Below are 144,179 nucleotides of genomic sequence, written 5' to 3'. Positions count from 1 at the left end.
TTGGAGGAAATTAAAATGTTGCGTCAGCAATAATCCCCTCTACATCGCAATTTGGGATACTATTTGAATTGATATTGATTCTAATACGATTGCAGTATTGCATCAATCGCGCGTGTGAAACGTTCATCGCTGAAGAAATATGAATTTCTACGTTCCGATTCGAAACGGTAAAATTCCACCATGTAAGAAGCAGAAATGCGACACGTAAGTTTAAATCGTTTAAAAAATTTTTTACTTATTGATTTTTAATATTGTTGTATAATTATTTATATTTTATAGTATTCAGCCTTGTCGTACGGCTCGCATACTTGGAAGAAGGTACGCTCTAACCCCGACGTCGTACAAGTATTTGGACATTGGAATAAGCGTTGGAGCTGTATCGTACGTGGAGCTGATTCTCGGCGATAATCGAGGCAATCAAATAGTGTTACCCTTTTCAACGTGGAATTTGTTGATACGGAAGCAAGCAGACGTTGAACAATTTCTACAATCGACTGCTCCCCCATTAAGAATTGGAGATTTAACGATTGAAATGTATCAATCGAAAATTGTAAAACTTGCATTATGCGAAAATTCTTTGTACATGAAACCAGAAACATTATTACATTTATTTAATTTTGAAAATTGTATCGATCATATGCACAATTGGTTATGCGAGAATACGTATCTCGTAAATGAAAAATTTAAACAATTTGAAACTGTATTACAATGTAATAATATTACTACTGTATGCGATGCTGTAAAAACGATACGTGAGAGTGATGTCTTTGACAGCGAATCATTGATCGATTGCGAATTATTAACATGTGCTGTAAATGATATTCTTTACGATGCGTGCAATAAATAATTATTTTTATTCCATCTATGATTTTATTTCTTTCTTTCCATATGAATAAGAATAATCGACAATTTTTCGCAACACGCTCCGCCGAAGATGTAGAGAAATGTTGAGGTAGATGAGACGCGATGCTCTAGTTGGAATGAGACGCGAGATATTAAAAAGATATATAATGAAGAGGAGTCTGCTGCACTAGAATATCATTTCTTTCGTTGTTCTTTGCGTTTCGTTAGTCTTGTGTGTTACGTTAGTGCAATGGCCGAAGAAGACGTAATTTTCATCAACGATGAAGATATGGATGATGATGATTTGATGGATTCTATTGAAGAGGAAAATGCGATAGAGAGACAACCTGAAACCCGTTTTCTGATTAGTGATGTTGAAAAATTACTTCAAATAGAGCGGGAACAACTTTCGAAGAAGAATCTGGAAACTTCAGTTGTACAATTTATAAGACATCAAGAGCTTGGCTTAAAAAAACCCCGCACAATTTCGTTGAACAGATTTCTCAAAACTCGAAAATCTTGTGCGAACTCAATTAAAAAATGTCATGCAAGTTTTTGTATTGAATGTATATTTGCCGAAGATCCTAATCACACTAAAATAAAATGTTTCGGAAATAGACTTTGTATACATTTTGAACTACTAAAAGAGATTGAAAAGTTAGAAGAATATAATCATGAGAATAAGCTATGGCAAAACTTGGAAACGTTGAAGGTAAAAATATTTTTGTTGATGTGTAATAAATTTAAAACATTTACAATTATTATGTTTAATTTCAGAGTTTACAAGAATATATGAACAGTTGACGAGAGGATAAACAGATATGCGAATCCAAACCTGTGCGAAAATATAAATTGAGAGTATTGCATATAGATGAGAACGGAGAATATTACTGGTAACATACCATTTATATTATATTATGAAGTATCCTAAAATAAATTATTAAAATCTAATAAAATATGTATCTTTTCTTTTACAGAAGCGGTCTCTCTTAGCCCGGTGCAACGCCTCCACAGCCTGGCGCATCACCCCTTAAACTTCCTGGAGCGACCCCTTAGCTTTCCAGGAGCGGCTTCACCCCCCCCCCCCCGCACCACCAAATTATTTTTATTATTATTTTATTATTATATTTTATTTTATTTTATTAATCATAATTTAAGCACACACACACACACACACACAATTGTAAATACACACATACACATTTTTAATAAATTTTATATATTTTATATCCGTAAAAAAAATCTAATTATTTACACGCCTCTCCATGCGTTCCCATCCCTATGTCTCTTTTGCGCTAGTTTTAAGTATTGTTATCTCTCATGCGTTAATCTCAACATTATCGTTCTCTCTTGAATGCGTCGTCTTCGCGCTATCGTTCTCTCTCGCACGCGCTAGTTGTAAGTCTTCGCGCTATCGCTCTCTCTCGCACGCGTTGTTATTCTCGATATTATCGTTCTCTCTTTCGCTTAGAATATACTCGTTGTTCACTTACCTTTGCGTCGTCCTTCTCCCACCTATACATCGTCCTTGTCCCACGTTAACGCCATCCTTGTCGCACTCGTAGCACTGTCCTCTTCACACTTTGCACTGTCCTTTTCCCATACGTAGCGCTGTCCTTCTCACACCACCGTCCATCGGTCGCGCCGCGGATCCCCCTTCACCGCGCGGACCCCCTCGTCCATCGCTCGCGCTGCGGATCCCCATTCACCGCGCGGACCCCCTCGCCCATCGCTCGCGCCGCGGATCCCCCTTCACTGCGCGGACCCCCTCGCCCATCGTTCGCGCCGCGGATCCCCCTTCACTGCGCGGACCCCCTCGTCCATCGCTCGCGCCGCGGATCCCCCTTCACTGCACGGACCCCCTCGTCCATCGCTCGCGCCGCGGATCCCCCTTCACCTTGCGGACCCCCTCGTCCATCGCTCGCGCCGCGGATCCTCCTTCCCCGCGGATGACATCACCCACCGCGCGCCGCGGTTCCTCCTTCCCCGCGCGTGACGTCACTCCCCCCGCACCGCGGTTCCCCTCGCGCCTCACCCCCCTGAAAGGACCTGAGTTAGAACCCGCCTAGTCTCACTACTTAAAATATTTGTAATTGTGTTCAGTACTTTTTAATTTCTTTATTATGTTTATAGCGAAATAATAAGATTTGTTGATGGAATAGAAGCCGCACGATATGTTGGTGATAAATCGCAATATAAAGTCTTCAAGTTTATGTAAATAACGGTAATGGGAGACATGTCCAAATTATAGTATAGAACGATGATATCGACTCGATAGAAGATAATATAAAATTAAATCATGTAATCCTATGCTTTTCCTTTTTTCATATGAAACAACAAGTATGTACGTGTGTAAGTATGTTCAAAAGTTATTAAATGAAATTTTTTTAGTCATTTTATATATATTTATGTTTATTTGTATGCATCTTTAATTATAAAAATTTTGATACGATAGATTGTTCATTTAGACGGCATTCAAGCTTGACCTCCCAAAAATGCCCGTTTCAATAATGGCAATATACCGTATGAATTGTAAGTTCAATCCAATACTGAATATACAAATTCCTGAATGTTGCATAGCACTTATTAATGTTGATATTGTAGAAGATATATATGGTGATTTAATACGAAAAAAGGAATTTGATAAAATAGCTAAATGTGCTATACTTTCCGCAAGAAATATTGATGTAGATGAAATCAATAAAAAAGTCGTAGAATTATTAGGTATAACTGGTGAATGAATTTATACAAGTATAGATAGTATTATAAATTGTGGTGACAATGGTGATATTGGGGAAGCTTTGTTACCAGAATATCTAAATAGTTTATCTCTATCATCTCTCCCTCCTCATGAATTACGATTAAGACCAAATTGTATTATTATGTTGATCAGAAATCTTAGTATTAATGAAGGTCTTTGTAATGGTATTAGATTAATGATTATAACTTATTGATCACTTATTGAAGTTGTGACGGTCGTATTTCCGGACGTTTTTCTTAGCGCGGATAGATCGCCGGTGCTGGGTTTCGTTAAATGAAATACGCGGTGTGTATGGTATAATTGCGTTTATTGAGTTTGTATGAATGTGTGTACAGAGTTAGAGTGCGTAAATGTGTGGACGAGTGTGTGAGCGTGTGCGTGATTATAAAAGCTCGTGTATAAATCGCGTGGTTCGCGTAATTAAACCGAATATTAATGCTGATTAATTTCGGCCTCGTTTTCGCACGCCGGCGGGTGTTTACGATCGCGCGAGACGACGCGCGTTTTTGCGGCGCTTTTTCTGCGGGGAACCCCGAGATTCCGAGAATGCTTCGGTTCTCGGAATCGACGGTGATTTTCGCCGTATTATTTACTTCGCGATTTAAAGTCCGCGTATAAATCGCCTATGCGCTTTAACTCGGCGGCGTTTACGCGTCTGTTTCTGGATGCGCTCGCGTAATTGCATATGATGCATGCGATGATGTTCGGTGCGTATGATCCCGGTTTTTATTTCGCGAAGGATGGATTGCGCGATGCAGCTGGATCGGTAACTTCCGATCCGGGGCGGCTCAAGCTCCACCTTCCGTGAGGGTTGCAGCTGCGGATCAGGCGGATTGCACTTTTGGCGTCGGAATCGAGAACACTCGTTCGGAGACGGAGCACGCTCTACCTCTTGTCTTCGGCTCTTTTGTGCGTTTGGTAGGATTTTTCGAGGATTGCTTTGGAAGCGTACTGCTTCAAGCGGATTGGAAAAATGTGATTAGAGTCAAAAATGTGGCCCTTTTTATACGGGCTAATTGCCCGCGTCGGCGCATGACGGTATAACCCCTTCCGAACGGGTTTTCGGAAAACGGTACGGTCGGGCCCGTTCGGAGGGATTCGGGTAGGAGCCGAACGCGGGCTTTCGCCGGTCGACGGTTCGGGCCACATCGACTCTGTTCGGCGATGTTCGGTCGAATTTTGGTTTTCGGCAGTCTTAAAAAGGTGGGCGCACCGCGCCCCTGCCTCTGCCCGGCGGGTGTTCTGCCGGGCGGCAGCTTCCGGCGGATGTTATGCCGGGAATCATAACGATGCACCGAAATGCATCGTTACAAAGTGTAAAAGGTGTTAACAGGTGATAAAACAGGAAATATTGTTTTTTTTACACCGTATAACATTATATTGTGAAAACGTTTATCCTTTTACCTTTTCAAGAAGACAATTTCCTGTAAAATTAGCTTTTGCTATGACAATTAATAAATCACAAGAACAGACGTTTGATAGAGTAGGAATAGATCTTCGCAAAGATATTTTTAATCATGGGCAACTTTATGTTGCTTTCTCACGAGTTCGTTCTTGACACGCATTAAAAGTTTTTCTAGGTAATCAAAGAGATAATGCTTGTGTCAAAAATTATGTGTATAAAGAATTATATTTTTAAACTTTAAAATATTAATTTATATGTATAGACAATTTTAGATATTTCAGATATTTTCATTTTTTTATTTGATTTGATGTTTTATAAAAATATGTAATAATAATATTGAAATATATAATAGAAAGATACAAAATTTCTTTATTTTAAATAAAATTAATAATAAAATTTTAAATAAGAAAAGATTCATAAAAGATATAAATTTATAAGCATTTTTTCTCATAAAAGTTTAAAGTTCTTAGTAACAATTTATAAATATATGAAAAATTTTTGTTTTGGAAATCTTACTTAGAATCATTTTATCTAATTTAGAGGGAGCCGATCTTGAGCTGAGAAAATTTTCCAGAATATGTATAGTATGGTTGCGAACATCCATGGCTGCAACTGGATGCACGATTACGAAGATTTTTTTCCACATTTTTAATGAATTCATGGACAACTTTGCTAAACCTTCTTCCCCTCCTCCTCATCCTTCTACACCTGATTCTTCCCCCCCCCCATCCTATTTCGTAATCCCGTTTATCAAAAATATTTCTTCTAAATTTACACCTCTGTCACATCAACTCAATAAAAATTTAGCCTTTCTTATCCTCAATAAATTAAATCAGTTTATAAAAGTGTGTAAGGACTCTCTATCTAATGAATATAAGTCCAACGTGGTTTACAGGATCAATTGTTTAGATTGTAATGCCTCTTATGTTGGACAAACCAAGAGACAACTGAGAACACGTATTAAAGAACATCAATCTAACATAGATAATCCCTCAGCTAATCTGACTGTCGTGTCTGAACATAGATTAGCAGGCCATGAATTTGACTGGCAGAACGTCTCTATACTAGATAATGAACCGCACTACATTAAGAGATTAATATCCGAAATGCTGCATATTAAAAAACAAGCTCATAGTATTAATATAAAAGATGATATCGATAAATTAAATAACTCTTACTTTCCCATTCTAAAAAGAATTAGTGCTTTTCCCTTTTCATAATTAATTTAATTTTTTATTATGTTCCCTCTACACGGTTCCTCTCCTCCCTCCCTTTACTCTCCTCTTCCCGCTTCCTCCGTTTCTCCTGGCTCCCGACCCACTTCCACCCGCGTTCACGCTACCCCTCCCTTGCCAACAGCCAGCTGTGATATTTCGGCATACGCGTCTTATTACCGTTCGAACTTGCGATCTATCGACACACATTATTTGACGCTCCGTATATCTATCTGCTCTTCCATACTATCTTTTATAACAGTTTCGGGGGACGTTATCTCATTTTTCTTTGTCTCTGTTTCCATCGTCCTTTTGCATAATTTGTTCTTGATATCATTAATTTACGAATTTTTTAATGGTAATTTTTCTTTACTCTTTCTGTTATACTTTATCGTTCTCAATCATTATAATTTCTCAATCATTTTAATTTTGAATCTGTATTGCCTCTTTTTTCTTTATACAATTGCCTTTGAATTACTATCTCCGTTTTCAAAATTGTAACGACTTATCTATGATATTATTTTTTATCTATCTTTATATTATGACTTTTGTGCGTTTTACTCTATTTTTTACCACATCTGTGGTTATATGTGCTAGACTTGTTGCTCCTTTTGTTTATAATTATTACAGATTACCTACGGAGATTCTCAGGATTTTACGCAATATAATAACTCATTACATCGGAAGACGAAATCTCCTGAATTTTTACCATGTTTTCGTTTCGTGGAACGGTCCTTTCTTGTAAACATTCCAACAGCGAAGGTGAGCATCATATCGCACATGTACGCAGATCCGTTACAATTTTTGGAGCTCTTCGATAAGTTATATATTAGCGACTTCCTATTGACAATTCTTCATTTTACGTTAATAATTTTTGAGCGTTATGTCTGCACACGTTTTACAGACTTATTATATCATTGTATACGCAATTCACATTCTACTATAATTTTTATGAGCGCCATGTCTGCACGCGTACGCAGATTTACTGAGTCTTGTTGTACTTATCTTGCACTTGCGGATTTTTTGTATATCAATTTGTATGTCTTTAACTTTAATTCTGCTCGACTTTATCGTTTACTATTATTCATCTATTTAAAAAAATTTTTTCACTGAAGAGAGCCTCATATGGGCAGAAACGTTTGATATTATGTTAATAAATTTGCACTTAATGCATACGTTATTTCCACTATATTGTCCATCCGTGCCAAAATAACGTATAGGTGCTATCTTTCAGTTTGTCGCCACATGATACGCGATTCCGGCTCATTGATTCGTAACATTATTTTTGAATTTTATTTATTATAATAAAAGTTACCTTAAATTGAAAAAAAGTAATATTTATTATATTTTCCCGAAAATAAGAACTGGTGCTTTTATCCTGAGACTATGTTACTTTCGTTCCAGACCCCAGGATAAAAATAACAATCAACGTACTTGCGAGAAGCTATAGTAGCTCTTTAAATATCTATCATTTGAGATTGAAATATAGGTATAATAATAAAACAATGAATAGAGTTTTTTAACATGTAATCTTTTTTCTTATATCTCTAACGATAATTAATACGATAGCTGACCTGTAATACAAAAAATGTTACTTTTGTCCCCGGTCTCTCCTATATATGTTTTTTTTCTGAAGCAATTTGGAATTGAGATTTGTATTTGTTTATATTTACGTACATGAAATAAATGGCGCACGCGTAGCGCGCGCTTGTATTGTTCTAGTATGTATAAAATTAATAATTAATATATATTCACAATTCATTTGCTTACATTCCCTTCATATGTAAATATACATACCCGCACACACACACATATACATGTAATTTAATAACTTAGAAGGAAAAGTTAAAATTTCGCAATAATTGTAAGATAAGTCTGCAAAACGCACATTTTTTGTTAAAAAATAAATGTTCTAATTTTACATTATTAAAAGTTAAGAAATTAAGGAAATTGTTTAAGGGGTTATGCCTACTTGGGATCGGGAAAGTTACGTAATTTTCAAGAATTTCTTTGCCGTTTTAATAAGTATTTATTGAAATTTACAAAACACTATCAAAAAGTACATATTTTGTGGTACATGTACAAATTTTTTATGAAAAAATATTAAAAAATAAAGGAAATATGACTCTTCACCTACAACGTCCGTTTTTTTACATCACTTGCGGTGACCAAGATATCTTGGAACGGCTTATCTGAAATCAAAATAAGAGAATATTGCGTTAGTATATTGCGGTACGAAAGGCCTGAACGAAGGGTTTGGTAAAATTTTGATTTTTACAAAAATGACAACAATTTTACGAAAAAGTCAATTTTTCGAGGTGAAATGATTTTGGTTTTTTTGCAATAAAAGAAAAATTTTTAATCGAAATAAAAAATCCTTCGTCCAGGCCCTGCCTATTGTAATAACAAATAAGCATAAAATTAACATAAAATTTGAATTCGAATGGTGCAATAGTTTTTAAGAAACTTTGCGATCTCGTTCTTTTTATCTTTGGGAAGCGCTGCGTAAGCTCTCTGCCACTCACACCACGAGTCACTTCCGGGCGGGCATTTTTCGTGATGCGGAGCTTTATCGGTAGAGCTGTAATGGTTATATGTTGCCCAAATCGCACTTTCCATTGCTTCGGTTCGAATCTGCGTGACGACAAATCGCTAAGCCATAATACACTGCCAATTTATCAATCATTTCAAAACAAAATAAACTGAACGAACTTCCGATGTTGCACGTTTGAATGCTAATACACAACTGCTTCAAAACACACTACTACAAATGTACTTGAATATTTACCTGCCCATGAATCTCGAGCGACACAATAGAACGTTACTCGAAGAGAGAAAGGGACGTTCCCTTCCCTAACCGGTCCGCTCATGTTCTAACCGACAGCTACGGGCTGTAACTCATGATTTCAGGCAAAGACACTAACCTCTCTAAATGCTTATTTAAGATGATGTACATTAAGAAAATGCAATAAAAAAAAATCGATTTTTTCGACCTGTCCAAGTAGGTATAACCCCTTAAATAATCTTAAAATAATATATATGTATGTATGCATATGGTATATGTATAACACGTATACCAGTATATGATATATGTATAACACGTTTATCATTCATACATATTATTTTGAAATCAATTTTTTAAATTATTTTCTTAGCATTTATTATTGTATAATTGCAAAATTCTTTTTTAGTAAAAGATGTGCATTTTGCAGACTGATCTTACAACAATTATAGCAAAACTTAATTTTTCCTATTTGGTAACTCCTATCTGGGAATATATAAGTAATACACATTTAATAAACAATGATCATTATACTATTGAAATGGTTCTACTATTTTTAGGGTCTTCTTAGGAAATGGCGAAAATTACAACTGAATAGTGCCTAGAGAGCTATTGTCTATGGCTATGTCAATGGCATTAGCACCAAGTAATTTATTCCACGCATCATTGAACATTATGCAAACTATTGCTGATAATGTTTGTACAACTCATCCTAATATCTTACTCTTTATGGCTTACTTGCGTACTACTTGGTTACCTATAGCATCAAAAGTATCTGTTTTTAAATGTCCTGCTCGTACTAATAATTTGGTTGAATCTTTCCACGTCGCGAATCAAAAAATTGATACACATATTCCAGCTATGGATATTTTTAGGTAGATAAATATTTTGTGAAATAATCATATTTCTACTGCATTTAGTTTTCTTTATGGATATGTGCACATGTGGTTTTATAGATCATTTAGCACAAATTATATCAAATCAAGAACTTGATTATCGACGGCTACAAAATAATGTGTGTTCTAGACGATCTTCTACGCGATTCACTAATCAAAGAAATGCACAGATTGTAGGAGGACAGAATTCTCTTATGAATGGAAGCGTTTCCTTAAAACAATTTTGACGTATGTTCTATCATTTTACTCAACAATGTGAACAATCAGAAGTGCTGCAAGGTATATAAAATGTATATATTTTTAAGTAATTTTTTAAATATTTTATAATTTTTGAAAACATTATTTTATTTGAAAACATTATTTTATTAAATCAACATTTGAAAAACTTATTGTAAATTGCATCTTCAGCATTATTCTCTTCAATTTTTGAATTATTAGCAATCCTATCGTTAGTAATCTCATTATTCTCTTCTATTTCCGAATATTGATTATTATCATTATCTTTTTCCATTTCTGAATTTTGAGCTGCCCCTAATTCTATATAATATACTATTTTGTTTTATAATAGAAGAATTAAAAATTAAGTAAAAATATATTATAACGGTCCGATTTTCCGGAGATAGATTGCGGATAACTCGTCGGATTTCGGGTAATTAATCGTGAGCGAATTAGAGGAAAATAATGAGTTTATTCAGAGAAAGAAAATACGTGTGTACAAGTTGTTGACTGTGAGTGTACAATTGTGTGTATCTCGGTGCGAGTGTATAAACGTGAGCGTGTGCAAGAAATTGTATCTCGATGCGAGTGTATAAACGTGAGCGTGTGCAAGTAATTGTATCTCGATGCGAGTGTATAACCGTGAGCGTATGCGAAAATAAAAGTGTATCACGCGCGTGTACAAATGTGCTGCTATAAATACGTATGTATAAATGTGGTCGTATAAATGCGCGGGTATAAATGCAGTTGGTTAAATGCGCTGGTATAAATGCGGTTTGTTTTACGGAATGAATGCGCTGGTATAGTTGCGTGTGTATGAACGCGTGTGTACGCTATCGTTGTTTTGACGCGCGCGTCTATGCGCTCGGAATCGGTCGAAGACCTCGCGTTGTTGTGATGATGTTTTTGCCGCGTTTCTTGCGCGGGGAATCCCGTCGTTCCGGGAATCCCGTAAACAGAGAAAAAGCTGGTGGTTTCCGCGAATAAATATTCCGGTTCCTCGAAGGAAATTGTGTTCGATAATTCGGGATCGCGTTTGGAAACAGCTGGTCTCGAGAACTCTCGAGCGGGGCGGCTCTGATCTTCACTTTCCGTGGATTTTTCCAGCCGGGATGGATGGAATTTTCCGGAGGAGTGGATGGAGGGAGTACCCCACGCGATAGCGAGAACTCTCGGCTCAGGCTGAGTACTCTCGACCTGGTTGATCGGGGCGGTAGTGCCGGTTTCAGGTTCTAGGAGATTTCTCTGTAGCATACGGCTACGAGCAGATCAGGATAATGTGATAATAAGTCGAAATACGGCCTTTTTATACCGGCTAATTACCCGCATCGGCGCGCGGCGGTGTTACTCCTTCCGAACGGGTTAATTGTGGAACGGTAAGGGCCCGTTCGGAGGGATTTAGGTGTGCGCCGAGCGCGGGTTTTCGCCGGTCGGTCAGTCGGGCCGTGTCGGCTTCGCTCGGCAATTTTCGGCCGTTTAATCGCTCCGATTTTTAACGGCCCCGGTCTTTGTTTCAGAGAATAAAAATGTGGGCCCTGCCCTTGTCCGGCGGGTGTTCTGCCGGGCGGCAGCTTCCAGCTGATGGTGTTGCCGAGAATTCGGAACGGTGCATCGGAGTGCACCGTTACAATATAAAAAATTTATTATAACAATTGAATATTGTATACTATTTCTTATTCATTTGTTATACTCCTTTATTTATTTGTAGATGTTGCTGATGATGAAATAGATGGAAGTTTGCTGTCAGATGAAACTTTCAGTAAGTATAGGTTATTTATTTATAGTATAGGTTATTTATTTTATAACGATGCACCCTTGCACCCCCCTAATTAATGCCCAGCATGCGAGCTGGAAGCTGCCGCCCGGCAAAACATCGCCGAGCAAAGGGCAGGGCGCGTAGCGCCACATTTTTTTTAAACGCCACAACGGCTTAAAACCAATCTAAGCAGAATCGGCGAAGCACGCCGAAAACGGCCGGCGACTACCGAGCGAAGGAGTTAGATCTCCCCGCGCCCGGCTCCGCCGCGCTCCCACGAGCGGGACCCATGCCGTTCCGTCTTCCCGTCCGCTCGGTGGGGGCGATTCTAATGTACGCCGGCGCGGGCTAATTAGCCCAGTATAAAAAGGGGGCCCATCAACCAGATGGGCCCATCTTTTTATCCGAGCTTCTGGAGCGAGCAGTCGCAAAAGAAAGCTATCCTGTAAAAGTCGAAAAGTTAAAAAGATTCGAGACCAAGCGGTGGGGTGCTCTCCACCACGCCTGGGAGATCTCAGGGGTCCGATTAAGTAGACACCTCCATTTTTTCCACGTGCGAAATTAAATTGGGGTGCACCCCGATTTAACCGGGAGATCTCGGTACGCACGCAACATCCATCCCGCCCAGTCGGTGCATCTGGAGGTAGAGAGGAGAGCTGCCTCCAGCGGGTTGTTCCCGCTAACACCGACTATCCCAGAAATCCCGACCACACCACGGGGAAAAGACGGTACAATTCCGCGAACATCAGGGGAAGAAAGATCGCAAAAACAACGTAAACACGCGCCGCTTACGTCACGTGGTCATCGACCGCACCGCGAGCGAAATTATATTTAATCCGCTGGTTACCGAAAATCACGTACTGCGCAAAAACCAGACGACCGTTTCGAACCGGACTTACAGCATCCGAACCGCGCTTAAAAACTGTCAAATATTCCGGAAGCGCATCTTTCCGCGTTGCACCTAAGCGAAATAAACGCCGCCGTTTTCCAAAGGCATTTAATCCGGCGATACAACGATCAAGCGAAAGAAACTCGGCGGTTATCGCGTTTTTGCGTCCGAGGAATTTCACGTGTACACACACACACACACACGCGCGCGCGCGCGCGCGCACGCACGCACACGCACAACCGATCCACGCGCCGCACCGTTCAAAATACACACTCACCTACACATACACACCATCGACACCACTGTATATCTTCAACACTCAAATACATACATTTATTAAAGTACCACGCGTATTTTTTTTTATTACTGCGCTTGCCTACCCGATCCTTGGAGACACGACTGCAGTTATCCGCGACTCTAACGGAGAACGCCCGTTACAATTTATATTAATAAGAGTTTATATACATATTTACATTCATTTATAATAAGTTTATGTGCCTAATAAGTTTACATACTAGGGTTCATATAACTGTGTGTGTTTGTGTGCATGTGTATATGCATATACATATACCCAGTGAGAAATGACTCGTTGAATCGACATCAAATTGATGTAAATTACATCGATTTAACATCAATTTGATGTCGATTCGATGATAATTTATCACATATACACCTACATGAAGTGTGTACATACACAATACACACACTCACACATATACTATATGTGTTTGTAGATACGCCTATAGATAATCAATCTAATCAAAGATCACACACTAGAAGAATCAATTGTAGGGAAAATTGTGAAAATATTCAGTCTTCAGCAGGTAATACTTCAAAATAATGAAACATAATATACCTAATATATCTAATATTATATATTTAATATATATATCTAATATTTGTATATAACGGCATATTTGTATATAAATATTGTAAATATTTATTATCTAATTAATTTTTTATATTAAATATTTATTGTAGATGATGTTGAAAATAATGAAACACATTTAGAATTAAACAGTTCAGGTGCTTTGAATAGCACTCTGATGTTAGTACAAGAAGAAAGTGCTGAAATAGAAGAAAATGATAATGAAAATTCAGAAATAGAGAAGAATAATAATGATGATACTCAAAATTCAGAAATGGAAAAGGATAATGATAATAATCAATATTTAGAAACAGAAGAGAATAATGAGATTATTAATGATGAGATTGCTAATAATTCAAAAATTGAAGAGAATAATGCTGAAAATGCAATTTACAGTAAGATTTTCCAAATGTTGATTTAACAATAAAGAAATGAAAGATAAATAAAATTAAAGGCTCTTGAAATTAACAAATTAAAATAAAATATAATGATAGGCCATAAAGAGCCAACCGAGGGGTAAACCGCTGAGGGCATTGTGGTGTACAGCTTTTGGGCAGTACTGGGCATTATTTGAGAATTAGTAGGAATTAGCAGGCATTAGTGAGCATTAGTGGGCATTAGTCGACATTATCTAAGAATTAGTAGGAATTAGCAGGCATTAGTGAGCATTAGTGGACATTAGTCGGCATTATCTGAGAATTAGTAGGAATTAGCAGGCATTAGTGAGCATTAGTGGGCATTAGTATGTATTTTTGGGTCTTATTAAAAATTAATTATAATTAATATTATTTGTTTAATTATCCTGTTACTATATTGTAACATACATATTATATATCTATTATACATATATTATCAATCAAATATTCATTTTATCACTCAAATGGAATACCTAGGCTGAGTTCCACTTGGCGATCGCAACGCTCGCATTATTTGTCTTTTGTTTAACTTTCGATGAAAAACAAGGATGAAATGATTCCACGAGCGTTGCGATCGCCAAGTGAAACGTATCTCTAATAGATAGCGCTATTCGTATGTCTTTATGTTAAGGTACATCAGGTTAGGATACATAAGAATTCATAAGAGTGTAACGATTTGGAAAGAGTTATTAGCAAACTATTATTGTCATGTTTGCCATGTGTTTGTACGTGCTATAATCGTACATCTAATCTCATGTTCGTAAGTACCTGCTGAGTATTTAAATCGCAGTTTAGAGCTAGTATTTGAGATAATTTAGTCAATTGTCGAGATTGAAGAATAGGTGTAAATTTCTGACAATTGTCACACCATGCGGGTGTATTTGTATGCCATTAAATAAGATAATTTTGTAAAAAGGTTCGTATTTTCCATTCAGAACATTAGAATTTGCAGTCGAAAGTTATTTTTACTACATCTATTAGAATTTCAAAAATTACAAATTACAAATGTTATCAATTTTTTTTAGTTCCACACTTATCAAAAATTATACGAGGCAATCGAGGAGGCAATTATTTAGTCATTGCAAAATTAATCATATTAAATATATAGAACAACGTAGCATATTACTGCAGTTAGAGAGCAAATCACAATTTACTGTTAAGGTAAGTTTTTACTAAAGATAAAATGTATAAGTTAACATATATATATGTACATAAATTACAATAAACTTTTTACGATAAATTAAAAAATCATAAATTATATAGTAATAAGTAATATTCTGAAGTAATAAGTATATTTTTCATATAAATATATCTTTTGACAAAATATTAACTTAATATAAAAGTATTTGCTTATTATTTTAATTTTCTAAGTTTCAATTTTTGAATTTATTTATTTATTTATTTATCTTGATTTTAAAAATCATGATCAATATATCTTAGATGACTGAAGAAAAAGAACCGAGAGATTTGCAACAATCAACCTGTTTAGATGATTTCTTTACTGAAGCCGAGACATCTTTAAATGTAAAAATTCCTGCGACTTTAAAAAATTTATTAATCATTAATGGTTTCGATCAATAATGGTTTCGAAAATGAGATCCTTATATCTAACATAAATGATTCTGACATTAAAGAAATTATATCATTTGCAAGAAACGAACTACATAATATCGTAGACAAAGAAGATTTGCCAAAGTATTATGGTCCATATTGGAAAAATCCTTCATTGTTTCAACTAGCCCGGACATAAAAATATGATAACTTTGTTCTCTGAATATTATAAGAAAAAATTGTTTAAAAAAAATATGCCTGAAACTAAAAAAAAATCTATTAAAGTAACTGGAAAGAAAAGTCGGGCATTAATTCAATCAAATTTAAATTTGACCGAAGCAAGTACTTCTTCGCAATTATTTTCTACAGAAAATAATGAACTAATGGAAAATAATTTATCGTCATCTATGTCTGATGAATTAGTCGAAACTACACTGTTAGAAGAAAATGAAACAGTAAGAAAAGCGATTATTTCTTGGACGCAAGGCAAGGTAAACAGAGCTGGATGGGAAACTTTACGAGACTTACTTGATAAAATAATTATAATAACAAGTATGAACAAGAATGAATTGAAATGCGTTATAACATATTTTTGTGGATCAAATTACACTATATCGAAATTTTCGAAAAAATCTTCGAATTCAAAACGTTGGATTTATTCTAACTTTCAAACACATTTACTTAAAAACCATATTCAAAATATTACATATTCAAAAGATTTATTAACTACTAATAAGTTTAGAAATAAAAATATTACTGATTATATTTTAAATATGCCATCAAAATCTCTAAACACAAGTTTATATCAAGATATTAATTTTACAAATACTGAAAGTATATTAGATACTGATTCTATTTCAGTTATTGATCTTGATGCGATTCCCACTTCTATTGATCTCAATATTGCTTCTGATTGTGTTGATCTCGATACGATTTCCAATTCTATTGATAATAATATTGCTTCTGATTCTATTTCAGTTATTAATATTAATACTGATTCGATTAATCAAACAAAAGAAGTTTTTGAAGATAATATTAGAAATATTCCTTCAAGTTCTGCAAGTTCTAATATAGATATTCAATATAAAGAGATACCTAAATTTCAAAGTATTAAATATCAATGATCTGAAAGGTTAAAGAGAGCTCGAGAAAAATTACATCCTAATCAAATTTTAATAACGGATTATAGTAGGATATATAGGAGAGTTCTAACCCAGGTCCTCTCAGGGGGGGTGAGGCACGCGGGGGATTACGGTGGCGCGGGGGAATGACGTCACGCGGGACGGAGGGATTTCGGCGGCGGCGCGTGTTAGATGTTTTATGGTAATATTATATTACATACCCGGCTGATAAACAGTATTGCGTACGGACATGTTCGGTTTATAAATAATATAAACATCAGCATTTTCGAATTGAGATTATGATCGTATAATAGAGATGTGACATTATCGCCATATCGTCGTAAACGCCTCGTAAAAAGTACGCGCGGTCCCATATATTTATCGAAAGTATATGAAATATTGTGTCGCATGCCTGGTTGATAAATAATATAAACATCTGCATTTCTTTGAAATGCATCGCGTGCGAGAAGAACGAGTGCGAGGGAGAGGGAGCGATGGCGCGAGGAGAACGCGTGCGAGAGGGAGAGAGACTTAAAACAAAAAAAAAAAGGAAAGAAAGAAAGAAAAAAAAGAAAAAGAAAAAAAAGGAAAGGAAACATAAATCCATTTTTCCATCAACCGGACGAAGAACTAACAAAAGTAACGCAAAAAAAACTAAGTCAAGAGGGCAGGGTGATTTGGGATAGGACAGTAGGCTGAATAGAGATTCGAAAGGTTGAGAAGAACGCGTGCGAGGGAGAGGGAGCGATGGCGCGAGGAGAACGCATGCGAGGGAGAGGGAACGATGGCGCGAGAGAGAGGGAACGCGTGCGAGGAAGATAATGTAAATAAATATTTTTTTTTAAATGAATGTATAAAATTTATTAAAAATGTGTATGTGTGTGTTTATACATTTTTATGTGTGTGTGTGTGTGTGTGTGTATGTATACTTAAATTTAAGAATAAAAAGTAATGATAAAAAGAAAATAAAAAATATAAAAATATGAAATAAGAAATAATACAAAATATATGGGGAGGGGAATGCGCCGAGCTGAGAGAGGCCGCACCTGCAACAAAAAAAAAAGATATACATTTTATTAGTTTTTAATAAAACATTTAATAATTTATTTAATATAAAAATAGTACTTACATTAACCTGCTAGAGCCATCAAATCGTCCTGTGGCATCCACACGTTTCCACCTAGGATCCACTCTTCGTCATGGATGATTTCCAGATGAGAACGCGTGCGAGAGAGAGACTTAAAACAAAAAACAAAAAAAAAAAAAAAGAAAGAAAAGAAAGAAAAAAAAGAAAAAAAGGAAAGGAAACATAAATCCTTTTTTCCATCAACCGGACGAAGAACTAACAAAAGTAACGCAAAAAAAAAACTAAGTCAAGAGGGCAGGGTGATTTGGGATAGGATAGTAGGCTGAATAGAGATTTGAAAGGTTGAGAAGAACGCGTGCGAGGGAGAGGGAGCGATGGCGCGAGAAGAACGCATGCGAGGGAGAGGGAACGATGGCGCGAGAGAGGGAACGCGTGCGAGGGAGATAATGTAAATAAATATTTTTTTTTAAATGAATGTATAAAATTTATTAAAAATGTATGTGTGTTTATACATTTTTTATATGTGTGTGTGTGTGTGTGTGTATGTATGTATACTTAAATTTAAGAATAAAAAGTAATGAAAATAAAAAGAAAATAAAAAATATAAAAAATATAAAAATATGAAATAAGAAATAATACAAAATATATGGGGAGGGGAATGCGCCGAGCTGAGAGAGGTCGCACCTGCAACAAAAAAAAAAAGATATACATTTTATTAGTTTTTAATAAAACATTTAATAATTTATTTAATATAAAAATAGTACTTACATTAACCTGCTAGAGCCATCAAATCGTCCTGTGGCATCCACACGTTTCCACCTAGGATCCACTCTTCTTCGTGGATGATTTTCAGATAGGGCTCTTCCCCGAAGAGATCGAAGACATCTTCGACCTGACGATGGCGACTGTCCGGAGTGTCGCCCCATATATCTAAAATATCCTCCCGTCGAGCTCGACGTATCATCCGCACCCACTGTCTATGATATATATTTATGAATCCTGGAAGTTCAACTTCTCTCTGAAATTAAATAATAAATAATAAATAATTATTTTAATAATCTAATTTAAAAAATCACACGTACATGCAAACGCTACTTACCTCCAAACGCCAATCAAATGTAATTTTTAAAATTACACTAAAGAATAACTTAATAAAGCTATTCTTCCACAATTTAAACCACGTAAGATGTTGATACATTTTATAAAAAACTCTTTCACCGTTTTATGGTATATAACGTGGAGCGATGAACTCACGTTCACAGTTCTGAACTATATGACGAGATCTCGGTCCGAAATCGTAGCAGAGACACCATATGCAGCCATCTCCAAAACGCATCGTAAAAACAAAAGAATTGAGTCTACAAACAATTGCACTATAAAAAAACAGCAGCTTTCTTTTGAAAGACAATGCTTGAAAGGCAACGCTTGAAAGACGACGCTTGAGAGAGGGGGTGATGGTGCGAGAACAACGAGTGCGAGAGAGAGACTTAAGATTAACGCATGAGAGAGAACGATACTTATAACTAGCGCAGGGGTGGGAACGCAAGAAGAGGTCTGTAAATAATCATATTTTTTTTTCCAATTAAAAAAATATAAAATTTAATAAAATGTGTGTATTATACATTTGTGTGTGTGTGTGTGTGTGTATTTAAAATTAAAATTCTAATAAAATTTGAAAATATAAAAATATAAAAAAATATAATATATTTGGGGGAAGGGGGAGGGGGGTCGCCGGATCTGAGGGATGGTTGCTCCTGTAACAGAAAAAAGATATTGAATTAATACAAGCGTAGTTAGAGAGAGTTAAGATTTAAAAAATAGTACTTACAATGTTTTAATGTGTGCACATGGGGCACATGTCGCACGGCAGTATTTGATTCAAAGATCTTCTGCACTCTTTGCAAGACATATTGCTTAAATGTTGATAATATATGCAGCGATGTTCCCGTACAGCACTAGCTTCCAGAAATAAAAACGATAGTTCCAGGAAGCATTCCGCACAATATTTCAGTCCACATTCCACATAATAGAACGATATGCAACATATTTTTATTGTATCGTTCATCGTCAATATTCTCGGTAAGTCTAAATTTCGTTCTTTTATTTGTAATAGTTCATCACTGTCATCACTATTGATACTCTCGTAATCGCTATCCGCAAAGGGTTCTACTTCGAAATCGGCGTCATCTTCGTCATCTTCGTGATCTTTATCAATATTCATTACATCATCATTTTCAATGATCCTCACATTATTATTATTTTCGATGATCATCACATCGTCATCATCGATGATCATAACATCATCATCGTCATCATTAATGATAATGATATTTTCTTCGGCCATTTTATAAAATACACAAGAACGATGAAAAAAAATATTCACTTCTTCACTTTCGATTTCTTCACTTTTGATTTCTCGACTCGCGCACTGCCAAACTCTTTCTGACAAGGCAGCGAGATCTCGAAACGAGATCGTATAATAGAGATGTGACATTATCGCCATATCGTCGTAAACGCCTCGTAAAAAGTACGCGCGGTCTCATATATTTATCGAAAGTATAAACAATATTGTGTCGCATGCCCGGTTGATAAATAATATAAACAAATAGTACCTCAGAATCGTCTTTCACGATTTTTTCTCGGAAGAATTTTTAACGTATCAACGCCGATGTTTGGCTGCTTTGTACCCTTGCTTCCACCGCTCGTATATCAGCGCTTTCGCGGTACACCCCTCACCCCCGATATAAGTAATTCTAGATTTTTTCGTTCGACGTATCCTTATCTCTCTCATTGAATTACACAGCACATAAATTTATAAACAATATAAACAAACGGCACCTCCTAGAATCATCTTTGACGATTTTTTTTATCGGAAGAATTTTTAACGTATCAGCGCCGATATTTGGCTGCTTTGTTTTCTCCTTCATATAAGAAGGATTGAAGCGCATCAAATCATCATAGTATGTGATTTGAACGCCCATCGACGCGTCGGCAGTAAAAAAAAAAAAGTATAGCGGTGTTCCGTTAGAAAGATTTTTGCGCCTATTTCACGTTCAAGATAGCGAACGGTATTGTTTATCGCGTGCAAAAGTCATCCGTAGAAAACTGTGACATAGTGTTTTAAAAGTGTGAGTGCGAAAAAGATAGGAAAATGGAAAACATCGAGCCAACCGAACGCGATCTGGTGGAGGGATCTCGCCGAATTGCCACCTTGGGCGAGTATTTCGCGTGGCTGCAGCGTTGCGAGGAATTGATCAAAGAGCTCGAAGAACGCAGTCGTGTCAAGCGTCCGCGGCTCTCGAGCGGAAATAGACAATCTCTGGTGACTAAAATCGCGCGACTAGAAAGTGCGAAAACTCGATTGCAAAGACGGTTTATTCCCAGTGGTGGTGATTACAGCGGTGATTACAGCGGTGACAATAACGCGGAAAGACTCGTTTGGCGAGAGATCGATACCGCGTTCGACAGCCGTATTCTGACCGGTGCCGTGATTAACGCAAACTATATCGAACCTCGTCAATTTCTCGAGGATGCCGAAGACATTGTGCTCGAGCAAGTGCAAGACGTTCTAAAAAGACACAACAGTGTAAAAGTAAATACTATATTCAACGGTGAATTTGTGTCGGGTGATAAGCGCGCGAATAAAAGTATAAATACGAGAAACTGTGAACTCTTTCGCACATCGGATTTACGCGAGTGGTTCGAGCGCCGCGTTATCGAGCCCACTTTAACGTCTCTGGAAGAGTTTCAGGAACGCGATAGTGGCTGGGCATTGTCGCGAATTTGACTGTTAATGTAAATAAATATAATCCAATGCGCGCGGGATGCCACATTAAATTGTCGCGGGAGATTATGATGAAAAGAGCGGTGGTTAACGTACAGTCTAAAGACAATGCGTGTTTCGCGTGGGCAGTGGTCGCCGCTCTATATCCCGCAGAAAGAAAGGTGGAACGAGAATCATCGTACCCGCATTACGCGACAGTGCTGAATCTCCGGGACATTGAGTTTCCAGTAACTTTAAATCAAATTAAAAAATTTGAACTCGCAAACAATATCTTGATCAACGTGTACGGCATCGAAGACAAGAACAGTATCATCTCGATACGTCTTTCGGAGCAGAAGCGAGATAAGCACGTGAATCTGCTATACGTGGAAGACGGCAATAGCGTCGGACATTTCGCGTGGATAAAAAATTTATCCAGGCTCGTGAGCTCGCAACTGAGCAAACACAACGGTCAAAGATATATCTGCGACCGGTATGTATATATTAATATAAAATAATTATATCAAATAATTTATATAAAAATTGTTCTAATTTTAATTTAAAAATTTTTCTTTTACAGATGCCTGCATTATTTTAGTTCAGATGACAAGTTGCAGTTACATGCCATCGACTGCGGGGAGATGAATGACTGCGCTATCCGGTTGCCGAGCGACAAGGACAAGTGGCTGGAGTTCAACAATTACAACAGGAAAGAGCGGCTTCCATTCGTCGTGTACGCCGACCTGGAATGCGTTCTGGCTAAAACGGAGGAAGAACAACAAAAATTGTATCAACATCACCAAGTATTTAGTATAGCATATTATATGCATTGTTCGTACGATGAATCTTTATCGGCGTATCATTCGCGTCGTAGCGTCGATTGTATAGCGTGGTTCGTCGAAGATCTTAAAAATTTAGCGATTCGCGTTAAGAATATTTTAACGATCAATGTCCCCATGGTTAATTTAACGTCCGAAGAGTGTGAAAAATTTTACAACGCCACTCAATGTCATATATGCGAAAAGCCGTTCGCGCAAGACGATACACGCGTTCGCGATCATTGTCATTTGACCGGGCGGTACAGAGGCCCCGCGCATTCAAATTGCAATTTAAATTACAAAGAATCTTTTTGTATTCCGATAGTTTTCCACAATTTATCCGGTTACGATTCGCATTTTATTATCGAGGAAATAGCCACAGCATTCGAAGGGAGAGTCGAGTTACTCCCGATAACGAAAGAGAAATATATTTCTTTTACAAAAAATGTCGACTTTAAGGAAGGCGATTGGAAAAATAATGTAAAATTACGCTTCATCGATTCGTACAAATTTCTTACATCGAGTCTCGACAAATTAGCATCTTATCTAGACAGAGATAAGCTCAAAATTTTAAAATCAAATTTGAAAATTTATCCGCGTAAAATTTCAGTTTATTAACACGGAAAGGTGTCTTTCCATACGAATACGTCGACTCGGTAGATAGGTTGCGAGATACGCGTTTACCACCGCGCGAATCGTTTTACAGTTCCTTGACCGGTGAAACTATATCCGAGAGCGATTACGCGCACGCCGAGAACATCTGGACGCGATTCTCCATTCGAACGCTGTGCGAATACAGCGACATGTATCTCAAAATCGACGTATTGTTATTAGCAGATATTTTCGAAAATTTTCGCGATAGCTGCATAAAAAGTTACGGACTCGACCCCGCGTATTACTATACTCTGCCCGGATACACGTGGGACGCCATGTTGAAGCATACAAAGATCACGTTCGAGTTGCTTACAGACATCGACATGGTTATGTTTATCGAACGTGGTATACGCGGCGGCCTGAGCCAATGTTCGGGTAGATACGCTCGCGCTAATAACAAGTACATGGAGTCGTACGATCCATCGAAACCATCATCGTACTTGATGTACTTTGATGTAAATAATTTGTACGGATGGGCGATGTGTCAACCGTTGCCTTACGCCGATTTTCGATGGGTCGACGACCCGTCGAATTTTGACGTATCATCTATAGCGTTAGATTCGCCCACGGGGTATATCCTCGAAGTCGATCTCGAGTACCCGCAACATCTTCACGATACGCACACCGACCTACCGTTTTGCCCGACGCGCGACAAGCCGCCCGGTAAGCGGGAATTCAAACTGCTCACAACGTTATACGATAAGAAGCGTTACGTGATACACTACCGTAACCTACAGCAGTGTACGCGTCACGGCCTTCGTGTGACAAAAATACATAGAATTTTACAGTTTTCTCAATCTCCGTGGCTTCGAAATTACATAGAATTAAATACACATTTCAGAACGTTGGCTAAAAATGATTTCGAAAAAAATTTATACAAATTAATGAATAATGCTGTGTTTGGTAAAACGATGGAAAATGTGCGGAATCGTGTCGATGTAAAATTATTAACAAAATGGGACGGTCGGTTCGGCGCAGAAGTGATGATCGCGAAACCGAATTTCCACAGCAGAAGCGTTTTTTCGGAAAATCTGATTGCGGTAGAATTGCGTAAACTCGAGGTGAAATTTTACAAACCGATTTACGTGGGTATGTGCATACTTGACATATCCAAGACGTGTCTGTACGAATTTCATCACGAGTACATATATCCTCTGTATCGCGACAAATGTAAGATCATGTACACCGATACGGACAGTCTCGTATATCACATTGAGTGCGCGGATGTCTATGAGAACATGAAGCGCGATATCGCCAGATTTGACACGAGCGATTATGCGATGGACAATGCGTACGATATACCGCTTGTAAATAAAAAAGTGCCGGGTTTGATGAAGGATGAAAATAACGGCGCGATAATGACCGAATTCGTCGGACTCAGGACAAAGATGTACGCGTTACGAGTGGACGGAAAGAAAGACACGAAGAAAGTTAAAGGTGTCAAAAGTAATGTCGTAGCGCGTAATATAACCTTCGAAGATTACACGCGGTGTTTAAACGAAGAGATCGAAATGACGCGACAGCAATCGTGTATAAGATCGAAATTGCACAAAGTGTATACCGTCCGCGAGACGAAAATTGCTCTGAGTCCGTACGATGACAAGCGATATATCGTACCTGATTCGACTGACACGTTACCATGGGGACATTATAGGATACCTTTGTAAATACATGTATATATTTTATTTATTACTGTATATATTTTATATTTCATGTAGTTTTATATAATACACATCTTACACATTTATATTTCATATATTTTATGTAACGCATATCTTACACTACTTATATTAAGAATATATATAGTATTATTGAAAGAAATATTAATAAACACTGTATATAAATTTAAATCATATTGTCCTTATGTATCCAAGAATTGTGCGAATTGTCAAATTCTAGCCATTTCACGTAAACCTCGTCACCTCTCCTGCGCAGTATTTTCTCCACGAGATACACGTCGGGATAATTCGCGCGATGCAACTCGTGCTCGTAGAACGCTCCAGCGATAGATTTTTTGCGATAATCCTCGAGTAGAAAACTCACGGGATTAATATGCTGCACTTTTACAATTTTAAACACCTCGGTTGTCCAATTTGGCGTGTAACCCTTCTCGAAAACTGTCTTGTACTTGCTAACGCGTACCGAGTCACCTACTTTGAATTTCGCCGGACCCGCGATATTTACACGGTTGTATACAGTAGCCAAGAGTCTCTCGGCGATCGCGGGGGTAACGTCGACGGGTCGCATACCGATCGTTCGATGCTTGCGCGCGTTGTAATCCGATACGAGTCCCGGCAACGCGTTAATCCACTTGTAAGATCCGTTCAGCGTAAACATCTTCCACATGTCGTCTTTTAGCGTGCGATTGAATCGCTCGACGATCGATGCCTTCAATACCGAATACGTAGAATAATGATTTATGCCATGTTTTCGCATGAGCCGTTGCACGTCGGCGTTATAAAATTCCTTCCCCATGTCGGTCTGTATGTTTTTCGGACACCTCTCGCTATCTCGAATTATCTTGGCGATAGCGTCAGCTGTCTCGCTTCCGCCTTTACTCTTGAGCGGTACGGCCCACGCGTGCTTGCTCAACGCATCGATGACTGTGAGTATGTAGTTGTAACCTCTGTTGAAACGAGAGTACGAACGCATCTCGACAATGTCGGCTTGCCACAGATCATCGTATCCCCGCACTATTACGTGTCTTCGGGGGAAATTTTTTCTCGCCGGTGCGTGCAGTTCGTTCATCAACTGCCGTTTCTCTAAACTATGTTGTTTCTTCGCTTCCCCAGTTATTCCCGATCGTCGGCCCATCGTTATTTCGATTCGTCGATCGAATTAGCCGTTCAATAGTCGTTCATAGCCGTTCAATAGCCGTTCAGTAGCCGTTCAATTGCCGTTCCTTAGCCGTTCACTGCCGTTCACTGCCGTTTGATTGCCGTTGCTGACCTGTTCAATAGCCGTTCGTAGCCGTTTAATAGCCGTTCAATAGCCGTTCGTAGCCGTTTAATAGTCATTCAATAGCCGTTCGTAGTTGTTGCTGACCCGTTCGATTGCCGTTTATAGCCGTTCAATAGCCGTTCAATAGCCGTTTCTTAGCCGTTCACTGCCGTTCGATTACCGTTCAATAGCCGTTCAATAACCGTTCAACTGCCGTTCACTGCCGTTCTTGATCCCTTTGTTGTCGCGATTGACCCTGTTGATAGTCGTTTTTAAGCAGTCCGTAGCCTCGTTCGCAATCGTTTCTGACCCGTTCATAGCCTCGTTGACAATCGTTTTTGACTCGTTCGTAGCCGTTGTGGACTTGTATGCCGCCTCGTATGTAGCCGTTCCTGACGTGTTCATAGCCTTGTTCGCAGCCGTCCTTGAGATGCTCGTAGCCTCGTTCGCAGTTGTTCTTGAATCGTTCGTAGCCTCGTTCGAGACCAGTAGGGAGAATAGGTCGATTCTAACCCACTTTTTCCACGGGTGCGAGAGAGAGGTCTCGTAGAGCGAGAGAGATAGAAAGATATCTGAGGGGCAGGGTGACGGCGGCGCGGGTGAGCAGGGGGGGTAGGTAGGGCGAGGGGAGCCGCTCGCCGTCGGGTGGGTAAACGGAGGGTCGTGACGTCACGCGGCGGCGGGAGGGCGAGGGGGCGGCGGGGCGAGGGGGGAGCGGACGGAGGGTAGGGCGAGGGGGCGGCGGGGGCGAGGGGGAGCGCGGTTCGCGCTGGAGCGAGGAAGAGGGGGGGGGGAGAGCGCGCGTCCCTGGTTACGGCGCGTCGGAGCGTCTCTGGACGCGGCGCGCTAGGCGCGCGCGATAAGCGGCGATCGCCCCGGCGTCGGGCGCGTCGCGCGAGATAAGGCGTTAATAATAGAGCGGATGTATTCGACGCTGCCCTGGAAGAGATACGACGTAAGATTTATATAACGTACGATTTTATACAAAATATTATTTTATACGATGTATAATGTACGATGTATATTAGATTTATTTCGAGCAGGAGGAGGAGGAGGGAATTCTTCGCGAAGCGAGGAGAGACGAGGGCGACGTAAATCTAGAAGAGAGAGATAATAAATTATGCGTACAATTTATTTATTTAGTTATTCGTTTATTTATTACGTCGCGAAGTAACACGCGTAGATACATGCGTACGTCGAGAATAACGTCGGTACTCGCGATCGTTTCGTCTTACAAATTGTGATAGAGTCCGAACAGCAGAGCGTGCAACTCGCAGTCGATCAGATCGTTCGCGTTGAAGTGCTCGTGCCGGCGAATCGCTTCGGGAATATCGCCGGGGTGGTCGGTCTCCGTCGCGATATCTAGAAAACGCGATAACTTGGCGTCCACGGTCTCGAGTACGCCGGTCAACGACGCGATGATGCGATTGACGCACAGCTCGAGAACGAACAGCGCCTTCACGGTGGATTGCGACAGAGCGATGCGATTCTTCGGCGTCTCGAAGCGCAGAGTCTTCAGATTGTTTATCTTGCCGAATCGAAGCGTCACGGTTCCGACGATTATGGACGTCGGAGGGCGCGCGACAGCCTCGTCCAATTCGTTATCGAAATACGGCAGTATATCGTTGCGCAGAGCGAGCAGATCCTTCCACATGTCGGGCGTCAGAGATATCTCCTTTCCGTGGCAGTCTCCTAGGACGATGTCGACTCGAGATTCGCGCTTCACGGCTACGGCGATGTCGATATATTTGTACGCCGTCTTGGTCAGAGGATATCGTCGTCCTAGTATTCGAATCGGATGTCTCGCGAAATTGATCTCGCGTTTGAACAGCCAGTTTCTATTCCATCTGTAAAAAAGACGACGTTATTATGGAGAAATAGCCGATCGAGGCGGAGATCGAGAGCGCTCGGGCGAGGTGACTCGCGCGTACTCACTCGTCCTCGGTGTACAGTCGCGCTTTCTTGATCACGGGCGGAGTGTCCGAACGATCGCGGGTGGTTTCCTCGTCCTTGGCGGAAGCCGCGTAATCGTCTCGACGATTAGACGGGACGACGAAGGGGCCCGTCATCGGCGGCGCCGACGGAGTCGCGGGCGTCGCGGACGAGTCCCCGAACACTCTGCGATACTCCTGTCCTAGTCCGGCGAACATGATCGGTCTCGCGAACAGAGCTTCGATGTTCGTAGGAAGACACTGCGGTGGCGACGGCGTCGTAAAGAGAGATTCGTCGTAGACGTCCGTTGAGAATCGAACGCGCGTTAATCGCGAGTATCGTTGGAAATGTCGCGCGCAACGATCGAGACGCGTCTTATATATACGATGCGATCTCGATCGTCGTCGCGAAATCTTTATTCTCGACGCGCGCGTTGATTAATGCAGCGGAAGCGGTTTAGAACAGCGGTTTAGAACAGCATATTAAATGTAATCTTAACGTTAGGTTTCAGGATTTCCTGATCTTAGTCATCGTCGTCGTCGTCGTCGTCGCCGCCGTTGCGTGGTCTTTCGAAGGACGCGTATTCCAGGCGATACAGCTTGGAGACGAGTTCGCTCAATCGATGCAGAATGCCATCGGCTGGGCATTCTATTCCCAGTATGCTAAGATCGAAAGGACCGGCCGAGATTATCGCGTCGAGGAACTCGCTGTACGCGTAATAGTCGCGTTTCTTCAGAAAATAGAGATTACCGTCGACGTGACGGAAGGCGGCCGTTATCGCGGGTGGTATCCCGGAAAACGTGTCCCGCAGAGCGCCGTGCCTCGCGACGGTCATCGCGCAGTCGTTCATCTCGGCTATCTTATCGTCGTTGTATATGACGTAACTGTGCCCGGCGTGCGTGTTTATCGCGGCGTTTATCCTAGCGTCGCGGGGAAATCCGACGTATTCGACGGATCTAGGCCATCCCGCTTTAAGATGAAAATTCGAATCGGCGAGGTAGACGTAGTCGCCGACGAATATCGCGATATCGCCCGACGGTCTCTGATACACGGCCGATACGCGAGTGAGATTGCGGGGGAGGAATTTAAAGTAGTCGGCGAACGAGAAGGGCGCTCCGTAGCGTCTCTCCCTCATATCGACGGGCCACACGTTGCGTTTACGCGCGACGTACAGGCGACGATTCATGATTAGCGCTCCGTCTACGCGCTTCAAGGCGCATAGATCCGTGGTATCGGAGGGAACGAGCGGCGGCTCGACCGTTCTCGCGGTCGTCGGCTGAGCCGCGGCCGCCGTCGTCGTCCTCGAGGCCGCCGTCGTCGTCGTTCTCGTCGTCGTCGTCGTCGTCGCGGTCGTCGGTCGAGTGACGTCGACGATCCTAGGAGTCGTCGTCTCTCTCGATCCGTAGAGATTTCGCACGTTTACGACGTCCTCTACGCTCAGCCTGAGCGGATATCGCCTTTCCTCCGAAGGCGTGTACGCGTACATGACCGAGTCATCCCTCGTACTGTGAGTCAGACCCAGAGTGTGACCGATCTCGTGCGTCAGCGCCTGAAGGAGATACAGCCTGTCCGACGAGGGCTTGGTCAGCGTGATGTGCCACGGCTCCGTCTCGTCGACGTGCACCTCGGTCACCTGATCGGGCTCTCCCGTCGGAAAGAACGCGTGAGCGACGACCGATCCCGGTCCCGCGAACGGCGACGGGCACGAGCCNTTTGATTATTCGACAAGAATTTTTGGTGAGGTAAAAGCATTTGTTTATGTAATCGAATTTCAGAAACGTGGTTTGCCACATGTGCATATGTTAATAACTTTAAAACAATATTGTAAAATTATAATTCGGAAACTGTTGATAAGTATATTTCCGCTGAAATTCCGAATCCTGCTATTGATAAAAATTTGCATGAAATTGTCATGAAAAATATGATTCATGGACCATGTGGTGATTGGTGTGTGGTAAACGGAAAATGTTCAAAGCATTTTCCAAAAATCCTTTATGAGGAAACAACTATGAGAAAATGGTTATCCACAATATCGTCGAAGAGATACTAACATTTCGTATGAGAAATCTGAAGAATTTGTAGTAGATAATCGATTGTTGTTCCTTATTGTCCAATATTATTAACGATTTTAATTGTCACATTAATGTTGAAATTGTTTCAAGTATTAAGTCGGTGAAGTACTTATATAAAATATTTATAAAGATCACGATGCAGCATCTGTAATCATAGAAGAAGATGTGAATAATATAAAAATCGTACATGACGAAATCAAGGATTTTATCGAAGCACGTTATGTAGGACCAGTTGAAGCTTATTGGCGCATTGTAAATAAAACATTGCAAGAGAAAAGTCATGCTATTATTCGTTTACCTGTACATTTACCAAATGAACAAAATGTAATTATCTCTAACCATTTAAATGAACAAGACTTACAATCTGTTTTAGAACGTATAACAATGTTAATGGACTATTTTGAATTAAATAAACGAGATATTGATGCACGCCAATATATGTATACAGATATACCTTTATATTACGTATTCAAAAAAGTAATTCTTGATAGAAAACAAATTAGTCGTTGGGAAAAACGTCAGTGTAAATTTAATTGCATCGGACGCATGTACTCAGTTAGTCCAACTGAAATCGAGTTATTCCATTTACGTATCCTTTTATTGAATGTTAAAGGAGCAACAAGTTATAACGATTTAAAAACAGTCAATGGTGTATTGTATCAAACATTTACTTCTGCATGTTTGGCTTTGGGTTTAATTGAAGATGATGATGAATGGAAACATGCAATAAGCGAACTTCTATTGGATGATGCAAGACAGCCTTAGTCACTTTTTGTTCGAATACTAATGCATTGCCAACCATTGCATCCAAAAGAATTATGGAATGAATTTCAAATTGCAATGTCCGAAGATTACATACGACGATTTGGACGAGCCACTGGAATAAAAAAAGCTTATGCTCAAATCGATCAATTACTTCGCAAAGAAGGTTGGGAACTTTTGCAATTTCCAGAAATGGAACAACTAAATATAAAATATGAAGAAGAAGATGCGGAACAATTGCAAAAAGAAGCTTTATGTGGTCAGCAACAGTACAGTCAGTTAAATTATGATCAAAAAAATGTTGTTGATTATGTTTTAACTCTTTTGGAGAAAACTGACAATCAACAGAAAAAATGCTTATACATTGACGGTCCAGGAGGTTCAGGTAAAACTTTGTTTACACACATTATACTATTTACTCAAATCTCAAGGCAAAGTTGTTAATGCAATGGCTTTCACTGGTATCGCTGCAACATTACTTCCAAATGGAAGAACAGCTCATAAAACTTTAGGTTTGCCTGTGCCTCTTCTTGATGATTCAACATCGAATATAAAACTTCAATCCAAAGAAGCTGATTATTTAAAAAAAATAGATGTTTTTATTTGGGATGAAGCACCAATGGCACCACGATATGCCCTTGAAGTAATGAATCATCTCTTACAGGATTTAATGCATAATGATATACCATTTGGAGGAAAAATTGTTATTCTTGGTGGAGATTTCAGACAATTATTGCCAGTAAAACAAAGAGCTACACGTTCTGAAATTGTAAATTTATCAATTAATTCAGTTCATTATGGCAACATTTTGAAATTTTTTCATTAACGGAAAATATGCGTATTTTACCACATGAACAGGAATTTGCTCAATTTTTATTAGATTTGGGTAATGGTACTCTAAACGATCAGTTTAATAATGTTGAAATTCCACTAAGATGTACAGCAAATTAAATGTAAATATAATAAAAGATACATATGAAGAAATAATCAAACACAATCAGTATAGACTTGCAGCAAAACGTGCTATACTTTCTGCAAGAAATGTTGATGTGGATGAACTAAATAAACAAGTTGTGAATTTACTTGATGAATCAACAGAAAGAGTATACACAGTATAGATACTACTGAAACTACTGATAATAATAATGATATTAATGAAGTTATTTTAACAGAATATTTAAATACTTTAAATCCAATAAATTTTCCACCTTATGAACTCCGATTAAGAAAATATACGATTATCATGCTGATTAGAAATCTGAATATCAGTGAAGGTTTGTGTAATGGAACAAGATTATTAATTTTAGAATTAGAAATAATTTATTAAAGTGAAATTCTGACTGGTGATAAAAGAGGAGAAATAATCTTTTAAATCGTATAACTTTATATTGTGAAGATGTTTACCCATTTGTATTTAAAGAAGACAATTTCCAATTAAAATTGCTTTTGCTATGACAATAAATAAATCACAAGGATAAACATTTGATAAAATTGCAATCGATTTAAGAAAAGATGTGTTCAGTCATGGACAACTTTATGTTGCATTTTCACGAGTTAGATCTTGGGAATCATTACAATTTATTTAGGACAAGAAAGACAAAGTAGATTGGTTAAAAATTATGTATATACAGAAATGTTTCAGTAAGAATGTTGGACGTATAGATTCTACAGTGTAATTATAATTATTTTAAATAAATTTCAAAATAATAAATTTTATATTATATACATATTTATAATAATACAAACAGATATAATTTGTATCAATATTTTATAATACAACATTTTTTTATATATTCATTTATTTAATAGTGCATCCTGTGATGAAAAATGCTTTTGGAAATGGATTATTCCATATTCCTTTAAGCATAAACCCTGAGGATGCATTATCTATAACAAAATAATTTGTCGAGTAAAATAATAGAAAATAATTTATTTTGTATACATAATGACAAGAAATATTATTAAAACAATAAATGACAATTCAATATTTAACATAAAAATATGTCTGAAAGAAAATAACCAAAGTACTTTAAAATTGAACATAAAATATTTAAAATTATATTAAAAATTATTTAATTAAATATTTATAGCATCATATCATAAATTTGTAAATTAATAGAATTTAGTAATAATGTAGTGATATAACTTTATATGTGCATATATATAATATATATATATATCGTAACATGCATATATATATATGCATGTTACGATTAAATAAGAATGTAAAAAAATTAATTTTTATTAAAAAAATATTAAATTTTAGCTAAAGAATTTAACATGTAAAATAATAGTAAGGTGTAAATCATAATATTGATAAGAATATTTATTTATGCTCATGACATAAATAATACATAAAAATACTTCAGTTCTCAAATTTACAATTGTAATTTATAAAAATTATATTTAAGATAATAACAAATAATGATAATAGAAGAATAAAATTATCATTTATGATGAAACAGATGTGAATCATAATATTAATAAGAATATTGCTTGTTCTTGATATACAGGGTGTACCACCTAAAAATAGTCACCCTCTTTTATCTTTTAAACTAAAAAGGACTTGAAATATCGCGGGCCACCATTTCATTTTCGGCCCTGCGATATAGTCAACTTCTGACTCGTGCATTAGAGGTTGACATATGTCATGTTGTCATTTCATCATGATACTCAGTCAGAAGTTAGCTATATCACAGGGCCGAAAATGAAATGGTGGACGTCGCCTGCGATATTTCAAGCCGGAAAATCTCGTATAATATGTAAAATATTTACATTAAATCATATATCGTTATATTTGTTTCAAACAGCGCTACAACTTTTATTATGTCAAAATATCTACATTATTATAAAAAATTATACATATCTCTCCGTTCTTTAATACAGATAAATTTTGTACTCAACCACTATGCTCACAATAAAGTTCAGTTAAAGCCATTTAATTTCATATATATTTGTTATGGTCTATCTCTTTTAGTTTAAAAGATAAAAGGGGGTGGCCCCTTCCAGGTGGTACACCCTATATATAACAATACAATAAAATATAATAATATGTTAAAATAGATAAGTTTCAGTTTTGCAATAATATATAAATTATATGCCGTAAAATAATAAAATAAGAAAACCGCATTGGCGCGCGCGAAGCGCGCGCGACGATCTAGTCCACTATTAAAAAAAGCATGTTAAATCGATTCTTGCATGTATTGTTGCCGCTTTTCCGCGATGCTGATTGGTTGTCTCGATTCTCTCTCATTATGAATATATATTCAGAGTATAAATCGGCTGTCATCGCGGGTAATCGTTTATATTAATAGGTTAATAGTGTGTTAGGAAAATATTTTTATTATTGTATAATTATGCTATGCTATTGTTATGCGATAATAAGTTGCTATGTGAAAAAACAGAAAAAGTAGATTTTATAAGAAGTACACTTTAGAAGAAGAAATTATCTTAGTAGAAGCGATATGTCGGATCAAAAGGAATTTGGAAGAATGTATGAAGAAGTAGATAAATTATCTGAATTTGAACAATTATTAGATGGAAATGGAAGTTTTGTTTTCTAATGAAACGTTAGATAATATTCGAATTAATGATTCGACCGTGTACGTACTTAAATTATATATCATTTTTTTAAATTAAAATTTAAAATATAAATTCTTATAACTTTTACATTATCGAATTGTTAATGATTCTTGTTAGAAGTTCGCGAGAGACGCGCAAGAGAAAAGTTGGGAAAGTTTTCAAGCTAAAAAAACTTTAAATAAAAGATAAAATTTTCTTTTTTGACAGTTGGTACACAAGAATTGTTTACGTTTTATTTACTGTGTTTCTCTCACATATATTTATATTCTTTTAACATATTATATCATTTTATTATAATATATTATTTGCATTGTCACACGAACAATATTTTATGAAAAAATTATTTATTGAAGAATTAATAATTAACGTAAAATTATATGTAGTATATCTATGAATATAATAAATAATTACATTTGTTGTGTGTGAATTTTTATGATATTGTAAATTTCTTCATTACAATTTTTATTTAAATCATGTATGATTTATTTTTCATCAAATTATATTAATTTTTTTCGTAATTATTATTCGTAATTTTTTCTTTTTTTCGTTAATTTAAGGTATAATTTTTTTAAATGTTAATGTTTTTGAAATTTTATAAGAAGTACACTTTAAAAGAAGAAATCATCTTAGTAGAAGCGATATGTCGAATCAAAAGGAATTTGAAAGAATGTATGAAGAAGTAGATAAATTATCTGAATTTGAACAATTAGATGGAATGGAAGTTCTGTTTTCTAATGAAACGTTAGATAATATTCGAATTAATGATTCGACCGTGTAAGTACTTGAATTTTGTATCATTTTTTAAATTAAAATTCAAAATATAAATTCTTATATCTTTTACATTACTGCTTTTATATATCTCGTTTTTATTAATAATTCTACATATTTTATACTGTAAATATTGTGTTTTATAATTTTGTGTGAAAGAAATTAATTTTTCCATATATATTGTAAATTATTATATTGTGTATTTCTGTTTTTTGTTTATTTATTATTAATTTTATAAACGTTTGTAAATTTTTTAAATTATTTTTTAATAATAATTTGAAAGAAAATTTAATTACACAGTAAAAAATTTTGTGTTAAATTTAACATATTTCACATGTCCCAATTTATCCACTCTAATTTTAATGTTAATTTAACAGAAGGCAAGTATGTAAATAAATAACACAAATAATATGTTTAAAAATTAACACAAAAGTGTAACACTTAAATTTGATCTGGAAATAAAGTTTATGTTAAATTAACATATTTATAATGTTAAATTTAATTAAAAGGAAATGTTATTCTTACATTTTTATGATAAATAACAGAAGAGATATGTCGATTTAACATATGGAAACTGTTATAGAGAGAAAAATAACACAACTTATCTGTTCATTTTAACATATAACATATTTCATATTTCTTTATATGTATGTATATATATATATATATATATATATATATATATAAAGTTTAAAAGAATCGTATGAAATTAAAGGAATAAATGTCATTGGTATCATTACTAAATATTAGTTGTATGCATAAGAAAAAAATGAAAAAGGTTTGTAAGAGGTATAAATTTAGGAAATATATATATAAAAACTATATAAAAGTTATTACAATATAATTGATTATTAATTATTAATAATAAATAATTATTATTGTGGTGTTATAATTAGTTTAATTAGAAAATGTGATATACAGAGATTGACGAGGGAAATATTTCTTTCTTCTATTATTAAGTACGTCGTTCGTGCTTCGCGTCTTCGCTATGACTGCTATTCTCCACCGCTTGCTCGCTTTTCGAGTCCCGTATTTGCGCTTACAAAGGACGAACACGTCGAACAGTAAATATTATCGCGCTACCTTATTATAGCAGAAACATCTCGTCAATAAATCGACCGTCCAAATCGACTTAAATATAACAGTCTTTATTTCAGAAAACTTTATCCTACACTCGGCCGTCCTGACTGAACAGTCATTCAGACTGTTCATCTTCTTCATTTTGAGAGTCGTCCTCAAATGCGTCGTCGCTGCTGCTTATCCACGGCTTCATGAAATCCGAAACCGATGAAGTCCGAAGGGGTCCCTCATGTTCACCGATTTTATAAACTTGATATCGATTATTCCGTAGGACTCTGGTAACCTCGTACGGTCCAAAATATTTGTTAGCTAGTTTGAGCCCAGGGCCCTGCTGCGTCCGTTTAATCGCAACAAGATCGCCTTCTTGATAACAGCGCGGTTCTTTCCTTTTTTTATCGTAACATCTTTTGTTCTCGATTTGCATCTTCGCGATACTCTCCTTCGCTTGATCCCGCAGTTCGTCTCGATCCTCCTGGAACGATGCAATCCACTCGCTCTGCAGAAGGTCTCTCACATCAGGGTCGCCACGGAGATGCGGATAAACACCGAACAAAAGATGGAAAGGTGTCGTTCCGATACTTCTGTGCGGCGTAACATTTAAGCATTGCTGCGCTGCGTTCAAATGCTTATACCACTCACCAGGTTTCGCAACAGACAGCTTTGTCAGCAAGGGAATCAGCGTTCTATTCAGTCTCTCGACTTGACCATTACCTCGCGGCACTCCCGTCGCAATCAGCAAGTGTTTGATGTTTTCTCCTTGGCAGTACTCTTCGAATTCTTTCGACGTAAAGGCGGAACCTCTATCGGAAATTATTCTCTTTGGATTCCCAAAAACAGTCGATTGTTTTTTCAATCGATCTATGACCTCCGTAGTACCGGTTGATTTGGTCGCGTATAGCCAAGTGAATTTAGAAAAAGCATCCACCACAGTAAAAATATGAGCGTAGCTCTTCTTCGTAGATGGCAATGGACCTAAATGGTCAATATGGAAAGTATCCAACGGAACGCTACCCTTCTCAATCGGATTAAGCATACCTTCTTGTTTCCCCTGCTTTCGTTCGGCCAGAATGCAGGCGATGCAATTGCGCACGACTTTCTCAACCTTAGGTCGTAATTTTGGAATGTAGTAGTCCTTTTTTACTAGAGCCTCCGTCTTGCCAGTTGCAAAATGACCTCGTTCGTGCGCTCTTCGAATTATTTGCATCTGCATTGACCTGGGAACAACAAGTCGTATATCGTCGTCAATTTCTTTATACAACAGTCCACCGCGTAAAATATAATGGCTTGACTGTCCTTGCTTCAACATATCGAGGATCCTCCTCACATCATCGTCCTCAATTTGTGCTCTCTTCAGTCGAGCAGTTAATCCCTCTTCACATTCGTCAACAATCAGACACGACGATAGCGGGCTTCTGCTTAGAGCGTCCACGTGACACATACCTTTACCGGGTCTATGCTCTATAGTATAACAAAATTCTTCTAGTAGTAACGCCCATCGGGCTACACGCACGCAAAGATCTTTTTTATTCATAGTAAGTATGAACGCACGACAATCGGTTACAATTTTAAAAGATATACCGATCAAATACACGCGAAATCGTTTGAGCGCCTTAACAATCGCGAGCACCTCTAACTCATAACTTGAGTACTTTTCTTCCGCGGACGTCGTCTTGCCACTAGCATAATAAATGGGATGTAACATTCGGTCCTCACTATTCCGCTGCAAAAGAATTGCTCCATAGCCATATTTCGATGCATCCGTATGCAACTCCGTCTCGGCACCCGTACAATACAAGCTTAATACAGGTTTGTCGCTTAAGAGGGCTTTCAACTGTATAAACGCATCTTTCTCCGCTGCTCCGAAACAGAATTTAACGTTTGCCTTCAACAAGTCAGACAACGGTCGCGCAATAGTAGCATACTTCGGAATAAATTTATGGAAGTATCCAGTCAGACCTAAAAACGCCTGCACCTGTCGAATAGTTTTCGGTTCGGGAAAACGTCTCACGGCTTCGGTTTTTCGTTCAGACGGCTGAACACGACCGTCGCCTATCGTGTGCCCGAGAAATTCTACCATCCTCTTTAAAAAACAACACTTACTCCAATTTACTATTAAACCAGCCTGGCCGGCAACATCGAATACGCGTGTCAAGTTTTTTAAACCGTTCTCGTCATTATCAGAAAGCACGATCAAATCGTCCATGTAAACCAATATTATTCCGTCTCGTATTAAGTCCTTGAAAACCGAGTTGATATATCGCTGAAAAACAGAAGGTGAGTTACAAAGACCAAACGGTACCCGCAAAAACTCATATTGACCGTCAGGCACAATAAATGCAGTATACTTTATACTTGGTTCGTCTACTCGAACATGAAAGAAACCGTTTTTCAAATCGATAGTAGTAAAAACTTTCGTTCCCTGCAACATGTCCAGCTGATCCTCTATCAAGGGTAAAGGATAACGATCTTTTATTATTTTCCTATTCAACAATCTATAATCTACGCATAATCGGCGTGAGCCGTTCTTCTTCTTTACTAAAACAATCGGGCTAGCGTAATCGGATGAAGAGGGACGAACGATCCCTTGCTTCTCCCACTCTCTAATTACATTATTTACAATACTTCGCTCGAATGGCGCTAGGCGCCTCGCTCGCTGATATACGGGTTCGTCATCTTTTAAAACAATCGACATCTTTATGTCAGTCTCGCGCGTCCTGTTCGGTTTATAGTTTTCGACTAACGTCACGATAGTACGTCTATGCTCAGCGTTCTGGATGTGAGATACGTCTACTTCGTTCGAATCATACGTGCCCTCTACATCAATTCGAAATATCTCTAGAATATCTTCTTCGACTATTTGTTTATGAATCGGATTGATAGTTATTGTACCCTGCCTCACGTTGACCTCTACCGTATCCAAGAAATCCGTACCAATTATTAATTTTTGTCGCAATACTGTATCTGAGACAACGCGTATGAGAATCGGATAGGAACGTCCGTCTATTGTGATGTGCGCTTGAAATTCTCCCAATGCAGCTATCTCATCAGACCCTATACCTGAAAAACGAATTTTAGTTTCCTGGAATCGGGGCGAACCTATACTTATATATTCGTCTGCACGCATTAACGAGATATCGCTACCGGTATCTATGAGCGCTTCGATCTTAACATCGTCTATCGCAACGTCTTTTGTGTATTTCTTACGCGAGGAACGTGCCGCAACACAAGAACTGTGGAGAGCAGTTTTCTTTTTCGAGCATTTCGCCGCAATGTGTCCGAACTCTCCGCACTCAAAACACTTAGAGCCCAAATTTTTCGACGGGCAATTAACACTAATATGATCACGCACGCCGCAATTAAAACACCTCCTGATATTCATCGCCGTTCTCTTCTTCTCGCCGTCAACGCTGTCCCTCCTCTCGTTCCGGTCGGTCCCGCCATTCCGCCCAACCGTCGCCGACCTGCCGCCACGCCCGCTCGATCCCGCTGTATTGCGATCCCTTAACGCTATCGCCTCGAACGCCTCCAGCAATGACTCCATCCCAGTGAAACGCTGCATACGCGCCTGATCCCGCAACACATTGTCGGGGATACCATCTATGACATAATCCATTATTTCGTCGGCCTCAATCGGTACGCGATTGCCCATGATCACCTTCTCATGCACGTACTCGCGAAATGTTTCGTCCTTCTTCCAAATACGCGCCTCAAACGTCTTCCGAGTCGTCATCCTATTCTGTCGATGCCGAAACATCGATCTCAGTGCATCGAGGAGAGCGTCGAAACTTATGCTAATAAACTCGGGCTTCGAGTGAAACCACTCAAGAGCCTTCTTCTTTAGTCTCATCCCGACCAGAATCTTCGCGTGATCGTCCTCCAGTTGATATGTTACTTTCAACAGTCTTACTTGTCTTTCCCACGTATCAAAATCATTCGAACTTCCATCGAAATTCGCCAATAAATCCGCAATCGCCGTCAGATTCAATCGCGTATGCGATGTCCTTCTTACGATGTCGTCATCGTCCGCGGTCCTCTCCTCTCGCCGCTCGCGTAACAGAGCGATCTCACGCCTCACAAGCTCAAGCTCGCGCTCGGCGATCTCCTTCTCACGTCTGAGGACCTCGATCTCCCGCCGGTGCACCGAATCCTCGCGACAATCATCGTCGTCGGCGTCGCCTCCGTCCCGCTCCGCCGTCCATCCGCCCGACGGATCCCGCTCCATTAGACGGGCGATGAGCTCGGCCTTCGATCCCGTCGTGGACAATCCACGAGCTCTCAAAAATTCTTTAAGCTGAGTCACATTAAAGTCGTTAGGGTCCGGCATAGCTATTCTCGCAAAGCACTCGCCGTCGGCACACAACGCGCAATACACAAACGTCCACTCGTCGTCGTCTCTCTCTTCGGCAAGAAAAGAAATAAAAGAAGAAAAGACCCCTTCACTCCGATCCCGGACGAGCCCCCCAAAAAAAAATTGTGGTGTTATAATTAGTTTAATTAGAAAATGTGATATACAGAGATTGACGAGGGAAATATTTCTTTCTTCTATTATTAAGTACGTCGTTCGTGCTTCGCGTCTTCGCTATGACTGCTATTCTCCACCGCTTGCTCGCTTTTCGAGTCCCGTATTTGCGCTTACAAAGGACGAACACGTCGAACAGTAAATATTATCGCGCTACCTTATTATAGCAGAAACATCTCGTCAATAAATCAACCGTCCAAATCGACTTAAATATAACAGTCTTTATTTCAGAAAACTTTATCCTACATTATTTATTATTAATTATTGTTATTACTATTAAAAATTATTATTATTATCAGAATACGTGTATTTTTGTAGTAGTATTTATCAAATAAGTTCTTTTTAATAAGGATATGTAACTGTAGGAATCTTTAACTAATGCCACAGCAAATCAATTAATATTTAACATTATTTTGATATCGAATACAGGAAATATGTATAAGATATAATTTCCAAATATAGTTCCTGATAGATATCTCGCTAATGTTCGATGGAAATAACTTCGGTGTGAAAGATTATTATTACTGGATCCAAATAGGATAGTTTGCCGCAATAAATATGGTTGAAATTCCAAATTAACAAATTAAAGCTACTTAAAAATAAAAATAAAATCATGCTAAATGTCTTTATATTCAGGTAAAAAATACAAAATGAGAAATGACAATAATTATAATATTGTTAAAGTATTTAAGAAGAGAATTTAATATGATATACTAATTAATTTATATATTGATGTTAGTTTATAGAATTAATATCCAAAATATGGTTTATTTTTGATTGGTTCAATAATGAAAAAATTTGATTCAGATAATATCGACATGGGCATATCTTTTTTAATGAGACATTTAATTTCATTCTATACTACTTAAGTTACTATACGTAATTATATGTAAGTATAACAAAAAATATTTTTAATAAATATTTTATAATTCAAGTGAGAGAATATAGTATGTAAATTTAATGATCAAACTTTATCAGTATTTTTTATATATGTATTAAAAATAAGAAAAAAATATGAACATAGGTCTAAAAACATTTTATTAATTAAAATGTCCAAAATTATGGGGGTATATTTAATAAATGATATTTATTTTTATTTATTGTATAAGCTAAATGTACATATATATGTAAATTTTTGTAATATTCTTATAAGTTTTCTTATCTTTGTTAAATCACACATTATTCTACTTTTCATTAAATTATAAACTATATATATATATATACAATATATATATATATATATATATATATATATATATATATCTTTTTAATGTAATACTATTTACTTATAATTTACTTTTTTCAAAAACTTTTTTTTAATTTCGCTCCTGGACCTAATTATGGAGCTAATTCGGACTGATGACTTTTTCCAACATGTTTCTCAACGATTTGATGACAACTGCACAACGCTTTTAAAATCATAGATAAATTACAAGAAAAAGATCTATACCTCGAAACAACAATTGACTTTTTTGATTCGGTGTAGAAGACACGACTTGATTCCTACACATATTAACAAATTAAAAATTAGCATCGTGTTCCACAGTTCCAGCATTAAACGCAAGTTTGATAAATTTAAGAAAGCGAATCAACATAAGTTGTTGAACTTTGAAATCGAAGATCAAAACATTAATTTAAATTATCTTCTCAAAAAAATTGAATTTATTGAAAAACATCTGTTTGAATGTCTACCTCTTGATCTATTGACGAATTTTTTTGAATTAAATAAACACAGACTTTCATCCTTTGATCTTAGTATAAAAAATAACTCAATCAAGAAGTTCAACAATTTGAAATAAAAATACAACACTTGTTCAGATCTTTTTTCAAACACCAATAATTCTAAGTGGTTGGTCAACATTAGCAGTAAGGACATATCTGACACGGTTTCTGATTTTTTGAGCTTGGGTGAGAACTTTGCCTTGCCCATCGAACAAAAACGAAATAATGACCGGACTAATTATGTTTTGGACGTAGTCAAGAATTTTGAAGTGAGCAGCAACATTCTGCCCACTGACACTATCGAAACAACTCGCATTTCAGTGTCCAATATCCTTCAGAGATTTCTTACTACGCAGAAGCATATTAATTTCTCAGACCGGTATATTCTTAATTCATTCGCTGTTTCCAAAAAATATCTACGCGAAAACAATAGTGACATTATGGTCACGAGAGCTGACAAGGGTCAGACTATTGTTGTCATGGATAAAAAAGATTACTTTGAAAAAATGGACCTGCTTCTGACAAGTAACACTACCCAAATGTAAATCACCGATTTTGATAATTTTTGAATATGTTGTAGTAGACGTAAAAATAAGACATACGTATTTTTTTTTATCGGCGGAAAACCATATTTACACCCCTTTACACCCCTTTAAATTTATGGGTATCGATTTAATTGTTTTGTATATAAGGATTTAGTATTTTCGGCCCGAACCAAATAAAATAGTTGCATCATCAAGAGATATGAAAAATGGAAAATTTTCGACTCGGTTCGATCATTTTTAGGGGGTAAACCACCCCCTGTATTTGAAACAAAAATTTTAAAAATGCCCAGATAATTGCAAATTTTATTCAAAAATTTTTAAAAAAATATATGTTACACTCGCATCCAAAACAAAAGTGAGACTGTTTGAGGATTTAAGGGTGACCACCCTTTTATCGAATTTCTTACGTAACATTTAAATTTATTCCGAAATAATGGTAAACAGTTTCATTTATCGTCAAATTAATTAATATTTACAAATTATAGTCTGATCAACCCTTCAATTCTATAAGGGGTGAGGAAAAACCTACCCTTAATAAGAGTAAGAAACCAGGATCGCGGCTCTTAGCATTACCCAGGATCACGACGGGGACGTGGCCGCGTGGATCCCATTTTATTTTATTTTTTTGGTTTTTTTGGTTTTTTGTTTTTTTTATTTGTTTATTGTTTTGTAATTTTTTTGTGTTTTTATTTGTATGTTGTTTTTTAATTTTTATATTTGTATTTTAACAATTAAAAAAAATTAAATTAATTAAACGTTACATTATAACTAACTTTAGTAATATTAATTAATGGCTATTCTTTATAGTCTTTACAATAATGAGGGACGCTTTGATTGCTGGGATCAAAAAAATGAGTAAAACATATATAATGTGTACACCAAGCGCACCTAATTAAAGCATTATCTTCACAATACTTGCAAGATGTATCACAATTTTCAAAACAGTATCGGACAGGAGTCTTGCATTTAGGTGGTTTTTCTTGAATATACCCACTTTTATACCATGCATATTTAAACATGTTTACAAACCTGGCTGAAGAAAACTGGTTATGAATCAGCGACTGAAGTTTTAATACATTGTTTCTTGCATGTAAATTGACATCAAAGCCATACAAAATTACCAGATCTGAAAAATGTTTTAAAAAATTTTTCCATGGTCTGAATCCATAAACATCTAGGGGTTGAATCATACCAGTTGTCCCAGCAGGAATTGTACAAATATTGACATCTTTGCCTTCTAGACAAACGTTGTCAAAATTTTTCTTTGTTTGTCCTGTCCACGAATCTAAACATAAAACCGATTGTTTATCAACCACAGATAAGTAAATATCTTTGTACCATTGAACTGCCAGGTCAGATGATAATTTCCCAGATTTTGAAGGTACTACGACAATATTTTCTGCTTTATATATGTTCATTTCAACAACAGGTCCAAACTGCCCACCCGTTTCTTGTAAAACAATAAATAAAGGCGACTTGAGTAATCCACTAGCTGATACAATCGGTTGTATGGTATAGCTATGTGTTAATGAATTCTTCGATTGTGTTAAACATTCAACTTTTGCTGTTCCTTTGAAAGATAATGTTCGTCCTGCATGTGATTCATAATTAAAACCAGACTGATCTGAATTATAAACATTGTCAGCTCCTAATAATGAGATTTGCTCCCTAATTTTGGATACAAATTGATTTGCTTCTTGTACTAAATCATCTTTCTTTGATAAGAGCGTTTGGGTAGTGAATTTATTAATTTTTCTGGATACGATTCCGTGTTTTATTTTAAAATTGTGAATCCACTTTGATGAAGCCGTGAAAAATTCTCGAGGTAGTTGTACTTCATTTCTTGCATTTAAAGCCCATCTCTTAATATCAATATCATGAATTGGTATTGACTTCAAATGTGCATTTTGAAACTGTTTCATGACATATTTGCTAATTTCCAATAATTTCTCGTTTCTTGTGCCACCTTCTTTTACTTGCTTTTCCCATCTATATAACATTGTAATATTTTGAACTTTTTTAAATTTACTTTGTACACATTCAAATTTTAAATTTTTTTTTGTACCAGAATGCCAATATTGAACAGCTTTTTCTTTATATTCGAAATCTATCATGTTTTTAACTTTTTTATTATCATTAATAATAGCGTTATAATCATCTTGGAAATCTTCTTCAATTGCATGGATTTCAGGAAGCGCAGTATTATCTTCGTAACATAAAGTAGTATAACTTTCAAATATCAAGGCAAAATCAATGGAGTCTTTAATTATATTCTCCAATTGTGACGCAAAAGCTCTCTCATCATCATTAATAGCTGAATCAATATTATATTGTGGATAATTAAAAGCTTCTTGTAACAATTTTAAAATGTTTCTTACATTCATCGTCATTTTTTTGTATACGTATTCGGTATAAAAATACGTAATTGGTGAGCTTAAGGTGTTTACTGATTTTTAAATTAATTTAATCGAGATTAGAACACCGTTGAAACCCTTAACGATCAACGCGATTGTCCGAGAAACTTTCTTCTTTGAAATATGGACTGCAGGATGTGAATGTGAATGTGAGAAATGGGCCCCGGAGCATCTCATGTAAACAAAAGCCGCGAGCTAACAATAAGGAGTGAGGAGCGCTCGCCTGGCGACGGAGGCATTCATATTTCAAAGAAGAAAGTTTCTCGTCTTCATCAAAGTGGATTCACAATTTTAAAATAAAACACGGAATCGTATCCAGAAAAATTAATAAATTCACTACCCAAACGCTCTTATCAAAGAAAGATGATTTAGTACAAGAAGCAAATCAATTTGTATCCAAAATTAGGGAGCAAATCTCATTATTAGGAGCTGACAATGTTTATAATTCAGATCAGTCTGGTTTTAATTATGAATCACATGCAGGACGAACATTATCTTTCAAAGGAACAGCAAAAGTTGAATGTTTAACACAATCGAAGAATTCATTAACACATAGCTATACCATACAACCGATTGTATCAGCTAGTGGATTACTCAAGTCGCCTTTATTTATTGTTTTACAAGAAACGGGTGGGCAGTTTGGACCTGTTGTTGAAATGAACATATATAAAGCAGAAAATATTGTCGTAGTACCTTCAAAATCTGGGAAATTATCATCTGACCTGGCAGTTCAATGGTACAAAGATATTTACTTATCTGTGGTTGATAAACAATCGGTTTTATGTTTAGATTCGTGGACAGGACAAACAAAGAAAAATTTTGACAACGTTTGTCTAGAAGGCAAAGATGTCAATATTTGTACAATTCCTGCTGGGACAACTGGTATGATTCAACCCCTAGATGTTTATGGATTCAGACCATGGAAAAATTTTTTAAAACATTTTTCAGATCTGGTAATTTTGTATGGCTTTGATGTCAATTTACATGCAAGAAACAATGTATTAAAACTTCAGTCGCTGATTCATAACCAGTTTTCTTCAGCCAGGTTTGTAAACATGTTTAAATATGCATGGTATAAAAGTGGGTATATTCAAGAAAAACCACCTAAATGCAAGACTCCTGTCCGATACTGTTTTGAAAATTGTGATACATCTTGCAAGTATTGTGAAGATAATGCTTTAATTAGGTGCGCTTGGTGTACACATTATATATGTTTTACTCATTTTTTTGATCCCAGCAATCAAAGCGTCCCTCATTATTGTAAAGACTATAAAGAATAGCCATTAATTAATATTACTAAAGTTAGTTATAATGTAACGTTTAATTAATTTAATTTTTTTTAATTGTTAAAATACAAATATAAAAATTAAAAAACAACATACAAATAAAAACACAAAAAAATTACAAAACAATAAACAAATAAAAAAAACAAAAAACCAAAAAAACCAAAAAAATAAAATAAAATGGGATCCACGCGGCCACGTCCCCGTCGTGATCCTGGGTAATGCTAAGAGCCGCGATCCTGGTTTCTTACTCTTATTAAGGGTAGGTTTTTCCTCACCCCTTATAGAATTGAAGGGTTGATCAGACTATAATTTGTAAATATTAATTAATTTGACGATAAATGAAACTGTTTACCATTATTTCGGAATAAATTTAAATGTTACGTAAGAAATTCGATAAAAGGGTGGTCACCCTTAAATCCTCAAACAGTCTCACTTTTGTTTTGGATGCGAGTGTAACATATATTTTTTTAAAAATTTTTGAATAAAATTTGCAATTATCTGGGCATTTTTAAAATTTTTGTTTCAAATACAGGGGGTGGTTTACCCCCTAAAAATGATCGAACCGAGTCGAAAATTTTCCATTTTTCATATCTCTTGATGATGCAACTATTTTATTTGGTTCGGGCCGAAAATACTAAATCCTTATATACAAAACAATTAAATCGATACCCATAAATTTAAAGGGGTGTAAAGGGGTGTAAATATGGTTTTCCGCCGATAAAAAAAAATACGTATGTCTTATTTTTACGTCTACTACAACATATTCAAAAATTATCAAAATCGGTGATTTACATTTGGGTAGTGTTACTTGTGAGTGATCAAACTACATATAAAGCTTTGAACAAAGATCCTTTGAAAAAATTGACCAATAAAATTAATGAATTAGTAAAATCTTGGCGCAATAATAATTTGATCAGTGAATTGACATATAAAAACTTAAATTATACGAACGGTAATTTACCGCGATGTTATGGTCTGCCGAAGATCCACAAAGACGGTTTTCCATTGAGAATCATTGTATCTGCTGTGGGAAGCCCCGTATATAATGTTTCGAGTTACATCCACAACATTTTGTACAAATCGATAAAGAAACCAAATTCATTTATTAAAGATGGTTGGTCCTTTGTACAAATCATTAAGAATACAATCATTAATGAAGACAACATCATGATTTCGTTGGATGTGACTTCGTTATTTACTAACGTTCCAAAGGAGTTGGTTGAAAATGCCATTAAAAAGCGCTGGGATGACATTGCAAAAAATACAAAATTTAACTTATCTCAATTCCTATTTGCAATTGACTTGATTTTGGATTCAACTTGCTTCTCCTTCAACGGACAGTTTTATGAACAGATCTTCGGCACACCCATGGGTTCTCCACTTTCACCTATCTTGGCAGATATGGTGATGGACGATTTGGAGACACAATGTCTAGACTCACTGAATTTTGCCGTTCCCATGTATTATAGATATGTTGATGATGTTTTTACTATTGTACCACGCACAAAATTGGACGATATTTTAACCACTTTCAATAACTATCACGAACGTTTAAGATTCACATTTTTACGAAAAAGAAATTGATTCTTCGATTAGTTTTCTCAATGTAAAAATCATTCGGTCGGGAACAAAACTTATCACTAATTGGTTTAGGAAACCTACATGGTCTGGGAGATATATTAATTTTTACTCAAATCACCCGTTAAAATATAAAATTAATACTATTTATAATTTAGTTGACCATGCTATTTTACTATCTGACAACTGCTTTAAACAAGAGAATATTAAGTTAATATTTGACACGTTAGTTAATAATTGTTTTCCTGAACACATTATTCATAGACACATTCGGAAAAGAATTAACTTTTTAAACAACCGCGACCTCAATGATACTGATGACACCAATTCTACTCGTCCAGACAAAACTCATTTTATCACCATACCGTATGTAGAGCATACGAGCCAAGATCTCTACCGTCTCCTACGAAACAATGGTTTTAACATCGTCTACAAAATAACTAAAAAATTGAATAACTTAATTAGATGTGGTAAAGACAGCTTACACAATAATGACAAGATAAGTGTTGTATACAAATTAAATTGCAAGGACTGCAATCTATCATACATTGGGCAAACAAAAAGACATGTGCGGACGCGAGTGAGGGAACATTGTAACAATATAAAGTTGCATGAGTCTAATCACTCCGTTATTAGCAAACACAGATTGGAATCCGGACACGATTTTGATTGGTCGAGACCCAATATCTTGCATAATGAAAAGTACGTTCGAAAAAGAGAGATAGCTGAGATGTTCTTTATTAAGAGATTTAATAATCTAATCAACCTACAGAAAGACACAGATAGTTTAAATAATATTTACGACAAAATTATAAAGGTCACTTAGCATCGTCTTTTCTCTGGTTATATTTAGTTCTTGACGAAATCTCACACGGACGCATCAACTTCTCTCTAATTTTGAATCTTTTTAAATAACGTTTTTTTTTATTATGTGATTGCGTTGTTTTACATGTTACCATTAACGCTGCCTTCTGATTATTACTACATCGGTAAAGATTGTTTCACACTTTAATTCTTTGTGCGTTACTATGTATTCAAACCGTTAATTTAATTAATGTATTTATTTATAAATCTTTCTAGTGTATACTTGATAAGGACCACAACCATATGATCGAAACGTCGTAGTAAAATTAATTCTTTTGGCTAGTTTGGTCGACTACAATTTATCAATGATCCTTTACTTTTTTCAGTTACTTATTTCCATGTTTCTTTTTCTTAATTTCCTTAATTAACTCTAAATGTTATAGACTTTTCAGAAAATATTGGAAAAATATTAGATTAAAAATCATGAATATTTCTAAAGGTAAGTTTTATTAAAAATTTTTATGTACTTTATTTAAGTATAAATATGTATATACATATACATATCTATACTTAAATATGTATATACATATATATATTTATACTCAAATAAAGTATATAAAAGTAATAAAGTATACATGTACATACATATTATATTATAACAAATTTATTTTTTATTTTTTAATTTATATGTTTTACAAGTTAAAAAATGGTATTATTGTTTAATTTATTTTTATTAATTATTTTTTAAGAGTAGATTGAAGATATTCAATTAATTCATCATCTGTAATGCATTTTTTAGAATTGCATCTATTAAGTAGTTAATGAATAATAAACATTTTTTCTGTAATAAATAAAAAAATTTTATTCAAAATAACATAATAACACAACAAAACATAAATAAAATAACATAAATGAAATATTTCATATAATATTGTTTATTTGATCATTTTAATTTGTTAAATTTTTTTACATTAATAAAGAAAACTTATGCTAAGAATATTTTTTTACAATTTTATATGTAACAGAAAAACAATTTCATCAGATCATAATAATAGGTCACCTTGTATATGTTTATAAAATAAAAATAATAAATAATTTCATAGTGTACGGTATGTTAATCGATTTATCGATTTACGTGACATATTTTATTGCAAATTTCACTATATTATAAGATTGCTATGCGATTAAAAAGTTGCTGTGTAAATAAACATAAATAATTAATAGACGATTTGTTAATGATTTTCATTAAAAGTTTGCGAGACACGTAAGGGAGAAGTTGTGAAAGATATCAAGCTGAGAAAGATTAAACTTTATATAAAAGGTAATAAAATTCTTTTTTCAAAATAATTATTTCATAATGATTGTTTACGTTTCATTTTTAACACATTTCACATATATTTGTAACTCACACGTATTCACATATATTTATTCTTTTAACATATTTACATTACTTGTATAATTATACTTAATATATAATATTTTATAAATTATATTTATTTTTATTTATTCTATAACTGTAAGATTAATGTACAATTACGTGTGAACATTATATATGTAAATTTTTGTGATTTTTATGAATTTTTTTTGTTAAGTCATATATTATTTATTTTTTTATAAATTACTGTTTTTTAAATTATACACTATATTAATTTTATTCGTAAATTATGAAATATTACAAAAAGTATAAATATAAATATTAATCTACACATAAATGTTAAATTGCGAAAGCATAAATATTAATCTATGCATTTGTGCTTATTATTACATAATAAATAAAAAAATATAATTCATAAAATATAACTCCATAATTTTTGATATTTTAATTAATAAAATAGTTTTAGAGTTATATTTATGTTTTCGTTCTTATTTTTAATATATACACAGAAGATACTGATAAATACTGAAAAAATTTGGTAGTTAAAATTTACATGTAAATTAATAAATTTACATATTCTATCATTAGAAATATAAAATTTTTGTTAAAAATATTTTCTGTTACTTACCTATAACATAAGAGGAAAAAAATATAGAATGAAATTAAGTGTTTAAAAAACATGTCGACGTCTATTATCCGAATCAAAACTCATTCATTGTTAAACTAATCAAAAATAAACAATTTTTTGAATATTGATTCTATAAACAAACATCAATATATGAATAAATTTAATAATTAATATACCATTTCCAATTTAATTTTTTTTTGAATATTTTAGCAATATTTTAATTGCTGTCAATTCTTACTTTGTATTTCTTACCTCAATATAAAGACTTTTTTCTATAGCATTTTATTTTTATTTTTAAGTAGCTTCAGTTTGTTGATTTGACATAATTTTTAAACAAATTTGTTCGGAGATTGTTGCTATCTAATTTTGATCTAATTATAATATTCTTTAGCATATACATTTTTTCAATCAAATGTAAATTAACGGGATATCTATCAGGAAATATAATATATTTGAAAATCATATTGTAATTCGGCAATAAAACTTCAGAAAATTTACGATTTCTTAGAAATCTATGTAATTTCACTCCTATCCAAAAATAAATACTACTTAATATAACGTAAATCAAATTATATTTTTCTTACACTACACATATTTCTTGAATTTGATATTCAAATGGAGTTAAATGTTGATTGATTCCGTTGTATTAATTAAATTCGCATTCTCCCCCTTTTGTTTGTCATTATTGGCATGTTACATTTATATATCAATTATTGGCATGTTACATTTATATATCATGAACATACACTTTTACTTATTTCTTCATTCTAGCATAATCATATAATAAGTAATAATAAGTAATATGTAAATAATGAAAAACAACACAGAAGAAAAATAATAAATAACTGTTAATGGGTCCAAAAGCAATACAAAAACGCTTAACAATATAGAAATTCTTCTAATATTAGAAAAAACTTCTATTTGATAAATACTTTTTCCTATTTTGATAATATTGAACATGAGATTTAAGAATAGAAATAGTAGTATTACAATAATTAATAGATTGTTGATTTTGATAAAATTGATAAACAGATGCTCTTAAATTTATTTTATATTAATTTGTTGATTGTTCTATCATCTGAATGTATTCCATATTTCCTATGCATAAAATTTTTATTAATATATATATTATATGCGAGAAGACGTAAGAGAGAAATTGTGAAAGATTCAACTTTATATAAAAAGTATAATAAATTTTATTTTTAACAATTTTTTAAATTATTTCATAAGTATTGCTTACGTTTCATTTATAAAATATTTCACATATATTTTTTTAACACATATATTTCACATATATTTCACATATATTCTTTGAACATATTTATTTCACATATATTTATTTTTTTTAACATATTATTTATATTATTAGACTTTACGAAATATTTCAATGTGACAGTTAAAATAAAACCTGTATAATTTAATTTTTTTATGAAAATATTTATAGATCAGTCTCTAACATGAAAATATTTATGAAAATGTTTATAGATTAACAGAAAATATTTATAGATCAGTCTCTAACATATATTTAATCTAAAATACAAAATCTCGTAAAATATATATTTAGTTTGAGATAATTTTATTTAAATACTTTTGTAGATAGAAAAATAGAACAATTAGTGTATAAAAAATTTATATTTATTTTTAAAGAAAGGAATATTGCAAATTACACATTCTTCTTAAAAAATAAATATATATTTTCTTAAATATTATAATAAAATTATCGAAAATTAAATAGTTTACGAGATATTTTCTATTTTATGTTAAAATATATTAGATTTTGGAATAAGATATCTCATAAATCATTTAATTTTTAGTTATTCAATTTTTATAAATTATTATTATGCATATTATTATGCATATGAAACAATCTAATATTAAAAAATTAGTATAGAATAAAAATTTTCATAGAAGAATTAAAATTTTATTTGAAGTTTTTTACTTAAAAAAATCAAATTAATTTCTTAATTTTTAAAATACCCTTATAAAAATTTCGTTTGATCTATATTACGTCTTTTTTGAAAATCTTCGAATTTTTGTATAAAAAATTTTCTTTATAAAGGTATAGAAAAGATATTTAAATAAAAACATAATAAATCCACCCTATATATAAGAATTTTACTTTTGTTTAAATTGTTTTGTTAAAGTTTATCTAATTATTTAAATTTAAAATAGTAGTGAGACTAGGCGGGTTCTAACTCAGGTCCTCTCAGGGGGGGTGAGGCGCGAGGGGAACCGCGGTGCGGGTGAGTGACATCACGCGCGGGGAAGGAGGAATCGCGACGCGCGGTGGGTGACGTCACCCGCGGGGAAGGGGGATCCGCGGCGCGAGCGATGGACGAGGAGGTCCGCGAGGTGAAGGGGGATCCGCGGCGCGAGCGATGGACGAGAGGGTCCGTGCAGTGAAGGGGGATTCGCAGCGCGAGCGATGGACGAGGGGGTCCGCGCAGTGAAGGGGGATCCGCGGCGCGAGCGATGGGCGAGGGGGTCTGCGCAGTGAAGGGGGATCCGCGACGCCAGCGATGGACGAGGGGGTCCGCGCGGTGAACGGGGATCCGCAGCGCGACCGATGGACGGTGGTGTGAGAAGGACAGCGCTACGTATGGGAAAAGGAAAAGTGCAAAGTGTGAAGAGGACAGTGCTACGAGTGCGACAAGGATGGCGTTAACGTGGGACAAGGACGATGTATAGGTGGGAGAAGGACGACGCAAAGGTAAGTGCACAACGAGTATATTCTAAGTGAAAGAGAGAGAACGATAATATCGAGAATAACAACGCGTGCGAGAGAGAACGATAATACTGCGAGACTTACAATTAGCGCACGCGAAAGAGAGAACGATAGCGCGAAGACGATACATGCAAGAGAGAACGATAATGTTGAGATTAACGCATGAGAGATAACAATACTTAAAACTAGCGCAAGAGAGACATAGGGATGGGTACGCATGGAGAGGCGTGTAAATAATTAGATTTTTTTTACGGATATAAAATTTATTAAAAATGTGTATGTGTGTATTTACAATTGTGTGTGTGTGTGTGTGTGTGTATGTACTTAAAATTAAGATTATAATAAAATATAATAATAATAAAATAAAATATAAAATATAAAAATAAAATATAAAATTAAAAATTAAAAATTAATAAAATATAAAAATATAAAAATTAAATGGGGGATGATGCGTCGGACTAAGGGGGACCGCTTCTGTAACAGAAAAGATACACATTTCATTAATTTTCAATAATTTATTTAATATAAAAAATTGTAAAACAGGGATACATACCTTAAAATCCTCGAGATAAGGCATCCTGCCATACCTCTTTTCCCTCCCAATCCCAAATTTCTTCTTCCTCCTGCTCTTCCTCCTGCTCTTTCTCTTCTCTTTCGCGTTCCTCCAGCTCCTCTTCCTCTTCCTCCCCGAAGAGCCGCCGCAGGGCAAAAATATCTTCGCCCTGGCGACTCTCCGGGGTGTCGCCCCACACGTGTACGAGAAGTGGCTCCTCCTTGCCCGGCGTATCGTCCGCACCCACTGGCGGTGGCTTATATTTACAAATCCCGGGATTTCAATTTCATCCTGGGACTATATAAAAATATTTATTATTACACATTCTTTTTTTCACAATTTTTTAACAATTTATCATGAAAATGATACTTACATTCCATCGAAAAATTATGTTTAATGCAACATTATTGTTTAAGATATCCAAGAATTTCGTCTTCCATTCTTGGATATAAAATACAATATGATCCATTTTTGAATTTGACACTTCACACTTTACTCGCGCCAGTTAGAACTTTATGAAGCGGCAATGAGGTCCCGGCACGAGGTTTTATAGTAGAGATGTCGCATTATCACCATGCCAAAAACGCGTCGTAAGACAAAAGTACATCCGGTCCCATGCAACTCAGCGCGGCATAATATAATCTCAATATCATATCATGATTTTGTGAGAAGACAAACTTCTCGGTACGAAACTTTAGAATAGAGACGTATCATCATCGCTTTACCAAAAACGCATCGTAAGACAAAAGTATGCATCTTTCCCATGCAAATTAGCACGATATAATGTAATGCGTCAACTGATCAAACGGAAATGAATGGTAATTGAACGGTCAGCAAACGGAAATGAACGGTAATTGAACGCTCTTCGAACGCTTTTCGAACGGTCATCGAACGGAAATGAACGACCGTCGAACGGTAATTGAACGCTCTTCAAACGCTCTTCGAATGCTCGTCGAACGGTAATTGAACGGTCAGCAAACGGAAACGAACGGTAATTGAACGCTGTTCGAACGCTTTTCGATCGGTCATCGAACGGAAATGAACGACCATCAAACGGTAATTGAACGCTCTTCGAACGCTCGTCGAACGGTAATTGAACGGTCATCGAACGGAAATGAACGGTAATTGAACGGTTATCGAACGGAAACGAACGGTTGTCAAACGCCGTCGAACGGAAATGAACGGTAATTGAACAGCCATCGAACAGAAACGAACACCCGTTGAACGGAAATCAAACTTAAAATTATATTCATTTATCGAACAAATATTTCAATGTATTACAATGTAGTATCGAAATACAATATATGTGGCAACTGTGTCACGTATGGAAACACGATACTGCGCACATGCATAGATAGGGATGAGGAAAGAAAGGAGAGAATAAGAAAGACGATAAAAATATATCGCATCATCAATTTATTATAAATATGGATTCGAAGAATCATCATCATGATGTTTCAACCACCAATTATAAATTTTAAATACATTTTGTAGAGCGCAATTTTTTACATGATTTTCACAACGCATAGTATTCTTAACATCTAACTTATTTAAAGAAGCTACATCCTCATAGTCTGCATCCAAAGTTTCGATAATGACATCGTTTCTCGCATCATCGTCCAGTATATCGGCCAACCATTGCCGTTTTTCATAACCTTTAACGTACACGAGAGGTGACGCATCATCCGTTGCACCCATCACCGCCGTCGTGATTAAACGTTTCGAATTCCAATATGAAACGTGTCCATCATTCCACGATAATCCATGGTGGTTTTTAATCAGCCATAAAACCTGACATCTCTCAGATTTTGTGAGCATGTACCATGGTACCGGGCATGTAAAAATGTAATGAGAAAGTACGGATCCTTTTCTCAAAACCGCAGCTTCCTTCACAACAAAATTTTTCCCAACGATAAATCCTTGCAGATCCACAAACGTTGGCGCAGCCATGATGATAAGATCCGATCGCAGACTGATGTCAATCGTCAAACATCTCAATCTTTTATATTTTTCTTCATATGCAATGGAGGGGATATTTGCTGACCTATGTAATTTTGCGGACTACATTAGTCAATGGATTATATTCGACAACCCGATCGTGCAAGATGAGACAATAGGCGGTAGTATTCGCCGGTATATTTTCCCTGCACTCAAACTCTATTCTCACGTCCACGGTAGCAGTTTTGACAGACTCGTTTTGTCGCGAGCAATCAATGACCGCTAGAGGACCGCAATGTAGAAATTTTGGAATTGTTAATAGCGCGGTGCTATTATCGCATCCGTAATAAGATTTGCGAAAACGAGAGTACATGTCGAATAGGACGGCGAATCTATTTTTTTCAAAATCTAAATTTAAATCATCGTAGGGATAAAATTCCGAGTTTAAATAGAGTTTAACGTTGGTCAATTTGCAGTTATCGAACAATGTAACATCTTGTGACACCGAATTCTTTTTACCAGTTTGCAGTGCAAAGATCATGTATCGCGGTTTCTCTGGCTGGGAGGCGGCTTTCACTGTCCACGAATGTTTGGTCGTGCTATGTAACAGAGGAAATTCGTATAGATCCCAAGATCGGAAACTCATGTTCAAATATCGTCCGCTTTCCAACATTCGCAACATTGATAATTTATTAATCTCGTTCAATATTACATGAGGCATACGCCACTGTATCTCGAGTAATTCAATCTCAGCTTCCGACGACGGATGTCCGAATAGACAATTATTATCGTTGCGCGAACGTATCAAAATCAATTCATGACGAGCGTTAATCACAACGCGTTTATAATCTTCGCAAAATCCCAGCAACATGTTGAGCGGCACGCAAAAGTTGAAATAATTTTTGTCACCGTTGTACGTCAAATCCCACGCAGCGTTCTTCAAGTTTATACTTTTCTGGTGCGTTAGAGAGACATAATTTTTGAGCGTCGATGTTATTCCAACATTTCTGTTGCGATCAATCTCTACTCCGTCGAGTTCGTATCGAAGTTCATCAAACATGAATGCGACGCAATTGTTTCCCAATACAACCTTCATTTCATCATTCGCTTTACGCACATTAAATCTTCCCTCGATGTAAAGAAAGCTTTCGTACGGTAACGTGTATAAATCCTGATGTTATATAGGTATTCGTATCTCGTCGCTGTATCCAAGCGTCGTATTGGCGTACGGATTGTACGTATGAGTCTCAATCTTGACGATGCGATCGTCAAAGACTGGCTCACCTCCGATATTCAAAACATCAATCATTTTTTTCGTACGATGAATCCCAATGATTTCAAAAATTCACGATTCAACGCGCTCAGCTTCTTTTTAACGGCAATCTTATTATTGTCACCCGATACTGCTCGCCTTACTGCAAGTAGTATTGTCCCGCGTAAAAGTATTGTCTCTCGCGTGCTCCGTTTCGTTCAGTACAAGCATACTATGTTTGTCGCCGCCGTATATGCAATTACGGTAATTTCTTCTCCTCGAAAATCGAACAATCGACCTCTTTGATCCACAATACGTATCGTTAAATCCGTAATGCTCCGTACAACGATCGGCAGATAAATGATCTGTGCCGGCGTTTCCGATATCTTATATCCTGGCGGTACGCTCGGTGAAAATTCATGTATTGTGTGTACGCGCATGCCGTTGCTGTACGCACCAGTAGTCACGTTGCATTCTATACGAATAATATTTACGTTTATAATATTAACAGGTTCGTCCGATTCATACCACTTGCGAGGTTGCAATATACGATTCGACGAGAATCCAAGCAAGGATCCTACATTGTCGGGTTTGGTAAAGTTTATTCTGTAGGCGCATTTGATTTCACTCTTTAGCGTACTGTGATTGGTGCGGAGCACTATTGGATATTCCTCATCATAATTGTTTTTAACATCTCTGGAAAGGTGTTCATCTCGCAAAATTACACGTTTGAGATAGTCATTTATGGCGTGCAATTCGTACGATCCTTCGAGAATCGTAATTTCCTTGTCGTCGTTGCCAAAATAAAATTTATTATTCGAAAAATTTACGTTCGGAATCGTGTGATAAGTTTCAAAATCCGTTAATCCGAGCTCGTAATCGGCATCAGTCAAATCTATAGCGGGGAAATAGCTTACAGCGAGAACGCTGCTTCTGCCAGTCAACGTAAGTGTCAGTGACATGTCGAACGAATACTGAGTCATGACGATGGATTGTCAGGCTTTAAATTGATCGTTTGAAGAAATTTTAAACACAACTGTCCACAGATACTCTGATTATAACTTTGATAAGATGTGTAATTGTATTCAATCTTCACTCGTCCGAAATATCGCACAAGTTCCTCGGGTGGTCGAAGATTTCCAAAACTGTCGAAATATACGACACGATCGTCTCTCTTTGCGTACGCTACCCAATGAGTACCGGGACCATCAACGTCATCCAAATTGACGATACCGCTCTCGTTTCGTCGTACACCGCTTATCGGTAAATTATTGCGCATGAAAACACCTCTAAAGAAAGGTATACGCATACGTTTCGCAAATTGTTCCAATTGCACGTTAGTTGTCGCACCCGTAGGCATTTTTAATGTTTTTTCGACGTTTTTTTTTTCTCTTAGACTTTGTTGAGAATCCCTGTCCGCGCTTGTACGGAGCGAGATAAAGTCCGCAACCTTCCATAGCGCGATTGTGACGCTGCATCTCTTCCAGGTGACGTTGCGCAGCCTTGCTATCGTTTACCGCCTTTGCGATTCCCGCCGCACCGCCGGCCAATGAACCGACAACTCCCAACAACGGTAAAAGTGGTAAAATACCACCACGTTTCCCTACTGGAAGTATTCGTTTCTTCCTCCTCTTTGTCGTCGATGGCTTTTTCATCCCCATGCCGAGTTTTGTCTTTGCCTTCATTGCCGCCCAAACAGTCGTAGCGGCTGCTCTTTCACCGAGAGTCGAATCGTAATGCGTTCTCGCGCTCTTGCAGCTAGTATGCGATCAGCGATGTGACGTTGGTCGAGGTCGTTGCTTCGCGCGTCAGCAATGTCGTGTTCGTGTCGCCGCGTCCAATGGATTGATGCCTCGATCACCTCTAGCCAATCGTTTCTCTAATCGAGTTCCCGGCCCGCAAAACTGATAACCGGGAATATGTAATTCGATGGGAAGCGCGTTTATCGCACGATTTAAGAGGCCGCTGTCTTTTACAATTCTCGCTGACATACGTCCCAATCTTTTATCAACGGTGGTGGACCGTCAATGTGTGTTCGCTGCCACGGCTGGTTGTAATGTCGCATGCACGAACGATATTGTCGATTCGGATCAGCCTTTATATATTCTGGAAGCTTGTCCCACAATCGTTCCACGTAATCACCAAAATTTTGAAGTAATAAAATCTTTGGGATATACTGCAGTTGTTTGGCGGTAAGCCCGAGAATGTCTCTCTCATCCGACAGAAGGAGAAACATTTTTGATACTGACTGGTTTCGAGTCGAGACACTTCTATAAATAGGTCTCCCCCTCACGATCATTCGCAAAATTGATTCGAAAGAGAAAACATGCGGTTCGTGCGACAAGCGCGGGTAATCAAAGTATCAAATTTCGATGATAGACTAATATCGGAGAAAAAAGTACGCAAGCATGGAAACATGCTGCCGACTACTATACGCGGTATCGTTTGCGGCCCTTCAAACTGTGGTAAGACAAACATGTTGATTAGTTTGATAGAAAGTCCACACGGTGTATGTTTCGAGAACGTGTACGTATACTCGAAATCGCTTCAACAGCCGAAATACAAATACTTGGAAAATTTACTAGCACCTATAGATGAAATCGGCTACTTTACATTCTCTAATAACAGCGATGTCATTCCACCGAGCGAGGCGCTTCCGAATTCCATCTTTATCTTTGATGACGTGGCATGCGACAAGCAGGATACGATAAGAGAGTACTTTGCAATGGGTCGACACTCGAGCGTTGACTGTTTCTATCTTTGTCAGACGTACGCCAAGATACCTAAGCATCTTATACGCGACAACGCGAACCTGCTGATCCTGTTTAAACAAGACGGCACAAATTTGAAACATGTGTACAACGATCACGTGAATACCGATATGTCTTACGACGATTTCCGTGCATTGTGTCAGAAATGTTGGCAACGCAAATATGGTTTCGTAGTCATTGATAAAGATACTATGTTGATCAATGGACGATATAGAAGGGGATTTAATGATTTCGCGATACCGTAAAGCGATCAGTCATCATCGACACATCGATCGAGCATCATGAACGGCGATCGTGAAAAGATTGCGACAGAGATTGCAAAAACGAGCGAATCGATTCGCAAAAAATATCGCGCTTTGAAAACTGGTAAAATGGAGGAAGATATCATATTGGAAAGGCAATTTAAACCGATTACCGAGCCTTTAAAACAGCTTGTCAAAAATACTGTGGAATCTGATGTGTCGAAAATCGAACCGTTGAGTTTGACGTTTGGAGAGAAGCATGAGGAAAAAATAAAAGAGCCCAAGCAAGGAATAAAGCGAGCACGGATAAATATGCCGATAAACGATTCACCGATATATTCGACACCGAATCGATCAAAACGAAGGAAGCAATTTTCTAATATGGCTACTGTTTCTACTCCGATAAAAGTACAACCGCGTCAAACAATACCATCCACATCCGTCGAAGAAATTTACGAGACTACACCCGATTCGTTTGTAACATCGGTCCGACACGAATTAGAAACGTCCGGAGGTCAGAAAACGTTCCGAGAGCATTTAGGTCCACTGGCGCAAAAATATATAGGAGATATTATGAGTGTTGATAAAAATAAGAGTATGGATTACGTCTACGGTGTTAAATTTACCAATGAAGGAATGATGCTAGGTGATAAATGTTTCGATGTGGACAAGGAAGATAATATAATTATCGATGGAATAAAATATAAGGGAACCGAAGGTATCTACGATTTGATTTTTAAAAAATTTCCCAATCATAAAAAATATACTCGAGATGATTTGCATAAATATCAAAGTATATTAAATATAACAAATGCGCATAAACGTGACAACAAAGTTAATAATCCTATTAAAACTAATAAAGGGTACAAGTACAAATATATAATTGCACCATTATTCCCCGATAGAAAGATGGGAAGAGGTATTGACGCGCCGCGCACCATGACGTTAAGCGACAACATGATCGATTACGTGCATTGGAACGATCCCAACAAATTGGATCGTTTGCGATTGCTGGACGCCTCGCGTCGAGCCGGCAACAATGCTCACGACAATGAAATCTTGTCAATTATCGAAGAACTACGCGAGGCCGGCATTATTATAAATTAAACTATGCGTTGGCGATACGTGTCATTCGATCAATGTTCTCGGTACCGAAATGTCGATTAATAAATTTGGATTATTGTTGGGAACGACGAACAATTTGTACTATGAATGGAATGGATTATTGAGAAATTACGTTCGCGATAACGCTCTTTGCCAGACTACTACCGGCTTTGACGCAAGGTCGCGCAAGATTCAACGCGTAGCGCAACCGGAAGCTGATACCGACGTCGTTAACAAACGATACGTGGATAAACTTTTGAGAGATCGACAGGGAGAAATTGAGCAAAAAATTATCGCGCTCGAAATAAACGTGCAGGCGCTGCAATTAATGATGGATGAGATAAAGAATGTGCTGAGACATGCAACATCTAACTCGACACAGTAAGCGAGATATACTAATATCGCATATTAATTATGCCTCGATCAAACGTACGAGAGAACAAAAACACCTCCGAAAAGCGGCAACTAGTCAAGGAATTACATGCTCCGGCGAGAAGAAATTTTCCACGAAGACGCGTCATTGTACACGGATATGATGATCTGTGGCAGGCGGACGTGGTGGACATGCGTTCGTACTCTCGACTCAACAAGGGTCATAAATACATACTCACGGTTATCGATGTGTTGAGCAAGTATGCGTGGGCCGTACCGCTCAAGAGTAAGAGCGGGAACGAAATGTCCGAAACGATCGCAAAGATTATTGGAGACGATAAAAGGTGTCCGAAAAATTTTCAAACCGACAGAGGAAAAGAATTTTACAACTCGAGTGTGCAGAAACTCATAAAGAAACACAACATTAATCATTACTCGACATATTCTGTTATGAAAGCCTCGGTCGTGGAACGATTCAATCGTACTTTAAAAAATAATATGTGGAAAATGTTTACGTTGAATGGAAATTACAAATGGATCGACGAACTATCTCGACTCGTTGCAGAGTACAATACGCGAAAACATCGCACCATCGGTATGAGACCTGTCGACGTCACTCCAGCGATCGCCGAAAAACTTTTAAATATGGTGTACAGCAACGTAAAAATTGCGGCTCCGGCAAAATTTAAAGTAGGCGATTCGGTATGCGTGAGCAAATACAAGACCATCTTTGAAAAAGGTTTTACACCAAATTGGACGACCGAAATTTTTAAGATTATCGAGGTGCAGAAAACTAATCCCGCGACATGCATACTCGAAGATTCGCGGGGAAATCCCGTCGCTGGAGGATTCTACGAATACGAGTTACAACGCGTCGCCAATCCTGACGTATATCTTGTGGAAAAAATTTTACAAAAAAAGGTGACGAGGTTTATGTGAAATGGTTGGGAATGGATAAATCATACAACTCTTGGATTCATAAAAATAATGTATTGTAAACATTTATTGAAACATAAAATATGCGTATAAAATATATAAAATTTATTAAAATATAAATATATAAATATAAAAATATATAATATAAAATGTACAAAATATATACAATTAATAAACGAAATATACATTTATTTACAACGGTATCCGATAATGTCCCCACGGTAATGTATCGGTGGTATCGGGTACGATATAACCGCTTGTCGTCGTACGGACTCAGAGCAATTTTCGTCTCGCGAATCGTGTATACTTGGTGTAGTTTAGATCGTATACACGACTGCTGACGCGTCATTTCAATCTCTTCGTTCAATCAAGTGAATGGGGAAAAAGGATACGAAGAAAGTCCAAAAGGGTGGTTTCAAAAGGCAGCGTTGTCNAATCGTTAAAATCTCCAATTCTTAATGGGGGAAGCAGTCGATTGTAGAAAATTGTTCAACGTCTGCTTGCTTCCCGCATCAACAAATTCCACGTTGAAAAGGGCAACACTATTTGATTGCCTCGATTATCGCCGAGAATCAGCTCCACGTACGATACAGCTCCAACGCTTATTCCAATGTCCAAATACTTGTACGACGTCGGGGTTAGAGCGTACCTTCTTCCAAGTATGCGAGCCGCACGACGAGGCTGAATACTATAAAAATATAAATAATCAAAATATTTCAATTAAAAATTTTTTAAACGATTTAAACTTACGTGTCGTATTTCTGCTTCTTACACGGTGGAGTTTCACCGTTTCGAATCGGGACGTAGAAATTCATATTTCTTCAGCGATGAACCTTTCACCACGCGCGATTGATGCAATACTGCAATCGTATTAGAATCAATATCAATTCAAATAGTATCCCAATTGCGATGTAGAGGGGATTATTGCTGACGCAACATTTTAATTTCCTCCAAAATTTTGTCGCGCCGATGTATGGCTGCGATGACATCATCATCTTCGGAACAAAGATTTAGCTGAAATTGCTAAAATCGAGCGCCGATGTACGGCTGCTCCTGATACAATCACGTCAAAATTATTCAAATGTACGTGACAAAACGGGAAATTTTCAAGGTTAAAATGTGCATCCTAGACAAAGATTTAGCTGAATTGCCTAAAATCGAGCGCCGATGTAGGCTGCGCCTGATGCAATCGCGTTAAAATTTTCAAATGTACGTGACAAATAGTGAAAAAATAATTGCCAAGGTTAAAATGTGTATCATCCCTAGACAAAGATTTAGCTGAATTTGCTAAAATCGAGCGCCGATGTACGGCTGCCGCCTGATGCAATCATGTTAAAATTATTCAAATGTACGTGACAAATAGTGAAAAATAACTGCCAAGGTTAAAACATGCATCATCCCCAGACAAAGATTTAGCTGAAAGGCTAAATCGAGCACCGATGTACGGCTGCCCCTGATGCAATCACGTTAGATTTTTCAAATGTACGTGACAAAACGTGAAATTATCAAGGCCAAATTGCACACGGTACTACGGGAATTTTTTGTAAGATGAAATCGTTCTAGAATGTTCGATGATAAAACAATGCATGAGACGGTATATAAATCATGATAGAGAGACGCACCCCACCAGTAGCTAAAGTGCATCAGACCTGTCATTAGAAACGCTAAATTTTGCAAGTGTAGTTAGCAATATGGAGGAGCAAATTTTGCGAGAACAATCCGCTTTGCTTGATTCGTTGGAAAACTACATTGTGTGGGAGCAACGATGCGACGAGTACATCGAGTCGCTGGAAGAGCAAAGTCGAATCAAACGGCCGCGATTATCGATCGGATATCGACAATCACTGATTGCTCAGATCGCGCGCCTCGAAGGTTTGAAAAATTCGGTACGTGGACGTTTCGTACACGCGGGTGCCGGATGTAGTGCGCGTCAAAATGCACTTGTGTGGCGCGAAATTGATACGGCGTTCGAGAGTCGCGTATCGACTGGTGCGGTGATAAATTATAATCACATCGAACCGCGCCAATTTCTCGATGATGCAAAGACATTGTGTTGGAACATGTGCAGGACGCTTTAAAAAAACACAACAGTGTAAAAGTGAACACTATATTCAATGGTGAATTTGTGTCGGGTGATAAACACGCGAATAAAAGTGTGAATACGAGAAACTATGAACTCTTTCGCACATCTGATTTACGCGAGTGGTACGAACGGCGCGTTATCGAGTCCACCCTAGCGTCTCTGGAAGAGTTTCAGGAACGCGATAGCGGGTGGGCATTGTCGCGAATACTGAACTTGACTGTAAATATTAACAAGTACAATCCCATGCGCGCGGGATGTCACATCAAGTTACCGCGGGAGATTATGATGAAGAGAGCGGTGGTTAACGTGCAATCAAAGGACAATGCGTGTTTCGCGTGGGCAGTGGTCGCCGCTCTGTATCCCGCTGAAAGGAACGCGGAACGGGAATCATCGTACCCGCATTACGCGACAGTGCTGAATCTCCGGGACATTGAGTTTCCAGTGACTGTGAATCAGATTAAAAAATTTGAACATGCAAATGACATTTCAATCAATGTGTACGGCATCGAAGACAAAAACATTGTCCCGATACGTCTTTCGGACCAGAAGCGGGACAAGCATGTGAACCTGCTGTACATTGAAGATGACAACAGCGTGGGACATTTCGCTTGGATCAAGAATTTATCCCGGCTCGTGAGCTCGCAACTGAGCAAACACAAGACTCAAAAATATATCTGCGATCGGTAAGTTTATTTTATATTATTTGAAATTATATTATACACTTTGTTACATAAATCTTAATTAAAATTTTTTTCTTTTACAGATGTCTTCATTATTTTGGTTCGGACAACAAGTTGCAGTCGCATACGGTCGATTGCGGAAAGCTAAACGATTGCGCTGTCCGGTTGCCGAGCGACAAGGACAAGTGGCTCGAGTTCAGCAACCCTAATCGGAAGGAGCGGCTTCCATTTGTGGTCTACGCCGACTTGGAATGTGTCTTGGCCAAGACGAAAGAAGAAAAATTATATCAACGCCATCGGGTATTTAGTTTAGCTTATTATGTACATTGTTCGTACGACGACTCATTATCAGCGTATCATTCGCGTCGTAGCGCCGATTGTATAACATGGTTCGCCGAAGACCTTAAAAATTTAGCAATTCGCGTTAAGAATATTTTAAAAACAAATGTCCCCATGGTAAATTTAACGTTCGAAGAGTGGGAGAAATTCCATAGCGCCACTCGTTGTCATATATGCGAAAAGCCGTTCGCGCAAGACGATACACGCGTTCGCGATCATTGCCATCTGACCGGGCGGTACAGAGGTCCTGCACACTCAAATTGTAATCTAAATTATAAAGATTCTTTTTGCATTCCGATAGTGTTTCACAATTTATCCGGTTACGATTCTCATTTTATCATCGAGGAAATAGCCACAGCGTTCGAAGGGAAAATCGAGTTATTACCGATAACCAAGGAAAAATATATTTCGTTTACCAAAAGTGTTGATTTTAAAGAAGAATCAAAAAATCAAATAAAATTACGTTTCATCGATTCATACAAATTTCTCGCATCGAGTCTCGATAAATTGGCATCATTTTTGGACAAAGATAAACTCAAAATTTTAAAATCGGAATTTCAAAATTTATCAACAGAAAATTTCAATTTGTTAACGCGAAAAGGTGTATTTCCGTACGAATACATCGATTCCGTCGACAGGTTGCATGATACGTGTTTACCATCGCGCGAATCGTTTTACAGTTCCTTGACCGGTGAAACTGTATCCGAGAGCGATTACGCGCACGCCGAGAACGTCTGGACGCGATTCTCCATTCGGACGCTAGGCGAATATAGCGACTTGTACCTCAAAATTGATGTCTTGTTATTAGCCGACATTTTCGAAAACTTTCGAGATAAATGTATCGAAAGTTACGGACTCGACCCCGCGTATTATTATACTCTCCCGGATACACGTGGGACGCCATGTTGAAGCATACAAAGATCACGTTCGAGTTGCTTACAGACATCGACATGGTTATGTTTATCGAACGTGGTATACGCGGTGGTCTGAGCCAATGTTCGGGTAGATACGCTCGCGCTAATAACAAGTACATGGAGTCGTACGATCCATCGAAACCATCATCGTACTTGATGTACTTTGATGTAAATAATTTGTACGGATGGGCAATGTGTCAACCGCTGCCCTATGCTGATTTTCGATGGGTCGACGATGTGTCAAATTTTGACGTATCATCCATCGCGCTAGATTCGCCTACGGGCTATATCCTCGAAGTGACCTCGAGTACCCGCAACATCTTCACGATGCGCACACTGACCTACCGTTTTGCCCGACACGCGACAAACCACCTGGCAAGCGGGAATTCAAGCTGCTTGCAACGTTATACGATAAGAAGCGTTACGTGATACACTACCGCAACCTGCAGCAGTGTACGCGGCACGGCCTTCGTGTAACAAAAATACATCGAATTTTACAGTTTTCTCAATCTCCCTGGCTTCAAAATTATATAGAATTAAATACACATTTCAGAACATTGGCTAAAAATGATTTCGAAAAAAATTTATACAAATTAATGAATAATGCGGTGTTTGGTAAAACGATGGAAAATGTGCGCAATCGTGTCGATGTAAAATTATTAACAAAGTGGGACGGTCGATACGGCGCAGAGGCGATGATCGCGAAACCAAATTTCCACAGCAGAAGCGTTTTTTCGGAAAACTTAATCGCTGTGGAATTGCGTAAACTCGAGGTGAAATTCTACAAACCGATTTACGTGGGTATGTGCATCCTCGACATATCCAAGACATGTTTGTACGAATTTCATCACGAGTATATGACACCAATGTATCGCGACAAATGCGGGTAATGTACACCGATACGGACAGTCTCATATATCACATCGAGTGTGCGAATGTGTATGAGAATATGAAGCGTGACATTGTTAGATTCGATACGAGCGATTATGCGGTGGACAATGCATACGGTATACCGCTTCTAAATAAAAAGGTGCCGGGTCTGATGAAGGACGAAAATAACGGTGCCATAATGACCGAATTCGTCGGGCTCAGAGCAAAGATGTACGCGTTACGAGTGAATGGGAAAAAGGATACGAAGAAAGTCAAAGGTGTCAAAAGCAGCGTTGTCGCGAGAACGATAACGTTTGACGATTACACGCGGTGCTTGAACGAAGAGATTGAAATGACGCGTCAGCAGTCGTGTATACGATCTAAACTACACCAAGTATACACGATTCGCGAGACGAAAATTGCTCTGAGTCCGTACGACGACAAGCGGTATATCGTACCCGATACCACCGATACATTACCGTGGGGACATTATCAGATACCGTTGTAAATAAATGTATATTTTTATTTATTGTATATTTTGTACATATATGTATATATTTTGTACATTTTATATTATATATTTTTATATTTATATATATTTTATATACGCATATTTTATATGTTTCAATAAATGTTTACAATACATTATTTTTATGATCCAAGAGTTGTATGATTTATCCATTCCCAACCATTTCACGTAAACCTCGTCACCCTTTTTTTGTAAAATTTTTTCCACGAGATATACGTCGGGATTGGCGACGCGTTGTAACTCGTATTCGTAGAATCCTCCAGCGACGGGATTTCCCCGCGAATCTTCGAGTATGCATGTCGCGGGATTAGTTTTTTGCACCTCGATAATCTTAAAAATTCGGTCGTCCAATTTGGTGTGAAACCTTTTTCAAAGATGGTCTTGTATTTGCTCACGCGTACCGAATCGCCTACTTTAAATTTTGCAGGAGCCGCAATTTTTACGTTGCTGTACACCGTATTTAAAAGTTTTTCGGCGATCGCGGAGTGACGTCGACAGGTCTCATACCGATGGTGCGATGTTTTCGCGTATTGTACTCTGCAACGAGTCGAGATAGTTCGTCGATCCATTTGTAATTTCCATTCAACGTAAACATTTTCCACATATTATTTTTTAAAGTACGATTGAATCGTTCCACGACTGAGGCTTTCATAACGGAATATGTCGAGTAATGATTAATGTTGTGTTTCTTCATGAGTTTCTGCACACTCGAGTTGTAAAATTCTTTTCCTCTGTCGGTTTGAAAATTTTTCGGACATCTTTTATCGTCTCCAATAATCTTTGCGATCGTTTCGGACATTTCGTTCCCGCTCTTACTCTTGAGCGGTACGGCCCACGCATACTTGCTCAACACATCGATAACCGTGAGTATGTATTTATGACCCTTGTTGAGTCGAGAGTACGAACGCATGTCCACCACGTCCGCCTGCCACAGATCATCGTATCCGCGTACAATGACGCGTCTTCGTGGAAAATTTCTTCTCGCCGGAGCATGTAATTCCTCGACTAGTTGCCGCTTTTCGGAGGTGTTTTTGTTCTCTCGTACGTTTGATCGAGGCATAATTAATATGCGATATTAGTATATCTCGCTTACTGTGTCGAGTTAGATGTTGCATTCTCAGCACATTCTTTATCTCATCCATCATTAATCGCAGCGCCTGCACGTTTGTTTCGAGCGCGATAATTTTTTGCTCAATTTCTCCCTGTCGATCTCTCAAAAGTTTATCCACGTATCGTTTGTTGACGACGTCGGTATCAGCTTCCGGTTGCGCTACGCGTTGAATCTTGCGCGACCTTGCGTCAAAGCCGGTAGTAGTTTGGCAGAGAGCGTTATCGCGAACGTAATTTCTCAATAATCCATTCCATTCATAGTACAAATTGTTCGACGTTCCCAATGATAATCCGAATTTATTAATCGACATTTCGGTACCGAGAACATTGACCGAATGACACGTATCGCCGACGCATAGTTTAATTTATAATAATGCCGGCCTCGCGAAGTTCTTCGATAATTGACAAGATTTCATTGTCGTGAGCATTGTTGCCGGCTCGACGCGAGGCGTCCAGCAATCGCAAACGATCCACCAATTCGTTGGGATCGTTCCAATGCACGTAATCGATCATGTTGTCGCTTAACGTCATGGTGCGCGGCGCGTCTATACCTCTTCCCATCTTTCTATCGGGGAATAATGGTGCAATTATATATTTATACTTGTACCCTTTATTAGTTTTAATAGGATTATTAACTTTGTTGTCACGTTTATGCGCATTTGTTATATTTAATATACTTTGATATTTATGCAAATCATCTCGAGTATATTTTTTATGATTGGGAAATTTTTTAAAAATCAAATCGTAGATACCTTCGGTTCCCTTATATTTTATTCCATCGATAATTATATTATCTTCCTTGTCCACATCGAAACATTTATCACCTAGCATCATTCCTTCATTGGTAAATTTAACACCGTAGACGTAATCCATACTCTTATTTTTATCAACACTCATAATATCTCCTATATATTTTTGCGCCAGTGGACCTAAATGCTCTCGGAACGTTTTCTGACCTCCGGACGTTTCTAATTCGTGTCGGACCGATGTTACAAACGAATCGGGTGTGGTCTCGTAAATTTCTTCGACGGATGTGGATGGTATTGTTTGACGCGGTTGTACTTTTATCGGAGTAGAAACAGTAGCCATATTAGAAAATTGCTTCCTTCGCTTTGATCGATTCGGTGTCGAATATATCGGTGAATCGTTTATCGGCATATTTATCCGTGCTCGCTTTAGTCCTTGCTTGGACTCTTTTATTTTTTCCTCATGCTTCTCTCCAAACGTCAAACTCAACGGTTCGATTTTCGACGCATCAGATTCCACAGTATTTTCGACAAGCTGTTTTAAAGGCTCGGTAATCGGTTTAAATTGCCTTTCCAATATGATATCTTCCTCCATTTTACCAGTTTTCAAAGCGCGATATTTTTTGCGAATCGATTCGCTCGTTTTTGCAATCTCTGTCGCAATCTTTTCACGATCGCCGTTCATGATGCTCGATCGATGTGTCGATGATGACTGATCGCTTTACGGTATCGCGAAATCATTAAATCCCCTTCTATATCGTCCATTGATCAACATACTATCTTTATCAATGACTACGAAGCCATATTTGCGTTGCCAACATTTCTGACACAATGCACGGAAATCGTCGTAAGACATATCGGTATTCACGTGATCGTTGTACACATGTTTCAAGTTTGTGCCGTCTTGTTTAAACAGGATCAGCAGGTTCGCGTTGTCGCGTATAAGATGCTTAGGTATCTTGGCATACGTCTGACAAAGATAGAAACAGTCAACGCTCGAGTGTCGACCCATTGCAAAGTACTCTCTTATCGTATCCTGCTTGTCGCATGCCACGTCATCAAAGATAAAGATGGAATTCGGAAGCGCCTCACTCGGTGGAATGACATCGCTGTTATTAGAGAATGTAAAGTAGCCGATTTCATCTATAGGTGCTAGTAAATTTTCCAAGTATTTGTATTTCGGCTGTTGAAGCGATTTCGAGTATACGTACACGTTCTCGAAACGTACACCGTGTGGACTTTCTATCAAACTAATCAACACGTTTGTCTTACCACAGTTTGAAGGGCCGCAAACGATACCGCGTATAGTAGTCGGCAGCATGTTTCCATGCTTGCGTACTTTTTTCTCCGATATTAGTCTATCATCGAAATTTGATACTTTGATTACCCGCGCTTGTCGCACGAACCGCATGTTTTCTCTTTCGAATCAATTTTGCGAATGATCGCGAGGGGGAGACCTATTTATAGAAGTGTCTCGACTCGAAACCGGTCAGTATCAAAAATGTTTCTCCTTCTGTCGGATGAGAGAGACATTCTCGGGCTTACCACCAAACAACTGCAGTATATCCCAAAGATTTTATTACTTCAAAATTTTGGTGATTACGTGGAACGATTGTGGGACAAGCTTCCAGAATATATAAAGGCTGATCCGGAGGTTCGACAATATCGTTCGTGCATGCGACATTACAACCAGCCGTGGCAGCGAACGCACATTGACGGTCCACCACCGTTGATAAAAGATTGCTACGAATGTCAGCGAGAATTGTAAGAGGTAGCGGTCTCTTAAATCGTGCGATAAACGCGCTTCCCATCGAATTACATATTCCCGGTTATCAGTTTTGCGGGCCGGGAACTCGATTAGAGAAACGATTGGCTAGAGGTGATCGAGGCATCAATCCATTGGACGCGGCGTGTCGCGAACACGACATTGCTTACGCGCGAAGCAACGACCTCGACCAACGTCACATCGCTGATCGCATACTAGCTGCAAGAGCGCGAGAACGCATTACCGCGAGGGATTCGACTCTCGGTGAAAGAGCAGCCGCTACGACTGTTTGGGCGGCAATGAAGGCAAAGACAAAACTCGGCATGGGGATGAAAAAGCCATCGACGACAAAGAGGAGGAAGAAACGAATACTTCCAGTAGCGAAACGTGGTGGTATTTTACCACTTTTACCGTTGTTGGGAGTTGTCGGTTCATTGGCCGGCGGTGCGGCGGGAATCGCAAAGGCGGTAAACGATAGCAAGGCTGCGCAACGTCAGCTGGAAGAGATGCAGCGTCACAATCGCGCTATGGAAGGTCGCGGACTTTATCTCGCTCCGTACAAGCGTGGACAGGGATTCTCAACAAAGTCTAAGAGAAAAAAAAACGTCGAAAAAACATTAAAAATGCCTACGGGTGCGACAACTAACGTGCAATTGGAACAATTTGCGAAACGTATGCGTATACCTTTCTTTAGAGGTGTTTTCATGCGCAATAATTTACCGATAAGCGGTGTACGACGAAACGAGAGCGGTATCGTCAATTTGGATGACGTTGATGGTCCCGGTACTCATTGGGTAGCGTACGCAAAGAGGGACGATCGTGTCGTATATTTCGACAGTTTTGGAAATCTTCGACCACCCGAGGAACTTGTGCGATATTTCGGACGAGTGAAAATTGAATACAATTACACATCTTATCAAAGTTATAATCAGAGTATCTGTGGACAGTTGTGTTTAAAATTTCTTCAAACGATCAATTTAAAGCCTGACAATCCATCGTCATGACTCAGTATTCGTTCGACATGTCACTGACACTTACGTTGACTGGCAGAAGCAGCGTTCTCGCTGTAAGCTATTTCCCCGCTATAGATTTGACGATGCCGATTACGAGCTCGGATTAACGGATTTTGAAACTTATCACACGATTCCGAACGTAAATTTTTCGAATAATAAATTTTATTTTGGCAACGACGACAAGGAAATTACGATTCCCGAAGGATCGTACGAATTGCACGCCATAAATGACTATCTCAAACGTGTAATTTTGCGAGATGAACACCTTTCCAGAGATGTTAAAAACGATTATGATGAGGAATATCCAATAGTGCTCCGCGCCAATCACAGTACGCTAAAGAGTGAAATCAAATGCGCCTACAGAATAAACTTTACCAAACCCGACAATGTAGGATCCTTGCTTGGATTCTCGTCGAATCGTATATTGCAACCTCGCAAGTGGTATGAATCGGACGAACCTGTTAATATTATAAACGTAAATATTATTCGTATAGAATGCAACGTGACTACTGGTGCGTACAGCAACGGCATGCGCGTACACACGATACATGAATTTTCACCGAGCGTACCGCCAGGATATAAGATATCGGAAACGCCGGCACAGATCATTTATCTCCGATCGTTGTACGGAGCATTACGGATTTAACGATACGTATTGTGGATCAAAGAGGTCGATTGCTCGATTTTCGAGGAGAGGAAATTACCGTAAGATTGCATATACGGCGGCGACAAACATAGTATGCTTGTACTGAACGAAACGGAGCACGCGAGAGACAATACTTTTACGCGGGACAATACTATTGCAGTAAGGCGAGCAGTATCGGGTGACAATAATAAGATTGCCGTTAAAAAGAAGCTGAGCGCGTTGAATCGTGAATTTTTGAAATCATTGGGATTCATCGTACGAAAAGAATGATTGATGTTTTGAATATCGGAGGTGAGCCAGTCTTTGATGATCGCATCGTCAAGATTGAGACTCATACGTACAATCCGTACGCCAATACGACGCTTGGATACAGCGACGAGATACGAATACCTATACAACATCAGGATTTATACACGTTACCGTGCGAAAGCTTTCTTTACATCGAGGGAAGATTTAATGTGCGTAAAGCGAATGATGAAATGAAGGTTGTATTGGGAAACAATTGCGTCGCATTCATGTTTGATGAGCTTCGATACGAACTCGACGGAGTAGAGATTGATCGCAACAGAAATGTTGGAATAACATCGACGCTCAAAAATTATGTCTCTCTAACGCACCAGAAAAGTATAAACTTGAAGAATGCTGCGTGGGATTTGACGTACAACGGTGACAAAAATTATTTCAACTTTTGCGTGCCGCTCAACATGTTGCTGGGATTTTGCGAAGATTATAAACGCGTTGTGATTAACGCTCGTCACGAATTGATTTTGATACGTTCGCGCAACGATAATAATTGTCTATTCGGACATCCGTCGTCGGAAGCTGAGATTGAATTACTCAAGATACAGTGGCGTATGCCTCATGTAATATTGAACGAGATTAATAAATTATCAATGTTGCGAATGTTGGAAAGCGGACGATATTTGAACATGAGTTTCCGATCTTGGGATCTATACGAATTTCCTCTGTTACATAGCACGACCAAACATTCGTGGACCGTGAAAGCCGCCTCCCAGCTAGAGAAACCGCGATACGTGATCTTTGCACTGCAAACTGGTAAAAAGAATTCGGTGTCACAAGATGTTACATTGTTCGATAACTGCAAATTGACCAACGTTAAACTCTATTTAAACTCGGAATTTTATCCCTACGATGATTTAAATTTAGATTTTGAAAAAAATAGATTCGCCGTCCTATTCGACATGTACTCTCGTTTTCGCAAATCTTATTACGGATGCGATAATAGCACCGCGCTATTAACCATTCCAAAATTTCTACATTGCGGTCCTCTAGCGGTCATTGATTGCTCGCGACAAAACGAGTCTGTCAAAACTGCTACCGTGGACGTGAGAATAGAGTTTGAGTGCAGGGAAAATATACCTGCGAATACTACCGCCTATTGTCTCATCTTGCACGATCGGGTTGTCGAATATAATCCATTGACTAATGTAGTCCGCAAAATTACATAGGTCAGCAAATATCCCCTCCATTGCATATGAAGAAAAATATAAAAGATTGAGATGTTTGACGATTGACATCAGTCTGCGATCGGATCTTATCATCATGGCTGCGCCAACGTTTGTGGATCTGCAAGGATTTATCGTTGGGAAAAATTTTGTCGTGAAGGAAGCTGCGGTTTTGAGAAAAGGATCCGTACTTTCTCATTACATTTTTACATGCCCGGTACCATGGTACATGCTCACAAAATCTGAGAGATGTCAGGTTTTATGGCTGATTAAAAACCACCATGGATTATCGTGGAATGATGGACACGTTTCATATTGGAATTCGAAACGTTTAATCACGACGGCGGTGATGGGTGCAACGGAGGAGGATGATGCGTCACCTCTCGTGTACGTTAAAGGTCATGAAAAGCGACAATGGTTGGCCGATATACTGGACGATGATGCGAGAAACGATGTGATTATCGAAACTTTGGATGCAGACTATGAGGATGTAGCTTCTTTAAATAAGTTAGATGTTAAGAATACTATGCGTTGTGAAAATCATGTAAAAAATTGCGCTCTACAAAATGTATTTAAAATTTATAATTGGTGGTTGAAACATCATGATGATGATTCTTCGAATCCATATTTATAATAAATTGATGATGCGATATATTTTTATCGTCTTTCTTATTCTCTCCTTTTTTTTTCCTCATCCCTATCTATGCATGTGCGCAGTATCATGTTTCCATACGTGACACAGCTGCCACATATATTGTATTTCGATACTACATTGTAATACATTGAAATATTTGTTCGATAAATGAATATAATTTTAAGTTTGATTTCCGTTCAACGGGTGTTCGTTTCTGTTCGATGGCTGTTCAATTACCATTCATTTCCGTTCGACGGCGTTTGACAACCGTTCGTTTCCGTTCGATGACCGTTCAATTACCGTTCATTTCCGTTCGATGACCGTTCAATTACCGTTCGACGAGCGTTCGAAGAGCGTTTGAAGAGCGTTCGAAGAGCGTTCAATTACCGTTCGATGAGCGTTCGACGAGCGTTCGAAGAGCGTTCAATTACCGTTCGACGGTCGTTCATTTCCGTTCGAAAGGCGTTCAATTACCGTTCGATGGTCGTTCATTTCCGTTCGAAAAGCATTCGAAGAGCGTTCAATTACCGTTCATTTCCGTTTGCTGACCGTTCAATTACCATTCATTTCCGTTTGATCAGTTGACGCATTACATTATATCGTGCTAATTTGCATGGGAAAGATGCATACTTTTGTCTTACGATGCGTTTTTGGTAAAGCGATGATGATACGTCTCTATTCTAAAGTTTCGTACCGAAAAGTTTGTCTTCTCACAAAGTCATGATATGATATTGATATTATATTATACCGCGCTGAGTTGCATGGGACCGGATGTACTTTTGTCTTACAACGCGTTTTTGGCATGGTGATAATGCGACATCTCTACTATAAAACCTCGCGCCGGGACCTCATTGCCGCTTCATAAAGTTCTAACTGGCGCGAGTAAAGTGTCAAAAATGGATCATATTGTCTTTTATATCCAAGAATGGAAGACGACATTCTTGGATATATTAAACAATAACGTGGCATTAAACATAATTTTTCGATGGAATGTAAGTATCATTTTCATGATAAATTGTTAAAAAATTGTGAAAAAAAGAATGTGTAATAATAAATATTTTTATATAGTCCTAGGATGAAATCGAGATTCCTGGATTTATGAATATCCGGCGCCGGCAGTGGGTGCGGACGATACGCCAGGCAAGGAGGAGCCACTTCTTGTACATGTGGGGCGACACCCCGGAGAGTCGCCAGGGTGAAGATATTTTTGACCTGCGGCGGCTCTTCGGGGAGGAAGAGGAAGAGGAGCTGGAGGAACGCGAAAGAGAAGAGGAAGAGCAGGAGGAAGAAGAAATTTGGGATTGGGAGGGAGAAGAGGTATGGCAGGATGCCTTATCTCGAGGATTTTAAGGTATGTATCCCTGTTTTACAATTTTTATATTAAATAAATTATTGAAAATTAATGAAATGTGTATCTTTTCTGTTACAGAAACGGCTCTTCCTGGCCCGGCGCACCGCCCCCCTCCCTCCAAATTAATTTTACATATTTTTTAAAATTTTATATTTCTTATATTTTATTTTTATATTTTATTTTATTTTATTATAATCTTAATTTTAAGTACATACACACACACACACACACACAATTGTAAATACACATTTTTAATAAATTTTATATATATTTTAATTTAAAAACAATCTAATTATTTATGCGCCTCTCCATGCGTTCCCATCCTTGCGTCTCTTTCGCGCTAGTTTATTGTTATCTTTATCATACTCGTTAGTTGTAAGTCTCGCGATATTATCGTTTTCTCTCGCACGCGCTAGTTGTAAGTCTTCGCGCTATCGTTCTCTCTTTCGCGCGCGCACTAATTGTAAGTCTCGCGATATTATCGTTCTCTCTCTTGTACACGTCGTCTTGACGCTATCGTTCTCTCTTTCATATGCGTTGTTATTCTCGATATTATCGTTTTCTCTCTTTCGCTTAGAATATACTCGTTGTTCACTTACCTTTGCGTCGTCCTTCTCCCACTTATACATCGTCCTTGTCCCACGTTAACACCATCCTTGTCGCACTCGTAGCACTGTCCTCTTCACACTTTGCACTTTTCCTTTTGCCATACGTAGCGCTGTCCTTCTCACACCACCGTCCATCGGTCGCGCCGCGGATCCCCCTTCACCGCGCGGACCCTCTCGTCCATCGCTCGCGCTGCGGATCCCCCTTCACTGCGCGGACCCCCTCGCCCATCGGTCGCGCCGCGGATCCCCTTTCACCGCGCGGACCCCCTCGTCCATCGCTCGCGCTGCGGATCCCCGTTCACCGCGCGGACCCCCTCGCCCATCGCTCGCGCCGCGGATCCCCCTTCACTGTGCGGACCCCCTCGCCCATCGCTCGCGCCGCGGATCCCCCTTCACTGCGCGGACCCCCTCGCCCATCGCTCGCGCCGCGGATCCCCCTTCACCGCGCGGATCCCCTCGTCCATCGCTCGTGCCGCGGATCCCCCTTCCCCGCGGGTGACGTCACCCACCGCGCGCCGCGGTTCCTCCTTCCCCGCGCGTGACGTCACTCCCCCCGCACCGCGGTTCCCCTCGCGCCTCACCCCGCCTGAGAGGACTTGAGTTAGAACCCCCTTACTCCTACTACTTATATATTATATATTATATTTATATATGTTCGAAATAACATTTTAAAATATCTTAATATTTTGGAACATAATACGTGAATTTTTTAATATTTTTCTTTAATATTATTATATATTTTTTAATCATTGTCATTTGCACATTGCCTAGAAATGAATAATCATATTAATTATTGTCTAGAAATAAATAAATAATTTATTACTCTTGGTTATAAATAATAAACATACCTTTCTCTTTGCATTCTTAGAGTACCTTGAGTAAGCCATTTGGATATTGAATTACTGATTTCAGCATCAGTAGTTTGGTTATAAACTGTACGAACAGCTTCTATAATACAAAAAAAAGTACATGTTTCAAAATATATTAAAATATCAATTATACATTACACAATTATATTATAAAGTTAACTTACGTGTGATTATATTTGCTAGTCTCAAATCTTTAAAGCTACTTTTAGCTTTTTTGCCAGCCCAACTAAATTGTTGAGCTAAAGAATTTGTTAATAGCTTTTTTAATATATTTCGTATCATTACATGTGGATTACTTCCACCCACTAGTTTCAAAATATTAATCTGAAAAAATGAAAAGTATTATGTAAATGTAAAGTAATGTAATGAAAAATATGATATGTAAATGATAATACAGATTTTGTATTAATTAACAATAAAATATTATACAAAATATGTATATAATCACCAAATAGATAGATGTATAGTGGGCGCCAATAATGCATTAACATATGAAATTGGTCGCATTTGAGACTAATAATAACTTAATAATAACTAGTTATTATTAAGTCCCGAATGCGACCAATTTCATATGTTAAGGCATTATTGGCGCCTACTGTACACAACAATAACTTTATTGGAATAAATTAGCACAATGCATAAACGGTGTAAATAAAATAAAAAAATAAAAGACAAAATATACTTACCACTTGATTTTTAAATCTTTCTTCATCTAATTGCTCTTCAAATACTTGTAAATCTTCATGTAATGAAATTGGTAATTGAACATTAATAAATTCTTCGTCTACATTATTTGGATATAACATTTTCTCCTCAAGTGAGTTTATTTTATTTTGCATTGTATCTAGTTTATATAAAATTTTGTTTAGTTTATATAAAATTTGCTTCTTAAATTCTAAAAAGATATTTTAATTAATAAATTAAATGTAATTAACAGTATTATATGTGAACAGTATTATATGTGAATATATGCTTATAAATATTGTATGATAGATAACAGGAATGCTTTAACACACGAATTTATGCACATATCGAAACACATTTTTTTCTGTATGTATATATAAAATTATATAAACGTACTGGTATTATTAACAGTCTGGTACCAGTTATGGTACTGCATAATTATTAATGTGTTAGACATTTTTTCATGTGATAGGGGATATTCCTCTGCTGTCGTGTATACATAAGATACATCTATCTACATCATTTTTATAATGTAAAAAAGTATTAGAAGTAACAAGATACATACCATTAGAAATATGATTTTCTTCCTCAGCCTCAATAATAGTTTTTCCAGCAATAAATCCTGAATCGTTTAAAACGCATTGCTTGTGAATATCTGTAGAAAGAGAGATAGGAAGTACAGATATTAGTATATAGATTTACAAATAGATACAATATATAGATTACAAATATATAGATTTCCAAATAGAATAAAAGTATTTATATATTTACCGTTACTATTCGTTTTATTAACAGAAGTTCCTTCATATAATGTGTTTTTAGACATATCTTGCGCAATATTTTCCGTATTTTTATTTACTAATACGTAGTCTTGTAATTTCGGAAGAGAAGGTAATCGTTTTTTATTTTGGATTTCTTGATTTTCCTTATCTTCATCATCTGAAGAAGATGAATAAAGTCTTTTTTTTGCATTATTGCGACGTTGTTGTTTTTGTTTTTCTGTTAGTTCATTAGATGAAATTTCACTATTTTCAACATTAGATGTATCTTGTGCCGTAACGTACGTCCTATAGGCGTGCGTTATGCGGAAAAACAGCATTCATTTCTAGATAGTTCAGTAGGTCGCAAGCTACTGAACTAACTAGAAGTAAATGCTTTTTTTCCGAATTACGCACGCCTATACGACGTACAAACGAGAAATAAACGCTTTTTTTCAAGATAGCATGCGATGATGCGAACTACTGAACTATCTAGAAATGATTGCTTTTTTCTGCATAACGCACGCCTATACGACGTACAAACGAGAAATAAACGCTTTATTTCAAGATATCATGCGATGATGCGAACTACTCAACTAACTAGAATTAAATGCTTTTTATCCGAATAACGCACGCCTATACGACGTATAAACGAGAATTAAACGCTTTTTTCAAGATAGCATGCGATGATGCAAACTACTGATTTAACTAGAAATAAATGCTTTTTTCCGAATAACGAACGCCTATACAATGTATAAACGAGAAATAAACGCGACCTCCGCGCGGCACGCGACGCACCAAGTCCGTTTGTAACGGGGCACCTTTCCCGACGCCGCGGATCGGCTCGCCGGAGTCAGGGTTCGGGAGAAGGGGAGGCTCAGGCTCGCAAAACCACACGTGTTCGGTTTACACAAGTTTTTTATTCAGTAATCAGGTTGCTAGACTAACAGACAGGCAGGTTTCGGGCAAGGAGCCCGCGCAGGAATTACAATTATACACCTTAAAACTGAATATTATGTACAGAGAAATCGCGCCTTGATCTAGTATTATCTACAGAAACGATCCCCGACGCGCAACGGATTTACGAACACGGCTTAATCTAGTGTTATTTACAAAGAGATAATCGGTCACCCGTCGCGTAGCGCGTAAGAACCCTTCGCGGATGCGGACGCGGAGAACTTAAAAGATGGTCGCGTGTGACGGGGCACGGACGCGGGCCTAGCAGGATCTGCCAACCGAGGTCGGCTGGGGACAGGCGAACCCGTCCTCCGGGTGACGTACACGGGTGCCCCGTGGTACGTCGGGATACTGGACGTCGGTAGCAACCGACCGGGCCTGGTAGCAACCGGGCTCTAGACCAGGGGAATTTAATGGGACCCCCCAGAAGCGATGTCGCGACACGAAAGTCCTAATGGGTGGTCGCGTGCCGGATGGCACGGACACGGGCCTAGCAGGGTCTGCCGACCGAGGTCGGCTGAGGACAGGAGAACCCGTCCTCCGGGTGACGTACACGGGTGCCCCGTGGTACGTCGGGATACTGGACGTCGGTAGCAACCGATCGGGCCCGGTAGCAACCGGGCTCTAGACCAGGGGAATTAAACAGGGCCCCCAGAATAAACACGCGGACGACGGACGAGCAGTTTGACGGGCGATCGTGACGAAAGGTCGGCTGAGGATCTGGTAGGAGGAAAAAAAAGAAAGAAAGAACAGTTTATTTCGCGACAGTATTATTCCGCGGAGGGCCGTGAGGTATGCCGAACGGGAGGGGCGGTCGATGCCCGGGAGGTGTGGATACGGTCGTCCTCTGGGAGCTGCGGTGGTCCCTTCTGGTACCGTGGATCCGGCTGTCCTCCAGGAGTTACGGCGGCGGTCGTTCCTCAGGTGCGGTGCTCGTCCACGTAGCCGGGGGGGAAGAGCCGTAAGAAGAGCCCGTTGTTACCGGAGCCGTGAAAACGGCTAGTTGTTCCAAGAGCCGGGAAAACGGCTTGTTGTTCCAAGAGCCGTGAGAACGGCTAGTTGTTCCAAGAGCCGTGAAAACGGCTGTACGGAGGCCAGGATGCGAGCCGAACAAGTCCGGACGTCGGTTGAGACCGACCGAGTACGGGAGCCCCGTACCCTGGACCGGGTCGTCCGTGGCTCGACGGAGAGTGGGTCGGAAGTAAGCCGGACAATTCCAGACGTCGGTTGCAACCGACCGAATACGGGAGCCCCGTACCCTGGACTGGATCGTCCGTGGCTTGACGGAGGGCTTCTGGACGTCGGATGCAGCCGACCGGGCACGGCTGAGGCCGTGCTCTGGACCAGAAGCAAGGATGGAAGAGGAGTTCGGTAGGCTTCGATTGCCCAGGGTGCGCCCTGTGGCTTCTAGCGTCCCGAGAGTCGGGACAGGAATAGGTACCGGTCGGCCGGAGCGGCCGCCTTATATACCCGGTCAGCTACCCCCACTCGATATCCCCACGCGGTCATGCGCGTAGTAGTGGGGCAGGACATGACTCTCAGTCCGCGGCTCCCAATTCCGCGGCTCGGTCGAGGTGCTCAATCGGTGGCGCTTGGCGCCAAAAATGGCGCCGCGCTGTGTCGTGCACTAGTAACGGCCTAGCCGTTACACGTTCACGGCGGTACCTACGACGCGGAGCCGGGCGGTAACTACGACGAGTAGCCGAGCGGTACCTACGAAAGAACGGTCAGTTGGCACCTTCGGCCTCCGCGCGGCACGCGGTGCGCAAGTCCGTTCTCGGCGGTACCTACGACGCGTAGCCGGGCGGTACCTACGACGCGTGGCCGGGCGGTATCTACGAGAGAGCTGTCGGGCGACACTTAGGGCCTCCGCGCGGCTCGCGGCGCACCAAGTCCGTTCTCGGCGGTACCTACGACGCTTGGCCGGGATGTACCCATACAGCACAAAAGCTTCCAGTTAGATTGCAGAAACGTTGCAACATTTCAAGTTGCAATGTAATCTTGCAGAGATGTTTCAGAGACATGCAATTGTAATGTTTCATCGAAATGTCTCAGCAATATTGCAGGAACATAATCTTTTTGTGAGTCTGCGTGAACTGTGTTGCGCGGAAGTAATTTTATAATATCCGAGTCGCGCGCGTCACGGCTGCCTCGCCGTTGATTGGCCTGCAAGTATAGTGTGTTACGCATTAGACTGTGTTGCGCATGACACGTTGCCATTGATTGGCTTAAACGGCATCACGTGACTCACATGTCGGAACACGGCTCTGACAACGGAAGAAAATGCTCGACCACCGACTGCGCAGCACGTGTGTAAGTGTAAGAGCAAATTAATAATATTAAGTTATAGTGGCGAAAAAATGAATTTCTTGTGACTTGTGTAATATCCTGTGATGTCCTGTAACTATTGAGTTGATCGGCTATAACGTCTAATAAGCTAATTTAATCAAAAGCTATTGTGTAGAATACAAAGGTTATACATAGAATGCGTGTATGTACATGCATTCTATGATAATCACACAACACAAGTTTTTGATTAAGTTATCTTATTTCTCATTATTATTTTGTTAAAAGCTTATTTTAATTAAATTATTTTATCCACAATATTATTGAAGACTCAACTATATATGTTCTAGGTTATAGCAGATAAAATAATTAATAACAAATTTATAAAGAACAAATCCAAAAAAAAAGCTGGTAACGAATTTAGAAAGAACGAATCCAAAAAGAAAAACAAGGTAAATAACACATTACATTATTATTTTATTCAATATTGAATGCTTTTTAGCAATAAACAGTTATATACTGTGTGTTACACAATGTCGACTTGTAGCTGGTATACTTAATTTTTTTATCATAAAAGATTAATTTCGCTGTAAAAATTAATATTTTTTAACAAAAATTTTTTATAAATTATTAGCTTATTTAATATATAGAATGAAATACTAAATAAAAATTAGAGAATAAAAATACTGATCAATATATCAATTACATAAATATTTACTTTCTTCGCGGATTTGAAGGCAGCATTTGATAAAGTGGATAGGAAAAAAATGGAAGAAGGGCTAAGGAAAATGGAAGTAGGAGAGAGATTGAGAAACAGGATAATGGAAACATACAAAGAAACCAGAAGCGTAGTAAGAATGGGAAACAAGAAATCAGAAGAATTTTGGACAGGTTGTGGGGTAAGACAAGGATGCCCGCTAAGCCCAATGTTATTCAACATATATATAACGGATTTAGAAGAAGAGATGAAGAAAGAACAGACAGGAGGAGTAGTAGTAGGGAGGGAAAAATTTTGGACTATAACGTATGCAGATGACATAGTGTTATTAGCGAAGAAGGAAGAAGAGTTGAAAATGATGATAAGAAGATTTAAAAAATACCTGGAGAAGAGAAGACTAAAACTGAGTACGGAGAAATCGAAAGTGCTGGTATTCGAGAATGGAAAGGGAAGGAAAAAAAGAAGAGAATGGAGATGGGGAGAGGAAGAGATAGAAGAAGTAAAAGAAATTAGCTACTTAGGATATGTAATGCAGAAGAACGGAGGATCAGAGAAACACATAGAGGAAAGGATGAGAAGAGCAACAATAGCGATGAAAAACACGTGGAGCATAGGAGAGAAGCTGTTCAAAGAAGATTTTGAGAGAAGAATGAAAATATTTAAGGCACTGGTAGGAAGCATAGCATTGTATGGGGCAGAAATATGGGGATGGAAGAAGGAAGAAAAAATAGAGAGGATAAAGAGAAAGTATATAAAATGGATATTAGGATTGGATCACAGAACACCAAATTACATAGTAACAGAGGAAACAAAGGAAAAGGAGATGGGGACAGAGGCATTGAAAAGAGCGATAAGATATGAAGAGAAAGCAAGAGGGTCAAATAAAAAAATAGTGATGGAATGCATAAAAGAGGCAGAGAGAGAAAGAATAAAGAAGGAAGAAAGTAAATGGGAGAGGAAGAGGAGAGAGAGGCTAGAAGGATCAGGCATAAGCAAAGAAAGGAGAGAAAGAGTGAGAGAAGAGAATGGAGGAGAAGAAGTAAGTAGAGAACTAATAGAAAAAATAGAAAGGAAAGAGAAAGAAGAAAGATGGAGAAAAGTTAATGAATCAAAAAGTAATAAGATATATAAAGAAATACTTACAGAAGAGAGACCGGAATACCTGAGAGGAAGAAGGAAGAAGAAGGAGAGAATTACGATAGCAAGATTCAGATGTGGAAATGAGATAAAGATGGGGAGATATTGGGAGAGTGAAGAAGAAAGGAGATGCAGAATATGCGGAGAGAACGAAGAGGATTGGATACACATATTGAAGGAGTGCGAAGCGACAAGGGAAGAGATAGGGATCAAAGATTTAATGGAAGGAAATGGAGGAGGTTACGAGACGATGAAGAGAATCAATGAAAGAAGAGAGGTGAGAAGAGGGACGAAAGAGGAAGAAGAAAATAAAATTAGTACACACGCACAAACACATAAACACATACACACACAGACAAACACATTAACAGTAAACAAAGAACAAATGTAAAGTACTGGAGGTGCCTCCTAAGCCGAAAGGCAAGGAGTACAATAAATAAATAAAATATCAATTACATAATTTTTACAATTTTACTTTTTTAACAAAATTTATAATATATTTTTATATATATAATATATTTATATATTATTTTCATTTATCAATAAAATAATCTTTCTTTCCCACATTATCATTTTATAGAAAAATAAGTAGTATAAATATAAAAATGTTAGCATTTATTATGTTATAGTTAAACAACATTGAAGTATACATTGGGCATTTTTCAGCAAGCGGCACAGAGGACACAATGAATCATTTCATCTTTGTTTATATTCGGCAATCTACAAGGATGAAGTGATATACTGTGTCCTCTGTGTCGTTTGTTATAAAAACGCCTATTATAGCTGTGTTCCAGTATTCACTGCCAGTACTGAAAATCTATAGTTTACGTCACGTATACTATAGATTTTCAGTACTGGCAGTTTATATCGGAACGCAGCCTATGTTACAGTGTTTGTGTATATTATTAAACAGCATCCATTATTGTTTTATCTAAAATATTGTTTAAAGACTCAATTAAGTTATATTAAATTACAACAATAACTATTAGCTTTATGATAATTATATCAGATACTATATTTGAAGCAAAAGTAAGTTTTTTACCAAGAATATTAGTACGAAGAAAAAGTTTGTAGAATTTAATATTTTTTATAGTATAATTATGTCATAATTATGCATCATATATAATGAAGAGTATTAAGTGCCTTTATATATAACTTTAATTTTTAAATTATCAAAACATATATATAATCAAAATATATTAAAGTATTCTTTCAAATTTTTTACAGCATAGTATTTGTGTATAAACAAATTACTTTTTCTAAATTTTTTAAAAATATGTATAATACACGAAAAATAAATACTATTGATATTTCTAAACGTCATACTAGGAGAATTATTGCAAATGAAACTGCAATAGATATTGCAGGATCTTCCACACAAGTCAATGAATTCATTTTTGTGAATACATTTATTGAAAAAAATCCATATATCAATGAAAATATAAAAGAAAAAATTATTACATGTTCAACTTCATACAGTAATTCATACAATACTCAACATGAAAATAATGATGAAGAACAAAATAATGATGAAGACCAAAATAATGATGAAGAACAAAATAATAAATCTCAGAGTTCTAATATAAATAATATAAACAATAGCGATAATGATGAAGCATTTAAAAATGCTATAGCTGCATGGAGTGTAAAATATAACATTCGCCATAATGCATGTAACGCGTTGTTAAAGGTTTTACAGAAACACACGTCCTGTTATTTCTTTAGAGATGCGCGAACATTGTTGAAAACTCCAAGAGAAACAGAAATTTTGAAAACATGTAGAGGCGAATATTTTTATTGGGATTTAAATAACATAATTAGATGCATGTTATTGAAATGTAATAATGAAATGAATGATATTTATTTACTGTTAAATATTGATGGTCTTCCTTTAGCCAAATCATCAAACGCGTTTTTGTGGCCTATTTTAATTTCAAATACAGCACACAATGATGTGTATATTGCTGGCGCATATTATGGATATAAGAAACCTGATGATTCAAATGTTTTTTTACAACCTTTAATAGACGAATTAATTTATTTCATAAATGAGGGTTATTTTCATGTTAATAACAAAATAAAAATTAGTTTATTTGCTTTAATTTGTGACGTACCAGCAAAAGCCTTCGTATTATGTACAAAAAGTCATACTGGTTTCTATAGTTGTACAAAATGCATTATCAAAGGAGAATATGTTAAAGGTAGAATCTGTTTTCCAAATAGAGAATTATATCCTTTGAGAACTGATGAACTATTCACTATGAATGTTTACAAAAATTTTCAAATCAGTTATAGCATTTTAAATAACATTCCAGGATTCTTACCAATAAGTAGTACTCCATTAGATTACATGCATCTAGTATGTTTGGTGTTGTAAAAAAAATTATTCTTCTTTGGATAAAAGGACCATTGTGTGTTCGCTTAAACAGGAAAACAATAAATAAAATATCACATCTGATGCTTTTGATTAAAAGCTCAACACCAAAAGAGTTTGTTAGAAAACCAAGACCCATTAGCGATATTAAGCACTGGAAAGCAATAGAATTTAGAAATTTCCTTTTATATATAGGACCTACAATATTACGTCATGTATTAAAAAAAGATATACACCCATGGTGACCCATTTTAACTTAGGCAGCCAAATAACTCGAAAAATAAGCACAATACGAAAAAATGGTTAGAATCAAAATTTCGTCATTTCGAGGGGAAGGACAATGACGTTAAAATCAGCCCCCCCACCCCTTCCCCTGGGCGGTGAGGGGGGCAAGTTTGAAATCTTAAATGGAACCCCCTATTTTTCATTGCATATTCTTGTAGCTTATCTCGACAGCTTTCCAAAACACTATAATTAAGTACCTTTTTATTAAGTACTTTTTGAGTTATAAGGCTTGAAATAATTTCTTAATTTTACATAAACCATAAAATATCTAGTAAACCATTCATTTTTCGATTATCTTACCTTCATACTTTTATGTATAAAATAATGAGAGGAATCAATTGGTGTAAAGAAAACACATAGTTGTTTCTAAGAAAAAATATGTAATTTGCAATTAACAATTCCATATTTTTTCTTAAAAACAACTGTATGTTTTCTTTACACCAATTGATTCCTCTCATTATTTTGTACATAAAAGTATGAAGGTAAGATAATCGAAAAATGAATGGTTTTCTAGATATTTTATGGTTTATGTAAAATTAAGAAATTATTTTAAGCCTTATAACTCAAAAAGTACTTAATAAAAAGGTACTTAATTATAGTGTTTTGGAAAGCTCTCGAGATAAGCTACAAGAATATGCAATGAAAAATAGGGGGTTCCATTTAAGATTTCAAACTTGCTCCCCCTCACCGCCCAGGGGGGAGGGGTGGGGGGGCTGATTTTAACGTCATTGTACGTCCCCCTCGAAATGACGAAATTTTGATTCTAACCATTTTTTCGTAGTGTGCTTATTTTTCGAGTTATTTGGCTGCCTAAGTTAAAATGGGTCACCCTGTATATAATAATTTTCTCACACTGCATGCAGCTATGACAATTGTTACATGTCCAAACTTTTGCCAAGGATGCTTATTAAATTTTGCTGAAGCTTTATTTCATAATTTTGTCACGTCTTTTCAAGTATTATATGGTAAAGAATATGTATCACATAATATTCATAATTTGTTACATTTATGTTCTAATGTTAGAAGATTTGGTCCTGTAGATAATTTCAGCGCCTTCCGTTTTGAAAATTTTATGACAAGTATTAAAAAACAATTGAGAAAAAATGAGAAACCACTACAACAGTTAATAAAAAGATATAAAGAGGTTGAATATGTATCGTTATCGTTATTAAAAAATAATTCTAATAATAGAAAACTATATTTATGTAAGAACTTACATGAGAATGGGCCAATATGTGATCATTATATAATGTTAAATCGCAATATCTACAAATATCTAATGATAAATTTTATATAAATTGTAAAAGTTTTGCTAATAATTGCTGCATTTTAAAAAATGGAATATGTATTAAAGTTTTGAATATAATCGAAGATAAAAATAGTAGTATATTTTTTATTGGTAAAAAACTTACATATATTAAAGATGTGTATCATAAACCTTGCAAATCAAGCGAATTTGGCATTAAAGTTATGACTGTAAAAAACGATAATTTACATTCCTGGCCAATTTCAGAGTTATTATATAAAGTATGGAAAATTAGATATGAAAATGATTTAAACATATTTGCAATATTTCCTCTAAAGCATGTAATTTAATATATGCACATTTTTAAAAAAATATTTCATATGAAATATCTTTATATACACAAATACCTATTTTATATATTGTCAAAGAATGACTAGCTGTGGCTTTATAATTGTCGAATTTCACGATGGGCTACAATTAATACCAGCAATATGGTTTAATGCCGACAAGCAGACATGCATTTGGCCTAGTCATTATAAAACAAAACTACGAATTAATAAAGCAATAATAAAACAAGAAACACCGCAAAATGAATCAGATTGAAGAACTGCCCATAAAAAGAAAGGATTTTTGGCGTAGCAGGTAAATAAATTATAGCACGCACGATACATACATACACATATATTCACGCACGACACATACACACATGCACATATACTCACGCACGACACACACATATATTCATGCGCACACGTACATGTATGTACATGTTGTTTATCATAATTTTTTGTTTTAAATAAAGAAACTTACGAAAAAGGAATCGAAAAACTAGTTACTCGAGAATTGAACGCATTTTTTCAAGATAGCTTGCGATGGTGCGAACTACTGAACTAACTAGAAATAAATGCTTTTTTTACGGATAGCGCACGCCCATGCGACGTACAAACGAGAAATAAACGCTTTTTTTCAAGATAACATGCGATGATGCGAACTACTGAACTAACTAGAAATGAATGCATTTAATCCGAAAAACGCACGCCTATGCGACCTACTAATGTGAATTAAATGCTTTTTTTCAAGATAGCATGCGATGATGCGAACTACTGAATTAACTAGAAATGAATGCTTTTAATTCGAATAACGCACGTCTGTACAACGTACAAACTAGAATTAAATGCTTTTTTTCAAAATAGCATGCGATGATGCGAACTACTGAACTAACTAGAAATAAATGCTTTTAATCCGAATAAAGCACGCCTATACGACGTACAAACTAGAATTAAACGCTTTTTTTAAAGATAGCATGCGATGATGCGAACTACTGAACTAACTAGAAATGAATGCTTTTAATCCGAATAACGCACGCCTATACAACGTACAACCTAGAATTAAACGCTTTTTTTCAAAATATCATGCGATGATGCAAGCTACTGAACTAATTAGAAATGAATGCATTTAATCCGAATAACGCACGCTTATACGACGTACTAACGTGAATTAAACGCTTTTTTTCAAGATAGCATGCGATGATGCGAACTACTGAACTAACTAGAAATGAATGCTTTCTTTCCGAATAACGCACGCCTATACAACGTACAAACTAGAATTAAACGCTTTTTTTCAAAATAGCATGCGATGATGCAAACTACTGAACTAACTAGAAATAAATGCTTTTAATCCGAATAACGCACGCCTATACGACGTACTAACGTGAATTAAACGCTTTTTTTCAAGATAGCATGCGTTGATGTTTATAATATCTCGTCTATAATATATAAACTGTTATTACAAGATATCCTCAAACTATCCTATATTAATCTTAAATAGATCTTACTGATAATAGCTTCTATAGACAGCTATATAAGATGTTTAAAAAATATGTGAGAAAAAAAATAATGAGATAAAGAATAATGATGACTATATGAGATATAAATTCGAATTTGTTGATTTGTATATTTATGTAATGTCCTATAGTAAGTGCGCTTGCTCGCCTAATTGTAAGTTATGACAGGTTACCCTCAAAATATCCTATATTAATCTTATACAAGATCAAAAAATAAGTTCTTATTTTTAGCTCCTATGCATAACTATAAAACGTTTAAAAAATATGTAAAAGGAAAAGAATAATGAGACATGTATTATAAGAGATGATTTTGCTTTCAAATTTATCGATTATATCTATGGGATGTTATATAGAAAGCGCGCTTTATCTATTTGTATTACTGTTATGACAGAATATTCTCAAACCATCCTATTTTAATCTTGAGTAGAAAATAATCTTACAGATAGCTCTTACTCTGGACAGCCATAAGACGTTTTTGATCCTGCCGGAACACAAATTGAATAATATCAGAATAATTCTGAGATCTATTTTATTATGTGACAACTGCCAAACACTAAAGTTTTTTTTATCTTTATAAATATCCCGTTATTCAAATATTCCCGTTTTTTCATATATTTTTTAATAATAATAATTTTCACACAAGATGAGAAAGGTATCTACATTTTTGCTACTGTTCTGATACAATTATAGAACTATAAGAATATAGTACACGAGTCGTTGCTAATCCATAAGTGTGTAAGAGAGGAAAAAAAAAAGAACATTATTGCACGATCCTCTTGTATCTTTATCTAATCTTGCGTATTATTTACAAGGCCATAGAGGTCTATATATATTCTCTTTTAATTCCTTTTATCGGGCGATGAAAATCACATATCTAAAAGATGTCTTAAAGATATCTTATTGTGTTACATTTAAGATGTCTTTTGGCCTTTCTGTGCTATCTGCTGTATCTTTCTATTTTTATATTGTATTATCTCTCTCTCTCTCTCTCTCTCTCATTTACTCTATTCTTATTTTTATAAATACAGCAATCTTAGAACATGTTTTCTGTAAACGCTCACTGTAAACATTCTACATATTTTTTTTCTACATATGTATAATAATGAGTATCAAAGATACAATGATGCTTAGAGCACGTGAATATTCAAAAGGAACGCAGCCATAGATTACTTTCTATTTAATGACGATTGTAACGCGAAATTATTTTATCTATGGAATGAAGTCTATACACATACTATATTCTATAGTCTATACATATACTATATAAAACACGTTATGATCGCAACGCTAATGAACATTATCTGTCTTTGTTTAACTTTCCATGAAAGATAAGAATAACATAATTTCACAAGATAAAATAATTTCGCATTTCAGTCGTTAAATATAGAACGTAACTTGTGCCTGCAATATGTCCTCTTTGAATTACGCGCTGTAAGCATCATTCTATCGTTTTATTACACGTCGTCTACAATGGCAGTAGGATTAATCGATTAAAGCTATAACTTAAGGAATTAACCAATCAAGCATTAAGAGAATGCTCGACTGTGATTGATCAATTTATTGAGTTACAGCTTTAATTGATTAATCCTACTGCTATTGTAGACGACGCTTTACTCATTTTACGTTAAAGAAAAATAGATTTCTGTAATTTTTTGTGTCTCTTGAGTCGAATGCGAAGTCTATTACGTTTATGGTTATGGTATATACGTTTATGGTTGTGATCATCTAGACTTTTGTTTTCACGCGTTGAAAACATCATTCAATCTTTATTATTTGTTACAAAGAATCAATATTTGTTATCAAAGAAAGATAGAATGATACTTTCAGTGTGTGAGTGTCTAAACCGAATGTAGCCTCAGTGAAACATGGGAACATGTTCATATATGGTACTTGCTCAGCCGCCCGAGGCTACACGGACATGTGCGCTTGCCATAGTGTGCATACGCCAATGCGCCAATGATCGACACCGGCACAGATCTACTTCCACCCATTGTTGACAGTGTGCTGTTCGTATTTCCGCTGGCATTCTGTCTTTTTACGACTAGACGACAGTATGACAGTTTCGTACAGATTTTTATCTGCATTAACCAAATATCGACGAACGACGTAGCTTAAACTTTAAAGTATTATTGAAACCGTTTAATTTGAATGAAAAGTTAGATGGTAGTGCGGTCAGTGCGGTGGCGGCGCCACTCATGTGTTGTTGCATTGTAGGCCTCACTGCCGAACGAGAAGGAGGAAAGCCTTCCGCCATTTCGTTCGTTCCGCCATTCTGTATACAGAATTTATTCGTCTAAGCGCAGATATCTCGCAAAGTTTGTGATCAATTTATCTCTCAGTGCTTTTCAACAGTATAAACACGCGGCTGTGATCATTGTGGACGATCAGCTATCATATCTGTACATCTGGGAGCTGGAAGCTCACTTAATTCTCTGAAAATCACGTATGTATGCGATATATATTTGCATGACGATCCGCTATTTTCTTAGGCTGGGTTCCAAAATGTCCTTTCCGAGAAAAATTTTACTCGATATAGTATAGTATCATTAGTCACATTATATTTACTTTGCTCAGAGAAGACATTTTGGAATCTAACCTTAGTAACGTATTACGTAAATTTTTCTATATGAGATTACATGACTTTTTCTGTTACTGATTTGAACCCTTTGCAAGGCACTTGATATTCTCTTTCTTAAAGAGAAAAGTCAAATTATATAAGGCCCGATTGTACCAACGTTATTTTACCCAGATAGCACACATGTCCAAAAGACATCTTTTGGCTTTTTTGTGCTGTTTGGTTAGCTTTAAGTGAGACTTAAATATGTATCTGTCTTTATCTATTTAGAAAGAAAGATAAAGATAGACACATGTTTAAGTCTTACTTAAATCTAAAATAACATTGATGCAATTGGGTAAATATTAATTAAAATTCAATAGTTAACGTTATACGTTATTTTTCATAATTGATATTTATGCTGATATTCACGATATATTATTCTTTCTTGTATTCGCTATTTATAATGAACATTTTATGTTATATTCTATAATTTGTATGTTTATGATATTGTCTTTTAGATAATTGATATTATTATTAATTTTTCATTTAATTGTCAAGTATATGTTGATTATAAAATATGACTGAGTTTCTGCAGTTAATATTTATATTTATAAAATACTTTAATTATTTTTTCTAAAATAATAATAAGATTAATTTAAGTTAAGACTTAAGAGATTAATTTTTGTGATACTAAAATAGAGAGATAAATTATATTAAGATATTCTTGAGATATTTTTGAATATTATTATTACTATTATATTATATTATTACAGCTAAGTGTCAATATATAAATATTATTTGTTTTTTAACAGAAGAAAAATCTAATTTGCGCTCACATTTCTTTTGTTTTGATAATTTAGATCATGACTTATTAGTTAGTCTAAAACAATCAATTTTATACAAATATTTTCTTTACCTGGAAGTTTGGATAAAAATTTTATCTTTGGAAGATCAGAAAATTTTCAGTGAATTTTTTTACATGATTTGAGTAGACACCTGATATACTAAAAATGAAAATTATTTCAGATTAAGGGGTTATGTCTACTTGGGATCGGGAAAATTACGTGATTTTCAAGAATTTTTTTTGCCGTTTTAATAAGTATTTATTAAAATTTATAAAACACTATCAAAAAGTACATATTTTGTGGTACATGTCCAAATTTTTTTATAAAAAAATATTAAAAAAATAAAGGAAATATGACTCTTCACCTACAACGTCCGTTTTTTTACATCACTTGCGGTGACCAAGACATCTTCGGAACGGCTTATCTGAAATCAAAATAAGAGAATATTGCGTTAGTATATTGCATTACGAGGGCCTGAACGAAGGGTTTGGTAAAATTTTGATTTTTACAAAAATAACAACAATTTTACGAAAAAGTCAATTTTTCGTCAATTTTTTGAATTGATTTTGATTTTTTTGCAATAAAAAAAAATTTTTTAATTGAAATAAAAAATCCTTCGTCCAGGCCCTGCCTATTGTAATAACAAATAAGCACATAAAATTTGAATTCAATCGGTGCAATAGTTTTTAAGAAACTTTGGTCACCGCAACCGTATTTTTAAAAAAACATAGTTTCGAGATAATCGCGTTTAAAGTTTCAAGTCTATATTTTTCATAGTTAAAACTAATTTTTTTTAACTTACATAGAGTCATCTATTCCAGGGCCATAAAGGGTCCCTTCTGCATCTTCAGCCACCTCCAGAACGTCGAGTTGATGTTGTTTTCGAGCCATCCTTTGCTCTCTAGTAGCTGCATGTGCGCGCTGCTCAGCAATCATAACATGGATCTCATTTTCTTTTGTAACATATTCGTGGGCATTTCGACCACAGGGCACGCCTAATGTCTCAAAAATCTTCAGAAGGACTATGTTACCCTCGTTAAAAATACAGGCAGATGTGTATGCTACAATTTTAACAGGCAGTGCACCGCCCGGAAGACTCTTCGGGCTGATTTTCCAGATGAGTTGATTATAACTTTCGTTATTGTTCTGCGTGAATCCGCCAACACATCTATCAAGCAATTCTCTTTTTGAAAGATCCACGTAGATGGGCTTGATAGCTTCCAAAACATCTGGAGGAAGAGGCTCATATGTGTGCTTGAAATCTACGATCTCGTTCTTTTTATCTTTGGGCAGCGCTGCGTAAGCTCTCTGCCACTCACACCACGAGTCACTTCCGGGCGGGCATTTTTCGTGATGCGGAGATTCATCGGTAGAGCTGTAATGATTATATGTTGCCCAAATCGCATTTTCCATTGCTTCGGCCAAAGTAAATGCAGAGAAAACGAAATGAGAAAACTTAACGAACTTCTGATGTTGTGCGTTTGAATGCTAACACACAACTGCTTCAAAACAACACACACAAACAACAAACACACTACTACAAATGTACTTGAATATATACCTGCCCTTGAATCTCGAGCGACACAATAAAACGTTACTCGGAGAGGAAAAGAAACGTTCCCTTCCCTAACCGGTCCGCCGCTCATGTTCTAACCGACAGCTACGGGCTGTAACTCATGATTCAGGTAGCGCAAAGCCACTAACTTCTTTAAATGCCTATTTAAGATGATGTACATTAAGAAAATGCAATAAAAAAAAATCGATTTTTTCGACCTACTCAAGTAGGCATAACCCCTTAATTTAAAAAATGTAATGTAATGATTTATAAATTTTCTAAGGATAATCTGAATTCTATGAAACAACGAGCACTTTTTATTTATTTATAGGACCTTGAAAACATGAAAAGGAATCAAATTCTCAATGTGCAAATTTTTTAGAAACTGTATACATCAAGAAAAAATTAGACACGCATAAAAGATGTTTATTAATAATACTTAAGACTAATTTGACTTGAATATGACATATATAACTTATAGATGATTTAAAAAATATTTTTTTGAAAAGCATGTAATAAACTAAAATTTATATAAACAGTATTCTTAACAATATTATATGTAAACAATAATATTATTTAAACAAAATTTTATATCAGCATGCATACACTTGGAGACATTTCGGAGACATTTTATCTATACAAGGACGTTTTCAGGATGTCTGTTCGTCTTTTGATATGTGATACCTAATATGCGACACGTTAAAAAAATTAAAATTATTCAAAATCGTTTATAATTGTTTGTAGTGATTTTGTTTTTGTTAGTAGTTGAATCATTCGCGAGAAATAATTATTTAAACAATTTATTAAAAATAAATTTTTTTTTATTTTAAACATATCTGAAATCCGCTTGCAGGACTCGATTCAGAATCGTAAAAACAGATGGAGTCACGTAAGCGAAAAAATAATTTTGAAATTAGTGACCGGCAACGACGTCGGCGACTTGTTCAGATTGTTCAACAGTGGGAACAGCAATCAGAACCTACTACTGATGTATCAATTGAAACAAATATTAATGTCCCGACTGAAGACACTAATGAATTAATTGAACTCAAAAATACATCAACTGATTTGCTTTTTACGCAAAATTTTATTCCCGACTCATTTCGACCACAAAACATTGAAATAAATTCAAATGACTTGCCTAATATTTCCTCGTCGGATGAAAGCTATATTTCAGTGCAACCTACAGATAAATTTCTTTCAACAGACACTTATTCAAGCAGCAATGAAAATATCGATATTAATCGAGATGTAACTTCCGTTCTCATGATAAATGAGGCATTGATAAATAATTCTCAGAGCATGGATTATGTTAAAGCGAAACTGGGAGAATGGGCTGTTACTGAAAGAATTTCGCATAACAGCTTGAAAATATTGCTTGCCATATTAAAATTAGTTCCAAGCTTATCCACAGTATTACCACATGATCCTCGTACATTATTGCAAACTGCAAAACAGACTAATATTCGAGAAATCTTTCCTGGAGAGTACCATTTCGGTCTTGCTGCAAGTATTCGGGATTCTTGCAATAGAATTGGAAATTTAACTGTTGATGAAATAGCTATTGCTATAAATATTGACGGAGTTCCCTTATTTAATTCTTCTACAGCAGCACTTTGGCCTATTTTGGGAAATATTATACCTTATAAAGAAGTTTTTATGATTGGAGTATATTATGGACACAAAAAACCTCAAGATGCTAATATTTATTTAGACGAATTTGTCCATGAAGCCATTGAGTTGTGCAAAAATGGCATTATTATTGAAGAAAAACTGTATAAATTTTCGATTCGATTTATCATTTGTGATGCTCCTGCAAAATCATTTATTTTGTGCGTGAAAGGTTTTACCGAATTTCATAGTTGTACGAATTTCATAGTTGTACGAAATGTGTTACAAAAGGAAAAACAAAAAAAATCGTAGGTGTTTTCCTAAATTGAATGCCGAAAGACGAAGGGATCAAGATTTTTCGGACTATCGTGATAAAAAATATGAAAAGAGAACAATTCTCGATTCTATACCAGGACTGAGATTGGTATCTAATGTACCTTTAGATTATATGCACTTAATATTATTAGGCGTTGTAAAAAAAAATGCTAACATTATGGATTCATGGCGAAAACACATTGTAGACTTGGTCGTTTACAGATTCTCAAAATCTCAAAACGACTTGAAAGTGATATGAAACCATTTATTTCAAAAGAATTCGGTCGAAAACCTCAAAGCTTGGAGTTTTTGAAGCTATGGAAAGCTACTGAATTTCGGCAATTTCTTCTTTACACAGGGCCAATTGTTTTAAGAAAGATTTTGCCAAAAGCGATGTACAACCATTTCATGACGCTCCATGTTTTGATAAGAATATTATGCGATGCGGAACAGCATCAAAATAAATGGAACTACGTAGAAAGTCTTGCGAAACATTTTATCAGGTCATTTGCTAAAATATACGGTCCATCATGTAACCATGTATCCATCATGTAACGCACAATATTCATGGTATTATCCATCTCGTAAAAGATGCAAAGTTACATGGATCTATAGAAAAGTTTAGTGCATTTAAATTCGAGAATTTCATGCAAAAATTGAAAAATATGATACGTAAACCAGAGAAACCACTTCAACAAATAGCCCGACGATATGAAGAAATCCAAAATACAAAAACTACATGTTCACATTATAATGAAAGCACGAACGATAATTTAGTACCTGTTGCAACTTCTCTTCATGTCAACGGTCCTTTACCTGAGAACTGCATTAATCCACAATATAAAATTATACAATCGTCGAATTTTACTATCAAAATTGCTGGAAATGCTGATAATTACTGCATTCTGAAAAATGGTGATATATTTGAAGTTCAAAATATAGCTTCCTGTCATGAAACCCGAGAATTAATGATAATAGGTCGACAACTCACTTCGAAAGAAGATTTTTTCACGATTCCATGTCAATCAACATTGCTGGGCATATATAAAGTTAAATATACGAGCAGTAAAAACTTATCCTTACGATCACTCAGCGCTATTGTAAACAAATGTGTAAAACTGCCACACAAATCAGGATTTGTTGTGTTTCCATATCTCCACACTAATGAATAAATTTTAACTAGAATTATAAGAGTAGGGAGCAATAGGGCTCTTGTCCACAGAACGCGGCAAACATTTCCGTGTGCAGAAATCTATATACATGTCACAATATTTGGCCAAAATGTACAAATACTGCACTGATATAAATATCGTATAAAAACACGGGGATCGAACACACAATATGTGACATGAGATTTTTAAATATGTGACAAATAAAATTTAAAATTTTAATTACGCTATTAGGTAATTTATTATATACAGTATTTATTATATACAGTTATGAGACATGTCGTTCATATAAACCATGGAATATTTTTAATTTATTAAATTTTCAGTTCCTACCAAGATGACATCATCTAATCGATATATGGTTATCGAATTTGAGGATGGCGTTTGTCTTATCCCAGAAATATGGATGACGCCTCGAAAGACACATTGTTATTGGCCTCGATATAAAAGTCAAGCAAAAATTTGGAAGGCTATAGAAAATCAAGAAGTTGCGGATGTAGAAAATTGGAATTTAATTGATATTAAAGCAATATTGACTTCGACGAGTATGTTAAATTAATTTCTTATATTTTCTATAATTTTAAAGACGGATTTACATCCAATCTTATATCTTAAATTGTCTTAGATCCCATTTGTCTAAGATCCCATTCAGCTAGTGAAATAATCACATAGCATCATTGAAATCTTGAAGACGATCTCAAATATAAGATCAGACTATAAATACCGTCCACAAATGCATTTGCAAAAACGGATTCTACAAAACTTAAATATTAACCTTCATATTATTTTATTTATTTTTAGAAACTTTTAAGCATGGAAAAGAGAAATGCAGACAGGCTCTTAAAATGTCTGATATTAACACTGATTCAGATGCTGATAAAGTTACATCTAAATCGTCATCTGTAATTGATCCTTTTCCGATAGCTGATTTTAATGACACAATAAATGTCTTCAGTAACGAAGATAATGCTGTAGGCAGAAAAACCGATCGAAGTGCAAATGCTTATATAAAAAGAAATAAAAATAAAGATGTTCCTAATAATGAACCATCTGTTTCTCAAGAGTCAAGCATGTTGACGCATGAAACTCATAATCGTAAGGGGTTACAATTTTTTTAATTTATTTTAAAAAATTGTAAAAAAATGTAAATATTCATAATAACATATTTATCCTTTAACTTTATAAACTATTTTTTATTGGTTTTATAGATGAGAATTGCAACAAAACAGTTCTTAGGGCAATAGCCAATATAGATTTAAAAATGGATAACTTACTATCTGAGATTCGTAATATTACAAAAACATTAATAGTAAAGGCGACAGACGAGGCAATAGAAAAAACGGAAAGTAAAATTTTGAAAGTCTATCCCTTGTCGACAGAAGCTGATTTACAAAAGGAAGAACGACGTCTATCAAGTGATTTACATTGCAAGAATGATTTAGTAAGTATATATGTTATGTATATATGTGTTGTGTATATTTTTTTAGTATTTTATTTACATTACGAAAGAGGGAAATTCGTGTACCATTTGGTCGAGTCACATGTAAATCATAAAAATAAAACTGATTAATTAAACCTTATATTCTGTTAAAAAATCATAGGCTCTCTGTAGCTCTGTAACTTTATTTCTTTCTTTGTTTTGCTCTTTCTCTCTTGCTCTACAGTTACATTGTTTATAGAGGTACAGAGTTACAGAGCATTTTTACAGAATAGACTCCTCAAATAATATCACGTTAACTGTGCATCTCGTAAATGTTTGAATATTTTTGCAGATTAAAGACTTAGATATTTTTGTGCAGAACGATGTTAAAAGTGTCAAAATTAATGCAAGAAATCATGAGCAATGTTCTGGCTTCTAATTACAGTTTCCACGGAGCTCACAAGAAAACAGCATTTGAGAAATTAAAACTTTATGATGTTATATCAAGTAAGTCTAATTATATCAAAATAAGTATATAATTTTATGCTGATGATTCGATTATAACCTTTTCTCTCTCGATTTTATTATTGATGTATCATAGCATATTTAAAATAGCAATTATATAAATAACAATAAATAACAATTGTAAATAGTAATTATAAATTATATAAATTAAATTATAAATTAAATTAGTAATTATAAAGTATACAAATTAAATTAATTTTAATTCTTGTATCATCTAATTCATCTTGGAAAGCATTCTACCTGCAAAACAAATATTGTCACGCATTGCGAATTATTGGGAGACAGTAGGATTCTATCTGGCAATTTGGATCGCCTGCTCCTTGTACGTTACGGACGACAATGGTTTTTGCGCGGTTTTTTGTTTTTTGACCGGTTTCGATGTAGGTTAGCATGGGTGAGTGGAGTTGCGTCCTCGCACTTGCAATCTATGCGAGTTTTTCTTTTAAAAAAAATTTTATTTTTCTGCGAAAAAAATTTTTTTTTTGGCGACTATGCTGCGTGCGTCGTTGCTTTTTTTCTCTTTCTTTGTGCGAAAATTTGACTTTGTTAATTTTGTTCTGTTTGCGTTACGACCGTATTTGTTTATAGTTTTCGAAAATTGTCGTTGACAATTTTGACATGCTTTTCACGTGCGTTATATAACGGATCATTCTTTATCATCATCAAATGCATTGAAAAGGACCCGGAGAGGATTGAAACGTTTGCGTTAATTATTGTATATTGTGATTATTAACATGATTGTAATTTAATACGCGTTTACAATTTATTTTTCCTCTCTTTGCGTTAACTTTAACGTCGGTGGCCTTACTTGCCTTTTTGTTGTTTATATATATATATATATATATATATATATATATATATATATTGTTACGTCCAGGGGAATTCACGATTCTTTTCTTTCCCGTACCCGGTGCACACGTGCACGATTTCCAGAGCCGATAATAATAGCTAAATTAAAGCAGGATTCTCAGTACATGCCCTAAAATAACAATCGGATATTAACGGGCTATAAAAGTAGCATCCGGCTAAATAAAGCGGCATTCAGTCAAACAAATTTGATATTTTCTTAAAACTCATAAAATCAAAAAAATAAAGGAAACTAATCATAAAACGCGAGTGATCGGATATCGGATGTTACGATTCTTTTCTTTCCCGTATCCGGTGCACACGTTCACGATTTCCAGAGCCGATAATAATAGCTAGATTAAAGCGGGATGCTCAGTACATATCCTAAAATAACAATCAGATGTTAACGGGCTATAAAAGTAGCATTCGGTTAAATAAAGCGGCATTCAGTCAAACAAATTTGATATTTTCTTAAAAACTCATAAAATCAAAAAATAAAGGAAACTAATCATAAAACGTGAGTGACCGAATATCGCAAGAGGGTAGTAACAGTCATCCCTTGTGCGATACTGAGAATCCTAAATCCCCCGTTTTGGAAGATGCTCTCCTATTCGCGAACGAACGTAATAAAATCCTGATTTGCTACATTTGTTCTAAAATGCTCATAAGTAGGGGCAGAGAGGAGACCATGGAAATCTAACAAAGATTTCTATTCGTCAACCTCCCTTATTCCTCACGCTAGGAGAGGGTAATCCAAAACGATATATAAGCGCGAACTTCGAACAACACTTGTCAGAAAAATTCGTTCAGTCAATCATTAATCATTCATTCATTGACTCAGTATCTCAAAAGTTTCGAGACATATCAACCTTCATATAGAGTCAGTGCGAATATTCGGTCGTTCCTGTCAGCTATACACATAACAAGTCAACCCAGAACACCACCTCGTTTTCGACACGAAAAGGGGACCCAGCAGCCATTACGACTATATTCTCCACTTCTAATCGCCTTTCGCAAATAGTAAGTCTTTTCTTTTATCTTCAAAGTTCCTTCCCCTCCCCCGTCTACTTCCTTTACTTATAATAATCGTTTCCCTAGTGGAACCCACGAGGAAATCCGCTAGAGCCCACGCTAAGCGACTTCGATACCGCCGTAATCGACGTACCCGCCGACTGTTGGCTCGGGCTGCGGCCGATTCTTCATTTGCGCTAGACTTAAGTCAAATAAACGCAGATCTTCCTATTACGCGGATCTTTTTAAATAATTTTCAAGGAGACACGCGAGACTCCTCACATCCGCCCCCTCGCACTCCTTCCCCTAATTACTCCCCATACTTGCTTCCCGGAACTCTTCCTCCCAGTTACTCCCCGGTGTATGACACACAATCTGACCTTCAGTCTGATTTCCCGCCGCTATCACCCTCTCCTTCTCCACCCGATGCAACCCTCCCCGACTCTCATTTCTTCTCTCCTCCCGTTCTTCCTCCCCCCGTCTTTTCCGACATCGATCTTAGCGATCGAAACGTCGCGATAATTCTCGGTACAACCTATGCTCCGTACCCGTACCCCATCCTCCCGGACCAATTCACCTTGGGGCCTGGTCCTATTCACATACCTACCCTCAAAGCTTTTCTCCAGACTGCCTCTTCTGATACCTGCATCCCCTGTTTTATTCCCTTCACCCATTACCCTATCGCTATCCCCGTAGAATTCTTCAGAGAGAGATATCCTCCTGATCCTGACCAGACTCCCTCCGTCTCGCATACACATACACACACACACCCACACACACACACACGATTATACTTAATATTGTATTTAACCAAGATTAAGATATTTATATAAATACTTAACTTTATATATAAATGTTTTCGTTTGGCTTTTATAATGTGTAATAAACTTAATTAAATCTATTTTTTTTTACATTCAACTTAATCGATTCCCCCTCGTTACCCACGCTCCTGAATCGCACTTGGTCCCGTCCCGGGTAAAAAGGATTAAGTTCCTTTACCGAAAAGGGGACCGACGAGCGGGCATTTGGACCAGAAATAGCGTAAAATCGACTCTTGTGGTCGTTGACCTATCTTTGGCTCACCCGCAGGCTCGCTCGAGCCGAGACACTTGCCCTTAAGGCACCTGTTCTCGGGATACACGTGTTACGCCCTTCCTTCGGCCCATCCTTCCTCGGGCCTGGACGTAACAATATATATATATATATATATATATATATATATATATTTATTATTTTGCGCCACCCATTTCTAATATTTATTTTAATTTTAATTTGTATAGGTGTCGTCCGCTGCCGCTTTACAAACCATCTCGTCATCAACAAAGATATAATTGATCCTATCAAATCATGGCTGCGCCATGCCCCTGCGCGTTTGTCACGAGAAGAAAAGTAAGTTTTGTTCACCATATATTTACATATAGTTCACTATACAGAGTGTCCCAAAATTGATAGTAGAAGCAAAAAGGGCATTCTACAGAACAAATTGAGATAAAAATATCCTATGAATATGTATCTGAGACGTATCCCCTCTGAGTTACAGGCTTCCAAAGTTTCCCAAAAAATTTGTATTTTCTATGCACCGTCTAAAAAAGGACTTTGAATTTTACCAAATTCAGTATATGTATATACAGGATGCATTTCCGGACATATGTTTATAAGACATTTTTTTCTTAATTTGTTCTGAATATGCCCTTTTTGTTTTTATTATTAATTGCAGGACAATGTATAAAAGAATATTATGTATTATTTCTGTAATATTATTTAATTCTGTGAAACATGGAATTTCGTAATTTATTACACTTCGTTCCATTCCGTAATTTCTGCAAAAAAGTAAACAGACGTATTTTATGATATATGAATGTAAAGTCGAATGCAATGAATTATGAACATGCTAACAATAAGTAGGTAAACAAAAAAATTTAGAGAAAATATTAGCTTACTTATAAAAAACGTTTTTCAGAAAGGCTGCAACAAGAAATGTTGCCAACAATTCAGAAACCGTGGTGAATCTATCGACGAGAGTAACAATGAAAATGTGAACAATAATGTGGCTAATAACGCAGCTGCTGAGACTAGTGTTAATAGCAACGTAATTGATGAGAACATGACACGCAACGAGTGAGGAAATATAACAAGTAGTAATATTTACGATTATTCTATTTTTTTTTGTGAACCTGATAGTTCATAAAAAATAACAAGTACAAAAATTATATTCATTCTTCGTATGGATATTGTAATATCGTTAATTTATTAGAAATATATTTATTTTAGAAACAATGCATGATAAGTAAATACAATTTTATTTAAATATGTTTTTACAGAACAATTAATTTTATTATGATGTAAAACTGTCGTGCGTTTACATGCAAATATTATATTTACGTACACAATTACTTAATTTTTTAAATCATATCAATAGATTTATTTTCATTTTGTATTTTTGTTTCACATATTTTTATTTGTAAAATGCTTTAGCAAAATAATATTTTTTTTGAGAACAGAATTATTTTTTTTGTTTTTTAACAGTAATTAACAATATTCATTTATTATGTTAAGTGTTTGTTTTTTAAATCTGATGTACTTTTCCATTTTTGAAAAATGTAATTGTTATGTTTTTATTAAATATAAGAAGATTTAAAAATTTCTTAAAGAAATATATAAAAAACGTTAATGTGCATTGTAAACAAAGAATATTATGTAACTGATATATGTGCAATATATAATGTCTTTCCAATATTAATATATTTGTTTATGTTTTAATTAATTATCAGATTTAATATTACCTTTTCAGGAGGATCTCACTTGTATATTTTACAATTTTATATTATTTCGACTGTATCTCATCTGTGCGAACATAACTTTTTTGTGCATTACCTGTGTATTTCCTTCACAGTACGTTGTTCATTTTTTAATATCCGATTGATGTATACAATATATAATGAAGACGACGTACAATTGGCGCAAATGGGAATTATCTATAGATCAGATGAATACGTGGGACAATATGCAGTTGAAGAATGTACATGAGAGAGCCTTATTTCCTGTTTTTTTCTATAACGTATTGACATCTTTATAGAATTCGAATATGTATCTTATTAGTGTCTTCATACATTCTGAATAGTCCTTCAGATAAACATTTTTATATAAAAATGTATATATATATATATATATATATTTATTTTTAGTTTTGAAAAGATCCTTAAATATATCCTACGATTTTCATAAGATGTCAAGAGGACATCTTACGGACTTACAAAGGCTCAATAATATTTTATCTTCATCCTGATATATATACAGGGTGATTCATTTTAATCGCCCCAGGCGGATATTTCAAATGCTGCTGAGTTTAGAGAAAAATGTTTCAGACAAAAGTTGTAGGGTTTGGAAGGGGACATAAGGTGGTGGACTTGAGTTTTTGATGACGGTAAATCTGAAGGTCATATAAAGGTCAACTTTGTTTTTTTAAATGGAATGTAGTATTTTTCATTGCATATTCTGAAAGAACATAAAATTCTGCATTAAAATTGTCTGACAAGTTTTTCATGAAAATCCATAATTTTTGAGGAAATTTAGCAATTAAAGAAAAAATGTTAGTTTTTTGTAAAGAGAATCATGCATCAATTTGTACATGTTTATGAACATTTCTCGTTTTTAGAGTTACCCGGAATCAACGGCGCGGACGTGACGAAAATCTGATTCCATCGGGGTGCTTGATTTACGTGAGTCCCCTTGCCTCTCACGTGCGCGCGTGTGTGTGTGTGTGCATGCGCGCGCGCGTGCACGCGTGTGCAAAAAGACAGCATGTGTGAGAACACGGACCCTACGGCACGTCAATTCTGCAATATTTAGGGACTCCAAACCATCTTCCGCATGCATACTCATTTATGTTAATGTTAATGTTATAACAATTGTTCAAATGTACCTCCATTTTCGTCGATACATAACTGAATTCTTCGTCGAAATTCCACAATTGTTTTTCTCAATATTTCAGTTGGTATGTTTCTGCATGTTTCTGTTATGCGTTGTTTCAGATCTTCTGGTGTCGTAGGTACTCTTTCATAAATAGTATTTTTTAGATAACCCCATAGATAAAAATCAGGAGATGTTAAATCTGATGATCTAGGCGGCCATGTGATGAAACCGTTTTGTCCAATTCAACATTGTGAATACCTATGGTTCAAAAAATTTGTTACGATTCGTGCGCAATGTGCACCCGCGCCATCCTGCTGTATCCACATATTTTGAACCGTGTGTAGATTAATATTTTCCAACATCTCCGGTAATTCATTTTGTAATAAATTTAAATAAGCTTCGCCAGCAAGATTACCTTCAATAAAGTATGGTCCTACAATGCATCAGTCGAGAAGGCCACACCATACGTTTACTTTCCACCGATGTTGATTATCGACATGTCGAACCCAATGCGGATTTGTTAGTGAATAATGACAGTTGTGCCGATTTAGTTCTCCGGTATTCTGAAAGGTAGCCTCATCACTAAACATGACGCGATCAAAAAATGTGGGATCGCGTGCAAATTGTTCCTGTGCCCATCTGCAAAACCTGACACGAAGCATTTTATCATTATCAGAAAGTTGTTGATGAAGCGATATGTGATATGGGTGATAATTATTTGCTTTCAAAATACGATGAACTGAACTTTGCGATAAGTTTAATTCACGACTGATCTGTCGTTGGCTGATATGCGGATTCATGATTGCCATCCCCAGCACCGTAACATTTATTACCTCATCATTATCCAATGACTTTTTTGCATGTTGTCTCTGCATGTGTCCTGCTCGTGCTCTATTGACAACACGTAGAAATACTTTGTGGTCAGGATGTCGCCGATCCGGATATTGTTCACGATACCTGCGAGCTGCTTCCCTGGCATTACCATCAGCAGTACCGAAAACCATAATCATATCTGTTATTTGTTTTTACAAACGAGAAATAAACGCTTTTCTTCAAGATAGCATGCGATGATGCGAACTACTGAACTAACTGCAAATGAATGCTTTTAATCCGAATAACGCACGCCTATACGACGTACTAACGTGAATTAAATGTTTTTTTTCAAGATAGCATGCGATGATGCGAACTACTGAAATAACTAGAAATGAATGCTTTTAATCCGAATAACGCACGCCTATACGACGTACAAATGAGAAATAAACGCTTTTTTTCAAGATAGCATGCGATGATGCGAACTACTGAACTAACTAGAAATGAATGCTTTTAATCCGAATAACGCACGCCTGTACGACGTACAAAGCAGAATAAAACGCTTTTATTCAAGATAGCATGCGATGATGCGAACTACTGAACTAACTAGAAATGGATGCTTTTAATCCGAATAACGCACGCCTACACGACGTTCTAACGTGAATTAAACGCTTTTTTTCAAGGTAGCATGCAATGATGCGATCTACTGAACTAACTAGAAATAAATGCTTTCTATCCGAATAATGCACGCCTATACGACGTACAAACTATAATTAAACGCTTTTTCTCAAGATAGCATGCGATGATGCGAACTACTGAACTAACTAGAAATAAATGCTTTCTTTCCGAATAACGCACGCCTATTCGACGTACTAACGTAAATTAAACGCTTTTTTTCAAGATAGCATGCGATGATGCGAACTACTGAACTATCTAGAAATGAATGCTTTTTTTCCGCATAACGCACGCCTATACGACGTTCTAACGTGAATTAAACGCTTTTTTTCAAGATAGCATGCGATGATGCGATCTACTGAACTAACTAGAAATAAATGCTTTCTTTCCGAATAACGCACGCCTATACGACGTATAAACTATAATTAAACGCTTTTTCTCAAGATAGCATGCAATGATGCGTACTACTGAACTAATTAGAAATAAATGCTTTTTTTACGGATAGTGCACGCCTATACGACGTACTAACGTGAATTAAACGCTTTTTTTCAAGACAGCATGCGATGATGCGAACTACTGAAATAACAAGAAATGAATGCTTTTAATCCGAATAACGCACGCCTATGCGACGTACAAACTAGAATTAAACGCTTTTTCTCAAGATATCATGCGATGATGCGAACTACTGAACTAACTAGAAATAAATGCTTTCTTTCCGAATAACGCACGCCTATACGACATACCAACGTGACTTAAACGCTTTTTTTCAAGATAGCATGCGATGATGCGAACTACTGAACTATCTAGAAATGAATGCTTTTTTTCCGCATAATGCACGCCTATACGACTCAAGTAATTGACCAATCACAGTATAGTATTAAGAGAAGATTCGATTGTGTTTGGTGAATTTCTTAAGACATACGTCTTAATATCTCATTGCAGATAATGCTTAAAGGCAATGCTACAGTGGCCGTATCATAAGGTTGTAAGGCGAAAGCCTCATGAAACTGACCAATCAAAGTCACATATTAAGAGAATTCTCGACTGTCATTGGTCAATTTCTTGAGTTTTACGCCTCATCACCTTATGCTACGGCCATTGTAAACGATCCTTTAATCCCGTACTACAATAGATAATTTAAACCCTAAGCCTTAAGAAATTGACCAATCACAGCCAAGTATTCATAAGCCGCGTTCCGAAAATATTACCAGTATACTGCAAATTCTATAGCCCTCGTTACTAATATTATATACTTTCAGTGTTGGCAGTAAACTGGCAGCAATTACGGAACACGGCCATACTTAACTGTGATTGGTCAATTACTTGAGTCTTACGCCTTACAATCTTAAGCTACGTTCATTGTAGACGACTCTTGAAGCATCGCCTACACTGAGATTTTAAGGCGTAAGACTTAAGAAGTACACCAATCACAATCGAATATTCTGTTAATAATTGACTGTAAATGATCAATTTCTTAAATATTACGCCTTAAGTCTCCTTAAAATTTCATTGTAGACGACGCTTAATGTAGCGTCTATAATAAGATTTTAAGGCGTAAGACTTCAGAAATTGACCAATTACAATCGAATATTCTCTTAATACTTGACTGTAATTGGTCAATTTCTTAAATCTTACGCCTTAATTCTTCATAAACTTTCATTGTAGACAACGATTAATGTAGCGTCCATAATTTGTTTTTAAGGCGTAAGTCTTAAGAAATTGACCAATCACGGTCTATTATTAAGAGAATATTCGATTGTGATTGGTCAATTTCTTAAGTCTTATGCCATAAAAAATTTCATTGTAGAAGACGCTTAACACGTCGTCTACAATGGCAGTAGGATTAACGGATTAAGGCAGTAACATAAGGATTTGACCAATCATATTCAAGCATTAAAAGAATACTCGACTGTGATTGGTCAATTTATTTAATTAAAGCTATCATTCATTAATTCTACTGCCATTGCGGACGATGCTTTAGGGTCGTCCACAGTGACCGTAGCATAAGGTTGTAAGGCATATGATTTAAGAAATTGACCAATCACAGTCAAATATTAAGATAATACTTGACTGTGATTGGTCAATTTCTTGAGTTTTACGCCATACAACCTCATGCTACGGCCATGTGGACGACCCTTTAATCCCGATCTACAACAGATAATTTAAGACCTAAGCCTTAAGAAATTGACCAATCACAGCCGAGCATTCTCTTCATAAGCCGCGTTCCGAAATTGTTACCATTACTGCAAATTCTATAGTGCACGTTACGTATATTATATATTTTCAGTGTTGGCAATAAACTGGCAGCAATTTCGGAACACGGCCATACTTGACTGTGATTGGTCAGTTTCTTGAGTCTTACACCTTACAACTTTATGCTACGACCATTGTAGACGACTCTTGAAGCATCGTCTACACTGAGATTTTAAGGAGACTTAAGGCGTAAGACTTAAGAAATTGACCAATCACAATCGAATATTCTCTTTATACTTGACTGTAATTGGTCAATTTCTTAAATCTGTAACGGTGCACTCCGATGCACCGTTCCGAATTCCCGGCAACAACATTGCCGGAAGCTGCCGCCCGGTAGAACACCCGCCGGGCAGAGGCAGGGGCGCGGTGCGCCCACATTTTTAATACTTTTCAAAGACCGAGGCCGTTGTAAATCAATAACGGCCGAGAATTGCCGAGCGAAGCCGACGCGGCCCGACCGACCGACCGGCGAAAACCTGCGCTCGGCGCAAATCCGAATCTTTCCGAACGGGCCCGACCGTACCGTACCGCAATTAACCCGTTCGGAAGGGGTAACACCGCCGCGCGCCGACGCGGGTAATTAGCCGGTATAAAAAGGCCGTATTTCGGCGTATAGACATTCTCCTGTTCCGCTCTTAAGCTGTACGCTCGAGAGAAATCACCAAGCACCGAAAACCGGCACTACCGCCCCGATCAGACAGGTCGAGAGTACTCAGCCTGAGCCGAGAGTTCTCGCTATCGCGTGGGGTACTGCCTCCATCCGCTCCTCCACATCCCGGCTGGCAAAACCCACGGAAGGTGGAGATCAGAGCCGCCCCGATCGAGAGATCTCAAGGCCAGCTATTCTTAAAACGTGATCCCGAATTATTAGAGCGATATTTCCGTTCGCGTAGATCGCATATTATTTCACGGAAATAGCGTATTATTTCCCGGAATCCACCGGCTTTTTCTTCGTACACGGGATTCCCGGAACGACGGGATTCCCCGTGCAAGAAACGCGACAAAAACACCGTCACAACAACGCGAGGTCTTCGACCGATTCTGAGTGCATATCCGCGCGCTTCAAAACAACGTTTTTATACACGCGTATCATACTATCGAATTTATCGAATTTACGAACCACAGTTATACCGGCGCATTGAACCACCTGCATTTTGCACGCGCATTCAGACGTTTATACACTCGAACACGCTCACATTTATAACTCGCGACGCAGACATTTATACACTCGAACACGCTCACATTTATAATCGCAGCAAGATACACACTACTTGTACACACGCATTTGATTTGAATAAATACCTTCTTTCTTTTTTACATCGTAATTCGCTCACCATTCATTACCCCGAATCCGACGAGTTTATCCGCAATCTAATCTCCGGGAAAAACGGAATGTTACATTGGCGCCCGAACAGGGACTGTTTGCGTGAGCATTCGACAGGCATAAAAGCGAGTTCTACGGATATTTCAGCATGAAGTCGTGGTTGTATGCGCTCCCGAAGGAGCAACTGGCCGTGCTAGCCGCAGGTTACGGCGTAAAGAGCACGAGCACTCTCGACGAAATTCGCCGACGCATGCGGGAGTACGCGGACGCGAATCCGGATGATTTCGCGACCGATCCTCATGACCATGGGGCACCTTCTTTTGCATACCCCCAGGTCACAGTAACGGCCCCTTCACCTATCGTTCGCGATGCACCTATCGACGGTGGAGCGCCGACCTTGCCCGATAGTCGAGTGATCAACCAGCTGCGGAAGAGCGGTTGTCATTTCGACGGCCGTGATCCCGCCGCGTTCTTAGAACGCCTGGCCGAGCTCCGCGATAACTATCAAATCACGGCGGAGCAAATTCTGCGCGGGTTATCGGAGTTGCTACGGGGGGATGCCCTTTTATGGTATCGCAACCATCGGGGCAGCTGGCTCACGTGGCAGGACTTCGAGGCCGCGTTCCGGCTACAGTTCCTGCCCCATCGTTACGTGGCTTCTTTACGCCGCGAGATTGAGAATAGGCATCAGGGGGCCCACGAGACATTCGCGCAGTACTCCACGGTGATGATGACGCTGATGCGCCGTTTGGGCAGGTTTTCTCCGTTTGAGCAGCTCGAATACCTGTACAGCCATATGCACCCAGAATATAAATTTTACATCCGCAGCGCGGATTTCGGTAGCATCGCCGAGCTACAGGCGCGAGCCCGCGAGCACAAGGATTTAGTAAAAGAATAGCAGGAGGCCGTGAAGAGGGAGAAGGCCGAAGTAAAGGCCGTGGTGGCCGCCGCGTACAGCAAAACCGAGTGCTGCTGGCGGTGCAAACAACGCGGGCATACCCGCCGCCAGTGCAAGCGACCAGCGAAGAAATTCTGTTCCCAGTGCGGACGGGACGGGGTGCTCACCTCTCAGTGTCATCCACCGGCGGGAAAAGGCAACGGGGCGGGAGGAACACAGGTCGACGCCACTCCCAGCCCCGCATAACGTTTAAGCCGCGACCGCATATACGTATTACGATTGGAGATCTGACGTGCGACGCCCTGATCGACTCCGGATCCGAAACGTCACTCGTTAACGACGAGATCGCCGAGACCCTCGGACGGCGGGGTTTCGAGGTCACCACCGAAGAGGGCCGGATCCAGCTGGCCGACGACCAGGAAGCCACCACCGCGGGAGCAATCACCTTGCCGGTCGAGGTGTCGGGACGAAAGACCACACACACGTTCACGATAATGCCGCGTCTCTCTGGTAAAGTCTTCATCGGAGTAGACCTCCAGGCCAAGTTGCGTCTGGGCACGCAGGCCCCCCCTCGGCACGTGCTTCGGGCACGAGGGCGATGTTGCACCACCGGGGGTCTGGCCGGGAAAACCCCCGCCGAAAACGAACGCCTACGGGAATTTTTACGCGACGAACTCGGAAAGTTCAGGGAAGTGAGAGGGCCTACGGACTGGGTGCAGCATTCTATCCGATTGAGAGACGATACTCCCATCAAGCAACGATACCGCCCACGCAATTCGGCGATGCAGGCGGTGATCGATAACGAGGTAGATGAGATGCTGGCCCGAGGGGTTATCGAACCCTCACATAGCCCGTGGAGTTCGCCCGTCGTCGTAAAAAAGAAAGACGGCCGGCAGCGGTTTTGTATCGATTTCCGACGGGTCAACGAGGTGATCCATAAGGACGCTTATCCGCTGCCGCAAATTACCGCGACTCTGGACAAGTTGAGGGGGGCCCGGTACCTATCCACCCTGGATTTAAAGGACGGTTATTGGCAGGTGCCGCTAACCCCGGGGAGCCGACCCGTTACCGCTTTCACCATACCGGGTAAAGGGCTCTACCAATTCAAGGTTATGCCGTTCGGACTACACTCCGCGCCCGCCACTTTTCAACGACTTTTAGACTCGGTTCTCGGGCCCGAGTTAGAACCGCACGTCTTCGTCTATCTGGACGACATCATCGTGATTAGCCGAACATTTGAAAAACATCTCGAGCTGCTCAGGGAGACTTTCCGCCGTCTGCGTGACGCGCGCCTCCGCCTGAACCCGGAGAAGTGCCGTTTTTGTGTGGACCGCCTCATATACCTCGGGCACGTCATTGACCGCGAGGGGATTCGCACCGATCCCGAGAAAATTCACGCCGTGGCCGGTTGGCCGGAACCGCAGACCGTAAAACAGATCCGTCAGTTCGTGGGGATGGCGTCGTGGTACAGACGGTTTATCCCGAATTTTTCCAAGATCGCCGCGCCGCTCACCCAGTTAACTAAGAAGCATGCACGTTGGAAGTGGGGCTCGAAAGACCCCCACCGCATTCGATCGATTAAAACGCGCGCTGATTTCCGCGCCGGTTCTGGCCTGCCCCGATTTCAACCGCCGTTTTTCTCTGCAGACCGACGCTAGCACGACCGGGCTCGGGGCCGTCTTGACGCAACATTTTGAAGAAGGCGAGCGCGTGATCGCCTACGCGAGCCGCACGTTAAATTCAGCCGAACGGAATTACAGTGCGACGGAGCTCGAATGCCTGGCCATCGTCTGGGGCATCCGGCGCATGAAGAGTTACTTCGAGGGTTACTCTTTTACCGTCGTAACCGACCATCAAGCCCTACGATGGCTGCAAAAAATGGAATCACCGACCGGACGCCTCGGACGCTGGGTATTCGAGCTCCAGCAGTACGATTTCGACGTACGATACCGCCGCGGGGTGTTAAACCGGGTCGCAGACGCACTGTCGCGTCACCCGGCTACCTGCGCCGCCAGACGCCAGGAATGCTCCTGGTACCGCTGCACGCGGGAAAGGGTCCAGAATGACCCCGCCGCGTATCCCGATTACCGCATCCAGGATGGACAACTACACCGCCTCATATACCATAGCCTGGACTTCAAGGACAGCCACGCGGACGAACAGTGGAAACGCTGCATACCCAAGGAGGACCGGAGGAAGGTATTACAGCAATACCACGACGCCCCCACCGCCGGGCACCTGGGCATCGCTCGGATTGCCAAGAGATATTACTGACCGGGGATGTTGCGCGAGATTGCCGGTTACGAGCCAGAACTGCCAGGCCCACAAGATCGCTCAGCAACGACCGGCCGGGGCACTGCACTCTACGTACGTCGGCCGACCCTGGGAACAAGTGACGCTGAATCTCGTCGGTCCGTTGCCACGTTCGCACCAGGGACATACGTGGCTTTTCGTCCTCCAAGACCGTTTCACGAAATGGATAGAGTTTGTGCCGTTGCGCCGAGCTACCGCCGCCGCCGTCACCAAGGCACTGATCGAGCGCATTCTCCTGCGACACGGCCGACCCGAATCCGTGCTATCGGACAACGGGACACAGTTGAGATCCACCCAGTTGGAGGAGCGCCTACGAGCATGGGACATCCGGCATATCACCGTACCGGCTTACTCGCCTCATTGCAATCCGGTCGAGAGAACGAACCGCACCGTCAAGACGATGATCACCCAGTACATCGACAAAGATCATCGAGCCTGGGACGAACATATACCGGCCTTGCAATTCGCATACAACACGGCACTCCACGACGCGACCGGATACACGCCGGCTTTCCTAAATTACGGGCGCGAAATGCAAGCCCCGGAAGATACCGATCCGCAGACCACAGTACCGGACGCGCCTGACGTCAACCGGAACAAGCTCACCGAGGCGTACGAAGTGGTGAAGCTCCATTTGGCGCAAGCTTTCCAGCGCCAGAAATGCCATTACGACCTCCGGCGTCGGCCTTGGAAACCGAACGTCGGGGAATGGGTGTGGAAGCGCGACCACCCTCTTTCTAAGAAAAGCGAAGCGTACAACGCCAAATTGGCGTCCAAGTTCAGCGGGCCATACGAGATCCAAAAAATCGTCTCACCCGTTATAGTGGATCTCAAAAGCAAGAGGGGAAAGTGGATAAGGTATGTACACATACAGGATTTAAAAACGGCTCATCAAAACAACAACAATGACAACCTTATCCCCCCCAACGAGGACATCGATCACGAGCCTGACACCTCGTTTGTCGAGAACGCTCACAACTGAGCCAGACTTCTTGGAAGATGGATCAAAATTTGGAAATTCTGGACGAGATCACCGCTCTGCTTCGAGAGTACGAGGCGAGCAATCTCGCGACGCGGACTGAGGAACCCGCGCCGCATTGCCGCACCACCACCGCCGCGGCCACCTCGAGTCGGCACCACCATCCAGCGGTCCGACCGAGACAACCGGCAGAAGCAGGAGGCTCTCCTGACGCCGCCACCACCACCACCGCAGCGAAGGGCCCAGCGGCCATACGAGAGGCCACCCCGGCCAGTCAACCGGAGGGACGCACCAGCCGAGCCGCCGACCATCCTGCGACCGATGAGTCCGTTGCCGCTACCACCGATCCTGGTTGAGATCGAGCAAGGGATCACCGTGGAGGTCCCGCATTTCGCGGTATATGTATCGCACCGATACAAGGTGCGAACGCCTGCCGGACGGTGGATTAACAGATTCATCCGCGATGGCAGGGTGCGTTACTGCCGCCGCATTCCACCACGCGCGGCATAATTAATGATGGAAACCGAATGTTTGTTTTCGTAAACAGAGCCGATGACCAGGCATCCACCCGCCCAACCGTCCGACCGACCGAAGCGGATGCCCGATTCGGGCATATTTAACATGGGGGGTGATGTAACGGTGCACTCCGATGCACCGTTCCGAATTCCCGGCAACAACATCGCCGGAAGCTGCCGCCCGATAGAATACCCGCCGGGCAGATGCAGGGGCGCGGTGCGCCCACATTTTTAATACTTTTCAAAGACCGGGGCCGTTGTAAATCAAAAACGGCCGAGAATTGCCGAGCGAAGCCGACGGGACCCGACCGACCGACCGGCGAAAACCCGCGCTCGGCGCAAATCCGAATCCCTCCGAACGGGCCCGACCGTACCGTACCGCAATTAACCCGTTCGGAAGGGGTAACACCGCCGCGCGCCGACGCGGGTAATTAGCCGGTATAAAAAGGCCGTATTTCGGCGTATAGACGAAATACTCCTGTTCCGTTCTTAAGCTGTACGCTCGAGAAAAATCACCAAGCACCGAAAACCGGCACTACCGCCCCGATCAGACAGGTCGAGAGTACTCAGCCTGAGCCGAGAGTTCTCGCTATCGCGTGGGGTACTGCCTCCATCCGCTCCTCCACATCCCGGCTGGCAAAACCCACGGAAGGTGGAGTTCAGAGCCGCCCCGATCGAGAGTTCTCGAGGCCAGCTATTCTTAAAACGCGATCCCGAATTATTAGCGCGATATTTCCGTTCGCGGAGATCGCATATTATTTCACGGAAATAGCGTATTATTTCCCGGAATCCACCGGCTTTTTCTTCGTACACGGGATTCCCGGAACGACGGGATTCCCCGTGCAAGAAACGCGACAAAAACACCGTCACAACAACGCGAGGTCTTCGACCGATTCTGAGCGCATATCCGCGCGCGTCAAAACAACGTTTTTATACACGCGTATCATACCAGCGAATTTATCGAATTTACGAACCACAGTTATACCGGCGCACTGAACCACCTGTATTTTGCACGCGCATTCAGACGTTTATACACTCGACACGCTCACATTTATAACTCGCGACGTAGACATTTATACACTCGAACACGTTCACATTTATAATCGCAGCAAGATACACGCTACTTGTACACACGCATTCGATTTGAATAAATACCTTCTTTCTTTTTTACATCGCAATTCGCTCACCATTCATTACCCCGAATCAGACGAGTTTATCCGCAATCTAATCTCCGGGAAAAACGGAACGTTACAAATCTTACGCCTTAAGTCTCCTTAAAATTTCATTTTAGACGATGCTTAATGTAGTGTCTATAATAAGATTTTAAGGCGTAAGTTTTAAGACATTTACCAATCACGGTCTAGTATTAGGCGAATATTCGATTGTGAATGGTCAATTTCTTAAGTCTTACGCCTTAAAATCTCATTGTAGAAGACGTTTAATACGTCCTCTACAATGGCAGTAGGATTAACGGATTAAAGCAGTACCTTAAGGAATTGACTAATCACATTCAAGCATTAAAAGAATACTCGACTGTGATTGGTCAATTTATTGAGTTACAACTTTAATTCATTAATTCTACTGCCATTGTAGACGATGCTTTAGTATCGTCCACAGTAGCCGTAGATTACGGTTGTAAGGCGTAAGATTCAAGAAATTGACCAATCACAGTCAAATATAAAGAGAATACTCGACTGTGATTGGTCAATTTTTTGAGTTTTACGCCTTACAACTTTATGCTACGGCCATGCAGACGACCCTTTAATCCCGATCTACAACAGATAATTTAAGACCTAAACTTTAAGAAATTGACCAATCACAGCCGAGCATTTTCTTCATTAACTTTGTTCCAAAATTGTTACCATTACTGCAAATTCTATGGTGCACGTTACGTATATTATACATTTTCAGTGTTGGCAGTAAACTGGCAGCAATTTTGGAACACGGCCATACTTGACTGTGATTGGTCAATTTCTTGAGTCTTACGCCTTACAACCTTATGCTACGGTCATTGTAGACGACTCTTGAAGCGTCGTCTACACTGAGATTTTAGGATACTTAAGGCGTAAGACTTAAGATTTTTACAATTGTCATGCGCACGATCTTTTTCGATCAGCTGATTGACAATCAGCTGATCGAGACATATGGGCGCGCATTCCCGTATGTTGCTTAGATTTCGTCGACGGTTGACAATGTTATTGTCAACGAGCATGATAAGCGTTTCTTAGGCGTTGAAAAAATAAGAGATAATTCGACAGGTTGCGTTTTTGTAGAAAATAGGTATTTCGAGAAGTTTCTCGACGCCCGTTAATTTTGAATTTTCGGGTTTTAATATAAAAAAATGTGGATTTTGACTATGCGATTTTTAACAATGATTATGAAATTTGAACAGTAATATATACGATTTTAGGATCCCCTTAACAAGTGATCTAAAGTAGGAATGTAACGCTTAATTTGTTGTTCCTTCATTTAAAAAAAAAACGTTTTTCCACATCCTGCTCCTCCTGTAATAAACAATCGTAAAGGTTCAATAATTTGACCTTGAATATCTTGTTTAATATGATTAGTAATTGTATTAAATAAATTAGATTATTTTATATTCATATTTCTAACATTTTGCACGAATTCTTCTGCAGACATAACGCGATCTGCTTCATTGGATCGTGTAAATCCAAGTAGGTATTATTATTATATTTATCCATTATATAATGTACACGATCTTCTTTTTCTATCATAGACTGCGTATTTGTGTTGTCATCAAATGCAATAATTTGAGCTATAACTTCTTGTAATTCTCATTCTATAAATTGGAATTACTCAATATTTTGCCCCTTACGTAGAGGTTTTAATAGAGATTACATAGAAGTTTTAATAGATGACGCTTTGCATTAAATGCTTGTTCTGCCGATTCATATCCCTGAAGTAATTCTTTTTCATTTCTGAAATGAACATGAACTACTAAATAACTATAAAAGTATTTAATGTTTCGTGACTATTAATTTGAGTATAATATTGTGTTTTTAACACTGCAGGCCGTGTACGTTGTTTCATTCTCGTACCATCTTGTGAACGGATATACTTAGTTGGAATTATATCATTTTCTTCATTATAAACTTCTATATCTCCATCTTTTTCATAATTATTTAATCGTGATATATATTCATACGTAACAACACATTCAGCTAAACTGAGATCGTCCAAATTTTCCGGACGTAAACAATAGCGATTAAATATATTTGCATATAAGTTATTAATGTAGCCATCGCTGTTAAAAATAATATCGAGTAGAGATAGCACTGCCCTCTCTCGTGAATTGACTGACAATAACGGGGCGCGAGTACGAGTCCATGGGCCCGACCAAGGGCCCATTGTTTCTTTGTCTTCTTTTCGCGAATATCAAAAGATTTCAAGCAGTTAGAAATCCTGAGAAAAAACCGTGTAATAGTACCATGCGATAAAGTACTTCTAATATAATTATCGGTGTGTCTCTTATTCTCAAGATAGTCTTATATATATATGTTACATTAAGTGGCGACCGTGACAGAACTGGAAAAGCATTTGTGACATATTCTTGAGAGAAATAAAAGGTGACACGATGGATAAGATGAAAAGATCCCGTATTATTACACGTGTGGCATTTACCCGTAATCTAGGCTCATTGAATACTGAGTTGGTAAGTGGAAGTCCGAACATTGCAAAATTACAAGTATATTTCGAGATAGTAAAGGAGAAAGCGGACCAGCTCGAGGAAATTGATCGCAAGATTTTTAAGGTTATGATCGACAACGATTATAGCGAAGAAGACCTCATGCAAGAATTTGATGCTGCGGATGAATACAGAACGAAATATCAGCGAGCGAAAATTGCAATAAGTAATGCGACTAATCCGATTCAAGCAATGTTTTTTTCACAGGACGCGGGACAAGTAGCACATGTTCCTAGTGACAATGCGCGTACGTTCAAACTGCCAAAAATACAATTGCCAAAATTTAGTGGAGATCTCAAAGAGTGGTTGCAATTTAGGAACTTGTTCAAACACATTCATGAGGATCCGGATATAACCAAAGAAGATAAATTTCAGTACCTGATACAAGCAATGGTGAAAGATTCCAGGGCAAGCATATTAGTCAACAGTTTTCCGCCGACAACGGCGAATTACGATAAGGCTATTACCAGCTTGAAATCACGTTTTTATAAAGAGGATCTACTTGTCGAGGTATACGTCCGAGAGATGCTCAAGTTAGTATTAACTCAGTCAATAAAAACAAGTGGTCATGTTCTCTTATCGAGCATTTATGATAAACTCGAAACACAATTACGAGCTTTAGAGTCGCTAGGAGTCACAACAGATATGTGTGCTGCGATCCTTTGGTTGAATTGTCGTTACCAGAAAATCTCTTACATGGCAGAGAAATACGAAAGCGATTAATTCTTCTACATCGAAGCAATGCCTAGATGAACTAATGTCATTTTTGCAGACGTTAGTAATGAGCGAAGAAAGTATCGCTATGGCAATAAGTAGTTTTGGATTAAACATTGAGTCTACAACTAATCAGGATAAATTCAAGAAGAAAGTGAAGAATGAACAGAAAGATATTGCTACTGCTGCGAGTCTTCTCGCAACCAAACAAGACAAGGCACTCTTGTATATTTTGTGACCTAGATCATGAAAGTGCATCGTTCGAAAAGGCTAAAAAGATGTCCTATGAAGATAGATGCAAAATCGTTAAAATTAAAAATGCTTGTTTTTATTGTGCAAAGACGGGACACAGTCATAAATATTGCAGATATAAAGGCAAATGCGCGGTAAGAAGCATGTTTTGCTTTTGTATCGTAATACAACATCAAATGCTTCTGTAAAATCAAGAAGAAGAACTTTCCAAGATAAAAGAACAATCTACGCTTGCTAATTTTTCACTTACCAGTGAAGTATTTTTACAGACGCTTTGTGTGAAATTGTTTAATCAAGGTAAGGAACAAATAGTCAGAGCTATTTTTGATAACGGTTCACATAGATCATATATTCTTGACTATTATGCTGAGAAAATGGGATTTGAGGTCATTGGCGAATAGCATATGGTAATGTACCATATAACATATGTATGTTATTTGGAGATTCTTAAAGTCCATTACTAGAGAATACCGAGTTAGCATAAGCAACATCGACGGATCTTATTCTTATATCCTTGTAGCATTAAGTCAGAGAAAAATATGCGAGAAAATTCCTTCTATAAGCTGAAGCTACAGGAAGTGCAACTAGAAGGAATACAACCGATGTCGACACAAAAGAACCTATCGTTGTGTTAATTGATGCGGATATCGCAGGAAAGTTATTAACAGGCAAACGAAAAGAGCTTAAATGTGGAGTCGTAGCACTAGAAACGTTACTCGGATGGACTTTAATTGGAAATGTGGACAACTCACCGCAGCAAAAGGAAGACGCAACACTCATGGTCGTATCTATGTTTACATGTCAGGAAAACATTGTCGACTTGTGGAAGCTGGGTATTATGGATCCTAGCTTGAAAAAGACAGATGATGCACACCAAGCAAAAGTTAAAGAGAATTTTCTGCATACCATTAAGATGAATGAAGAAGGTCGATATGAAATATTTCTTCCTTGGAAGGAAGATTACTTACCACTGGTAGAAAATAAAGGATCGGCTATAAAACGACTTGAGTCTACTACTAAAAGACTTAAGGCTTAAAATCTTTATGATACATACCAACAAATTTTTGAAGAATAGTTGTCCAAAGGCATTATTGAAAAGGATGAAGTAAACTACAATGCCTACTATCTACCTCATAGAAGTGTGATCAAAGAAAATAGTACTACGAAAATAAGGCCTGTATTTGACGCATCCACTTCTTGGAAAACTCCACCGTCACTGAATCATTATCTCGAAACAGGTCCTAATTTGATTGAACAAATTCCGAGAATTCTACTACGTTTTAGACGACGAAAGATAGGAATAACTGCAGACATTTGGAGTGCTTTTTGCAAATAAGTGTTTCACCTGACGATAGAGACGTATTGCGGTTTCTTTAGTGGAAGAAGACTCGTCCAGAAGAAATAGAAGTATACAGACATTGGCGAGTAATTTTTGGTGTCTCCAGCAGCCCTTTCTTCTTAGGAGCAATGATCGAATATCATTTAGACAGAGCACTACAACAAGGACAAACGGAGGCAGGAATAGAAGTCATTTAACAATTAAAGAAGTCTTTCTACGTAGATAATTGCGTAATCAGTGTTAATACGCACAGCGAGGCCGTAGCATTTGAAGTTACTGCAAGACAAATCATGGCAGAAGACAAATTTGATTTGCGAGGTTGGGAATACACGGCTCAAGAAGAAACATATAAATTGACTTTCATACTCGGATTGCTTTGAGATAAAGAACAGGATACTTTAAGGTTGACACCTACATTGTGGGAATTTTACACTACGTCACAGATTACAAAGAGAAATACTATCTGCTGCTCAAAAAGTATTTGATCCCACTAGTTTGTCTCCTCCGATATCCTTAAAATCTAAGCTGTTGTTACAGAAGCTTTGATCATGCAAAATCAGTTAGGACGAAGAAGTACCTGAAAATATTAGAGCTGATTTCAATAACTGATTACAGTAGCTTCACTAGTTAAAGGAACTACATATTCCGCGACACGCTTTTCTTCAATGTAAACTGTCTTTTCATGTGCTCGTAGATGTTAGTCAAGATGCATACGCAGTTACCGTTTTTGCGAGGACAGAAACTCGATAGAACATATGTATATATTATGACGTTGCCATCTTGTCGCGCGTCCATCCGCCCCGGCAACTTTGACGGGGCGCGGGCCGAGCGGCCGCGCCAGAAGCCAGATTGCGAGAACAATATCGAATTCCCCGGAGAGACGAGCGGTTTTATTGTATTTTGCGCCTTTATTAACTTTTTTTTTGTATTTTTTGTATTAATGAAATGTCGGGCAACCGGCCGGAGAACAACCGGAAGGCGAAGATAACGTCGAGGGATTTCATGAAACGGCCTGCGACACGGCGCTCCCCGCCGGGAGGAGGAAATAGCGCCCGAATAATCGAGTCCCGGGACGCCACGGATAAACATCGCCACTCATCGTATAAAGGAGGACGAAGGCCCGATCGGCATTACCTTCCAGAGGTAGAGGACGTTAAATGGGCCTCCACCGGATCACGAAAACCGGGGCCCACGACAGCAGAATTTGAATATTCAAGATCATTTCGCGCAGGGCGCGTATCGCGAGGCGCAAGGATATCGCGCGTGTCGCGGCGCGATTTACCGCGGAACTGCGCACTTCTGCACGCGGTCATTGACGCAGCTATCGACCCTGGATCTCCCGATCCAGGGACTCACTCTGGTGCGGGCGCTCGACGCAATCAGTTGAAAAGTCGTAATAGTTGTCGCATTGTGCTGGTCGTTGTCGTTGGCGGAATCAAGGAGAGAACGGCACCTCCCTGCTCGAGGACACATCGGTGAGGTTGCCTATCTTTTGTAAGCCACGTACGCGATTCGGTCCGCCGACCGGCCGTTCTGTCGGCGTCGCCATTTTCGTGTTTTGCTGCCGCTCGGGCCTTGTGCCGAGCTGTCGATTTTTCGTGGATTTCTGGCGACCGGAGACAAGCAATCGAGGTATCGCGGGCAGTCGTAACGTAGACATTAATTGGTAGGGTATCGTTCGTCTCTCTCCGGGTTTCGGGATGTTAAACACGCGTAGCTATCGACCGCTGAACATTGACCGCGTGCGCTAAAAATCGCGAAAAACGTGTATGCCGCCCGTGTTATCGTGTCGTTGTCGTTGCCGCGTAAAACATCCTCGCAGACGATCCACGGGCCATTTTCGTGTCTAATTGCGTTTGTGTAATCGATTATTAAGTGTGCGTGTGAGCGTCTAGTATTATAAGTGTGAGAGTATTATAAGTATTTGCGTCTTTGTCGCGCTCATTATGTCAATGAGTAGCGCGTATTTTGTAATGATTATCGTTTGTCGAATGTGTTGCGATGCGAGATAATCGCCGAAAAATTCAACTGTTATCGAAATTTGAGCTGGTTGCGCTGAGAAAAGAGGTGAAACGCAGGGAGAGAAAAATCTCCGGCCCCCGTCAGCTATCGAATATCGACCGTATCGCTCGCCGGTCGCAGACGACACCCATTTTTCCCCTTGAGGGACACCTCTCGGTAGGAGCACCTACCGCTCGGCACCCTCCTCCCACGAGATCACCCGTATGTCAAGGACAGGGAGCAATCCTCCCCCTACGGTGCCTTTCCACCGGGCGATTGAAGTCAGGGCTGCCAACCCCTATGCGCATCAGGCCAGAGTGCCCGGAGGGAGTGCAACCCTCCTTCCCGTTTCCTGCCGGCCAGCGCCAACGAGAGAGGAGGGAGTGCAATGGTGTGCTCTTAGACCCCTCCTCCAACGAGAAGGGGAGCTCTCCCACCACGACAAGGTGGCGCACCGTCGAGAGAGATGCACGGACATACATACGAATACATACATTCTTTCTCTCTTCCTTCTCTCTCTCTCTCTCTCTCTCTCTCTCTCTCTCATTCGCTCACATACCCTGTTTTTTTTTACGAGAGGGGAAAATGCATTTTATGCATACTCACCGCTCGGTCAGGTGAGTTATGTGCGACTCGAGTACCAAGTCTAATTATCAACTCCCTACCCACTAAAAACCCCTCTCGTTTTATTAATTTCCTCTGGGACACTATCTGACTTCCCAAGATCTGTTTTGACACAACGCCAAAGAATAATTATTGTTACCTTGTTCGATGACTTCTGCTAATTATTGCTGTAGTTTCTTGAGAAATAAATATTCCGATAGATTGCACTTTCACTCAAATTTAACGTAGATATCACACGTTACAAAAGAGACATCCACACTAAATAATTAATCGAAAATTTTTCTTTTTATAAACTGTACTCTTTTGTAAACTTCAACGTAACCACATTTATTCACTCACTCGATAAAACGAGAATTTACTAAACTATCACTATCTCTATCACTATCAATTACTGCCAAATAATCACCGTTAGCAATTAAAAATCCTTCGATGTAAGAAATACACGCGGACACACACGCGACGACGCAACAACGTGATAACGTGACGATATTTATTCGGCGATAGCAAACAGCTGTAGTTATGTTAGAATACAGTAGGTTAAGGTACTAACAGCGCTGCCGAACGTAATCATGCGTTTGACTGAAGAACGCAACCAACATATAATATTACACATTTACAATATTAACATTTAACGCGCGTATAATATTATTATTATCATACGATATACATATATCATATGATATTTAAAATTAATTAAAATAAATAAATATTTTTAAAATATTGAATATTTTACTATTAATATTAAATATTAATGTTAAATATTTTACTATTATTATTAAATTAAATAAATAAATATTTTACTATTATTATTATATTAAATAAATAAATATTTATTATTAATAATAATAGTATAATATTTAATATTAATAGTAAAATATAATAGTAAATAGTAAAATATTCAATTTATATATACACACAAATATGTTAAAATTATTTTGTGCACTATAATAAAACTATGATAATCAAAAATTTTTTAAATAAAATATTTTATGCGGAAAGCTATCCTGTTTGTGGCGAACGCGTACGTTGTATGCTGCGCAGTACATTCTACAGAGCATATTACGCAGCACACGTGTGCGTTCGCATTTGTGTGCATATGCTGCGAGTTCCATTTCTGGCATTATTGCGTAGTACATGGTGCGACGTGTAACGTGCAACGTGAGACGCAAGTCGGGCTGGAGCAGTAAGCAAACATATAAATATATATTCTTTATTAATTATGTTGTATTATATTTATTTGTAAATTATTATAGGATGGAGGATTGCACCATAATGGACCCGACGGCTCCGTCGGCGCCGACGGCGACGCGACGGCGACGACGACCGCGACAGCGGTAACAGCCGCGACTATTGAACTACAGTTATACTGGAATGAGCGCACCTATTGTTAACACTGGTTTGGGAGAGAACCGAGAGAGAGGATACTAAACCTATTGCTCTTTCTTTCTAATGTACTTTCTGCGCATGCTCAGTTCCCCTTGATTCCCCTTGATACAATCTAGTTAAGAAATTAATACATCAGTTGGCTTTCTGACTATTTTTCTACTTTAGATTTATACATATAGTTGATTTAAAAAAATTATAGCTGTGTGTGTGTGTGTGTGTATAAATACATGTATAAAAATGGTTTAATTCAAGGTAAGCGAAGTTGAATGAACTTAAAACAAGCACATACTCTCTCCCGCCATTCACTGTTCGGTCAAAACCCAATCCAATTTGTGTGATAAGCCGAAGCCCCGTTAGCCGTCGATAAATCCATTTGAATTCTCGACGTTGCCCGACTTTCACCCCATGGAGGTGGGGACGGCGCGTGAACGTTATACGCTTTTTCGAAAGTCTTAATGTTTTTAATTTTATTTTTTTTCATTTTACATGCAGATACATAAAAAGATATAATACGTACAATTATAAAATTACAATTTATTTTCAATCATATTCTACAAGGATGAACAAAATGCGGAACAAAATAATGCTACTGCTATTGCTAGTCCTCTTCCTCGTCTGACTCCAACGAACCAAATGAGGCAACCTCTTCTCTTTCCAGATCACTGGAAAAGGAAGGAGTAGATGGCGGAATAGAAGGCGGAGAATACGAAGGGGATCTCGGCGGAGAGTTGAGAACAACATCCCCTTGTTCTTCCACCTCCTCATCCTCCAGCTCTTCTTCCTTCTCTATTTCCTCTTCTTCGATCTCCTCTTCCAAATTCTCTTCTTCCATCATTTCATCCCATACCCAATATGCTGGACATTTTTTTACTATTTTATCATCTGAATTTAATACCATGATGTCTTACCTTTTAGTATTAGGAGGCGACTACGTCCAGTATTCAATCTGCTGCGGTCTTACATATCGAAGCTGTCTCAATTCTCTTACGCGAAATGGTCCCTGCTGCCATCTGTCGGCTCGCCTGAATCGCCTTAGAGCTCGCACCGCCGTACGTGTAGCGCGTGCACGACGTGAGGTGCAGTAGGCGCTGAATGTGTAGCCGCCACAGTAATATAGTTATAATAATATGTTATAATAGATAATATACAGGGTGATTCAAAATAAGTATATTGTCCGTGAAATGACACATTTTTGAGTCAATTCTAAGATGATTTTTCCTTTGGCAAAATTTCGTCCGACGCTTAGTTTTCGAATTATTAAAAGAAGTAATTAACTTATAACGGGTCGGATACAAGAGGCAGGCAAGGATGGCACGATTCATCGTCAAACGCGGGTGTTCACGCAGGGCAATCGCTGCGATCAGCTGGTCGCTACACATATGCGAATACATGATTCTCATTTTCTCTCCCTCTCTCTCTCTCTCTCTCTCTCTCTCTCTCTATACCCCTCACTCTCTCTCTCTGTCTCTCTCTCTCTCTCATTTGCTTACTCGAAGTTATTATTACTCTTAATAAAATTATTATTTACTTTTTATTGTTACACATTTTCACTTCAATTATTTTTTTATATTGTACCTTTTGTTTTAAGAGAGTGGGGAAAATGCATTTTATGCATACTCACCGGGCGATCCGGTGAGTTATGTAGGACTCGAGTACCAAGTCGAATTACCAACTCGGTACTCCGTATCCACTAAAAACCCCTCTCTTTCGCTAATTTTCTCTAACATTGTTTATTTGACATCCCGAAATTTAGTTTTACACAACACCAAAGAATAGTTATTATTACCTTGTTCGATGTATTGCTGTAATTTCTTGAGAAATGAATTTTCCAATAGATCATACTTTCACTCAAATTGAACGTAGATATCACGTTCTAAAGGACAGAGATCCACATTTAATAATTAATCGAAAATTTTTTTTTCTTTTATAAACTATATTCTTTTATAAACTTCCACATACTCACATTCATTCACTGACACGATAAGACGAGAAATTTACCAATGACTCTATCACTAATCACTATCAATCACTGACGAATAATCACTGTTAGCAATTAAAAATCACTCGATTAAAAGAAAACACACGATATTACACGATGCGACAACGCGAAGATATTTACCCGGCGACAGCAAACAGTTTTTCATTATGCTAGGTTGCAGTAGGTTAAGGTACTAACAGCGTTGTCGAACGTGAACATGTGCTTGATTAAAAACGCGACAATTTAGCGTATAATATTATTATCATATGATATTTATACATCATATGATATTTGTATTAAAATTAATTAGAATAAATAAATGTTTAATACTTTCACTGTTAATGTTAAATATTATTTATTATTAATACAAAATATTACTAAATATTCTTAAATATTATTATTAACATTAAATATTTATTTATTATTATTAAATAGTATTATTAATATTAAATATTTATTTATCATTATTAAGTATCATTATTAATATTAAATGTATTTATTTATTATTATTATTAAATATTTATTAAACTATTATCTGATTGAAAATCTATAATAATATAAAAATAATATAAAAAAATATCATTAAATTCCGACGTACAAACGTAAGAAAATGTTTCAAATGTTCAAAAATACTGATCGCTCCGAATTCGTTTTTAAAACTATAAGAAAAAACCAATAGAGATTGAAATGCCACAATTTAATGATATTTTTTCATATTATTTTCATTCTAACCATTCACCTGTAAGAATAATCTGTATATATTACATACTTAGAGATAAAATATTTGCAACCTAAATATAAATAAATATATAAATGATACTTAAAACTAGCGCGAAAGAGACGCAAGAGAGACGCAGGGATGGGAACACATGGAGAGGCGCATAAATAATTAGATTTTTTTAAATCAAAATATAAAATATAAATTTATTTCAAAATGTGTGTATTTTACAATTGTGTGTGTGTGTGTGCGCGCTTAAAATTATGATTATAATTTTTACGATTTAAATATAAAATATAATATAATAATATAAAATATAAAATATAATAATAATAATATAAAATATAATTTAAAAATAATTTTGGGGAGTGCGAGGGGTCAGGGGAGTCGGATCAGGGAGATGGCTCCTGTAACAGAAAAAATATATAGTTATAATAAGATTTATAAAAAATACTTACACCTGTGTTCCCCATTACACATGTCATTGGATGCCCGAATCTCCCCGAGCACCCAAATCTCCTCCTCCATATAGGGCTCTTCCCCGAAGAACCGTCTTAGATCGAAGATGTCCTCCTCATCTGGAGGACTCTCCGGGGCGTCACCCCACATGAAGGAGAGATCATATTGTCTCCCCCGCCGCTCTGCCCGCACCCATTGCCGGTGGTGTATATTTATGAACCCCAGTATCCGGACTTCAGATAGGGACTAGAAAATAAAAAATATAAATATTATAGATGTACAATTTTTATAAAATAAAATTTTTTTATAAAATAAAATACAACTTTTTATAAAATTTTATAAAATAATCACAAAATCGATACTTACATTCCAATGAAACTTAAAAGCCAGCTTAACCAGCAGAACCGCAAGCAGGTCCGAAAATGCCTGCTTCCATCCTGGACAGTTCTCGAAAATATATTCCATGGTGGTTTTATTTTTTTTTAATGATATGCTCAACTTGTACTCGCGCACTCTCTGAAACTTTCTGATGAGGCAACGAGGTCCCGGCACGAGGTTTTATAGTAGAGATGCCGCATTATCACCACGCCAAAAACGCGTCTTAAGACAAAAGTCATCTACAATGAGATATTAAGGCTTATGTCTTAAGAAATTGACCAAACACAATCGATTATTCTCTTAATACTAGACTGTGATTGGTCAATTTCTTATGTCTTACGCCTTAAAATCTTATTACAGACGCTACATCAAGCGTCGTCTACAATGAAATTTTAAGAAGACTTAAGGCGTAAGATTTATGAAATTGACCAATTACAGTCAAGTATTAACAGAATATTCAATTGTAATTGGTCAATTTCTTAAGTCTTACGCCTTAAGTCTCCTTAAAATCTCAGTGTAGACGACGCTTCAAGAGTCGTCTACAATGACCGTAGCAGAAGGTTGTAAGGCGTAAGACTCAAGAAATTGACCAATCACAGTCAAGTATGGCCGTGTTTCGAAATTGCTGCCAGTTAACTGCCAACATTGAAAATATATAATATACGTAACGTGCACTATATAATTTGCAGTATGCTGGTAATAATTTCGGAACGCGGCTTATGAAGAGAATGCTCGGCTGTGATTGGACAATTTCCTATGGCTTAGAGCTTAAATTATCTGTTGTAGATCGGGATTAAAGGTTCGTCTGCAATGGCCGTAGCATAAGGTTGTAAGGCGTAAAACTCAAGAATTTGATCAATCACAGTCGAGTATTTTCTTACTATTTGACTGTGATTGGTCAATTTCTGGAGTTTTTCGCCTTACAACCTTATGCTACGACCACTGTGGACGACCCTATAGCATCGTCTACAACGGCAGTAGAATTAATGAATTAAAGCTGTAACTCCATAAATTGGGCAGTCACAGTCGAGCATTCTTTTAATGCTTGAATGTGATTGGTCAATTCCTTAAGGTACTGCTTTAATCCGTTAATCCTGCCATTGTAGACGTGTTAAGCGTCTTCTACAAAAAAATTTTAAGGCGTAAGACTTAAGAAGTTGACCTATTACAATCGAATATTCTCTTAATACTAGACCGTGATTGGTCAATTTCTTAAGACTTACGCCTTAAAAACTAATTATAGACGCTACATTAAGCGTCGTCTACAATGAAATTTTAAGGAGAATTAAGGCGTAAGATTTAAGAAATTGACCAATTACAGTCAAGTATTAAGAGAATATTCGATTGTGATTGGTCAATTTCTGAAATCTTAAGCCTTAAGTATCCTGAAAAATCTTAGTGTAGACGACGCTTCAAGACTCATCTACAATGACCGTAGCAGAAGGTTGTAAGTGTAAACTCAAGAAATTGACCAATCACATTCAAGTATGGCCGTGTTCCGAAATTGCTGCCAGTTTACTGCCAACACTGAAAATATATAATATACGTAACGTGCACTGTAGAATTTGCAGTTCTGGTAACAATTTCGGAACACGGCTTTTGAAGAGAATACTCGGCTATGATTGGACAATTTTTTAAGGCTTAGGGATTAAATTATCTGTTGTAGATCGGGATTAAAGGTTTGTCTGCATGGCCGTAAGTAGTAAGACTATGGGGATTCTAACTCAGGTCCTCTCAGGGTGGGTAAGGCGCGGGGAATTTGGTGCGATGGGAGTGACGTCACGCGCGGGGGAGGAGGAACCTTGGCGCGCGGCGGGAGACGTCACCCGCGGGGAAGGGGGATCCGTGGCGATGGATGAGGGGGTCCGCGCAGTGAAGGGAGATCCGCGGAAAGAAGACGGTGGTGTGAGAAGGACAGCGCTACGAGTGGGAAAAGGATAGTGCTACGAGTACGACAAGGATCGTGGGACAAGGACGACGCATAGGTGGGAGAAGGACGACGCAAAGGTAAGGGAGCAACGAGTATATGAAAGAGAAAGAACGATAATATTCTAAGCCAACGCTTGCGAGAGAGACAACGATAATATCGCGATACTTATACCTAGCGCAAGAGAGATGTAGGAATGGGGACGTAAGGAGAGGCGTGTAAATAATCACTTTTTTTTTATTTTTTTTTTTTTTAATTGAAGCAACATTTATTTATTAAAAATCTATATATTTTTGTGACAGCACGAGAAATTACTTATTCTAAGCGCGAAAGATGAAGACAGACTTACGATTAACGCATGAGAGAGAACGATATCACGATACTTACAACTAGCGCGAGAGAGACGCAGGGATGGGAACGCAAGGAGAGGCATGCAAATAATTAATTTTTTTTTTAAATTAAAATATAAAATTTATTAAGTGTGTGTATTATACACACACATATATATGTGTGTGTGTGTGTGTGTGTGCGCGCGTGCGCGCGCGCGCGCGCGCGCGCGTGTGTGTACTTAAAATTAAGATTATAATTTTTATGAATAAAATTTTAAAATATAAAATATAATAATAATAATAATATAAAATGTAAAATATAATTTTAAAAATAATATTATTAGGGGGTGCGGGGGTGGGTGGTCAGGGGGGAGCCGGGTCAGGGAGATGGCCGCTCCTGTAACAGAAAAAAAGATATTGGATTAATACAAGTGTAGTTATGATAAGATTTATAAAAAAAAATACTTACATCTGTGCTCTCCATTACACATGCCATTGGGTGCCCGAATCTCCCCGGGCACCCAAATCTTCTCCTCTTCCCCGAAGATCCGCTGCAGGTCGAAGATGTCCTCCTCGTCCTGGGGACTCTCCGGAGCGTCACCCCACATGAAGGAGAGGTCTCTTTGGAAGGATGTCATTCGTGCGATTTTATTTTGTATTTTGATTATTGGTATCATGTATTGAATTTTTACGTGTATATTATTTAGTGTGGAGCTATTACTTATTTGTCTTTATGATTTTCAGGTTATACTGAGGACAGTATATTGACGGTCAGAGGGGAATAGGCATTATAAAGTATTATCGTCGCGAAGGCGTACATCTATATATCCGGTGGGTTGGAATTGTTATTCCAAAAATATGTTCAGGATCTTTTGCAGTTAAATTTAGACATGTAATTATCTTGATGAATTAGTTATATAGGGCGTTAAATTGCTCAGTAATTGTGTCATGATTATACCCTTTTGATAACTCTATTGTAAAAGATGTCGTTCATGTGATACATATACTTGGTTAATCTGGTTATTAATGTCAGCCTTTTAGTTAGGATTGTTACTACAGCATGTTTTATGTTTGAAAATCGTATTTATTAAATTTTGTGGTTAGGTTGTGAAGAGACGTGAATTTTCAGTTTTTTTTTTTTTTTTTTTTTTTTTTTTTTAATATTAGTGTGTGAATTTTTTTGGTCAGGTTGCGTGGGACTGAGGTAGGCTGGGCTACATTTTGGTAGGTTAAGTTAGGTTGTTTTAGGTTAGGTTAGGTTGGGTCACACTTACCATTGCGCGGAGGTAAGGGACACGGCGCAGCACACCCTTCAGGATTGTCCTGCCTGGGATGTGCAGCGCCGTGTCCTCCGCGCCGCATCGTCGAAAAGATGGTCGGGAGCGAGGACGCCTGGGACGCCATGGTCTCCTTCTGCGAAGAAGTTATATCGCAGAAGGAGGCCGCGGAGAGGGTTCGGGAAAATGATCCCGATGCTCACCCTATCCGCAGGAGGAAGGGGGGTGCACGGAGGAGGGCCTATGCCCTCCAGAATCCGTAGCGCTCCCAGCGGGGATTTATTGCCCCGCACTTCCTCCAGTGGCGGGCCGAGGGAGATTAATATTCTCTCCCTCGGCTAGAGGCTGGGGGGTTCCTCTGTGCGCTGGATGAGCGCAGAGGTTTCTTCCCCCCGCATTATAGCCCCTTCCCAGAAGGGTGGCGAGGCAGGGCGACCTGGCCTCGCCGCCATTCCTGTAGTGGGGTGGGGTGATTATCACCCTAGCCCCGCCTCCTACAGAGGGACCCCTCTTCAACCGAAGAGGGGTCGTAGCACGAGTAGGGAGGGTCGCGGTTGATTGCGCAAGCGTTCCCGCGGCCCCCCCGGTAGCGTGCGAAGAGGTCGCCTTGGAGTTTTAGCGGGTAGTCGGGGCATTTAGCCCCGGAGTCCCGCATAACTCCCCCCTTATCATCCTTGGGGGGAGTATGCGTCAATGCATTTCTCCAAGTAAAAAAAAAAAAAAAAAAAAAGGTTGGGTCACACTTTAGCCCTTGGCGTCCTCGGGGACCGCCTGAGGAGGCTGTTTACAGCCTGCTTCAAGGCGGGGCAATTTCCCTCCCAATGGAAGGAGGCGGCACTCGTCCTCCTACGGAAGGAAGGGCGTCCCCCGGAGTCACCCTCCGCGTACCGCCCGATATGCCTGTTGGACGAGGCGGGCAAGCTCTTCGAGCGAGTACTCGTGGCCCGCCTCAATCGGCACCTGTCGACAGTCGGTCCGGACTTGGCCGACTGCCAGTTCGGATTCCGGGAAGGCCGTTCGACGATCGACGCCATCAAGTGCGTCAGGGCCTTCTCGGACGAGGCTGTCTCCCGGGGTAGGGTGGCGTTGGCCGTTTCGCTCGACATTGCCAACGCCTTCAACTCCCTACCCTGGGAGTGTATAGGGCGCGCACTCGAGTATCACCGGGTGCTGCCCTATATGCAGGAGGTCATCCGTGACTACCTGCGCGACAGGGCCGTTGCGTATCGGGCACGGTACAGGGTACCGATGCGGAGGGAAGTACGCTGCGGGGTTCCACAGGGGTCGGTGTTAGGCCCCATACTGTGGAACCTCGGCTACAACAGCGTACTTCGGGGCGCTCTCCTCCCGGGTCTAAAGTTAGTGTGTTACGCTGATGACACACTCGTTATGGCCCGGGGGGACGATTGGGGGGACGTGTGCCGCCTAGCGAGTGTTGGTGTGCAGCACGTCGTCGGCAAGATTCGCGCCTTGGGGCTGACGGTGGCCCTCAACAAGACCGAGACTGTGTACTTCAAGCAGCCTCGGCACAGGCCACCACCGCAGCCCCACATTACCGTCGAGGGAGTCCGTATCGAGGTGCAGCCCAGTATCAAATACCTGGGTTTGCATCTCGATCGCCACTGGGTCTTCGAGGAGCACTTCCTACGTATGGTTCCCCGCATCAGGGCAGCAGTCAACTCCTTCGGGAGCCTGCTGCCAAACATAGGGGGACCTCAGGATAGAGTGCGCCGCCTATACATGGGGGTGGTCGGATCCATGATCCTGTATGGAGCCCCCGTGTGGTCGCAGAAGTTATCGGCCAGCCGCAAAAGTCTTGCAGTGATGCAGAGCCTGCAAAGGCGGCTGGCCATTAGGATCACGCGGGGGTACAAAACCACCCCCGCAGAGGCGGCGTCGGGTTCGATCCCTTGGGATCTGTTAGCGGAGGCGTACGCCACGATGTATGAGTGGCGTACTACCCTCCGCCAGGAAGGAGTAACCCCGACACCGCGCGAGAAGGAAGTTGCGAGGACCCAGTTCCGGCAACTCGCGATAGAGAAATGGAAGGAGAGGCTGGCCCACGTTAGGGTCGGCCTCAGAGCTGTCGGAGCCATCCGCCCTGTATTAGAAGAATGGGTGGATCGGCGGCCGAAAGGACTCCCGTTCAGGACGGTGCAGGTGCTCACCGGACATGGATGTTTCGGTGAGTACCTGCACGAGAAGGCGGGGCGCGAGCCGACGACGCGCTGTCATCACTGTGAGGAGGAAAGGGACACAGCCCAGCATACGCTGGAGGAATGTCCCTCATGGGAAGACCAACGCCGCGACTTTCGGCAGGTGGTGGGCGACGATCTCTCGCTCCCGGCCATCGTAGCAAAGATGGTCGAGAGCGAGGATGCCTGGGACGCCATGGCCTCCTTTTGCGAGAACGTCATCTCGCAAAAGGAGGCCGCGGAGAGGGTCAGGGAAGACGATCCCGATGCTGACCCAATCCGCCGGAGGAGGGGGGGTGCACGGCGGCGAGCCTACGATCGCCAAGGCCCGTAGCACCTCCAGCAGAGAAGCCTAATCCCTGCACCTCCTCCAGTGGCGGGCCGGGGGACGCAACAACATTGTCCCTCGGCTAGGGACCGTGGGGGTCTTTCGCGCCTGGAGAACGCGGAAGCTCCCCCCGCGACACCAAGCCCCTTCCCGGAAGGACGGTGAGACAGGGTGACCCGGTCTCACCGTCAATTTTCCTGAGGGGGGGTGGGGTGCCTACGCACCCTGCCCCACCCCTCACAGAGGGACCCTCCCCCATTCACAACGGGGGGGGGTCGTTGCACGACCAGGGGGGGTCGCGGACGCGTGCAAGTCCGATCCCGTTGCCCCCCCGAGTGCGTGCGAGGTGGTCACCATAGGGTTTTAGTGGGTAGTCGGGACGTTAATTCCCGGAGTCCCACATAACCCCCCCCTTACTCTCCTTGGGGGGGGTATGCGTCAATGCATTTCCCCATGTAAAAAAAAAAAAAAAAAAAGGTTGGGTCACACTCTCCTCCGTCTCCTCCGTGGTGTGCCACCTTGTCGTGGTGGAGGAGCTCCCCTCTTCCTTCGGGTTGAGGGGTCTAAGAGCACACCATTGCACTTCCTCGTGGTGTTCGTTAGCGGTGGTGGCGGACGAAAGCGAAAACGAAAGCGGCCCTCGGGCCGTGAGTAGTGAGTAGAGAGTAGTCCAAAGCCGCCGCGCGGACATCACGAGAAGGGGGGTTGCGCTCCCTCCGGGCACCTTGGCCTGATGCGCATAGGGGTAGGCGGCCCTGACTACAATCGCCCGGTCGGTCACGACCGTTAGGGATGACCCTGCACTGTCAGGGCCTACCATCCCGGTGACTAGAGGAAGGAAAACCTCGAATAAAAACCCGGTCTGGACAGCCCGTGAGCCTCTGGACGGCGTGTCCTAAGGGAAGGAAAACCCCGACAGAAAACCAAATTCCTTTGAACTATGAAAGATGGGAAAAAAAGGAAAGAGACGTACCGGACCAGGGGCTTCGGAACCCCAGGTCCCGGCGGGTGTGGGGGGTATCGTCCCGGCTCCTCCCCCGTCGTCATCTGACGACGGGCTCGGTGTCACGGGTGGGCACCGAGGGGACAAGAACGACCACCCCGGACCGCGTGTCGGCCCTCTCCGATACCATTTCAGGTATCGAGGAGATCGTCGGCGGTATGCGGTCGATGATGGCGGACGCGGCCAGCGATCTCTCGTATGAGGGCGCTGGTCCTGACGCGTCTGCAGCGGCTGCCTCATTTCGGCGCCTATTGCGCGTCTTGGACGCGCTTGGAGATGTGACCAGCCATGCCCGAGGCCAGGTCAAAGGACTTTATGAAGTCCTCAAGGTGGAGGCGTCTTCGCGCCTGGAGGGGGGTGCGTCCCCCGGTTCCCCACCGAGGGTGAACCGGGGCATGTCTCCAATCCCCCCCTTAGTTAAGGAGGTGGACCGGGTCCAGTCAACGGTCCCGCCTCCTGCCCTCAAGGAGGGCAATGATGCAGGGAGGTCTAATCCTCCCTCCCCCCGCACATCTGCGGGGGAGGAGAAGGTGGGCGTTAAGCCCGGCGGTGGGACTTGTCCCACCACCGATGGTACGTGTGGGTCACGTAAGCGACCCACATACGCGCGAGCGGCAGCTGCGCAGGAAACTGCGCCCCCGCCTGCGCGTGAGAAGGCCCCTAAGCCTAACTCCCCCCGGACACCCGGACTTATGATCCGGGTCCCGGGGCTGGGGCCCGTTAGGATATTTCGGGCGAAAGGGGGAGATGTCGCACTCGACATTCTCTCCCCCCCTCAAGAAGAGGGCAGCGGGGGGGTGTCCGATACGCCTGCTGGCGTAAAGACCCCCCCGCTCCCGGTGTTAAGCCGGGAAAAGACGGCGTGCGCCCCTCGGGTTCTGGTTCGGCTGCTAAGCCGACGGTCAGGCTCGAGGGGTGTTTCCGGTGTCGCGCGGTGGGTCACACCGCGCACCGGTGCGGCGGCAGAGATTGGGAGGGATTGTGCTACAATTGTGGCTCACCCTCCCATCTCAGACGACAATGCCGGGTCCCCGGCCGCCCCATTCCCGACAGAAGGTCGGATGGGGGCGAAAAGTCGGGGTCCCGTGCGGCGTCACCCAGGGGGGTTGAAGGCGGAGCCTCCCCCCCTGGGAAAAAACGGGGACGCCGTAAAGGCTCCCCGTCCGAGGCAGAGGCCTCGGGGGCAGATGGCCCCGGGAGTGCTCCCGACGAAGTTCGGGAGCGGGGGGAAGAATTTCTTCCCCCGCGAGCGCGTGGCCAGACGCGTCGCCGGAGACGGCCTCCGGACGCGGTACTGGCGGAGGGGGTAGCTGCTAAAGCAGCTGGCGCCCGTTAAGGGGCGCCCGAGAAGGGGGCCTTAAATGGCCCGGGCTGCCCGGTTTCGGGGTCATGTTATACACAAATACCCGGGACAGGGCATAGCAGCACGAGCGGCTGCACGACGGGGTTTTTAGTGGGTATACCCGGCACTGCACTCCTTGGAGCGGGGCTAGCCCTTTCCAAGGGCCGGGGAGTCCCACACTACCCCCCCTTGGTGCGCCGTACGCACCTCGGGGGGGTGTGCGTAATGCATTTTCCCCGTCGTTAAAAAAAAAAAAAAAAAAACACTCCTCCGTGGTGTGCCACCTTGTCGTGGTGGAGGAGCTCCCCTCTTCCTTCGGGTTGAGGGGTCTAAGAGCACACCATTGCACTTCCTCGTGATGTTTCGTTAGCGGTGGCGGAGGATGAAAACGAAAACGAAAGCGGCCTTCGGGCCGTGAGTAGCGAGTAGCGAGTAATCCGAAGTTGCTGCGAAGCGGACACCACGAGAAGGGGGGTTGCGCTCCCTCCGGGCACTTTGGCCTGATGCGCATAGGGGAAGGAAAACCCTGATTCCAAACCCGGCACAATGGGGCTGGTTAAGGGTGGAAGAACACCCAACCCATTCTTTCTTCCTATCCATCCTAAACCTCCCATCCTTCTTCCTCGACCGATTGTCCCAAGGTCTCCAACTCTACTTTTCTTCGGGGTGGCGCCCGCTCTCAAATAGCACGGTACCCGGCTTTGGGTGCAGATGGAGCCCAGCGACTCCAGAGATGAGGTCTGCTGCCGCGGACCAGTCTCGTTCGCTGGAAGGGGTTGGCGGCCCTGACTTCAATCGCCCAGTGGCACGGCACTGCAGGGGGAGCCTAGCTCTCCGCCCGTGACTTGAACGGGTGCTCCCGTGGGATGAGGTGGCGGATCGGCGGGTGCTCCCGCCGTGAAGCGTCCCTCAGTGGGGAAAAATGGGAACCGGCCGGGGCCCTCGCCCGAAGGACTGGTTGGGTGACTTAGTCACCTGCCGGGCCAGAGGCGGGGATAATCTCGGTGGCGGTGTCCCCCGTGTGTGAATGGTGTGTGTATGTGTGAGTGTGTGTGTGGGTGGAATTCGGGTCTCTCCTCGGAGAGACGCGGAAATCCACCATCTTTTTAGCCACCGGGCAGTAGAGTCTTCGGGTCGCGGCTTGTTTTCAAGAGGGTTGGTGCCTCACCCTCCGGAAAAATCGGAGGCATATTCATTTCGAGTCTCGGGAACCGTCGAGTGGAGCGGTCCTTATGTCAAGTGAAGGGTATTGTGTTTACGATACCTGGAGGCTGACATACCGCAAGCGAAGGGTCCGCCTTCCCCTCGCTTTAAATAAAAAATCCGGAGGCGGGGACACGGGAAGGAGCCGGCGTCGCACGTCGGCAACAGGGGGACTGCCCACCCTTGTATAAAAAATCGAAGACAGCCGGGTGCAGTGGTGACTTCCGTCGCGAAGCACGATAGTGTTTCCCGATGGAAACAACACAGCACAAAACCGTCTCCGCGTGGAGGCGGAGTTTCTTTCGGGTAGGAAAGCCCATCTTCCGCTCTTCAAGCGGGAGGTGAGGTTGAGGGGTGGTGCATCACCCTCCGGAAAACCGAATGCACATTTAATTCGAGACACGTGTGCCCGTATGGCGTGGTCATGTTGGGTGATGGGTTCCTGTGGAAGACCCACTTGAATCCACCGGTCAACATACCGCAAGCGGGGGTCCGCCTCCCCTCGCTTTAAATAAAAAACGCGGAGGCGGGGACACGGGTTAGGAGTCTGCGTTGCACGTCGGCGACAGGGGGCCCGCCCCTGTATAAATAAACGTAGGCAGCCGGGTGCGGTAATGTCTCGATCGAGACAATGATGTCTCGATTGGGACATTGCTGCACAAACCGCCTCTACCGGGAGGCGGTTTTAGAAACCGGGTAGGTTACCCACCTCTGCGGCGAAAGCGGGAGGTGGGACGAGGGGTAGTGCATCACCCTCCGGAAAACCGGATGCACACTTGCTTCGAGTCACGGTTGCCGTCGAGTGGCGAGGCATGTCAGGTGACGGGTCACTGACCCCGAGGCTGACATATCTCAACAGGGGTCTGCATTCCCCCTGGGTAAAAGACGGATGCAGGGACACGGGAAGGGTCGATGAGGGTGAGGGGAGCATCGAAACCTCCGCTAAAGTTCCTGGCTCACTTGGGTCCTGGGGTTCCCATTCGGATAGAGTCGGTGGGACCATGGAACTTCGGTTCCTGGGCTCAGGTGGGTCACAGGGTTTCCATTCGGATAGGGTCGGTGGAACCCGGGGGAGCTGAGGCGGACAGATGCTCCCGAGCCTTTCATTCACAGAGTGGGGTGCGCCTTCCCCAGCTTTGAAAAACTCGAAGGCGTCCGGTGCTGGTTGATCTGCGATGAGATCAATTCAGCGTTTTTTGTTTTCGTTAGTTCTAAGTTTAAGTTAGTTTTAAGCTAATACTATTTTACTTTTCAGGTTAGCTCGCGTCGGGTAGGAGGTGTGTCGAGGGTTTGTGCATCACCCTCCGGAAAAATCGGATGCACGCTTCTTTCGAGTCACGGATGCCGTCGAGTGGCGCGGTCATGTCAAGTGACGGGTCCATTGGTCCCCGAGGCTGACATGGCTGCAACAGGAGTCTGCATTCCTCCTGTATAAAAAGGCGGATGCAGGGACACGGGAAGGGTCGATGAGGGTGAGGGGACCACTGTAATGGTCTGCTGGTGTCCCTTTAGTGCTTTGCTGGGTCTGTAGGTTTCCATTCGGATAGGGTCGGTGGAACCGGGGAACTTCGGTTCTTGGGCTCAGCGGGTACTTGGGTGCTCATACGGATAGGGTCGGTGGGACCCGGGAACATCAGTAGACTTGGGTGGTCCCAAGCCTTTCATCCACAAGGTGGGGTATGCCTTCCTCCAGCCGGAAAACGCGGAGGCATCCGGTGCCGAGGTGTATCTACAATGCGATCACCTCGGCCAAATGGTTAGTGCCTGAACGGGCGGTCTAGCGATCGAGCGGGACCGTCGATCAAACGCCGGGGAGGGCATCGCCCCGGTAGTAGTCGACGTGATACTTCTCTGCCGATTCTGCCTAGGTGAGTGGGCCCCTCCATTAAATGAGGGGAGCTCGGTTGAGAGGAAGGCACATCTCTCAACACAGGAGTCTACCTAGTGGGGGCCTGCCTTACCCCACTCTAAAACAAGCGAAGGCACACGCGAATCATCTGGGTCCCTCTGGGTGGCTGGACACCTGGGGGGACACCACCAGTGGTGGTCCCCCGGCAGAGGGGGAATAAAAACTAGTGGACAGGGTGGCCGGCGTGCGTGGTCTCCGAGGGGACCCGTAGCGATCCGGACCCTGTTTTCGGCCCTCTTTGAAGGGTGCACTCCTCCGTGGTGTGCCACCTTGTCGTGGTGGAGGAGCTCCCCTCTTCCTTCGGGTTGAGGGGTCTAAGAGCACACCATTGCACTTCCTTGTGGTGTTCGTCATTGGCGGCGGCGGAGGATGAAAACGAAAACGAAAGCGGCCTTCGGGCCGTGAGTAGCGAGTAGCGAGTAATCCAAAGTCGCCGTGGCGGACACCATGAGAAGGGGGGTTGCGCTCCCTCCGGGCACCTTGGCCTGATGCGCATAGGGGTTGGCGGCCCTGACTTCAATCGCCCGGCTGCACGGAGCCGTTAGGGGAGGATTTCTATCCTCCCTCCGTGCACTTTGCGGGTGCTCCCGCATGGGGTGGTTTGAGGGTGCTGCGTGGTGGGTGCTCCTGCCACGTAGTGTCCCTCGGGGGGATGTGGGTGCCGGGGTACCTTGTGTCTGGGGGCGACATCTTCCTCGCAATCCTGCGGGGTGAGTGCGCGTCCTGGCATGGGGTGCCTCGGCGTCCCACAGAAAGGGGTCTCGGGGCTAGCCCGTGATCCCTGGGGGGGATGCGGTGGCCGGTCCACTCCGATACGGGGTGTCATCCGAGTCTGGGTGGCCCTCCGGTGAGGGGTGGAAGCGGCGTCCCGCAAGGGGGTAGACGCCTCCCACCGCTTGGCAAACGGCCCGGGGTGTGACCCCGGGATACGCGCCAAGTAGGAGGAGGAGACGGGTCGGCAGGACTCACCCGGAGATATCCGGGTGACCGGACTTGTCCGGACTGCCGGCCCGGGTCGTATCCGGGCCACTCCGACTTATTCCGAGCTCGGGTCGGTGCGATGGAGGTACGGTCCGCTGACACACCCTTTCGGGGGTGTGGAGGCAGTCCGGTCACCGGGGCCGCTCGGACTTATTCCGAGGCGGGGCCCGGTGACGAGAGTAGAGTCCGGCGACCGTCGCGACTGCTTCCCTTCCGAAGCGGCGGTCAACGGACAGGCGGCGCCCTGTGTATAAACCGCTTCGCGGCACAGGAGCGCGGGCGCGCTGGTCGCCACGGCGGGTAAGGCTGGGCCGGGGAGCAGCGACCCAGTCCCAACCGTCCGTGGGGCCCTCCTGGGATAACCAAGCTTGGCAAGCTGTAGCGCGGTGGCCGTATTGTCGGAGGTACGGGAGCCCCGAAAGCCCACCCTTTACGGGGTGGGTGTGTAGGGGCCCGGAGCCCAGTGGGGGAGTTGAGTCTCTCCTCCCCCCCCGAGGCATAGTCTACCCCCCGGGGGAACTTGGGACCCCCCGTCGGGAGTATGCCGGTCATGTTTCGGGCGGGGGGTGAGGGTACACCCTGTGTGGACGGAGCCGCGCTGCACCCGGGAGAAAAACAAAAATGAGTTTTGTTAATAAAAATTTAGACGAGGGGGGAGAACCGCGTCCTGTGGCAACACAGGATCGCGAGGAAAGAGACGGTCCACCGGTCTCGTTGGAGACGTTGGGAATTAAATCCCCATCGGTGTCGCGCAACAGCAGTGTGCGCAGTAGCACTAGATCCGCTCGAGTGCGGAAAAGTGATTCCGAGTACGGTTCGGCCGATGAGTCGTCGGTCGAGCGCAGCGCTCGGACCACGGGTAGAGAGTCGGGAGAGAAGGGGAGGGAGTTTCGCTCCCCCGACCCCCCCGCCAAAGAAAAGCCGGGCCCTGCTTCTAGCAAGGTCCGCAAGAGGAAGGGAAGCGGAGCGTCGTTGGCGTCCTCGGACGTCGACATGGAGTCTGCTGACCCTGGGAGCGACCCGACATCTAAACGCCCCAGGGAAAGCGACGACTCGGACGCTTCCATTGCCTCAGGCGGCTCCCTCCTCACTAGGGAGAGGCTGGAGTGCCGGAAGCGTGGCAGACCCCCTACCACAGGGGAGTACTGCGGCTTGGCGGCCGCGAGGGCGGAGAACATCCGCCTGAAAAAGGAGGAGCTCGCCCTCCTGGCTGAACGCGAGCTAGCGGAGGAGTGGACTGAGCCGCTAATCACTCGGTCCCGGAAGATCCTCCTGGGTGCGGAGGTAAGCGTCGAGGACGGGCCTCACAAGACCCTTGACCCGTCCAGTCTCTCCTCAGCTGATATCCAGGTTCAGCTGAGGGGGGCAGTCGACGCTGTCAAAGTCGCCTCCTTCAAGAAGGGCCTAAAGGGCACTTCCGTCAGGATTTTGAAGGAGGCGGCCAAAGTGGTGAGTGTGGCTGGCAAGGAACTTGCCAGTCGCACCCAGAACGAGGAGAGTTGTCTTCTGAGAGAGGCCAACAGCCAGCTTACTGGCGAGGTGGCCGAACTCAGGAGACAACTCGGCGAGCTGAGGGAGAGGGTGACGAACATGGCGGGATCGCAGGGCCCCGCGGCACCCTCGTCCCCAACACCGGGCCCCAGCTCCATGGAGGTGGATTCCCCCCCGTTACCACAGCGCGAAAAGCGTCGTGGCCGGGGGGAAACTTCGTCGTCCCCCCCTCCTTCCCCCAGTATGGAGTCGTCC

Source organism: Camponotus floridanus, unplaced genomic scaffold (assembly GCF_003227725.1).
Source record: "Camponotus floridanus strain SB8 unplaced genomic scaffold, Cflo_v7.5 scaffold252, whole genome shotgun sequence".
Classification (NCBI taxonomy): Eukaryota; Metazoa; Arthropoda; class Insecta; order Hymenoptera; family Formicidae; genus Camponotus; species Camponotus floridanus.
Note: the sequence above shows the minus strand (reverse complement) of the source record.